The 124,836-nt window shown below is 28.8% G+C and overlaps 3 protein-coding genes and 1 non-coding gene across 4 annotated transcripts; 3 read left to right on the top strand and 1 right to left on the bottom strand.

Annotated features, from left to right (window-relative positions):
* Positions 1–25,088: 25,088 nt before the first annotated feature.
* On the top strand, positions 25,089–26,292 carry LOC122859604. The gene is made up of 2 exons (XM_044163296.1): positions 25,089–26,111; positions 26,186–26,292. The coding sequence occupies exons 1-2, from the start codon at positions 25,778–25,780 to the stop codon at positions 26,206–26,208; spliced, it is 357 nt and encodes a 118-aa protein (XP_044019231.1). The 5' UTR covers positions 25,089–25,777; the 3' UTR covers positions 26,209–26,292.
* Positions 26,293–42,659: 16,367 nt separating this feature from the next.
* LOC122859591 (early growth response protein 1-like) lies at positions 42,660–85,763 on the top strand. The gene is made up of 2 exons (XM_044163278.1): positions 42,660–45,780; positions 83,560–85,763. The coding sequence occupies exons 1-2, from the start codon at positions 45,147–45,149 to the stop codon at positions 84,945–84,947; spliced, it is 2,022 nt and encodes a 673-aa protein (XP_044019213.1). The 5' UTR covers positions 42,660–45,146; the 3' UTR covers positions 84,948–85,763.
* Positions 85,764–93,825: 8,062 nt separating this feature from the next.
* Positions 93,826–93,895, top strand: Trnas-gga. The gene has a single exon. It is a non-coding gene; the product is annotated as a tRNA-Ser (tRNA).
* A 15,570-nt stretch (positions 93,896–109,465) lies between these two features.
* On the bottom strand, positions 109,466–110,332 carry LOC122859894. Its single transcript, XM_044163577.1, has one exon. It carries the CDS (start codon positions 110,330–110,332, stop codon positions 109,466–109,468), a length of 867 nt encoding a protein of 288 aa, XP_044019512.1.
* Between the last annotated feature and the right edge of the window lie 14,504 nt (positions 110,333–124,836).

Here is a 124,836-nt window from a genome sequence, read left to right as displayed (position 1 = left end):
TTATTATTATAATAAATGAACCAACAAAGTATGTTAAAAATTTTTTTTTTATTTATTTTTATTTTGACATAATGTACAATCTTTTATCATGGGTGATGGCCCGTCAAATCCATCTGATTTTTCGTCTCGATGATGATAATGTTCAATAAAGCGTTTATATTGAGGAAAATCTTTTTTTGTTTTAAATTTTTCTGGCAATTTGTGCATCAATTGAGTTTGGTGTAAGCAGAAAAATATATCTCTCTGGTAAATTTGCAATATCTTCTGTTGCCATTTTTTCCAGACTCTCAACATGACAAAATAGCTGAATCGATTTTTTCAATGATAAAACTGATCCCCAGGTAGTTCGGAGCCATGCTCTCAATTTGTGTACATTATCCAATGCACAAGTAAGAGTCCATAAATTGAGATGATAACTCAGATGGGAACATAGTTTTTTTGACATACCTTAGTTGTTAGTTTGTCATGCGCTGGACAATCCATATCAATCAAATTAGGGGTCTTCGATTCTTAAAAAAAGAATCGATCTTCAAGAATCGATTCTTTTTTTTTGTAAGAATCGGGTAGCCGATATATTGTCAAGAAAAGTACTCGATTCATAAAGAATCGATTAAAAAATCGTCTTATTATGATTATTTTTTTATTATTTTCTTTTTTATACAATATTTTTTATATAAAAACAATATTTTAATAGAAAAAAAAAACCAATGAAATTGAATGAAAAATATAATGTTAAAAAAAGAAAATATTATAAATATTAATATTAAATAATTTAATATTATTATTTATTAAACATGAAATTTCTCTAAATAATATTAATATTTATATTGAAATTTATATTTATATTTATTATTCAATATTTTATAATTGACAAATCAGAAAAATTAAAAAAGTCATTAAACATCTTGTTAAACATTAAACATTACGATATACAAATACAAACTAAATTTTGAGGTTATAACTTCGTTGTTTCGTTTTAATTTTTTTTTTTTTTTAATTTTAATATTAAAAAAGAGTCAAAATAAATGAAAAAAAATGGCCTAGGTTTATAAAACCTAGAATAATGCGCTTTAAAACGGCGAATAACAAGACCGATTCTTTTCGCGATATCCGGTGAAAAAGAATCGTGGATCGATTATTCGGCTCTGAAAAGAATCGGATACTCGTACTCAATATGAATCGATCCACTACTCGAGTACTTAAAAAATCGCCGAGAATCGAAGATCCCTAAATCAAATCGATAATAGTTTTATCGTCTTTTAAAATATTGCTGAGCCATTTTTTTTTCTCATGACCTTTTACATATACGTAAACTGATGACTCAAGGCTATCATTTATAATTTTTCCATGTTTAGCATAATCAACATCTCCTGAGTTCCATAACAGTCCATGATGATTGTTTGTTAACCAACTATTTGTCAGTTTGCAAGCAGATGATAATGTACTCATGGCACATGGAGGCTTGAATACTACCGACTTGATATCATCTTCTTGATTTAAATTTGCTATTGCAAATTCTTTCACAATAAAACTTTGATCAGTATCATAAAATCCTTGAACATCAACAATATATTCAACCATTATGACTGAAATCTTATTCAAGACTGAAATATTTTTTTTCTTTGGTACTCATATACAAAATAGTAAAGACGCACGCACTTTGGTATCAAATTTCTAATTTTGTTCATAGAAATAGTTTTAAAAAAAATAAAACGTCAGCACTTTCTACTTCGAATTCAACGAAATATAAACAATATAACTCGCTCAACTTAGTATCATATTTCCATTTTTGTTTATAAAATAATTTAGAAAATAAAACGTCAGCACTTTGAATCAAACAAAAGATGTGCTTACTTTGCATTTTTTTATATATTATAACTATTATTTATAATAAATATATATATTTTTGTTTATAAATCTTATTGTCAATATAATTAATATATATTGTTATATATAATATTCAATGTTATTATAAATATAATTTGAAAAAAAATATTTTATTATGAGAAAAATCATTTTGACCTCCTGGTGATCGTAAAAAGTAACCTGGGTGATTTTTTCGTGGACTTAAACCCTCCTGAGCTCAAACTAAATATCTATGTTAAATTTCATGTAAATCGGACCAATAGTTTGCGTAAAACTGCGTTTTCAAGGATCCGGCCACGTCTTTTTATTGTATAGAATTAATAATTAATTAATTAAATAATAATAATATCAGTGATATTAATATTATTAATATCGATATAATATTAATAATTGTTTTAATAATATTAAAGATTTATAATATCAATGGTATTAATAATAATATTAATAATAATAATATTAATAAAATTGATGATATTATAAATATCATATTGATATCATCATTTATATTATTAACATTATTAATATTATTAATATTATCAATAATATTCTTATCATCATTAATTTATTGATTGTTCATATTATTGGGATTTTTACAAATAATTTGACGGACTGCGAAAGAAGTTTCACTTCCCTCGGACGTACTACTAACACACACAATTTTTTTTTTTTGATATATTTTAAAGAAAGGAATCCGATGAATAATCTTTTTTTGAATAACCAAAGTAAAAAATTAACAATTAAATAATTATTAACAATTTTTAAAAGCAAATGAAAATTTAAACACTTTATCCCTTTTTTTCAACTTTTCCTATGTTAATATATTCGTTCTAAATTCGAATATCAAGATTTTTAAAAAAGTTAGAAGCCTGTTCTTGCTACGTCACGCGTCAGATTCACGCACTTTCGCATATGCTTAGCACGCTTTAAATGACATCTATATTTTGAAAATAATTAAACAAAAATAATATAAATCTAGGTTTTACAATGTTCAAATACCTAAGCACTTATATAATCATAATAAATCAAAAAAAGAATACAATGCCTGGCACACGCCACACGCTCTTTAAATATAATAAGATAATAAGCATAAAGACGATAACAATCATGGATACTTGAATAAGCTCATATATGTGATGAAGTCTAATTTATTTTACTCATTGAAAAAAGAACAGAAAAGTAACTTGGAACAAATTGAACAAATCAGAGCCACATCCGATGAGGTCACGACAAGACTATACGACATTTTCGCATAGTTCAAAGCTCAGCTTGCTATTAAAATGACTACCAAATAATTTATAATAGTCGAAATCATCAAGCTTTACACAGCTTTATAAATTAAGCTTTATAAATTTTATCGATATATATTTTTTTTGTACACGTGTACATTATTAGCAAGTCAATTCCAAAGAAGAGTATTCGAAAAAAGATACAAGAGTGGAGGAGGCCGCGTTGCATGACCCCATGTAATAGCAAGTCAAATGGCACAAGTAGCTGGGTTCTGCCCTTTGAACTATAACAATCTGAAATTAAGTCTATAGGACTGAACTGCAAAATAAAGAAAGGTTCCCAGCAGTAAATCTTGTGCTGAGCACAATACTAACTAAGAAAAAACTGTTTGCCTTTTTCAGAGTGTAGATTTTATAATCGAGACACATTGTAGACGCTTACAAAGGTGTTGTTCGAAGCAAAGTGACTGACTAAATCTTCTAAAACACACCGCAAAACGAGATATCGCTTCTTTCTTGATAAGATCTTGCCAATCCAATCTGAGTCAGATAAAAATATACCCTATGTTGATTTACATTTAAAGCTTAATTTCTTCTTTAAGCTTTAATTTTATAAAAATAATTCGAATAAGGCTTGATGATTAGTTGTTGTTCAACTGATGTGATTAATTTTTAAAATGAAAAAAAAATTGACGTTTTCTAAACATCTTGAATCAGTGAAAAATTCACTGTGTTGTAGGAATCCGGTTTTGATCTACATGCCCCACTGCACAATTGTAACTTACAGACTACCTGTTTAAATTTTATAACTTTAATAATTTTATTAATACTGTTAACACCCGAGACGAAATTTAAGTTCTCAATTTGACCTTATAGGACCGCTTCTATTGTTCTCAAGTTAAAATTTTAAATAATAGTCCTCAATTTGGCCTTCTTCACCTTATGTTAGGACGAAGAGGACAAAATGTGAGTTGTTTTGTGTTTTTTTTTTATTTTTCAAATTATTCTGAAATAAAAAAAAAAAAAAAAACCTCATTTTGGCCTGAAAAGCCTCATACTGGAAATTTTTTAAGTATTGGAAAAAAATATGTTCTTAGAAAAATTTAATTTAAAAAAATAAATATATAATAATAAATATATGTATATGATTTTGCAAATGTAAGTTATTAATTTATTTTTGATATTACTATCCGTTTTATTCAGGACAGATGAATATAACATTGACGAGAAATAAATATATTATATAATTTCAACTATGTACTGTAATTTTAAGGTAAGATGCTATAGAAATTTAATGCACTGTACTAAAAATCATTTCATTAAAATCCTAGCATCTTACTTTAAAATTACTTTCAGTAGTAGAAATTTTGTTTGTTAAGTTTCTTTAATCTTTTAACAAAAAAAAAAAAAAAAGCATGACAAACATTTTAAGAGAAACCAATTCACATGTCACCCCGATGGCGCAGCGGTAGAGCGTTCGGTTTAGCAATCGGTTAGGTAGTTCAGTACGTAGGTTCGAGTCCCCTTAGAGTCATTTCGATAAGATTAGAAAATCTCAAAAATGGTTACGTAAAATCTGAAGATAATTTGATCAATCAATATTCGAATTTCTACAAATTTTTTTGGATAATTCCGAAATCCGTAAATATAAAATCTTTTTTTACTGTGCAGTCCCGTGCATCAAATTTTGACTGGAAAAGATTTTCAAGTACTGTACATTAAAATCATAGCATTTTACCTTAAATTTAAAGTGCAGTAGTTGAAATGTTTTCCATACATTCAAAGAAATTCAAGTACATGTGCTTGCACAACTGCTTCCACAGTGTAGGTTTTTTTTTTTTAATTTTCCTGTAAGCTCACAGGCTATTTTGAATTATAGTTAATCCTCATTTAGTCCTGCAACGCCTAAAACGACACTATTCGGCTCTTCCAGGCCTATTTGAGGTCTAAAGTTGAATAGAAAACTTTTTTTTTTTTTTTTAAATAAGTACTCATTTAAGTCCTCTTAGAACTAAATTTAGTTTTCTAAGGCCAAATTGAGAACTAAAATTTCGTCTCGGGCAGTCAAATATTTCTAAGCCATTTTTTAAAGCTTGAAATATAAAGAAAAAGAAAAATTAGTTACCTGGGCTTGAAAATTTAAGATGTCTAGGAAACGTTGATTTTTTTAACATTAAAATTTAATACCCAGGTAGAAATTAGTCTCGGAATTCACCACTAAACCTCGTTTCAACGTCAAAGACCGAGCTCGATTCTATGTAGAAATGTTCGACGTCGAAACGAGGTTGAGCGGAGGTTAAAACCAGGCGGAAAATAAAAGATACCCAAAAAGTCTTAGATAATAGATATTATACTGGGAAATCAATAGTATTAGTAATATTGAACAAAAATATGAAAATAAAAACCATAATAATAGTTAATATATTAGGTTTTTATGTATTTTCTTTTCTAACCCGTTTCAACCGCGACTCAAGCTCATTTCGACGTCGAAAAATAACGTTATTCGACATTGAAAGTTAACTTTATTTGACGTCGGAACGAGGTTAAATCGAGACTAAATCGAGTTAGAAAATAAAATACATAAAAAATTATTAAATTTATCAATATAATAATAATAGATAGTATTATTAATAATTTTAATATATATTATAATATGATATTATTATTAGTAATTATAATATATTATTATTATGATCATTATTATTATTAATATTATAGTATATATTAATAATGACAAAATTAATTAGTAATTCCTCATTTCAACTTCTAAAAATGAATTGCGTTAATTTTATTTGTTGAATGAATAAAAATGTCCAAGGACAAGCAGTAGCTAAAGAGAATATTTAGCTAAGGAAAAGCTGTAGCTAAGGAATTAATGTGTTAACGTAAACTTTCAATGTCGAATAACGTTACTTTTCGACGTCGAAACGAGCTTGAATCGAGATTGAATCGTGTTAGAAAATAAAATACAAAAAGCTAATAGATTTACCATTATTATCGTTTTTATTATCATATCTTTGTTTAATATAACTAATATTATTGATTTTTCAGTATAATATCTATTATCTAAGTATTTTTGGGTATCTTTTATTATCTCTCTCGTTTCAACGTCGAATAGTGTAACATCTCTACATAGAATCGAGCTTGACTTCGACATCGATTCCAGCGTCAAGCCCGGAAAATAGCCACGTTCAAGAAATCAAGTCTTTCGATCATATTTATCTATCACAAATTAAAGCTACTGAAAAAAAAACTAAAAAAACGTCATTCAAAATATAGTCAACTTTTACCGGTCTTGACTGAATTGAATTGACCAACTTTATACAAAAAAATAGGTTATTTCTAGTTTTCAGATATGCCTCGAGAGATTTGGGTCATTTTACTTCACAGCTGTATGAAAGTCACATAGTAAAGTTTTGGGTTCCAAAAAGGTGCCTGACCGGTTATGCTCTCTATAAAATAAATTAGATCTTCCATAAGTATAAATTTTATGTAAATTTAAAATAGAAATTATCAGGCTTCGACTATCGTTTCAGACTTTTGCAAGGACTGTGTATTGCGCCTCAATAGGATTAATTTATCAATCTTTGATAGTTGACATGATAGTGCATTGGAATTCTACGTGAGAGTCTCAGGATTGATCCCGCATAGCATCTATATTTTATCATTTGATTTCATTGTTTAAGTAAAAAAATTGTAATAATACAAGGTGCCATATAAGTTTAATTTTTAAACGCAAGATGTAGCTAAACCATAAGTACTATAAGTGATCACTTCTTAATTCCACTCTCTCAACCACATTTGTTAATTAATACATTTTAATCATCGTTTGTAATAATTGATTTTTATTTTTTGATCACCTTTCATGTAATCATTTTTTGATCAGTTTGTAGATCGTAATTTTTATGTTTTCGTTTGTGATTATCTATCTCATCACTTTGACTAAGTAAAAAATGTAGCCCAGTTTCCCAGTGCGAGATGACTTACCGAGTTATAGTATACATAAGTTGCAGGGGAATGACGTCACGGGTTTTAAATTATTCAATAACTCTTTCAATATTGAATATAAATCGAAACTACACTTACTTTCCTCATAAATATCGATATTTCTCAGTCCAATGAGCCAAGTCTCGAATTTTTCCGATGGATATAGTAAAAAAGATATGATAACCCGTAAAAGCCAAGTACAAGATTTTACTAAAAAATAAATATTTTGTTAAGAATGCCTGATTCTGCATTTTTCTCTTTTGCGCGCTCACCTTGTCTATTCTTTCTTCTCCTCTAATCTACCACTTGTATATACGGGATAGTTCAGCACATACTTCATTCTTTTAAAAAATTTTTTATATTTTTTTTTCTTTAAATAATTAAAAAACAGTTTTTTAAAACTCTGGACTTGAATTTTAATTAATATACTTGTGTTTTAGGTTTTCTAAACTTGATTGGAATAATTTTTATTCTAAAATAAAACCGTTTAAATTATTATTTAAAAATTAAAAACTTAAGAGTTTGCCCAGAATAGCTTTTTTACATATTGCGAATTATTAAACAAAAGAAGTGACACAGTAATTGAGGGTCGGGATGCAATAACGACCTGCACGCTCGAAAAACGGTAGAAGTATTGTCCAATGGCTTGGGCAATTCTTAATTTTCAAAGTTGTCAGAAAAAAAATTTTTAGAAAATAATGATATTATTTATTTATATTATTTATTTAATTTGTGTCAATAGAAAATTGAATCTTCTTATTTTTGACTCAACCGTTTAGCGAAGAAATTTGAAAATTTTAATAACTTCCAGCGTAAAAAATGTTTATTTATATATGTAGAATATATTTCTTAAATTTCAAAAACTTAAATTAATAATTAAAAAAGTTATTGAGTTAACAACAATGGAGCGCGGTCACATTAATTATTACGCGGGCAACAAAACGGCGACTTGCCATCACTCATATTAGAACCTTCGATATACCTACCGTTTTTCGAGCGTGGAGGTCGTTATTGCATCCGGACCCTCAATTCTAATTTAATATAAAAAATATTGCTGTTAAATTAATCTAGATTACAAATTAATTTTTTTGGTTACCTCCTTCCTTTAGCAACATTTGCCAATAGCTATTTAACTAATTAAATATGGCAAACGTTGATAGCCAAATAAATTGATTTGTTATCTAAATTATTTTTTCAGCAATGTTTTCCATAACCACATCAATTTTTTATAGCAAATATTGCTGAAGAATTAATGAAAATTAATTTATTTATTACATACATAATCTTACTATTTACTACACCTTCTTACATCATTGACAAAACATCACATATAAGCAAAAAATAAAATAACAACGGGTACGCATAGCAACGGATAAACAAAATAAAAAATAAATTTTTTAAACAAAAACAAATGAATTATTATAAACAGCCAATCAAATAGCTCGAAGAGAGGCTTCATTCTCTTTTTTATATAAGGAGGATATATTAATAATATTATTATTAATAACATTTATAATAAGAATATTCAAAATATAAATATTAATCATTATTAATTATTATTATTATTATTATTATTATTGATTATACTATGGTTATTTTTATTAATAATATCATCATAAATAACAATAATGCCAGAAATATTAAGAAGAATAATAATATCAATATATTATCAGAAATAACATCAATGGTATCAATCATATTCATAATAATAATATCAATATTAATTATACTTTTTAACCGATTTTCTGACCTGCGCGGCGAGAACTATCGGCCAAGGTTAACAACAAGGATTTCTCACCATCCGGACGCACCGGAATTGGACCTAGGTGAATTCAGTTCCGTGGTACCCCATGGTTACCCCCTGGGCCATTGTTTTCCGACCGTTTATATACATTAGAATGTGTACCTGGCCACATCTGGTGGAACTGAATTCACCGTTTCCCCCGGAATTCAGGCCCGTGGCACCCATGGTGCTCTTTATGGCGGCTTATTGTGTATTATTGCCTTTTCTACTATTCGTATTTTTATTTTATTTTATCTAGTTTTGGCTCCAAAATAAGGGACTTAGTTTTTTTTCGTGAAATTTTCTGGACTTAGAAAAAATGTAGCTAAGTAAAATAATGTAGATATTGATTGTTTAGCTACAACTACAGCTAAATAAAAAATTGAGCTAAGCAAAAAATCTAGCTAAGGAAAAGATGTAGATATTGATTGTTTGGCTACAATTACAGCTAAGTAAAAAAATTTTACTAAGTAAAAAAATTTAGCTAAGCAAAAAATCTAGCTAAGTGAAATAATGTAGATATTGATTGTTTGGCTTTAATTACAGCTAAGTAAAAAATTTAGCTAAGTAAAAAAATTTAGCTAAGTAAAATCATGTAGATATTGATTGTTTGGCTACAATTACAGCTAAGTAAAAAATCTCGCGGATAAGTAAAAAATTTTGCTCTTCACGGAAAAAAAGTCTCAAGTCTTCAAGTAAAATGTGAAGGGAAATTCCATAGTTAAACTTAGTTTTTTTCCTAATTCCAGAAAGTTCACGAAAAAAAACTAAGTCCCTTATTTTGAAGCCAAAACTGCATAAAATAAAATAAAATTACGAATAGTAGAAAAATCCATAACCGCCAATAAGCCGCCATGGGGGGCACCTCGGGGTGCCACGGGCCTGAATTCCGATACTTCCCACCATCCTCCTCTAAATCACCGGGGGGAGTCATGTTGGTTATCTCGGAAGCCAACAGCCGTAGGAGTAACGAGAACAAAATACGAGAACCTAACTCAGTCAGTCAGTCAGTCTTAGAAATGGTAGAGGGGCGCGGTCCACCTGATCGGACTATGAAATACGTAACCAAACCTGAAGGAACTATCGTGAACCAAGTATAGTGTGTTACATACGCCTATATTACATTGCGACTATACTATAGTAGAATACCTACGTCACAAGTATCGTAAGTGTGGGAGCAAATAGTCTACACGTGAGATATGTATTTCGTATAGGGAACAATACAGCGATCCATCCGTGACCAGGTCTTACACATACGTTGCCATTGCAATAATAATATATCTCAATATTATTATTATTGTTATTATTTTCAGCGATCCATTCGTGAACTCACACTTACACATTTATGTGTGATGATGGTCTAACCATCACATACACATTATGTAGCGAGAATATAATAATTATTATTATTATAATAAGAGAACCATATAGCGTGATCATTAGTATTAGTCCGTCATTGGAAATTCGGGCAGAGTTTCACCAGGACTTAACATCTGATACCTAGAGAGAGCCTTTACGAGAGATCCAAACGATGTCGAGAGAACCAGTCGAGTGAACCAAGAGAGCCAGTCAAGAGAAGGTAGTGATCAGTTCGAAAGCTAGACAAGTTGTGTCGTCTAAGCTGCTATGAGCTCTCACCCCACTCAGTAGCACTCTCTTACCTATCGCCCCCGGACATGCGCAGCACGCTTTCCTAGCCCGCAGTTCAATAGGTTTACTATATTGGGCTTTGTACGCAGCCTTCGGTGAGTTCATCTCTTCGATGGAGGAGTGGGGCATTCGCCATGATAAGGTTTGGTGTATCAAGACATCTTATAAACATCGAACAGGCGCCCCATTGATGTCATTTATAATAGTCTTGACCCTACACAGAGCCTTGCACTAGTGATCCTTTATTTATTAATAACCAACTCCCATTGGTTATTAACATGCAAACGTTAACATATAAATAATCTGTATTCTTTCCGATGATTATTTATTTCGAGAACCCACGAAATAATAAATTTCGTTACAACTTATAATAATTTTTAATTGAGTATATTCATTTCTAATTCTTTAAGTGAAACTTCTTTACGGAGGGTAGCGACAAAATTCGAGGTCCTACTCGCATACTCTATCAGCATCGCACACTCTATCACACGCCCGGTTACACGCTCGGTCACAATGTTTGTATTTTAATATTATTAAACAGTATAACTGAGTATTGATCATATTAAAAATATTCATATTGATAATATTATCAATATTATATCGTAATTGATATTATTATTATTATTATTGTTCATACTATACACATTTATAAAAAAAGATAATTATAACAATAATAATTTCGATTATTTTATCAATTATTCACAATAGTATTGATATTAATAATAATATCTATAAAAGAAATATTTTAAATATAAATACTAATAATTATCGATATTGATATATGAATGTTATTGTCAATATTATTATTAATGTTATTAATATTACTGATAATATTATAAATCGATAATATTATTGTTATTATTATTAATATGGTTGATACAATTGTTGATATTACTAATATTATATTGATATTATTATTATCGATGATATTTTTTAAATTATTGTAACTGTATTTAAACTATGGTTATATATGAATAATATTATTATACATAACAGTAATTCCAATAATATTATGATTGACAATAATATCAAGGGTATCAACTATATCGTTGGATTAAAGGATGAAGGGCGTTAGTGCCAAAAACGTCAAAAAAGGGCGTTAGTGCAAATCTATAAATTTTCGGGTTTTTCATCTAATTTTAAGACTTAAAAAATAAAAGGGAAAAGGGCGTAACAACCTCTGATAAAGGATAAAGGGCGTATGTCCAAGGATTTACGCCTTTTTTCCGTTATCAAAATAATTTTTGATAAAATATAAAGAGCGTATTTCCAATTTTATTTGAAATTTATTCAATGGCAGGATTTTTTAAATTATTGATTGTTTTCTGATAATTATAAATAATTTATTATTAATAAGAAAAACATAAAAATAATTACAAATCTTCATCTTTTATTAAAAATGATTTTGATAATCGAAAAAAAAGGCCTGAACATACGCCCTTTATCCTTCATCAAAGGTTGTTACGCCCTTCCTTCTTTTTTTTTGAGCCTTAAAATAAGATGAAAAACCCGAAAATTTATAAAATTGCACTTACGCCCTTTTTCTTCTAATAAAAAAAAAATTCCCAAAAATAGCACTCACGCCCTTCTTCCATTAATGCGACGATATGAATAATAAAATTTATAATAATAATATTCGAAATATAAATACTAATAATTATTAACTAATAATATTTATATATTTGAATATTATTGTCAGTATTAATATTATTATAATTATTATTATTATTATCCAGCAAGATATTCAGCGTGACATGCAACTACTTCGAAAGAAGTTTCATTTCCCTCGCGCGTATTCGCAACACGCTAATTTTTTTTTTTTAAACAAATTATATTTAATTACAATTATTTAATGAATTAAAAAGTAAAGTTTAATAATTTTTTTTTCAAAAAAACATTTTTTTTTTAGGTCTAACTCGTTATAACTTTGTTAATAAGTAATGAATCTACTTGAAACTTGACATATAGTTTTGTTATATAGTCTAGCGATACCAAAAGTAACAACAAAAATATTATTTACTTGTATTGTTTTATTTTATTAATTTATTGAGTAATGCACGTCGGAAAATACGTATGTTGAACTTTAAGATAAAAAAGTGTTGAGAAAATTTAAGAATTTAAAGACTTGTCAGTGACAACATTATTCATCTATATATCAAGAAGTTTTTTCCAAATTTTCAAATTCTTTTAGTAATAATTGATCAAGTTATTAATTAATTAACAAATTGTGAGCTGCCGAGTGCCGCTGCCACCATTCATATGTTTGCATACGCAAGAGACTGGTATTTACAGTGACTGGAGAGTGCGCATACGTTGGCTACGGACCTAAAATCGCAGCGGCAGTACACAATTCGTTAATTAATCAATAACTTGGTCAATTATTGCTCAAAAAATTTGAAAGTTTGAGAAAAACTTCATGAGGACCCTCAATTGTCAAAATTATAATATTATTTGTTTCTTGATAAACATATTTTATTAGGTGCTGCACAAATATTGTTTAAGGTGTTACCCGCGCATATCTAGAGACCTCTTGCGGATGGCATTTAGAAACATAATATTTCTATGAGTGCGAACGAGATAAAAAAAAAAGGAGAAAATCTTGTTTCTCACTTCCACTTAAGTATTTAGACAAAGACAAAAATTTATTTTTATTTATTGTAAAATAAAAAAGGTCTCAAAGCCCTATTAATTTTTATATCAAAAGTTTCCTTATTGTTTCCTCTATCTATACTTAGTTTTTGATAAAGCTAGCCGTATTTTTCGTGAAATGGCTAACCAGGTTTCTAAAAACTCAACCGGGCTCTCCATAAGAACCTATGTATAACCTCCAAAAAAGTAGCCTACTTTATTAATTAATTACTAAGTAATTAGCTACAAGAAAATTATCATAAAATTTGAGCGTGTGTATTACTATTTCATTAAGCTACTTGAAAAATTTCAAGACTCTATCCGTATTTTTGATTTGTGCTGGATATCCCTTAACAGCACAACAATTTTTTTGGCCAAGTGGGCCGGAATTACCCGTTTGTCGCCTCGAATTTGTGGCGCAAAGTATGTGATTGTCGCCCAACAAATTGTTGGCGACAAACAGGTGTTTCCCGCCTGCTTAGCCAAAAAATAGTATGTGTTACGTGAGCATCATGCGAGATAGAATCACTCACATGGTACCCGCGTAACACAATATACTATAATTTATTGACGCAGTATATGGAGAGAAAACTCTTTTTGATTTTGCGTTAAAATACTTTTTTGGCATTCGTACTAAAAAAGACTACATTACACCCGTATTTCCATGTGTAAAGTTTTCAATATACACATTAATAAAAATAATGTGTAGTTTTTCATTTTACACATTGTTTTGGCTGAAATTCCAACACAACTAAACATTGTATGACGGTCTGTTTTTTTTTTTTTTCTTTTATAAACTGGTGCAGTCCTCTGACGACTAAACATGCTAAACATAACTAAACATAACCATGGCTTTGTATACATTCTGTTTAAATATAAGTGACAGCTTGAGACAGTTTAACAACAAAATACAATCTTTTTTCAACAAAAATTATAATTAAAAATATAACTAAAATATATCATATTAACAAAAAAAATTGAATAAAATTGCAAAAACTGTTTTAATGAGTGATAATGTGACAGTAAAACTAATGCCAAAAAAAGTCAAAAGAGTTTATATATATATAAAAAAGCATATATGGAATTTGAAAAAAAAAAAAAAAAACATTTAATAAGTTGTTGAGATATATCAAAATAGATAGATATTTTATAAATGTAGGATACTATTTTTTTTTTTTTTATTGAGGCCATCTGATTTATTTGTTATTCTTATTTATTCAAAGCAATTGTTATTTATTAATATCAATTTTATTTTTTGTGATCATATTAATTTTGTTTATTTAAATCATATTAATTTTGTTTATTCAAATCATATTAATTTTGTTTATTTATATCATATTAATTTTGTTCATTTGAATCATATTAATTTTTTTTTTTTTTTAATCATATTAATTTTTTTTTTTTAAGGCCCCCCCACGAGGGCTCCGCCTTTCGAACCCGCCAGGGCTGCTCGCCCTGGACCCGCATTGCGGCCCACGTATTTCTTGATAGTAATTAATATCAAATGGTCTTATTATTTTGTAGTCTTTTTCAAGTACTTATGGCAAAAAATAGTATGCTTTACACGGGTGTAATGCTGATGACTCTTACGATAATGAGGCTTTGCTCGTCACATGCACAGCGTTGCCTCAACGGTGCGCATGCGCCTCGCTTTGCCTCAAAATCGTGCGAGTATCATCAGCCTTACACCCTAGTAAAGCAATGTACTACTATAATTCAGGGAGTATCACGAATTTTCAGGACGTAAGACTATTCCTTCAATTTTAACGGAATGCTCCATTAGTTTTAAATAAAAACCAACAAAATTCTAAAAAAAATTCTTATTATATAATTGATAAATTATTTGACTGAAAAAACTATACTATAAATACTTGACATCACCAGGACTTGAACACGGTATCTTCTAGTTGAAACTCCAGAGCCTTACTTACTTTTTTTTTTTTTTTTTTAACAAAATTTATTTATTGATCAATACGTGTTACATTATATTATTACATTATAAATTCTTACAAAAACTGTTTTATTTTGTTACATACATACTTATAGCTACTGTTCTTAATAAGAAATCGTATAGATTTTATTGGTTTTATTTCATTTGCTTTTGTTATTTGATGTTGTTAAGTGTTGTACTTTTGTGTTATTTAGAGCCTTACTCACTTAACCATAACAGCACCCGTGTAGGAATTGCCAAGACTCACAACACGGCCAAGTCTTGTCCCAATAATGGCATCCAATGCTTGGCAGCCAATCGTGCGCCATTCATAGGCCAAGGCTTGGCTGACTCATGGTTGGTTATTTGCTTACCAAGGCTCGTATTCCAATGCTTGGCCGACCATTGGTTGAAGAAGAGGTGGCCAGCTCTTATCAAGCCATTGATCGGCCGAGTCTCGGTAAATTATTGGATGGCCAAGACTCGAAACAAATGATTAAGCCAAAGCTTGGCTCATTAAAGGCTGGCCAGTCATTAATCGACCGTTCATGAGCCAAGTCTTGGTGAATTATTGGGCGGCCAAGACTGGGAATATATACAATTAAGCCAAGAGTTGGCACATTAAAGATTGGTGAACTTGACTTGCCATTCGTTGGCCGAGTGTCGATTGTTCTTCGGGCCACCAAGATTGATTATTTTTTATTCTTTCGACAAATGTGAATATATTAAGAGCTGCTGTTATGTTTTTAATATTGACAATTTTTTATTCAATTATATACTGTATAACAGCTACTCGCTTTTTCTTATATTACGAAAATTTCAAGAAATAGTATATTCCCGTGTAGGAATCGCCAAGCATGGAAACATGGCCATACACTGGCCGATAAACGGCAGCCCATGATTGGTAGCCAAGCAAGGGCCATTAATGGGATATACTTGGCAAACGATCGGTCCATTATTGTATTGCCAAGATTGGCAGTCTTGTCTTGGCCAACGTCTGGCCATTAATTGGCTGGCCATTCAATGGCTGCCATTCATCGGCCAATTCATGGTAAATGGATTGCTGGCCATTTAATGGCTGCCGTTCATTGGCCGATCCTTGGCAAATTCATGGCTGGCCATTTAATGGGTACCATTCATCGGCCAATTCATGGCAAATTCATGGCTGGCCATTTAATGGCTGCCGTTCATCGGCCAATTCATGGCAAATTCATGGCTGGCCATTAATGGCTACCGTTCATCGGCCAATTCATGGCAAATTCATGGCTGGCCATTTAATGGCTACCGTTCATCGGCAAATTCATGGCTGGCCATTTAATGGCTACCGTTCATCGGCCAATTCATGGCAAATTCATGGCTGGCCATTTAATGGCTACTGTCCATCGGCCAATTCATGGCAAATTCATGGCTGGCCATTAATGGCTACCAACCATCAGCTAGTTTTTGACAAAAAAAAAAAAACAAGACAATAGAAAAAAAAAATCAACAATGGAGCATTAAAATTAAATGAATAAATAAATATATTTGTATTTGAATATTCATCTTCAAGAAAGTCTACCAAGTCTACGAGTGAACTTAATTACTACAAGAGAACAAAAAACTTCCGAAATTTATATATCGCGCTCGTGGCTCAGTTAGTTAAAGCATAGGTTTAGTGTAGGTTTAGGTTTCCGGTCGAGAGTTCGCGCCCCGTGAGAGGCAAAAAAAAAAAAACATTTATTATAAAAAAAAACAGAGTTGGACTCGATAATCTATATATGCAATTGAAAAAAAATAATATTTTTTTTATTTTTATTTATAAAAATAATTGATTTCGCAAGTAGTGGGCCAATCTTGGCAAATGTTAATGGGCCAATAATGGCAGCCAATATTAGAACCCGTGTAGGAGACTACAACACGGCCATGCAACGGCCGATGCATGGCGAAATTTTGCCATTAATGGGCCACTCATACGCCGGGCCTGGCGCGTTACACCATTCTAATATTGGCTGCCATTATTGGCCCATTAACATTTGCCAAGATTGGCCCATTAACATCTGCCATGAATTGGCCGAGGAATGGTACCCATTAAATGGCCAGCCATGAATTTGCCAAGGATCGGTCAATGAACGGCAGCCATTAAATGGCCAGCAATCCATTTACCATGAATTGGCCGATGAATGGCAGCCATTGAATGGCCAGCCAATTAATGGCCAGACGTTGGCCAAGACAAGACTGCCAATCGTGGCAACACAATAATGGACCGATCGTTTGCCAAGTATATCCCATTAATGGCCCTTGCTTGGCTACCAATCATGGGCTGCCGTTTATCGGCCAGTGTATGGCCATGTTTCCATGCTTGGCGATTCCTACACGGGCAAGAAGTTTTTTTCTAATCTTAAGAACGATTCCATTCATTATTAACAGACGGCCATAACTTAGTTGCGAATCATTTGCCAAGCCTTGGCAGATTTTTAATAGCTGTTTCTTGGTTGCCATCATTGGTCAAGCTTTGGCTGACTCTCATACGGCCATGAGTTCGTCTTTGATTGACTTGGAATGGAATTAATAAATAATAGGAAGCATTCGGCCATACGTGATTTACTCTAGGGGATTTGACGGGCCATCAATAGCCGTTTTTTAGCTTATACTTCGTCAATCATTAGGCTATCCATCGGGTCAATCTTGTAGAGCACAACTGGGACAGTCATGGTAACTAATATTAAACTAACATAGTATTCCAGGCCTGGAGCATTTATGTCTCATTAATGTTTGCCGATTATTGGCTTCTACATGGGTATTCATTTTCTGTCTCATAAGCGTAGGCATTCTTTACCTTTTGATCATGATTAAATTTTATAATTTTGTTCTTTAATTTTCTAATAGTTTTGAATAATTGACTTATAAATTCGAATATTTGAGTTATATTTTTCAAAAATATAAAGTAAATTTTATTTATATCTGATTAATTTTAAAAAATATAAAGTAAATTATAAATTTAACAAGAAATATATATAAATTTTATTTATATCTGATTAATTTTAAAAAATATAAAGTAAATTATAAATTTAACAAGAAATATATATAAATTAAATTTATTACGGAGACTAGGAGCCATAGGCTCAGCCGCAGTTTTGAATTCATCGGCGAAAAAAAAAAAAACGCTCATAACTTACGAACTAAGTAACCGAGAGACTTCGTACTAGGCTCAAGAGAAGCGCATCAAAAAACTCTATCGCCCGCGTGATAGGTTTTTTGCTCTATTGATAATAGTTTTTAATCAAAAAATTAAAATGTAAATTTTGAAAAAATTTTTTTTCTTACTTAAAAATTTGTGGTGTCTAAACTATCCATCAGAGAGTATCACCACCAAGTTTTTGTTCGTAAATCTTTTCTGTTCTATATTTCATTATTCTTAAATTATTATTTATGTAACTTAAAATAGTACATACGTTTTTATGTGAAAATTTTACAAGTTATAAAAACGGCGCAATAAATAACTCGACGCAACATCATAGTAGAGACTTCGTATTAGGCTCAGTTTATGTGTCTCAGAAAACTCTATCGCCCGCTTTGCAAAATCCTTTTCCATTTATAATAGTTTTTTGAGAAAAAAAAAAAAAAAAACTATAAAATTGAAAAAAAAAATTCCGATATTTAATTTTTTTTCTCAAAAACCGTTGATGAGAGAGAAAAAAACCCTTGATGCCGTTACTAGATTTTTTTGAGGCGCATAATTTGATCCTAATGCGAACTCCCTATCTTGATTATAACAAAAGTTATGGCTCGCCGAAAAAAACTGAAAAACGGCGCAATGAATAACTCAACGCGAAATCAAAAGAGAAACTTCGTATAAGGCTTATATTATGCGTCTCAAAAAACTCTATCGCCCGCATAATGGGTTTTTTCCCCTATCTATAATAGTTTTTGAGAAAAAAAAAAAAACTTCATAATTTGACAAAAAATTCGGATATTTAATTTTTTTGCTCGAAAACTGTTATTGAGAGAAAAAAAAAACCCTAATGCGGTCACTAGATTTTTTTAAGGCGCATAATTTGAGACTAATACGAACTTCCTATCTTGATTATAACAAAAGTTATGACTCGCCGAAAAAAAAATCAAAAAAACGGACCAAAAAATGTCATCATAGAGTTGAAATAAAATGTTTATAAGGCTCCAAAAAAAGCCTTGATTCGAGTAATGTTATTGTTGATAAACCATTAAAATATATTTCAGCAATAATTTGAAATAATCATGGCCCTAGCCGTAGTATTGAAAATTTTTAATTTTCAACGGGTAACGCGGGCCACACGCCCCAACAAACGTTACCAGGTCTTTTTTTTTTTTTTTTGTATTTAAATACATTTTTCTCAAAAATCTTCCTCAAGTTGAATACGATTAAATCTTTAGTCTTCAAATTTTATAGTTGAAATTGCAAAAAATAAATATATATCATTTTTTATTTGAAATATAATGGCTAATATTTGGTTTTTTGTAATAAATTATTTACTAATGATTATAATTACTAATAATAAAAATTATTTGTTATATATGTGCAGCTGAAACGTTTAACTGACTAATGTTTAGTTAAAAAAATTTTTTTTAATGACTTACTTCGAAGTACTATAGATCTATAGTACTTACAAAAATTTACAAAAAAAAAAAGTAAATCGAAAAAAAATTTTAGTTATATCTTTTTACGAATTTAAATGACGTAAATTTTCAATTTACTTTATAATTTTGAAAAATATAATTCAAATATAAATTATATTTATACTTTTAATTTAGAAAAAATATAAATTTGATATAAATTATATTTATTTTGTATCTTGATTATATCTATATCTCTAATTTTTAAACTTCATAGTTGGAATTCCAAAAATGAAATATATAATATTCAATTGAAATATATTGACAAATACTTAGTTATATATGTGCAGCTAAAAAAATATATTTTTAGATGAATTATAAAAATAAATGTCAAAATGCATGTCTCATAAAAAAAAATCGCACGACTTGATATGATTAGGATAACTTCAAATTATTCAGAAAAGATAAATATTATTAAAACATAATATAATTAAAAAGTAATATATGCAGCTGAAACGTTTAACTGACTTATGTTTATAAAAAAAAAAAAAAATTTTCATTGTCTATTTACAAAAATAAGTAAATTGTAAATAAATTTCAGTTATACCTGTTAGAATATGTATACAATGTCATTTTTAGATTTTCTAATGTAAAAAGTATGTGTTTCATAGTTTAATTGAAAAAATAAATAAAATGTTATGTTTAATTCATTATTTAAAAAAATTTACAAAAAAAAAACGAAAAGTAAATTTTGAAACAATTTTGATTATGTTTGTTCAAATAGGTATATATCAAGAGACTCGGTAGAGTCTCGCCTCAATTTTTAAAAAGCGAGACTCTTTACCGGGTATAAGTATTTTAAGTCAGTGGTCCGTGACGTCGTCGTTTTCAATTTTTCGAATTTACTTAAGATTTTTTCCAAATTTAAAATAAATTTATTTTGTATTTTCATTGAATATATATTTTTTTCACTTATAAATGACATTTCCTAATTCATTAGCATTTAAAATTGCCTCATGATAACAGTTACCGACCCCTGGATAACCTATTATACTATACATAATCTACCATAGCGCTTATTATAGTAATGGAGTCAGGCTAACATCCGTCAAAGGATATGACGCTCTTTTTTTTGGTTTTTTCATTTCACTCCAACTGTCACCCGCGCCTAAAGATGTTTACACATCAAAAAAAAAAACCCTTGCTTCCACGAAATTTCTATAAAGCTTAAAATAAAATGTTAAATTTAGTTTTTTTTTTCACAGATTTCACATTAACATACTGGATTATAAGATATTTTTCACACGATAACGAAAAAAAGTTAAGAGCTTGATTTTTTCTTGGCTCTTTTATTCATGATTTTTAAAACAGCCCGCGATAGTGAGACAGGATCTAAATATTTTTTACAGACTTACTCACATTATATCGGTACTAACGTATTATTACAATATGAGCAGTAATGATGAAAAGTCAGTTTCACTTTTTGCATGTTGTCATTATTAAATTTCTTAATGTTACGAAATTTGTCTCGTAAAAATCTACAGTCTTTCAAGGCTTTTTTTTCAATAAAATTTGAACACAAGTTCATGATATCCTTTAAAAGACATCATCACGAGAAATTTATTTGTACAGAAAGAGAAAAAAGAGTCGAGTAATAAGATAACATTTTCATACACAAGAAAAAAAGAGCCTGCCTCCTTCCTGAATGATTGTTTCAAACGTGGGCAGATAGACATCTCTACTTGCCCTGGCTGTAAATACTGAACAAAGATAGAGATACTTATGATTCCGGTCCAGCAGTATCTTAGGTATATACATGCTTATGATCCGATGTCTCAACTCCCCACCCTTTTTTTCATATCCATATATACTTTATTTCTTGGATATTACAATATTAATGTAACACCGTTAAAAAGGTGTGTTCACTTCGGCACACGAAGAGGCGGTTAGCCCACGTACAGGTTAGTCTCACCACATATGGCGTGTGCCGTTCCTCCGTTTAAGTCAAACGTCCCTCTGTCCCCACCAAGCAACGACCTATTTTTTCCCTTTCAATTTTTTCTCCACATCGTGTTTGATACAAATTATAAATCTTATCATATTCGTTTTCTAGAACTTTCTAATTTTTTTTACTTTATTCTACAATTTTGATTTTTTTCCAATTCATATGAGTATTATCCAGACACATTCTAATAATATTATTTAATTTTGCAATTCTTACTGACAACCGGTATTATACCAGTTTTTGTGCATCTATTCTTGAATATGTTTAAGAAGTATAAAAAAATGACTGTTTCTTTCTTATACCTGTTTTCGCTCATTTCATATCTGTAAAAAAATTAATGAGCTCTCTTTAATTTGAAAATTGTACTCCATCTATCTCGAATCTTCTAGAAAAATTTCATCACTGCGTCATTTTTGTATCAATTATTATTCTGCATCCAAATAAATCACACATTTAATTGGTTTTTGTAAATATATACTGATTGACAAATTCATATCGATATAATTCAAAAGATTAGATAGTTATCTCATCAACAATTCTTGTTTGTTTCAAGACATAATAATTAGGAAGTTAAGTAGTTGACTGATGTTAATATCATCAATTCATAATATAATCGATTCATCATAAACATAGCAACCAATAAATGAAACCAAACATCTTTGAGAATATGTATGGACCCACTTTACTCAAATGCAAGATTAAACCATAGCTTATTTCAAAGCCTATAGAACTTGTGCCATCGTTTGTGTATAAAATTTCTCACGTTGCCACTTATTCGACTGCGCAATCCCAGAAAGCGGAAGGGGGTTGTTGAGAAGTATCAAGAAATAAGGATAGGGAACTTAACGTGGGGTTGCGCCCACACAATAGTGACGTCATCGCACGTAGGCAGAGGCAGCAAACGTATAGTTTCATTCAAGTCAATGAATGAATATATACATACAACCAACATATAGCTCACAACAGTATATTGAGTTTAAAAGGCGCAATGTAGGTGATTTTTAACCGGTTCGAGACCAGCTCGAACGATGCCGAAGTTTTTGAATCATCGAGTTAATTCGGAAAAAAAAGCATGAAAAAATATTATTCGTTATTTTTTCTAATACAGTTCATCTGCTAAAGAAATTTATAACGAAAAAAACTAACAGAACTGTTACATTGTGTAATTATTAAAATCGTCATAAAACCGAGAATGAACAAATAATCGAAGAAAATAACAACAATAGAAATCTTAATCAAAATTAATCATCACAGCTATTTATCAGGAATTTTCTGTTCAATATTATTTTCAACATGCCTGAAATATAATTCGGTTTGTCAATCTGTTTATAGTCAATATAAACATTTGTTGTATGCATTCTTTACCTAACGCGGAAAAGTATAATATAAATTATATATAAAATTTACATAGATTATGTATAAGTTTTACATAGATAATACATAGTTTTGGGCCTATTTAGTATGTATAATCTATATATAATTTATACATAATCTATGTAAATTTTATATATAATTTATATTATACTTTTCCACGTGGGTTCATATTTTTCGATATAAAATGTATTTAAAAATGATGTATTGTACAATTAATCAAACATTATATTGTTTATACAGGTACTGAAAGACAGACCAGTTTTTGTATGGAAAAATTTCATGAATTCTAGAAAACGTGTAGGTGAAAGATATGAATATTAATTTGTATTTATATTTTTTATTTTTGTGAGAGATATACATCAAAATATATATTATTTATAAAATTCAAAAAGAACTTTCAGCAACTGATCTTGACCATCTTTCAGTATATATATATACATACGTATACACAGGGCATTCTATATGGAAACAGTCAGTTTCTTTAGTCACCCCAGCTGATCGAGATCATGAATTTCTATCGACACTAATCGAGCTTCAAAAAAGTTACTCATTTTTTAGATTCTTTTCGCTAACCTCGCATATTTCGTTCGAATGATCACAGTCGCAAATAACCCTTGAATGTAAGCATGGTTTTCGTACCACACCAATATGAAAACCAATGATAATATCATTGAATTCAATTGATTTCAATGAAAAAATGTTATTCAGTTAATTGAAATAGAAAACCTTCCAATATTTGATGAAACAAAAATGTCTATTTTCTGTTCTGTAGAATTTAACTGTGTGTTAAAATAGTTCTTGGTATATAGAGATTAGTCCTGCTTACACGAGGTCAGCTATTAAATTAACAGGTAATCCGTGCAATGGGCCTGATTCAAGTCCAAATCAGCACTTAATATCTACATGAGTTGATCTAGATAAATTTTAGCTATAACTCTATAAGTATCTAGAAAAAAAAGAATTTTTATATTATTAACGAATTAATATCGAAAAATCAATCATTCGAATATAATGTATGTATTGAAGTTTTACATTCTCTTGGTTTACAATTATGATTTCCATACGAAGATTGAAATTAACTAACAATGTAGAATACAGCTCGTTTGTTTCGTAGAAATTTCAAGAAAAATATCAATAAATACTCTTTTTTAAATGCAGGTTACTAAAAAAAACTCAACAACTCAACATATACAATACTATCTTAGCTATCCAAATCTTTAAAATATGAAAAATTTCTGGTTCCACATACTTTGACGATCGAGAGGAATTGAAGTTATCAGGAAGACTGGGCTGAGATGCTATTCATCGTGCACGTCATGATGCCTATAAGTCGACTGCTAAGTGACTCAATGTTTTGACGACCATGACATCTGTTAAATCTCTTGTGACTTTATTTATGGATTACTGTTTGATTAAAAAATTAAACTTATTTCCGTATGAACAAACTTTTTTTTAAAATCTTCAATAGTTGGTAAGTTATCAAAACCGAAATAAATAAATAAATAAATTCTGATATTAAAAATAATTTATTTAATCATTACAATTCCAATGATTAAAAAAGAAAAAATTTACTTAGTCTTTATCAACATGTAAGATAAAGAGTGGAAAACTTCAACCATTTGCACGAAAATATTTCACTGTATAAATATATTTATAAATATATTTATACATGTATATTTATAAATATAAGTAAAAATTAATACAATAATATTAAAAAAGTGTGATCCCTTAACGATAGTGGCGGATATTCTAAAAATAAAAAAGTACTAAAAAAATCAATGCTATATTATTTTTAAGAAAGAATTAATATTTTTCAAAACATTTATCTTTTTAAAACTGTAATACTTTATTTCCATTTTTATTTTGTAATTGAATTTTAAGATATATATATATATAAATAAATAAAAAGAATAATTTTTATAGCATCGAATGCTTTTTTTAACGTAGTTTTCTATCATATAATAAACAGATCTCTGTCTGTGAATTATGTATTAATAATGAAAAAAATCTTTTTAGCACTGCGAAAAGATCATTTTGAATTACCAGCGTTTCTCGATCATTGCCAGCCACCTCTTCTCTCTGTTCCTGTCTTTTCGATCATTTGACTTGCTGTGGAATCTTTCATTCACTATAGTCTTGTTCTGTATTCACCCGATTTCTTATTCCCGCCAGCACACGTAACAGTCAGCGAGCGCGCGCGAGCTCGTTCTTTCCTATAAAGAGCTAGTGAAAAACGTTGCAGTTTACGCTCTCGTTTCACAAATTTCCAGTGCTTTGCATTAATTTCTGAAGATGCATAACAAATGTGTGATCGTGACCTGTTTATTAAAAAAAAAAATTATCTTTCGATCGCTTAGTTCCAAAACGTGCAATCGCTTTGATAGAACATCGAGAGGAAAAGAAAGGTTGTGAAAAGTATTGTCAGTGGTGTTGTGAAAACTAAATTTTTTTATCACGTTCTTTATTGAATCCACAAATATATTGTTTCGACTTCATTTTTTTTTGTTCTCATTGCATGAAGTCTTTATTCATATCTTTTTGATAATGCTTATAGGTGACTCATATTCGTTGGGCTACTGATTCTAGTATACCCAGATAAAGCATACTAGAGACTACTATTTTACCCCAACGTATCTATATCAACGGAAGAATTCTAAAAGAGAGAGAGAGAGAGAGAGAGAAAATAAATATTTAATTATTAATTGAAGAAAAAAGAAGATAATCCTGCTCAATAACCTTTAATAATAATTTGAAAAAAGATGCAGGCACTCACGATGCGACGATGTGGCAATAATTATGAGGAAATGAATTCACTAGCTGGTCTTGACCATATTCAGCAAAATTTATTTTTTCATCATGGTAGTAACGATCCAAGAAGAACTGATCAGTTTAACGAAGACGGTGAGCTACAAGAATATATTGATATTGCCCAAGTGCAACAATTATTGCAACAACAAACTCAACAGCCACAACATCATCACCAACAGCAAACTGCTGGATCGTATCTGTGGAGTGCTGTTTATCCTCCCCCATCAACAAATATCGCATATCATCATGGATATTACCACCATCATCTACCAGGACGTCTATCAGGTGAAAAATAAAACAATAGTGCACAATTGAAATTTCTATGCTGTCAAATAGTAATGAGCATGTATATTTTACAGAAACAAGACTACAAAAAAAATGAATTCGATCAATCAGATATGATTTGTTCTATTTATCATTCAGATTATTGTTGTATAGTTTTTTCATTCAATCTTATTCAATCTACAACATATAATTTGTACTATTTATCATTCAGATTATTGGTATAGTTGTTTCATTTATTCTCATTGGAAAATAAAATGAAAATATATTATATTTTATTAGCAAAATCTTGTTAATTGTAAGCATATTTTAATTCAATGAATTATTACTCATATGTTGGAGTCTAAATTTTCGTCGTTTTTCCATATTTTGATATGTCTAGAAGGAAAAACTGACCTGAATCAGTTTTTATTTCAGGTACGGGGTAAGACTTGAGCCATTTTTACATGTTGATATGTTGACTATAGGCGATGAATAAAAACTACATAATTCTCTCATGCTCAAAAATACTTTTTTTTTTAATTCCAAGTTCAGTCTATTTATAAGAAATTATGGAAGTTTCTTTTTGTTTTGAGGTTGAACACAGCCATATATGGAAGCCTTAACCGATTTTTACTCACTTTAAACTTTTTATTGATCTAATAATAAGAAAATGTCCAAAAAACGAATATTGTGAAAAAAAAGAAAAATTTTTAAGTTTCATAATAGTTATCAGACCAAGAATAATATTTTTATCCAATGAAAGAAAAATCTTAATCACATAGAAAAGACATTTTTTTTTTACATTTTTGAAGCGCGATAATTTAAATACATTTTCTTGGCACTCACTTTCCTTGTCCCTTTTGTCTTTCTGAGAATAGTGATCTTCCTGAATATTTAGTGATGCGATCTAATAAATGTTGCACTGCTGTCGTGATTTTCACAGAATATCAGTTTAAAAAAAATATGTATTGAAAAAAAAAAGAATACTGATGCAATTAAAATTAATAAAAATTTATTCAAGAAATACCGATCGACTACTCATAAATTGTGATTAAAATTTAAACAATGTTTTCAAACTTGGTCATTCTGAATTAATTGACTAATGTTAAAAGACAGCAGTGCCGTAACAAGGAATTTTTGCGCCGTGGGCAAAATTATATTTTGCGCCCTATTTTTATTGATATAATATATAAAAAAGACATCATTTGTTAGGTGTATTTAACAATAATAAATATAACAAGCAAAACCGCCAGAATATATTAAAATTATTTTTTTTTTTTACATAAAAATTGTTGTGAATAATAATATTAAAGACAAAATATTTTAAAAGTGATATAGATGAAGAATGAATCATTACAAAACCAAAACGGTTTTTGTCTTCTGGCGTTGTCGCTGAAAAATTCATCTATGATATTATCGAAGTCTATTGAAGATACAATCAATTTGGCTCAATGATTTTATTCTATTATAAAAAATATTGCAGAGAAATTAATCTAGATTATGAAATGATTTATTTGGTTACATCCATTCCTTAGCAACAGTTGCCAATAGCTTTTTGATTAATTAATTATGGCAAAGGTTTCTAAGGAAAGGATGTAACCAAATAAATCAATTTATAATCTAGATTATTTCCCCAGCATTATTTTATATATCAAATCAAAATTATTGTGTCAAATGGCTGTGGAATTAATCTAGATTATAAATCATTTTATTTGGTTACATTCTTTCCTTAGCAACATTTGCCAACAGCTTTTTCAGTAATCAATTGTGGGAAATGTTGATAAGAAAAGAATGTGACCAAATAAATAAATTCGTAATCTGAATTAATTTCTCAGCCATTTGCCATAATCATCTTAATTTATGTCAATAAAAAAATGATAGGCAAACCTTTAGCATATAGTCAATACAAGTAGAATAAAAATCGGTCCATTATTTTAACTTGCGTTCGTGATTAAGTCGGTTAAAATACGATGTTAGTAATAGGTAAAATTAGGTAGAATTTTAGAGTATAGAGGATCGTGTCTTGGCCGTTGTCAGATGAAACAAAAAAAAAATTTCAATCGAAATTATCAAGTATTTTTTATTTTACGTTTTATTTTGCATTTTGAATATTGTTTTAAGACGAGTGTCGAAAAATAACAATTATAAGGATGAATATCTTCAAATTTAGAAAGTCAATCATGTTTATGTAATATCCGAATGATTATAAATGACAGTCGTCAATTTATTTCCTGAAAATATAATTTTTTTTTTTTTAATTACCCGAGCTAAAAAATCTCAGTCTTCCGAGGTCTTCCAAGTCCTAAAACGCGCTTTATTGAACTTAAACTGTCTTCCAAGTCTTAAAACGCGCTTTATTAGTCTTCCGAAGTCTTTCACATAAAATTACAATTTTTTTTGATAATTTTCAAAGCTGCCGTAGTCTTCCAAATCAAGCGTTAACGCTTGATTTGGAAGACTTCGGAAGCCTCCAGGTTTTCTAAAAATTTTTCATATCACAGCGGGATTTATTTTCGGGTCCACCCTCAAATTAAATTAAAATAAAATAAATTTTGAAGATAAACGACTTCGAAAGCCTGCGGTCTTGAAATTAAAGACTTGTAAATTTATTTTAACAAAAATTAAGGAACTTAGAAAAATTTCAAACTACCCGATATAAAGTTATCAAGTTTCTAATTAATTTATATCTATAAAAACGACTATATCTCGCTAATTCGTATTAACATATTGCTCTTATCACCTAATTCATTTTATTACATAATTTTTTAAAGCTGATATATTTTTTTTAAGAAAAAAAAATCAAGTTCTTCTAATTTTAATAGATCTAAATTAAATTTTACTTTAAATATTTATTCAGATATTTATAATATAAAATTGATTCAAATAACAATTGAGATATAATTGAGATATATTTCAGATATAATTTTTCTACGTGGGAAAAATTAGAAGTCAAAAGTTTATAAGGTAAATAATCTCCATAAATATCAATTGAACAAATGGCTGAGTAGTCAGCCTATCCGACTTTCACACCAGAGACCTATGATCGTTCCTTCGTAGGTTTTTATTTTTTGCTTTTTTTACGGCTCAAAATAAAAAAAAAATAAAAAAATGGAAGACTTCAGAAGTCTACGGTCTTGAAATGGAAGACTTCCTCTGAAAGACCTCAGGCTTACGAAGTCTTTAAATGGAAGACTTCGTAAGCCTGAGGTCTTAAATTGGAAGTCTTCCGAAGTCTTCCTAGTTGGACAAATAAAGACTGTTTTAAGACTTCGACATTTTTAAGACTGAGATTTTTTAGCTCGGGTATTGTTTAAAAAAAAATATTTTTTTTCTCGTAACGCGCCTCTAAGTGCGCCTCCCATTACTGCGCCCTGGGCAGTTGCCCCTCTTGCCCACCCCTTGTTACGGCACTGTAAAGACAGGATCAACGATGTTGACTAAAAATACATACAGTAGCAGCTTGAATCCGTATTTCGATAGTTGAGTATGTAAACATCCCGTGTAGAAATCGCCAAGACTCACAACACGGCCAAACCTTGTCCCAATAATGGCATCCAATGCTTGGCAGCCAATTGTGCCCCCCCTAACCTCCTAACTTATAAGGGTGGTTCACCCCAAAGTTCACCCCTATACTTTATTAACATACTACACCCAACGGTCGGTAACATCAAATCCGATTTTTTTCACAAGTTCATATGCGAAATTATTATTATTATTAGTATTTTATATTATTATTATTATAATTATAAAAAATCGAAAAAATCGAGTCGTTGTCAGAAGTTATAGAAAACTGAATGGTCGGGAAAATTTTTAGAAGGTTGAAAAAAAATCAATAAGGGTTAACAATGGGTGTTTTTTTGGGAATATCGCGAAAACTAAAGAGTTTAGGAGAGAATAGTTCTAATAATAGTTATAGGCCAAAAAATGGGCTTTAATTGAGTTGTCGGGGGTTTTTTGCGTATGTCAAAGGGGAAATCGCGATTGAAAATATCGTTAAAATTATCTCCGGTCGATTGGGGAAAGATACGAGTATTCTCTTACTCCTCTCATTTGTAGCGCATCCGCGGCCGAAATTTCGAGAAATTTACATAGAATATTATTATAAAATAAAAGTCAATATTGCGATTGGGCTTTATTTAATTTATGAAAAATTTCGTTTATAACTATATCGTTAATTTGAACTATTTTTCTAGAATATTCAGAGAAATTAAAAATGTTCCACGTAAAAAATAACCAAAATTTTTTTTTTCTAGATAAATTATTCAATAAACAATTGAAAATTTTTGATAAATAATTAAACCGAAAAAAACATTTTTTTGAAACTTTATGGAAGTTTTATTTTTTTTCTGAATTTTTTATTAAAATTGTTTGAATGATCGATATTGTTATAACCAAAATTTATTATAAACAATTTGAATCTCGATAGCAGTTTTTAGTCTTACAATATCAAAATATTCTATTTTAGATAAAACTGGGTTCGAACCCACGATTTCTTAATTATTAAACCAATGCCTCAACGCGCGAGACCAATTTGGATTAGGTGATTAAATAGATTCGTTTGCGTACTTTTTCATTGCTCATAATTTTATTTTTAGAAAACAATAAAATATCATTCAAAAAAAAAAAGTAAATTCATTATTTTTAACCTATTACTCTGGTAGAAAAATTCCCGCAGTCCGATTTATTGTCCGACTTAACCTGTATAAGCATATAGGCTTATACATGTAAAGTAGGGCGGCACTCACAAATTTTTACCAGGTTAGTTTATTTGTTATTTAATAGAATAATCTGTGTAGATTATTAGGAGAAGAAAAGTATCAAAACTTTTTTGATAATATGTGTTTCAAGAGGCACGGTAGTGCCTCGCGTCAAGTATGAGAAAAAAAAAAGTAGGGAAACGTAAAATAATTACCGTGCCTATATATACACGACACAAAGCTAACCCCTTCCCGCTCCAATTCTTTACGAATTTATTAAAGTATGATCTCGTGGAGATAAAAAAATTTTTTTTTGTATTGATCCTATAAAACCTTATAAAACAAAATATTATATTTGAGATCTTTAGAGTCCAGAGCAATCTTGGAACTTTATAAAACAAAATATTATGAGATTATAACAAAAAGCAAAAAATATTATAAGATAACACATCCTAGCTTTTTGTTCAGATTTTCTCCGTCATCTTGGTAACACGTGAACGATTTTCTTACACCGTTTCACATTTTCTTTCTCTCTAATTTTTTGTTTACAGTAAGCATGCATGCAGTATTTCAGATCGCAGTGAGACACTTTTTTGGATTAGGTTCTACACAGTAGGGGGGTAGCACTACGTGTATTTTTTCCTGGGCTTATTTGTTTCCCTAACTGAAGATTTTTCCGCAGAGACCGATTTTTGCGTTCGGGTGAAAAAAGGGGAAAATCTAGATTTTATGAGAATGATATCTTCAATATCGACCCGAACTACGCTACCGACTGATTTTTTTTATAATTTGAAATATTAACTTATAAATTAATATTTTTGATGTGTAAACATCTTTAGGCGTGGGTTGGGTATGGAGTAAAAGGAAAAAACATAGAGTTTAGACGTCAGATCCGGTAACGGATCTGGGCAGGAATCCATTTTCTGTCAGTCTACATTGCGCTTTGCAGCGCCATGGTAATCGGTCGGTAGCTGTTACCATCAGGCGTTCTGTAGTATAGATGAATTTAAATGCGAGTATTTATATATTTATAATTTATTTATTATTATTATATATATATGCGCCGTTGTATATATTAATATACAAGTATTTTATTTGTATTTATTAGTTGGACTTGCATTTGTTAGGCGAAGTGAAGTTCATATTGTACATATATATACATGCATATGCAAGTATTTCATTTACAAGATTAATATACCTATTATTATTGTTTATATAAAATAATATTTCCTAAATTCGAAACATAACATTGAATTATTATATAATAATAATTTATTTATACTTTTTTAATCAAAGTAAAAGAAAAATGGTATATTTGATAAATATTTATATTCATAATTATAGTGTATTAAAAAAGGTACTTCTTAGTTCAAAAAATAATTTTTGATTTAAACTAAAAAGTGCCTTTTTTAATAGGTATCATGTATTACGTATAAAAAAACACAGTGATATTCAAAGTTTCAATATCGATATTATTAGGATTCAACTACATATGATATTTCATCTGTCGATATTTATTGATTTTGAATTATTCAAGTTCGTTAAACATACTAAATGCGAGATAGTGTTTGTAAAATATAGTTTGGAAACTGAACTATCGAAGTGCTATAATGTATGTTACACGGCGTATAAGAGTGAAGACGTATTAGTATAAATAAAAATAAAAAAATATTAATAAAACAAATACAAATCTATTATATCGACACTTTCAGAGGATATTATCATAACCCAGACAACATGTTTTTTTATTCGAAAAATTTTTTTTTGAACTTTTTTTTCTACTTGATGAGTTTTATCAATCGTTAATATGAAATTAGGAAAAAAAAATCGATATATCAAAATTTTAAAATCATTGATTATTGAAAATTACTGAACAACAATAATTGTATGAAAATAGAAAAAAATAAAATAAAAACAAACAATATTTTCATAAATGAATGAAAAAAATTTGTTTAAATGTGTACTTATTATGATTTTGTTCAATTACAACAACACGCCGAAGATGTTTACACATAATAAACCCGTGAGTCTAGATGGCTCACAAAATTTTTTTTTATTTTTATTTATTTATTCAATATCGTATAAAAAATGAAAAGCTATGGGAAAAATATTAGCTAAAAAGAGGATGTTGTTTACATGTTAATTTATATAATAATTTAATTAATTTATTAATTTAAATAAATAAAAAGCTATAGGAAAAATGGTAGATAAGGAAAGGAAGTTGTTTACCTGTTAATTTCTTTGGCAAAATTATTTTTATATAAATAAACATGTAGGCAACATCCTTTCCTTAGCTAATATTATTCCCATAGCTTTTTATTAATTTAAATAAATAAAAAGCTATAGGAAAAATGGTACATGAAGCACGCGCAGCTTTTTCAACTGCTTTGGGGTCTGTTCAGAAATTATCATATATTGGGATCTCCAAGATGGCGGTGATTTAGACCAGCAATTTAGATAGGCACTGATGTCCACAATCGTAAGGATTCGAATAAATAATAATTTCTGAACGGACCCCTCCGAGCTGAAAGACTGCTCATTTGTTTACACTGTATACATATGTTTATAGACGGTAAGATGATGCCAAAAAACGTAAACAGAACCGAATTGAACAAATACCTGTTAAATGGTAGTTCTTGAGACCCAGAACACGGTTAACCTAATGCCAAGCAATTTTTTTTTGCCTCCGTCCACAGGTAAGCCAGGTAAAAATTGATAATTAAAACAACTCAAAATTGATTGGTGTTTGTTTAATACTTTTAATTTTATTATATCAAGTTAATTTTAAAATCTCAATCAAATTAGTTTTAGCCCGGCCGAGATATTAATTTTTGAAAATTGAAAAAAACACGAATTATTATTATTATTTTCAACGTGCCTCATAATAATAATAATAATTCGTGTTTTTTCAATTTTCAAAAATTAATATCTCGGCCGGGATTTTTTGTTAATAAAAATTAGAATTATGTAGAATATATCGCGAAGGATTTGTAAGAATTAAAAAAAATCAAATCAAAGCTTGAAATGTTGAAGATTTTAACAAAAATTTCATGTGATCGAAAGACTTCACAAAAAGATGTGATATAACAAAAAAAGAAAGACAGTTTTTTTTACAAAAAGGAGCGTCGAGTATTCGAAATCGTCAACAATTTCGATGACAACTAGACTAGATCAGACTAGATGACTCGGTGCTGCTGACAAGTCGTGCTACACCGGGTAGACTCGGCTAGATTCGGGCATGCTTGATCGATGGTCGGTGAAATTGCAAGTCGTGCTGCACCGGCTAGACTCGGTTGAATTCGGTGCTTCGGAAAAAAGCGAACTGGTAAAGTGGAGGGGACACTGTAGGGGAAACGATGGGAACGAACTCGAATTTTTTTTCGGGAACGAACTCGGATGAACGAGCCCCGCCCACCAAAATTAATCCGGGCATTTCGGGGAACCGGGAACGAACTCGGCAATTGCCCATTCAACAGGTGCTATTTTCCAATTGTTTGGAACTAACTATATTTAAAAAATAATACTATGAAAAACAGTAAATAATACTGTATCTTTATATGAAGAAATCAATTTATTGTTACTAATTTCAAACTGAAAGATTTTTATTTTAGCTACTATAAGATAATCTTATATTTTTTTTTATTAAATGAAAAAAATAAAAACCAAGGGGCTTCACTTAAAAAATCTTCTGTCCACTTTAACAGAAATTATATAAAATCTTTACTGAAATTCCAGAAATATTTTAGGGAATAGATGAAATCTAGTTACATTTTTCGATTAAAAAAAAAGATCTGGTAACGTTTGTTGGGGCGTGTCCCAAGTGGAAATCTGTTCAGGCTAGCTTGATTTGGCTCTCTTTCTTGATCAATACTTGATCAATGTTGCCTTAACTCAGAAAACCTGATCAAGTCTTGATCAAGATTTGATCAAGATGCTTCGTTCAGGACAACCTGCTTAAGATAGGATCAAGAAAGTTTTAACACACCCGTGATAAGGCCATCTTGATCCAAACTTGATCAAGAAAACTTTAACTCTTCTTGACTAAGGCCATCTTGATCAAGATAGGATCAAGAAATCTTTAACTCGTCCATGATAAGGCCGTCTTGATTCAAACTTGATCACGAAATGATCAATAAATATTTATCTTGTTACTTGTTCTTTTGTTAAATATATCTTGATCAAGATAGGATGAAGAAAACATTAACTTTTTAATTTATTATATATTATGTTCATTATTACGATTTTTTTTTTCAAATATTGATAAAAGTTTTTTTACTGAGAAAAAAAACACCAAACGTGGCCTAATAGTGTCTTAAGACTGGTCTAATTATATAAGCTTCAAAAAATTACACGGTACATCGTTTCCCTCCGTGGCCGAGCGGTCTAAAGCGTACCCGTTACTACGTCAATCTATACTTCGTCGGTGCGATTCCCGGTTACCGTGTTATAAACAAAAAAAAAAACTTCAAATCTTGATCACGTTTAGCGTTACGTTCTTGATCAAGCATATTGATCAAGAATGGATTTGAAATCAATGTTGCCTGATCAAGTCTTGATCTTGATCTCAATTTCCACTCGGAGTGGCCTGCGTTGGCGTTGAAAATTAAAAATTTTCGATACTCCGGCTAGGGCCGTGTTAAATTTTATCTGTCAAATGATTTTTGAAAGTAACAATACAATAATAGTACATTTTTTTTTTTCTCAATTTTCTCAAAATCGATTTTTTTTTTTTTTTTTCGCTCAAATTACGTAGAGTAAGTTAGGCAAGCTATAACTTTTGTTAGAATCAACGGAATGACTTCAAATTAGACTCAAAAAACGTGGTTTTCAAAACTCTATCGCCCCTTAAGGAGTTTATCCTGATTCCAAATGGTCAATTTTTTCTATTTCCGGAAAAAAAATTACGAAAATATTTCAAAAATTCTATTTTTTACAATTTTATAAAAACTATAATTTTTTTTGAAAAAAGTTTCGAGTAAAAGTTGTAGGATTTTACCACACATGCTTTTTGAGCCTTATACAAAGTATCTAGGACGATTTTGTCGAAAGTTAGAGCGTTTTTCAAAAATTACTCGAAAACTAGGAAAGCAATTTTTATCAATAACAAATAGATTTGGGCCCATGTTTATTTTTATCCGATTATTCAGATATAATTATTCCAAAAAAAATTTCATATAAAAATATTTTTTGCTTTTATTTGAACGTAATAATTCCGTATAATGTGACAATTAATTCTTTCGTGCATTTTTATTTTCGACTTATTCCCGGTACTGTTGGTTTTTTTTTTTTTTTTTGGGACGTTATAATTACGGTCATAATGAAGATAGAGATTTCGTTTTATGCTAAGAAAAAGCGTCGTTCAAAAATCTAGTTTTTATATACCCAATTTTTTTTCTATGAACAATAGTTTTTCTATGAAAAAAAAAATTGAAAATCGAAAATAAATTTCGAAACCTTTAGGACAATCATATTGAGGTGTTCTCTAAATATGTACTAGAACCATAATTTCAAAAAAATTATACTCGGAAATACATTTGTAACCACCATGACCTTCATGGAAAGGTCCTCGCCGAATATAAAATTAGAAAAAGAATTCAAATTTCATGAAGTTGAATTTTAAAACTTCTAGGATAATAATATTTAAGAGTAGTCTAAATGCTACAAACAACACTCCATGATATTTATGCTCAGAAATATTTTTTTTTTAAATGGGATGAATTGCCGAAATTATGGAATTCTCTATTCATTCGCAAAAAATTCACTTGTTTTTTTCGCTCTTTTGGAAGGCGTTTATCTGATTTATATTTGAATTTCTTCAAAGTATTAATTAAATTGAAAATAAAGATATAAATTGCCGTTTTTGATCAATACTCAGTGAATAGCAGATCTAAATTTTCATATCATTCTAATTTTTCAACTAGTTTGATTCATAATGGTATAGTCGTTTTCCATAACAGGCATAAGTTTCATTAGTCTTGGGTCAAGGTCCCGGGAGTGCCACCAATTAACCACAGCTGTCACAAAAAACCTGGTCTTGACTATTGGTAGTCGCCCAACCCAAGATAAAAAAATAACGGTATAAAAAAACTAATGAGAGAGCCATTCACTGCCTAATTTAGTAACGCCGTGACTGCAAGTGTAGTCAAAACCTAGTGTAATTGGGCTCTGTAACTACGTGTAAATACAAGTGAATACACGTGTATAACTACCTGTGTAGGGTTTGCCAAGACTCACAAGTAGTAATGTGAATGACGGTCATTGTATTATGTTTCAGGTCACAAAAAAAAATACGGTTCGTGACAGCCGGGGACCGTTATTATTTTTTTTTTTTTTCATTTTTTTTACTGTTGTCACATTTCCTCGGTCACAATTGGTGTTTTTTCTTCGTTTTTATGACACTTAGTACATTTGAGAGTGTCTCTGGTCACTGTACTTAGCACTAAATTCCGGATTATCCTGTCTTTCTTTACATCACAGACTACCACCACATTATTATTATCAAATTTATAAACTAGTGGAAGAATAGCATCTAATTTTTTTTATTCATACTTTTTATTTCACATATTTTGTTTATTGAAAAGAGAAAAAATGAGTCACTTTTGTAAACAATAATGAAAAATTTTGATGTTATTTCACTTCTTTCGTTTGTTTTAATTGTTATTATTATTATTTGTGTAATTCATTATATGTTTAATTTATTAGACATTTTTCTAACTAAAAATTATGTTAATTAATCTATAATAATAACGTTCAACAACTCCAGCACATGTACCAGTTTTTTAACTTCACGGTACTAACACACTGTATATACACATACACAGATGTGTCGTAAGTATAAAACATATAAATAAATAGTAGAAGGTTTAGGGCCGCTTTTTATTGTCCATAGTTAACTTTAACTAGTAGTTAAAAAAATTTTAAAAAAAGTAACGTAGGTGCATTCCTTTAATAAAAATTTTTTTTTCGTTTTGCAATTTTGCCCTGTAATACCGACTAAAAACTATAAACAGAAACAACGACAAAAGTGATAAATTTCTTTTTGCAATATTCCAGGCTTTACAGTTTACGATAATGTGTGGTATGACCTACGTGACAATAACAAACAATCACAACAAGTCAATTTTCTATTTATTTCAGTTTAATATAAACATTGAAAAGTTATCCATCGAATAATTGGAAGCCAAAAAAAATAATGTCATGTGCCAGTACTGCCACTACAAGAAACAGCTTTTTCCTATAAAATTTTGGCCGGTATTACAGGGCGAAATTGCAAAACGAAAAAAAATTTTTTATTAAAGAAATGCACCCCGTAACTAACTGAATTTGATACCATAAGTTGTTTTATTTTGTATGCTTAAACAGTAGATGTCACTGTTTGTTAAGTACTTTCGAAAAAAAAAAATAGTTAATTTAATAATAATTTATTAGGATGGGAGTGACAGTTTTTATTTTTCAAGTAAATATTGGAGCATATATTGACTGGTTTAGACCTCGCTTGGAATCCAATAATAAATTTCTAATATTTAGTGTGCATTTGCAAAAAAAAAATAAGTAAAATATCAAGTGTCATTTTGTATATTGTATTTTGTACACTGAGAGAAATTTTAACTAAGAATTACAAAAGTAAAAGAAAAAATTACAAAATAAATAGTAAAAACTGCGTTCCCCCGTCATTTATAAGAATTATTCATACATTGATAGATAATTTTTACAATAAAATTATGTAAAAAATCTGGCCATTGACTATATACAATACTAAGCCATAAAATTTACACAATTTTATTGTAATTTCTGTTTAAAAAAATGACTCAATTCACGACACTCACAAGTAAATTTTAGCAGGCTGAGAATTTACCCACTACCAGTTTTAGAATTTACTAAATTTTATTATAAATTTTATTTAAAAGTTGGACATTTTTTGTGTTAAGTTCGGCAGTTTGTGCTAGATTCACGGAGAATAGAAATCAATTCCCGGCAACATTTTTTCTTTTCTGTTTACACGCTCAAAACTCGAAAACTAATTGTTAAATAGAAAAAAGTTATTCTTGATAAATTGTTTCGAAATAAATAACTAATAATAAACCTCGCTTAACCCCATACCTAGCTTCAACAGATAAGGCTGTAGAAATGCTTGAAATTACATGACAGTTCAATCATTTGTTCAATCGGTCGGCGATCTTTGTGTTATTTCGCCCCACAAACAGAATTTTTACAAAGCTATATAGTAAAAAATATTTAAATCTATGCTAACTTTTATATGTCTACATGATAATTTTTATTATATATATAAGAATATTTATTAAATTGTGCAGTATTTTTTATTCAACCATATAATAATTTTTATTGTTTTCACAAAACATGTATGTCTTTATTTTAATTAACTCATAACTCATTATCTAAGAGATTAATCAAAAAAAGTAATTCTTTATAAATTGTTTAGAATTGAATTTTCAATAATAAACTTCACTCAACCCCATGTCTATCTGCAATAGATAACGATGTATAGAGGCTTGAAGTAACCCAACAATTTTTTGACATTTTACACATTTTACATAATTTTATTGTAGAATTCCATCTCTCGCGGCCAGTCCCAGAAATAAAACAAAAATTACAAAGCAGTATAGTAATTTTTATTCAACCGTGATTTTAATTTTGAGTTAATATTTCTCTCAGTGTATGTATTGATTCAACTTGATAACAGCTTAAAACCGTAAGTAATCATAAAAATTAAAATATCAATGTTTAAATGTAAAAATGTAATAATTTATTAATCTTATAAAACAAGTAATAGAAAAAGTACAGTTATAAATGCAATGTCAGTATTACAACATTTTCGTAGTTCATCAAAACCAACATTACGATTTGCTGCAGTACGTATACATTAAATAAAGTTGCAATGACACATTACAGATCTAAATTACAGCTGTTACAGCATGTAATTTAGATCTTGAAAATTTAATAACTGATTCAAGTAGATCAATAGCAACAGTTGCAATAATAACATTACTTAAAACTGGAGCTAAAAGTTCATGTTTATGTTGTTTGTTGACTTTTATATTTTGAAATATGGTGGTTCTGGAGAAATTTCCTATGAATCACCACGCATACGCCATTTTCTCTGCACCTGTAAAGAAGAACGACATCCCGACATCTAGTCATGCACATGCAACCTATTTATATCATATACTCAGTAAATCATCACTTGATAATAAAGCTATTGAAGGGGTACTCAATATCGTCAGCCATCATGACACTTTGGATTGAGTGTCAATTTTCGACATTTCGTCTCGTAATGATCTGCAAGGAAAATATTGCTTCTATTTTTTCTCATGAAAAGCAACCTTATCTCGTCTCGTCTCGTCTTATTTCGTCTCGAGTTTATCGTCTTATTTATATTAAATTTTAATTCAGATTTTTTTTATATTCGTCCAGATAGAGCTACTTTGTCTACTGAGGCCTATCGAAAAAAAAACTTGATCGATTTATTTAAGACTGTATCTATATATATAAATGTGAAAATGAAAACCTTTGAGGCATATGTTCTCAGCAACTATGCCTCATTACAAGCTTAAAAATTTTGGTAAATATTTGGTTTAAATAGAATGTGTTATAAATAGAAAATGTGTAATAAAATGAAAATGTTAACGTTCAAAATAATAAAATTCAGTCCGTCAGTTCGTAATAATTTCTTTGTTGGATAACCTTAGTTTAGATTTTCTATTATTCCGTCTTCAATGATAATGAAAATGGCAACGCGTCATTATTTAATAATTATCATCATACCTTATTAATCCATTCAAAAAATAAATAAAGAAAATTTCATTTAAATATTTAAGGTTGAAAGTAAATCCCATCGTCAAACAAAGTTTGGGCCCAATAGTATGTAATCCGTATTGTAAAGAAAAACAAACTGATAGTTAAAAAATAGTGGTAGTAAAAATTTTTTTAACGACAAGCGTAAATATGTATTCTGCCCTATTGCCTAAACTTTGACATCCATTATCTAAAAAAAAAAAGTAGCATGAAAACTTAAAAAAAATCCATCGAAAAAAATTCTGACGTTTATTTGCTACCTAAAAATCAAAAATTGAATAACGGGAAATTTATTTAACTTTCAACCTCAAATTTGGAATAGGAATTTCATTTGGAGCTAGCAAGTCTTTAATATTTTCAAACAAATGATAACATCTATGAAATTGTAAAAATAATCCCGAGCAAAGCCGGGTTAATCATATTCATATATATTTGATTTTCGCATGACAGATAAACATACGAAAGGCCATTCATTGGTGTTATCATGACTCGTAGCGTAGTCATAGTGTAGTAGCATGTAGTTAAGGTGTAGTCACTTGTAGCTATGTAGTATTTGTAATTTTTTGTAGTAATTTGATGTAGCCATTCATCGTTTCATGTAGTATGGTGTAATAGTTCGTATTGAGAGGAGTCAAACCTCAATATTTTTTTTTTTTAATTATGTAACAACATAAATACTGATTTTACCGATCGAGCGAGCAAGGTAAAAAAGGATTGCAGCATAAACTCGAGTCGTTCTAAAAAATATGAAAAACCAAATTGACAATAATTGTTTAGGCATTGAATAACTTTTGAACAAATCAACGTAGAAAAATTTTATAAAGCTCAAAAAATCCTTAATTAAATTTCTGAGAGCCACACTGTTTTCAAACAAACCGTTAAAATCAATCCTTCATGGTTATTTTTTCATTATAAGATAGTGCATAGTACTTATTGTTATAAACAATTGTTAATATCTCATTAATTTGGACTCGGAGCGATTTTTATCAAGAAAGTGTGGCTCTTGGTACTCGAAAAACTAACAATTTGAGACTAAATTGAAGTTTTTAAGTTCAATTTTTCAAAAGTTATACGAAATTTATAAAAACGTTAAATTAGTTTTTTCGTTAATTCACAAATTTCTAACAATCGTAAAAAAATTGTTATTTCTCAATTGAATAGATTTTTGAATTTCAAGTATTCTGGCAAAAAATCGCATCAATGATTTGTTTTTAGTTTTCTTAATAATTCGTCTTAAAAATTTATCAACAGTCTTCTTTTGTTAATAATAAAACCATAAAAAATTGCGCAAACTTTTATCATATCCTTGGTTATAGTATTTTTTCTAAGGTTTAATGTGGTTCTAGTACGAACTTTCTATCTACTTTACTTTAGAAGATATGATTATTTTTTCATTTGCTCGTGCAAAAAAAAAAATAATAGTATAGGCATACGCCTACGTAAAAAAACAAATGTTTTATTGACAAATGATAAAATGTATTTTTTACATATATATTTGTATAAATATTTAAAATATATTTACATTTAATATATATATATATATATATATATATATGAATTAATTAATTGAATTTAATCCAATAATATATGTTATTTAGAATTGTTTCACTGTAACTTAATTGATATATTTTATGATGACAATCCCCCATAAATAATCATAATAATAATAATAATAAACTTATGTACAATCTGCAGTACGTGTAGTACTTTTGTTTTTTGACTACATTTCGTAGTCATGGTGTTACTTAATCTGGCGATGAATAGCGTGTAATATTTATATGTAATAGGCAGACACCAAAAATTTTGAATTAATTGTGACGTGCATTAGCCTGCATTGTGTTTGTTTTTATTTTCTTTAATTTATAGCGAATGAAATATGACAATTTATTTCAGTTATTCTCGTCTAGTTTTCTCGTTTCTCAAGCAAGCTTTCTCGTCTCGTCTTGTTTTTAACACCGAAAAAACGTAATTTTTACCTACCTAGATTTTTTCTGTAGTTTTTTCACATTTTCTCCAAGCATTCTTCATTTGCTCATAAAAAATGTAAATTTTACTTTTTTTTTTTTTAAATTTTACCTTTTATTTTTCTCCGTGGATTAAATGTCTTTCGATGCAAGATCGTCACTGGGAATATTTTTTCTCAACTAATTTGTTTTCAATAATTATTAAATTATTTTTTTAATGATCAATAAATTTATAAATAAAGCAGATCAGTAATTTTTTTCTTTAAATAATAATTTATACTTTATATTTAAAAAAGTAATACTCGGGAACACTATATTCTTTTCGTGCGGGATATGTTCCGTGGATCGCGATTTTGTTAAAGTTGTCATTTTTGAGTTCTGATATTTCGATTATTACTTCTTCAATTTTTCAAAAAATTATTGATATGATATTCATTTTTTTCATTATTGTATATTATAATGATAATCATTATATTGTACGCTGAAGTATATGTATATTAAAAAAAAAAACTCTACAGTTATTATTATTATTTATTCATTAAAATTCACTCGTACAGAATTTTCATTGTAGATTTAATAATGAAAGTCAATTACTATGTAAAGTTCAACTCTATTTGTATAACAACGAACGAATTCAATTTAACTTATCACGTGGGGCCGACAGGAAAACCAAAATACAATCTTTTTTTTTATAAAGATTTTGAAGGACTGCAACCGGGATTCAAAAAAAATTTCTGATGCCACTGAAAAAGATGAAACAAAATATTGAATACCGTTGTTCTACGTCAGAATACAAGAAGTTTCAAAGACTAACATTGTCAGTAGATGCTATCGAATACTGGAAGCTTCTCGATCTTTGGTACGACCTGAAAATTAAAAAACAATTAGATGAAAGTCATGGTTCTACGGTATATACGGATAAACTCGTTAACAATATTTTGGATGTCTGCTATGGTCGATATTGTATTCGTGTGTTGTTGCTGTACTGAAGAATTATGACTATCCAGTACACTACGTCATAGGAGATTACGTCACTGGAGAACCGTTTGAGGAGAAATGATTCGTGGCCGCAAGCATTTTTTCTTTACTATACTGTTTGGCACACGCCAAGAGGAGAGAGCCGAAAAACAATCTATGGGCACAGTTAAACTGTGACTGAGAGCAATAAGTTAGAGCAAGATAAAAAGTTTTCTTGTTGCACGACGAAGCTCAACCGTTCGATCCGGAATTCAACGAAAGAGCGAGAGAATGTTCCACGATCGCGGTTGCTGATGAAGAGGGGTACATGTAGAAGAAGAGATGAACACACGATCTATTCAGATAACGACTAAGAATACTTATAAGTGGGAGCGTATTGATATATTTTGATTGGCTGTTCGTTATTTGCTGCTTCCAAATATGGGACAGTCTCCGTAGTTCATTCATAAAACTGCGGGGTGCGCCGAGCCTCAGCTCAGTTTGTGCGCGACCCCCACGCATTACACGTCGTTAATGACATTCTTTTCACGTGAAGCTATAGAAAACAAGACAAAAAAGAGCAAGAAAAAATATATTTTCATCGACCCCACACACAGAAAAAAAAAGACCGAGATAAGTTTATAGCACAAAAATACGTATAGATACATATTCATCTGGAACTTTTATCGTTATTGTTTTACTTCTGGATAATAGTTTTTTTTTTACTACTGTTTTTTAGTTTTTCTGCAATTTTAGTGGTTTTTTTTGTATTATGAGGATGCGCCTAATTGAATCAGTAACTCACTACCACCTCATTCATCATTGTAAAACGACTAAAAAGTGATGATTAATGAAATAATAAAAAAAAATTTTTAATCAGTCGAAAAAATTTATTAAATAGAAGAAAAAATGTATTTAATCATTTCTGTTTAGTGGAAGATAAGAGTGTTACGCTATATAATTATATCGTCGGGTCTAGATATATATACGGAAATGAGAGATTTCGAATAAAAGTTTTCTAACTTTGAAAACGTACAGTAGAGTATGATTCTCATAATAAAGCAAAGAATGCGAATCTTAAAAAAATAAAACAAGGAAAGAAAAATATTTTCTATTCCAAATCCCGGGAAAAAAGTGGGAGGAGTGTGCGTTTCAATCAGTAGGTGGAGCCGTCAGGATTAACTTTGAATATTTTTGTGTACCATGCTTCAGTTAACTTTACTTGTGCACAATTGCTGTTTGTTGGTTGTTGCGTACAAATATAGATATGCATATAAAATTATGAATGTAAGCGTCAGCATGTGAGTAATCTTTGGTTATTGTATTAAGCTCTATTGTGGAGTTGTTCCAGCTTTCACGTGGAAATAATACAGATGCGTGTAATTGCAGAGTCTGTTACTAAAGTGAGCGAAAATTCATAAATGGTCAAACGTATAAAATAGAAAGAATTAATTCTCTTGAATACGATACAGTCATTCACAACATTTGATATTTTGTATATATTGTAAAAAAAAAAAATATAAGTATACGCAATTTTTTGATACAGTTCATGCAGAAGCACAGTGTATTACTGAAATTGAAAACGGTTTTATACCACTGAAACTCGGCAAACACAGTTGTATAGGATGACGATGGATGGAATCGAAGTAGTTGGCTCGCAACATCATGCGGCCACCAGCCCATTTCTATTATCATCTCCACCGCCAGGGCATCATCCTCACCATCACCATCACCATCACCATCATGCTCACACTAATCCACATGCTACCTACAATATTCAGACTGTGCAATTAAGTTTTGACGCTTGTTTAGCGTATAACACAGTGACAACGAATTCATTAACAAATCGAACTTCATCACAAAATTCTTCGACAAATGTAAACATATCACATAGTTCAGCAAAAGCAGCAATCCCACTTCTGACACTTTCAAGTTATCCACCTTTCTATCTAGCACCATTAACTTCTCCAGAACTGAATGAACAGCAGCGTCACGAGCATAGCCATCAGCAACAAAGTCAAAACCACCTTGTTTCACGGGTACAATGTCAAAATCCATCATCTCCAGGTGAATCAGCTGCCAAAAGTAGCATAATAGATAGTGATGACAAAACAGTCAGCTTGGGTATTTGTCGACATAGTGCACAAGATATACAAGAAAAAGATAAACCTGGAGAACTTAATACTCCAGTAACCACTAGCAGTGATTTACCATCTTTTTTTGGGCCTGCAGCACTTTTAGAGCCGCCTGCTATTTCAGGTACTGATATAACGATACTTATGTGAATTATTGTAGATCTGTAAATACAAGATGTTTTGTAGTTTTGATATAAAATAACTCACGAAAAAAAAAATTAATGTCATAGTTCATGAGGTGACGTACTAATCATCAAAAAAAAAGAACAGATATTGACCTTCAACTCCATCCCAATCCCTCCATCCCAGATCAATACTCAGCGACCCCGACATTCAGGATTTCTCCTCTCTCCGTCAACTACCCCCTTGCTGCTATTGTCGTATTCAGCTGAAAAGCTGATCCCTCCCACTTCTATGAGTTCCCCACTTCTGCTATGATTGTAGTTCATTCATGTTTTCAGCATGGCTTCACCCTCTGTCCTTGAGTTTACACGAGACAAACTTACCCCGATCAACTGCAAATGGTCTAACTTTCACTTCGGTAGAGTTATACTATAATACGAACAATAACACTGATAATAATAATAATCTCATGTTAATATTGATCTTATTGCTATACTTTTGTTCGATAACAATATAATTGATCACAATAATTCGATATATTCTTATAATAACTTATCACAATCGTGGTGATATAAGAGCAGGTTACGTGAAGCTTCGTATTTAATTAAAACAATGATAGAATATTAGAATACCGTTAAGGAAAATATATTAACAGGAAAATTTATAAACTTATAAGTTTATAAACTTGTCCTTTAGTGAGATTCACAAATGTTCTGGAGTCGATTAAATGAGACATATTCTTGATTATCCTTGTCTTATAATACGAAAATAAAAAAACTAGAAAGAATTTTTCAAGACTATCAATGCAATACAAAAGTCACAAATATCTGGTAAAATATTATTATTATTTTGGATTTGGATTCTTATAAGAATTACCAATATTTTTTCTTATATCATTTAAATAATATTTAAAAAAAACCTTAAGGTCTTTCCTCATTGTGCTATTCTTAAAGCAAATCGTTCTAAAAATATGACAATTAGTTGAAATGAATAATAACGCATATTTAATTCAAAATGTTCAAAATGTTTTGACCGTGAATAGACTAGTTATTTAATGTTACAATTTTTAGTAAGCTTACGTGAAAAAGTACTCTTTTTATTGTAAAAAAAAACGCTATGTCTAAAAGTTTTTAAATAACGATATACTTTTTCCCTATTCCATGGCAGATTTTTTAATTTTTTTTGGGATTTTTCGACCTTAAAATGAATTAGTTATAAGCTTTTTAATTAGCGGGTTATGGCTTGCTTCTGGTGATTACGGCACACCTATATTCAATTCACTAACATATACGATGAACAACAGTTTTTTCTACAGTGACTATACATTCAGTTCTCGGGGCTTTTTTTTCATCACGACTACGCGTCCCTGCATATGCTTTATTTTTCTAACGGGGATGCAGAGTGAATAAAGACTTTAGAGTAAAAGCGAATTGGACAACGTGTACCGGTTATTTATTGAAAATAAAAAAAAAATAACCAGTGTAAGTGTTACCTATTAATGACTATTTTATTAAAATATTAAATGCATTGGATGTGGTTTTATAACCTTTTTCTCGCCATCACTCTATTTTTTATGAGTTTAATAAGAGGAAATTGAAAGACTACATGAATTATTGAAGATTGTAAACTTTTTTAGAATTTTTTTTTTGTAAAAAACAATAAAAATATATTTTTCTTCTTTGTATCTGTTACATAACGATCGTCGTTCATAATTTATACACGGATAGATTTTTCCTTTTTTTTTTACTGGAAAAACACCGCGATTTTTACTATGGCCCACAGCAATCCGGAAACGTGGGAGAGAAATGTATTAGAATGGGCCATAGCAATTTTTCTCGATGAGCACCGCCTGACGGCAATTTGAACTTTAAGCCTTGTACCATACTAATTTTTGAAATAGCCATATGAAAAATTTACAAAGCCAATACTGAATATTGAAAATTGACGATGCAAATTTTGAAGAAGTAAATATAAATATTTGATAAGACAAACAGCAAAATTTAAAATAAGCAAAAGTAAATTTTACAATAGTTATAAATTTTTTTACCCTGCACTGTGCCCCCCCTCCCCATAATAAGGTGAGGAGGCACGTTGCAGGGTAAATAGGTAATAATTATAATTTATTAACAACAATAATAAGAATAATAATATTTTTACAAAAATTTATTTTGACGAAACTTGACTTCAAATAAAAATTACTATGGTACATTGTAGTATTAGAAAAGAAGCATAATAATTTTTTCAACTTAAATTTGTAAAGATTCCGTGTTACGTTGCAGTTTTTATTTCATACAAAGTAAAAAATCGAAATCTCAAACATTGCTATGGTCCATTGCAATTTTTTAATCATAACATTGTTTTTTTTTCGTAATATTTAATGTAAAAAATCTATTAATTGAGCGACGTTTCTTGAATACTGTGCGATCATAGTAAAATTATGTGTAAATTTTTTTCCGTGTATATATACATACATTATAAAAGCTAATTGCGAATGTTTAAGTGATTAGAGTTATTTGGTTTAAAAAATTTAAAATTGATATTGTAATTATGTATTTATTTTTTATATTCATACCTATTGAGATTTTTCAATTTAAAAATTTATTTTTTCAATAAAATCAAACAAACATTGCAATAGCAGCCTTTGGCTTTGCTTTCTTATGCCTTAAGCATGTAAGATGTTAGTATATATAATATATATATACATGAATGTGAGAGAAAACGAAAGCGAGTTTGGTTTACAAAGTTGACCGCACGGATAGATTTTTTCTTTTTTTTTTACGAAAAAAACACCGTGATTTTTACGATGGCCCACAGCAATCTGGAAACGTGGGGGAAATGTATTAGAATTTGATATGGGCCATAGCAATTTTTCTCGATGAGCGCCGCCTAACGACAATTTGGACTTTTACCCTTGTACCGTAGTAATTTTTGAAACAGCCATATGAAAAATGTACGAAGCCAATACTAAATATTGGAAATTGACGATGCAAATTTTAAAGAAGTGAATATTAATATTTAATGAGACAAATCGTAAATTTTACAATGTAGAAAATTAAAAAAAAAATATGTACACTCGAAAAATCTGTTTGAAACATAATAAAAATTAAAATAGGCAATAGCAAATTTTACAATAGTTATAAATTTTTTTACCCCGCACCGCCCCCTCCCGCTCGTGGGGGGGGGGCAGTACGGGGTAAATACATGGTAACTATAATAGAATAAAAATTAAATAAATACACAGATAACGTTCAGACGATAATTTATTATAGAATAATTTATAATAATAATAATAATAATATTTTTACATCCAACTTTTTGGTATAAAAGAAAAACCTTGAGATGTTAAAATTTCTGACGTTATAACTGATGTATACTCAATAATTTTGTGGTGTGGAATAAAACTATAAAACTAGTTCAGTATCATTTGAGTCGATTAATTTATATGCATCAAAGTGTTCATCCTAATAACTTTTTATTTTCTTTGTATTGTTAACTGTATTATTAACTTTTTATCAATCATATTACGGTATTCTATAGGAATATCATTTATATTTTTTTTTAAATAAAATTAAAATTTCACTTGTAAATTAAAGAAAATATATTTTTAAAATCCCTTGATAACTTCAATAAAAGTAACACTGGCTGACTTTGAATAAAGCACATTACACATTTCGCCGTTAAAATTTATTTCATGTCTGTGCACGTCTGATAGAAAGAATCGATTATCGACAAAGGCAGACGAAGCTAAAAATCATCTGGAATTTCCAATGCGCAGAATAACGGCCGCGCAGTAATTTAATTTTTTTTACTATGGCCCATTAGAATTTTCGCTGAGCCCATATTAACATAGGCTTTTGAATACTGCAGTCGGTAACAACGAGCATCGCGGCAAGTAGTAGATAAAGAATTGCTATGGTGCATTGTAATTTTTAGATGAAGACATTCCAATTTTTTCAACATAACTATTGTAAAATCTACAATATGCACAGCAAGTTCGACGCTGTGCTCAAGCAAAAATAAAAACCTATAAAAATTACTATGGTACATTGTAGTATTAGAAAAGAAGCATAATAATTTTTTGAACTTAAATTTGTAAAGATTCCATGTTACGTTGCAGTTTTTATTTTATACAAAGTAAAAAATCGAAATCTCAAATATTGCTATGGTCCATTGCAATTTTTTAATCACAACATTGTTTTTTTTCGTAATATGTAATGTAAAAAATGTATTAGTTGACCGATGTTTCTTGAATACTGTGGGACCGTAGTAAAATTTCGTGAAAATTTTTTTCCGTGCGCGAAAACTGTATCTATAATGATGAGTTTATATTATAAAATTCTCGAATGGATGCCTGAAATTTTTGGATTCAGGTAAATGGAATGATTTTCTATATTTATGGCACATAATGAGTTTTATCATTCAGGGCTATCACTATATATCTCTGATACTATACTACACTGGAAAGGAAATTTTGTCATGTATAGATGTTTTGTTCTCCAAAAATTTTTTTAGATTCAATCGAAACCTTCTTAATTCAACACATACGAATTTCTTGATGGTCGAAGACCAAGTGTTCCCTTTTTTAAAAGTAAATCCTTTCTAGATTATGAATAGACATCTCTTGGTTCAAGGAAACTTTTTTTATTAATGATTACATTTTTTTTTGTTGAGTTTAAAATTTTAAAAATATAAGAAAATATTTTTTTCCATTTTATTTGAGCTTTTTTATTCATTTTTTTATTCTAAATTATTGCGTAATTCAATTTTGCATTTTTTTTTTTTTTTTTTTTTTAAATTCTTGATGCAATAGTTATTTTCGTAATAATTTTCGGTTTTGTTAAAATGATCATAATTGATCTCAAAGTAGACAACTTCAAGACACAATCATTGTGAGCGTATGTACGTTTTCGCTTGAGTTGTAAAGCAAATCTTCTGTTACATAGAATTTTTCGCTTAGAAAAAAAAAACTTTGAATAAAGTTTAAAACAGTCTGTTGGAAGATGAAAATGCATCTCATTTGAAGAATTATATTCTCAATTATATTAATATTTAGATTTAATTTAAATATTATAAACATTAATTTAAGTAAAAAAAAATTGATTCTCAATCGATTAAATACTTCGATGAAAACAATTGACGAAATTGAATTGAATTTTTCTTTCCTCATTTGATTCATAATATATTTGTCTTGAATAAAAAAAAAATTAAATTCATTTTCGGACACATTAGGTTGTACGTGAAGTGCTGTTTTCTTGAAAAAATTAAGATGTGTTTTGATTTTAAGATATTTTGGTTTTTATGAAATAAGAATTGTCTCGGCTTATGAACAAATATTATTGAATAAAACTCATTGTTTTGTTAATAAACTAGTTTTTTCTTAGGAATTTATCTAAAAATGTACTGTTAGTATGATTCTAGATTAAAATAAAAAAATAATTGTAATAGAGTTTGTATATGTTTCATATTTTAATTATTATTAGTTATTCTGAGTAAACCGAAATTTTTTTTTTTTATTGTTTTCCTAGCTAATTGTCATAAAGAAGAACCGATGACTACCTAACTACTAAACTCATATCTATACCCGCACGTAGACAAAAGATTTGTTACAGAGGTGGGATAGTTGCGAATAGGCATCCCACCATAGTATTGTTTTCACTATATGATTCATGAATACCACTCACAGCTTCTATAATAATTAAGCGAGAAACTTCATATTAGGCTCAAATTAAAGACCTCGACAAGCGCTAGAGCCTCTGATAAGAATAAACTATTTCGGGTTATTATGTAGTCTACATTTTTAGTCTTAATGGATTCCCCGTGAAAAAATCTACAACCAGAGCCATACTCGAAATTTTTTCAATCATAGGTTTTTTCATAAAAAATAACGGAGTGAGTAAACGGAGTGTTTATAAAATAAAAAGAACCACAAAGAAATCATTTAATGGGTTTCTTTAACTAAACAACTTGTAGCAAATTTTCTAACAATTTTTTTGATTATAATATATGAGATTTTTGAGTTAATAATTTAAACAATCAATGAAGATTCAAACAATCATTTTTTTTCTTTACGGAGGCTAGGAGCCGAAAGGCTCAGCCGCAGTATTGGATTTATCCCCCAAAAAAAAAAAAACGTTCATAACTTCTAAATTAATTGTCGTAAAGACTTCGGATTTGGCTCAAAAGAAGCGGCTCTAGAAATTCTATCGCCCTTGATAGAGAAAAGCGATATCTATTCGGCCTTTTTTTTTTTTTTTTCAAAAAACGAAAAAAAAAAAATTGTTTTTTTTTTTTTTTTTTTTTTTTTTTGCACGAAAAATATCATTCGTACGATAAAAATTCATTGGAAAAAGTTATAGAATTTTGAAAAACAATTATTTTAAGCCTAATATGAAACCTCTGCGACTACTCCATTTTGAGTTATAGATTGTGCCGTTTTCATTTTTTAGGCAAACAATAACTCGTGATGAAATGGTGTTAGAGATTTCATATTAGGCTTCAAACATGCGTATTCGAAAATTCTATCGCCTCTCTGGAAAAATTTTGATCTATGGATCACATTTTTCATAAAAATTAAACCTTTTTTTTTTTTTTTAAATTTAGAAAAAAAAAAAAAGTGACTGAACAGATAATGCTCTTTCTCATGAGGGGCGATAAAGTTTCGAAAGACGCGTTGTTTAAGCCTAATACGTCTTTACTACAATTTTATCAAAAGTTATTGCTTTCCTAGTTTTCGAGTAATTTTTGAAAAACGCTCTAACTTTCGAGAAAATCGTCCTAGATACTTTGTATAAGACTTAAAAAGCATGTGTGGTAAAATCCTACAACTTTTAGTCGAAACTTTTTTCAAAAAAAATTATAGTTTTCATAAAATAGTAAAAAATAGAATTTTTGAAATATTTTTGTCTCTTTTGTTTCAAAAATAGAAAAAAATTGACTATTGAAATCAGGATAAACTCCTTGAGGGGCGATAGATTTTTAAAAACCACGTTTTTTGAGCCTAATATGAAGTCATTCCGTTGATTCTAACAGAAGTTATAGCTTGCCTTAACTTGAACGAAAAAAAAAAAAAAAATTCGATTTTCAGAAAAATAAAAAAAAATGTACTATTATTGTATTGTTACTTTTAAAAACCATTTAAAAGACAAAATTTAACACAGCCCTAGCCGGAGTATTAAAAATTTCTAATTTTCAACGGTAACGCGGGCCACACGCCCCAACAAACGTTACCAGATCTTTTTCGTTATTTTTTTTTTGCCATGAGCATACACACTTGTGACTGTAACGCATAATACCCACTCGATTTTACCATTATATTTTTTTTCACCAAAAATGGTAGATGCTAGCACTCAGCGTGGTTTATTTATTTGTTATTGTATTACAAAGGCGAAGCCATACCTATTGAAATCACTCGCAAAAAATAAATAATGTTCATATCTTCTAAACTATTCAAGATACAGAGCTTGACATAGGCTTAAATTGAAGATATTGAAAAGATCTACAATCAAGGATATGTGAAAATATTTTTACTCATTATTTCAAGATTTTGATTATTAGTTAATTAATTGTTGATAAAAATAGATAATAAAAAGATTTTAAACTCGAAATATTAAGAAAACTAAGAACAAATTATGGATGCAATTTTTTGCCAGGATGGTTTTTTTTAAAAGCTCCACAAGATTACGATTTTTTTTTTTTTTTTATTGTTGCTAGAAATTAGTTAATTAACAGAATATCAGAATTTGTGTTTTTTTAAACACTTCATAACTCATTTAAAAATTATCTTACAGAGTACTATTTGGTCTTAAAATCTCTACAGCCAAGGCTATATTTAAAAATATTTCAAAAAGTGCCTATTTTTTTTATTCATATATTCATTATTTTACATCTTTTGTTTAATAAAAAAGGAAAAAATGGGTCACGTTTGTATATAAAAATTAATTTTTATTTTGATGTTATTTCACTTCTCTTGTTCAATTAGACGCTATTTTGGGGAATAATAATTATTTATTCGTTTAAAAACAAAAAAAAAGAATCTAACACGCGCCAAACCATCCTTGTATACAAAGAACCAATCCGTTGTGCGTATCCGTATGTAAGTTGCGTACGCATTAAAGTGAAATAAAGATAGGAACGATGCATGTATAAAAGAGGACGGAGAAATAGACGAAGAGATCAGACCGGCAATGTTAAAGAGGAAAAGAGAACGCGACGGTTTGGCTCATTTTTAAGTTTGAAGAATCTTTTTTAATAAAAACTGTGACATGGCATTTACGGGGTACTGTATCTATTTTATTATTCATCGGAAAAATTCAAGGATAGACTTATTGGATAGAAAACATCAATATTAATAAGAAAACTATTTTTACTTGAAATTAAAAATTAATATTTAAAGAGTTATTAAACGAATAAAGAACTATGACGTCACACACACGCAACCTCCCGAGTAGAAACTTGTTCAGGATAGCCTGAACACTGATCCAGGCCTGATCAGGATATCGTAAGGCTATCCCTATTCAAGTAACTCTATCACATCCTGATCAAGCCTGGATCAGGCACCTACATCTTTTTTTTATTAGATAGTTGATTCAGTCGGATCAGGACTTGATCAAGATAAAAGTATTAAATTTATTTAATTTTTAAATAATTTCATCTTGATCAAGTCCTGATCCGACTGGATCAGGCTACCCCTATTAAAGAGATAGAATGGCCTGATCAAGATAGCATCAGGTTATCTGTATTTTATCCATTAGGTAGCCTGATCCATTCTGGATCAAATCTTGATCAAGAAAAAATTATTGAATTTATTTTTTTTTCAAATAATTTTTTCTTGATCCAGTCTTGTTCCAGAATGGATCAGGCTATCCCTATTAAGGATAAAATAGAGATGGCCTGATGCTATCCTGACCAGGCAATTTGTAGAACCTATGAGGACAAAAAGTTAGTACGAATTATCGAATGCCTCAATGGCCGAGCGTGTCAAGTACTAGCGTTGTAATCCCGTGTCGAAGGGTTCGAACCCCGGTCGTAGCAATAATTAGTTAGGTAAATTATCAATTAGGTCAGTTTGTAATAATAAAGTTTATCTGTATTCTGTTGAGCGTTAGATTTCAAATTAAAAAAAAAAATAAATTTGAAATTATTAATTTTTTTTTTTTTTTTTGAATAAATCATGTATCCTGATCCAGTTTTGATCCGGAATCTGGATCCATTATGGATCATGTATCTTTACCACAGCCTGATCAGGTATCCTGATCCATTCTGGATCCGAACCTTACGAAAAAGCGTTACATCCTGATCAGGTTCGGATCCAGTATCTGGATCCATTATGGATCATGTATCCTTACTACAGCCTGATCAGGTATCCTGATCCATTCTGGATCCAAACCTTACGAAAAAGCGTTACATCCTGATCAGGTTCGGATCCAGTATCTGGATCCAGATTGGATTTGAAATCAGGCAAGCCTGATCAGGGCTTGATCCGAACCTGACCTGAATTTCTACTCGGGTTAGTATGTCCAAACTTGTACATATTCTAAATTTGATTTATATTTGTTTTAAATTTTTTCTAAATTTAATTTTAGTATGCCCAAATCTGTATATCCATTAAATTTAATTTATATTTCCATTAAATATGAATTAAATATATTTTTTCCACTTGGAAAGTATACATACAAACGTATTGAATCCTGGAAAAACAATTAACAACAAACTGCGCGCCTTCCCTGAAGTTTTCTCAATAACAAATGTGAGTGTTCGCGCTGTCGTTTTGGTCTGGGGGTTGTTAAAAACGGCATTGAAAGCGCGCAATTTGGTGTTAAATCAATATCTTTTTTATTTATTGACATAAAAAGCTGAAATTTTCAGGAAAACTTCATGACATACTCCCACACGTAAATAAAATATATAATTTATATATAAAATTATATATAATAATTATATATAACAATTATATATACTATTGGTCGAAAACATGTATATAATTTATATAAAATTTATATATAACGATTATATATAATAATTTATATAAAATTATATATATTTTTTATATAAAATTGTATATAAATTTTATCACAGTTCTCCCTCTTCTTTCACTATGAATTGCTTATTCGTGTTTTCTTAAATTTTAAAAACCAAAACCAAAATAATTTTATCAGTGTTAGTGCTTTTACCCTCGAAGCCACAAATCTTATTCTTAGAAAAGTCATATTCTTCTTTATAATTTTACAAAGATCTATCATAAGATTTGTGGCTTTGAGGTAAAGTACTTGCCTCCCAACTAGAAGAGCCCGGGTTCGAATCCTGATGGAAGATTTGTTTTTGGTTTTTTTGAATTAAAATTTAAGAAAATTTTTAAATAAAAACAATTCATGGGAGGGGAGGAGGAGGGGGGGGGAATGTGATAAAATTTATATATAATTATATATAAAAAATATATATAATTTTATATAAACTATTATATATAATCGTTATATATAAATTTTATATAAATTATATACACGTTTTCGCCCAATAGTATATATAATTGTTATATATAATTATTATATATAATTTTATATATAAATTATATATTTTATTTCCGTGTGGGCTAATAAACAAAGTTGTCACTCAAAATTATTCCGGTCATGAAATTTCCTCGATACTTTTTTGCGTCAAAGTGCAAGAAACGTAGTTTTCATCGCGTATTAAATGAAAATTTCCTATAAATAAACAATAAACGCAAATCAAATTTCTAACATTATTGAATGCATCGCTATACTGTACTTGATATGTATTTAAAATTTCAAAACGATCAAACAATATTTCAGAAAGTTATGATGAGTCATATTTAAAAAAAAAAGAAAATTTAGCCCGTAAATTTTTTTCATTTTTATTTTTTATTTCGTTAAATAAAAATTTTGGAAAAACGTTTATTTGAAAAAAAATGTCCCTCTTATCTTTCTCAATAAGGTGATATTTTTTTTTTCAATTTTCGAAATTTTATTTTTTCTTAATTTCACTAGTTTACAGCGCCGCATTTATCCAGCTCCAAGCGCTCAGGCCTTTCTTGCATCCAGACCCTCAATTGTATGAATAATATTAATGCATATGATACAAATATTTTTTTTCTTTAAATTTTATATACTCTTGTTTTAAATACCGAATTACGAATGAATTGTCAATTTTTAGAAATAAGCGTCTTAGTTTATGACTAAATATGTAGTTGGATTATAACAAATACGGCTTCAATTAAAAAAAAAAATTCTCAAATAATAACAAAAATTTCTTGAATCATGACAAAGTGTTCTAATTTTTAGAAGTAAGGTTCTTGGTTTATAACCAAATAGGTCTTAGTTCAAGACGTGTTTGTTACAATCCAAGAAATATATTAAACAAATGAGGAAAAAAAATTATAGTACATAAATAAATTTGGAAGAAAAAGAAATTTTTAAATTCATCATAAATAAATAAATAAACTCTAATTTTTTTATTTTTGATTATTTTTATTTGTAATAAAAACAAAACATAAATTTACAATTAATGTCGCCAAAAAGCCTCAATTTTTAAATACCTGTCTATTCATCATACCTTTAATAATCAAAAGACGTAAAATATTCAAAAGAATGTCAAAATTTTGAAATATAAAGTTGAATAATTTGCTGGATAAAAAAAAAATTAAAAAAAAAATTAGGCGCTGCAGTTTTTATTATTATATTATTATTATACCATGTATCGAAATAGCGCCTAATATTTTTTAAAATTTTTTTTTATCCAGCAAATTATTCAACTTTATACTTTAAAATTTTGACATTGTTTTGGATATTTTACGTCTTTTGATTAATAAAGGTATGATGAATAGACAGGTATTTAAAAATTGAGGCTTTTTGGCGACATTAATTGTAAATTTATGTTTTGTTTTTATTTCACTTATTTCGTTTAAATTAATAATAAATTATATTTGTAATTCGTCTACTTTAAATTGACCGTGAATACCATAATAAATAATTAATAATAATCGAATACTAATTTTCTGGAAGATAAAAATTCAAACGTGTATATTAGGGTGTTTTTTTTTTCGATATTTTTTTTTCTCTTCACCCATCTTTATACAAGTTCATACAACTCTAAATCATGCCCAAAAAAAATTTGAACTCAATTGAAAAATATTTAGAGGTGGTTCAGGGGTGATTTGTTTTTTCCATTTGATTAACATGGATTTAATACACTTCATTCACCATTTTGATCATGGAGGCTTTAATTTTCGACCGTTCAAGTTCGCGTTGGTCTTATTTTATAGAGTATTGAATTTTATAGCATATAATATTCATAGTTTTGATCATTTACAATTTTGTTTTTCAGAAAAATTGTAAATACTACCTTCTTGAAGCATTATTTCACTATTTTTTTTAATTGTAAATGATCAAAACTATGAATATTATATGCTATAGAATTTAATACTCTATCAAATGAGACCAACGTGAACTTGAACGGTCGAAAATTAAAGCCTCCATGATCAAAATAGTGAATGAAGTGTATTAACCCCATGTTAATCAAATATAAAAAAAAATGAAGGAAAGTGACTGAATATAAAGAAAAAAACGATAAATATGGGAAAATATAGAAAAATGACTGAATATGAAGAAAAAAATGATAAATATGGGAAAATATCAGTAAATATAAAGAAAAATATAGAAAAGTGACTGAATATAAAGAAAAAAACGATAAATATGGGAAAATGTCAGTAAATATAAAAGAGAATATAGGAAAGTGTCTGAATATAAAGAAAAAAACGATAAATATGGGAAAATATCAGTAAATATAAAGGAGAATATAGGAAAATATCAAAGAAAAATCGGTAAATATAAAGGAAAATATAGAAAAGTGACTGAATATAAAGAACAAAACGATAAATAAGGGAGCATATCAATTATGCCCCCCCCTCCCCCGAAAATTTTCTAAGTCTCTTAATTAATTTAAACAAGATGAATATGGAAAATGAAGAAAAATATAGAAAAATGAAGAACATATAAACGAATAAACGAAAATATAGAAAAATCACTGAATATAAAGAATAATACGATAATTATAGGAAAATATCAGGAAAATATGAGTAAACAAGAAAGAAAAGTATAACAGAATATCATGGGAAAATCATATTTAACAACAAGATTTTTCAACAAAAAGATTTTAAAAAAAATTATTAACATGATAAATTATTAAATATTCAAGTTAAACAAAATATATACGATCACTGGAGGATTAGTGAGAAAAATTAATGAACAATACCCATCAATAAATAATAAAGAAATAATGATACCAGTAGAAGTTAATATAAAATTCGATGACGATGAGGAAAATGAAAATATACCAAAAATTAATTTCGAGATTAAAAAAATACAAGAAGTTGTACATCTACCAATTAAATCATTTGCAGGCAAAATAATTTTAGCGAAAAAAAAAAAAAAAAAGAAAACTATTCAATAATAATAATGACATTATTTAGATATCATCGCAATCATAATAGCAATAAATAAAGTGGAATTTATATATGCAATGTCAGGACCGTTATTAAAATAAAGAACAATAACATTAGAAGACGACAGTGATTATGAAGTAAAATAAAATTTAAATGAAAAAAAGTTTGATTAAACTAAATAAAGATAATGAATTTACCAAAGGAAATATATTTTAGATTGGACTAACTTTATGGAATGAAGAGGCAGAAAATTTCTAGGGAAAAAAGGGTGATGTGATAGCATCAAAGGAATTGAAAATAAATGAATACAAAAAAAATAAAAATATAACGACGACTTCAGCAACAACTAAAATGTTAAATCTTGATTCAACCGAGAGAAAAAAGTAATCAAAATAAATACAATCGAACTCGACAATTTTGTAATAAATATTTAACATTGACAGGCTAAAATCATAGTACAACAAAATGAATAAAAACAGAGAGTTTAAAAGGTTAGAAGAAAGCGCTTCTGGACATGGAGATGACCCATTAGAAGGAACAAGCAAAATGAATGAAAATTAAATAAATTTTAGTTGTAACAATAATCATTGTAACGATAGAGAATGAAATAAATTTGTAGTCACGAATTTCGATATATATTAAAGAAGAAATTAAAATTCCCCCCGCAGGGAAGGCACAGTTGCTTCAGCAACTGTATAATCATTTTTTTTCTCTTTAATATATTTTATACATAAATTTTTCTTCTCAATTTGTTCAATAAATTTCTTGGACCATATTAACTACATCTCAAACGTAGAAGCTTGTTCTAAAATTGAGAACATTTTGTTATAATCCAAGACCTATTTGGTCATAAACCAAGAACCTTGCTTCTAAAAATTACAACACTTTGTCATGATTCAAGAATTTTTTCGTATTATTTGAGAATTTTTTTTGAAGTGAAACTTCTTTACGGAGGGTAGCAAAAAAATTCGAGGCCCTGCTAGCGTTACGCGCTCGCGTTTACTCTCTGTCACACGCTCTCCTATACTCTCTGTCACGTATACTCTTTCTGGTATACTCTCTCTGGTATACTCTCTCTGGTATACGCTCGGCCACAAGCGGATAAACTCGGAACGTCAGCTGCTATATGTGTATGCGTGAGCGACTTTTTTTTTTTTATTTAAATATTATTAAACAGTTCCCAAGTGAAAAAAATATATTTATTGGAAATATAAAATAAATTTAATTTATATTTAAAATATATCATAAATTAAATTTGAATTAAATTTGATTAATGTTTTAAAAAATATAAATTAAATTTAATTTACATGTAATTTATATTTAATTCATATGTAATCTATATCTATACAAAAAGTAAATTTATTTCATATTTTTGAAAAATATAAATTAAATTTGAAGTACATCCAAATTTTTTTTTGGCAATGTCGAAAAAAAAAAAATTTTAAGTAAATTTATTTTATGTTTTGAAAAAATATAAAATACATTTACTTTTTGTATAGATATAGATTACATATGAATTAAATGTAAATTACATGTAAATTTAATTTAATTTATATTTTTTAAAACAATAATTAAATTTAATTCACATATATTTTAAATATAAATTAAATTTGTTTTATATTTCCAGTGAATATATTTTTTTCACTTGGGTTCAACTGAGTTTAATACTTAAATAATTGATTTCTAAAAAAAATTCATTTAAACGTATTAAGCAATAGTTATCTCGCGGGTTTAAAGAATCATTATTATAATAACAATAAAATTATTATAAATATATATAAATGATGATAATATTACCAATTATTCACAATAGTATTGATATTAATAATAATATCTATAATAATAATATTTTGAATATAAATACTAATAATTATCAATATTTATATATAAATGTTATTGTCAATGTTATTATTTATATTATTAATATCACTGATATTATTATAAATCGATAATATTATTGTTATTATTACTAATATTATATTGATATTATTATCATCGATGATATTTTTGAAATTATTATTTTATTTATACTATATGGTTATATGAGAATAATAAATTATAATAAATAATAATAACTCCAATAATATTATGATTAACAATAATATCAATATAATATTAGTAATAATATCGATGGTATCAATTATATTGTCGCATTAAAGAATGAAGTGCTAAAAACGTCAATTTTAAAGGAAAAAAGGCGTAAGTGCAAATTTATAAATTTTCGGGTTTTTCATCTAATTTTAATACTTAAAAAAAAGGGAAAATGGGCGTAACAACCTTTGATAAAGGATAAAGGGCGTATGTCCAAGGATTTACGCCTTTTTTCCCGTTATCAAAATAATTTTTGATAAAAGATGAAAGGCATATTTTCAATTTTATTTGAAATTTATTTAATGGCAGGATTTTTTAAATTATTGATTGTTTACTGATAATTATACATAATTTATTATCAATACGAAAAACATAAAAATAATTACAAATCTTCATCTCTTATTAAAAATGATTTTGAGAATGGAAAAAAGGCGTAAGTCCCTGAACATACGCACTTTTTTTTTCTTTAAGCCTTAAAATTAGATGCAAAGCCCGAACTCACACCCTTTTCCTTTTAGAAAAAAAAAATTCCTAAAAATGGCACTTACGCCCTTCTTCCATTAATGTGTCGATATAAATAATAAAATTTATAATAATAATATTCGAAATATAAATACTAATAATTATTATTAACTAATAATATTTATATTCGAATATTATTGTCAGGATTAATATTATTATTATTATTATTATTATTATTATTATTATTAATATTCAGCGTGACATGAAACTACTCTGAAAGAAGTTTCACTTCCCCCGCGCGTACTCGCAACACGCTAATTATTTTTTTTTAATTCAAGACGTATTTGTTATAATTTAAGACAATATTTTTATAATTCAAGAAATTTATCGTTCTCGAATTGAGAAGTTTTTTATTTAATCTAAGACAATTTTTCCATATTCCAAGAACTTTTTTTGCAAGAACTAATTTAGAACAATTTTAGAAGTTTATTTTCTCAGTGTACTTGAACACAGCAGCAATAATCAAAGACAACGAAAGTTGGTTCTAGTTAAACATTCATTCCCATCTTGGCAACTTTAAGAGTCTGCCAGGCTTGGCCCATCCGTTGTTTCCAACCATCGGCCATCTAGGGATTAGCCAAGGGTTAGTCCATGCATGGTTGTCAACCATTGGCAATCCAAGAGTCAGCCAAGGCTGTAGAATAGCTCGTCCTACCAATCATTGGGTGCCACTGATGGACCAGTGCATGGCCGTGTTGTGAGTCTTGGCGATTCCTACACTGCAAAAACTGCGCCTTTGGATTATAGGCACTGTTCCATTGGATTCATGGAGCACCGCTCCGCTAAAGTTGTTCCTTTGATTTCTTGGTCCTGTACCTATATATTTGTTGAGCAGATTTCGGCGTTTCGGAGGCATGCGCAAACACAACTACATTATATTTTTTTTCTCTCTCTATTTGTACTTTTATATCTGTCATGTCATGATATTTACATCATAAATATTCATTTATAAATTATTATAAATATTCTATATATCTTTAGTTATTAAATTTATCGAATATTTAACATATATGCATTCATGTATATGTTAATTGTTTAATAGTTACTGATATAGAGAGGTTATGTTATGTGTATGCGTGTCTCTTTCTTAATTCGAGTGACGGCTCAGGCTGCTCAACGAATACAGTTGAACAGTACCTTTGAATTAACAGAGCAACTGGACCGATATCGGTGCTCCTTGAATATCATTGAGCAGCGCTCAATAAAATGTGCTCCATGAATCCAATGGAACAGTGCCTATAATCCAAAGGCGCAGTTTTTGCAGTGTACACGGGATAAATATACCACCAAACAACTATAGTTGACTATACATATTGATAGTCAATAGCATTGGATTATTATTCTCATTGCGAATTTGCTAATATATAAAAAGTTGAAATATTGAAGTATAGAATACTTTCTGATTACCATAGTCATAAAGGGAAATTTTATGTTCATAATTCCTTCCAATTTGAGATCTACAAAACAAGTCTCATTTTTTAACGGATGTTTTTTAACTGGAAGGAAGCGAGTTACAGGATACAATAAAAGTGCACATGATAACTTCTCTTAAATATCATAGATAAAATAATAATTCTCTTTGCTTCTGCCATTTCATTGCCATATCAATTTGAGGAAGCCTTCGGGTTATCATTTTCCATGTTTCTGTCCTCAATGACTACAGTACAAGTGTATTTATATATGATTATATATATATATATATATATATATATATAAATAAATGCTTTTTTAAAATATTTTTCCAAATCCGTGGATTAATGTTGACGATCTCCAATAATTCGAGATTGTTTATTTAAGTTTTTCTTTATTTTTTTTTTTATTTGAGGAAACTTCAGTAAAAATAATCATTATGCCAATACAAAAAAAAAAACTTTAATGGATTTGTTTACTGGAAAATTTCATTTTTACGTTTAAATAGTATTATACTATTTATAACAGTATCAAATTGTGAAAATATTATTTTATTTGTGCTCGAAAACATTTTATACTATTCGTAGACATTGACCGCAAACGTTAGAGCTTTTTTTTGTAAACCAACTTGTGTAATTGTTGCATTTTTTCGACTGAAATTTTCAACATGGTGGATAAAGTAGAATTCTAGTTTTTTAATAGAAAGTGATTGTGTTCAATTGTTGGATCATACGAATAATTAATAAAAAGTGGATAGTTAGGTAAGTAAATATTTGGTAATTGCATGCAGTGCCGTAACAAGGAATTTTTGCGCCGTGGGCAAAATTATATTTTGCGCCCTATTTTTATTGATATAATATATAAAAAAGACATCATTTGTTAGGTGTATTTAACAATAATAAATATAACAAGCAAAACCGCCAGAATATATTAAAATTATTTTTTTTTTTTTACATAAAAATTGTTGTGAATAATAATATTAAAGACAAAATATTTTAAAAGTGATATAGATGAAGAATGAATCATTACAAAACCAAAACGGTTTTTGTCTTCTGGCGTTGTCGCTGAAAAATTCATCTATGATATTATCGAAGTCTATTGAAGATACAATCAATTTGGCTCAATGATTTTATTCTATTATAAAAAATATTGCAGAGAAATTAATCTAGATTATGAAATGATTTATTTGGTTACATCCATTCCTTAGCAACAGTTGCCAATAGCTTTTTGATTAATTAATTATGGCAAAGGTTTCTAAGGAAAGGATGTAACCAAATAAATTAATTTATAATCTAGATTATTTCCCCAGCATTATTTTATATATCAAATCAAAATTATTGTGTCAAATGGCTGTGGAATTAATCTAGATTATAAATCATTTTATTTGGTTACATTCTTTCCTTAGCAACATTTGCCAACAGCTTTTTCAGTAATCAATTGTGGGAAATGTTGATAAGAAAAGAATGTGACCAAATAAATAAATTCGTAATCTGAATTAATTTCTCAGCCATTTGCCATAATCATCTTAATTTATGTCAATAAAAAAATGATAGGCAAACCTTTAGCATATAGTCAATACAAGTAGAATAAAAATCGGTCCATTATTTTAACTTGCGTTCGTGATTAAGTCGGTTAAAATACGATGTTAGTAATAGGTAAAATTAGGTAGAATTTTAGAGTATAGAGGATCGTGTCTTGGCCGTTGTCAGATGAAACAAAAAAAAAATTTCAATCGAAATTATTAAGTATTTTTTATTTTACGTTTTATTTTGCATTTTGAATATTGTTTTAAGACGAGTGTCGAAAAATAACAATTATAAGGATGAATATCTTCAAATTTAGAAAGTCAATCATGTTTATGTAATATCCGAATGATTATAAATGACAGTCGTCAATTTATTTCCTGAAAATATAATTTTTTTTTTTTTAATTACCCGAGCTAAAAAATCTCAGTCTTCCGAGGTCTTCCAAGTCCTAAAACGCGCTTTATTGAACTTAAACTGTCTTCCAAGTCTTAAAACGCGCTTTATTAGTCTTCCGAAGTCTTTCACATAAAATTACAATTTTTTTTGATAATTTTCAAAGCTGCCGTAGTCTTCCAAATCAAGCGTTAACGCTTGATTTGGAAGACTTCGGAAGCCTCCAGGTTTTCTAAAAATTTTTCATATCACAGCGGGATTTATTTTCGGGTCCACCCTCAAATTAAATTAAAATAAAATAAATTTTGAAGATAAACGACTTCGAAAGCCTGCGGTCTTGAAATTAAAGACTTGTAAATTTATTTTAACAAAAATTAAGGAACTTAGAAAAATTTCAAACTACCCGATATAAAGTTATCAAGTTTCTAATTAATTTATATCTATAAAAACGACTATATCTCGCTAATTCGTATTAACATATTGCTCTTATCACCTAATTCATTTTATTACATAATTTTTTAAAGCTGATATATTTTTTTTAAGAAAAAAAAATCAAGTTCTTCTAATTTTAATAGATCTAAATTAAATTTTACTTTAAATATTTATTCAGATATTTATAATATAAAATTGATTCAAATAACAAAAATTAGAAGTCAAAAGTTTATAAGGTAAATAATCTCCATAAATATCAATTGAACAAATGGCTGAGTAGTCAGCCTATCCGACTTTCACACCAGAGACCTATGATCGTTCCTTCGTAGGTTTTTATTTTTTGCTTTTTTTACGGCTCAAAATAAAAAAAAAATAAAAAAATGGAAGACTTCGGAAGTCTACGGTCTTGAAATGGAAGACTTCCTCTGAAAGACCTCAGGCTTACGAAGTCTTTAAATGGAAGACTTCGTAAGCCTGAGGTCTTAAATTGGAAGTCTTCCGAAGTCTTCCTAGTTGGACAAATAAAGACTGTTTTAAGACTTCGACATTTTTAAGACTGAGATTTTTTAGCTCGGGTATTGTTTAAAAAAAAATATTTTTTTTCTCGTAACGCGCCTCTAAGTGCGCCTCCCATTACACTGCGCCCTGGGCAGTTGCCCCTCTTGCCCACCCCTTGTTACGGCACTGATTGCATGCATATTAATTTATGAAATTCAGTGCCGTAAAATTGAAAACAAATAAATAAATTAATTAATTAAACTGGCGTCATAATTTTGTGCATTTTATGTGCAATCTAAGGTCTTACACTGAAAAAAAGTTACCGCTATAGGCACGGTACGTTCTGTTCTGCTGTGAGAGCAGAACAGAAAAAAAACGAAAAACATCAAAATTTATTTTTGAATAATTTTATTATTTATAAACAAGGCGAGGATGTTTGTATGTTGACTTGTCTTTTGGGTCGCTATGGGAACCTAGTAATTTATTTAAAATGCAACAACGGCGCAATGTGAGTGATTCTCGTCCGCACGGCGGCTGTAGAAATGCTTGAAATTACATGACAGTTCAATCATTTGTTCAATCGGTCGGCCATGTTTGTGTTATTTCGCCCCACAAACTTTTATATGCTAACTTTTATATGTGTACATGATAATTTTTATTATATATATAAGAATATTTATTAAATTGTGCAGTATTTTTCATTCAAACATATAATAATTTTTATTGTTTTCACTAAACATGTATGTTCTTTATTTAATTAACTCATAACTCATAATCTAAGAGATTAATCAAAAAAAGTAATTCCTCATAAATTGTTTAGAATTGAATTTTCAATAATAAACTTCACTCAACCCCATGTCTATCTGCAATGGATAACGATGTATAGAGGCTTGAAGTAACCTAGCAATTTTTTGACATTTTACACATTTTACATAATTTTATTGTAGAATTCCGACTGTCGCGGCCAGTCCCAGAAATAAAACAAAAATTACAAAGTACTATAGTAATTTCTATTCAACCATGATTTTAATTTTTAGTTAAAATTTCTCTCAGTGCAGCTAAGTACAAAATCTAGCTACGTAAAAAATCTAGCTAAGTAAAATATCTAGCTAAGAAAAAAATATTGCTGGTAAAATAATGTAGATATGGATTGTTTTGTTACAATTACAGCTAAGTTCAAAATCTAGCTAAGTAAAAAATATAGCTAAGTAAACAATGTAGCTAAGTAAAAAATTTTGCTAGTGAAATAATGTAGATATTGATTGTTTTGTTACAATTACAGCTTAGTAAAACATCTAGCTAAGTAAAAAATTTTGCTAGTGAAATAATGTAGATATTGATTCTTTCACTACAATTACAGCTAAGTAAAAAAATGTAGATATAAAAAAAACACTTGGTTTTTTTTTGTAAATCTTATTTTTTTTTCTAAGTTCATTATTTTGAACTTGGCCAATCTAGACGAAACAAGTCAAAAAATAAAAATGACTCCGGATGGTCATGGAAGCCAGAATGGACGATAAGTCACGTCCCTCACCGTGGGAGTGCCACGGGGCTGAATTTGGATATTGGCCAATAAATAACTCAACGTAGAATTTGATTAAAGACTTCGTAATCGGCTCTTACTTTGCGTCTCAAAAAACTCTATCGCCCGCATTGTGGGTTCTTTCTGCTATCTCCAATATTTTTTGAGAAAAAAAAAAAATAAACATAAAAATTTATTTTTGAATAATTTTATTATCCATAAACCATAAAATTATTTGAAAACCATAATTTTATTATATCTGAAAAATTAAGATTACCATGGCCCTAGCCAGAGTATTGAAAATTTTCAATTTTCAACGGGTAACGCGGGCAACATGCCCCAACAAACGTTACCAGGTCTTTTTTTATTTAATAATACTGGAATCCGTAATTGGGTCTCGAAAATCAATGCTTGGCCCGATCACGGATTTCCTATCTTCATCATGTTTAACCTAAAATTGTTGAATTTATTTATTTAATTTTTTTTTTACTTTTTCGGATAAAAATTAAATATTTGAAATGAGTACTAAAAATGAAAAACGTGATTACACAAATAAAACAATAACAATTGCATTAAAAAAAATCCATGATATAAACTTAAAAAACAAGAAAAAAAAAAAAAAATAACATAATGTTCATAAACGACTGTTTTAGAGCACTTCTTATTTTATTTATATTTTTAAAATTTATATTTAAATAAAGGAAAATGATTTCTAAAACATTCAAAACACTTTATAAGTACTTTTTACAATAATTTTTCCCTGTACGACCAATTTATTTATAAGCGTCCCGTAACTCGTACTCACACGGTCCGAAACTCCGGCACCACATTTTCAAACTTCCCGTAACTCGGCCATTGGGCAAAAATCATTATAAAATCATAAACAAATCATTATAAATAAACCATTATGTTTATTTACTACTTATATTTTTTTTTGATAACTTTAAAGACTATTTTAATGAAAAAAAAAAAAAATATATATATAGAAATGTATTTTTTTTGTAGTTTTATAAGCCGTTTTGAACAAAAATTTTCCTTAAGCGTTCCGAAACCTGGCCCGTGACCTTATTTAATAAGAAAAAGTCTCATAACATAAAAGCTTAATTGACAAAAAGATGCATTATTATTCCATTGATCTAAATTATTAATTTCATAAGCTTCCCGTTAGTTTTCATTTTGGTAGGTTATACCTTAATTAAAAAAACAAAAACAATCTAATCCATGGCACTTAAACACACGTGGATTCAGACGCCATAATGATAATAATTCTCGACGCTCGATTCTGATTGGTCAACTTAAAATGTTAATAACTCAGGCACAAAGCGTCGTAGATCCAAAATTTAAAAACATTTACTATTTGAAATTTTATGTTCAATCTCGTAGTATACCTACCATGCGCGACTTACATTTGCTCAAAATTCTTGTTATATTCATGAGTGTGCTATGATGGTTGTACTATAACTTTATCAACCCGTATAGTTTATACTATTATTAAACCAAACAAAATGAATAAAGCAGATGATTTTAATAGTGTCTTGCAGTTTTTAGATCGGCATCTATATGAACAAATAGGTTTTACTAAACAACAAAATAAAATACTATCTGATCTATACATTAAAAAAAGGACCTATTTCTTGGAAACGCAGTTTTATGCAAACTACTCGTCCAATTTACGCGAAATTTGACATAGATATTCAGTTTGGTTATCTGATTGTACAGATGACAAAAAAAAATTACCCCGGATACGTTTTGTGATTACCAGGAAACAAAAACTTATTTCCTCATCATCTTCAGGATTTTCTCAATTTGATAATATGTCATCTATTTTTTTTTCTGGTTTACTTGAAGATGATATATTTTTTCTGGTCTATTGGAAGATATGATATTTTATTCATGAATTTTTGATTACTGCTTTATGTTATAGAAAAAATAATAATTATTTGCTTTTTTTTTTATTTCCGATTGATTTGAAATTTAACATAGATATTCTGTTTGGCTGTATGATCATGTAGATGACAAAAAAAATCACCCTGAATAAGTTTTGTGTTCATCAGGAGGTAAAAACTGATTTTCTCATCATCTTCAGGGTTTTCTCAATTCGATGATATATAATCTATTTTTTTTAAAAAGATATGGAATTTTTTTTTCTGGTTTATTGGAAGATATGATATTTTATTCGAGAATTTTATATTGATGTTCCATGTCATAGAAAACATAATAATTTGCATTTTTTTTCAAACATACAGCCTACTTTAGATATGTACTAAACGAGAAAAAAAAACGATCGATTTCAAAAAGTAAAAGCCGTCAATAAGATTAACCTATATCAAAACTCATCAAAGTTAACGGAAGTTAAATAGCAACAAAATAACAGTATCGAATTTAACTTATACTGAATGAATTTGATTTGAATAAGACTGTCAGTAGTATGCCTAGAAGGAAAAAATATTAGACTAAAAACTTTGTCGGCAAAAAGATTGCAAAAAATTTGAAAAATCACATAATACACAACGAAAAAATTCCAAAATAATTCCGGACATGACGGCATTTAATTATTCTTATAGTGATATATATGATGGTGATTGCCGTATTTCTATTAGCTACATGGATGTTGAATGTAATTATTGTCATGCTTTGAAATTCGAAGATAAATCTGATAGGGTCTCAATAAAGGTGTTCAATTGTATCAAATGTACAACAAAAGCTTATTGATTCTTGAAAAATATATTTATATGAACATAATTCATTGATAGAATTCGGTCCAATTTATTTTAGAAGATATGTGTTTAATATATCTGGAAGAAATTTAGATCATTGGAGAATAATATCTTCTGTTCGAAGTAAAAACGTGACACATTCAGAAATCATTCGTGAAATTTTTTATATTAATAATTTGGATAAATATGTTAATAATGACGAATTGTTATTAATCGATGACCCAAAACCTAAGTGAAAAAATTATATTTAATGGAAATTGAAAATATATTTATTTTATATTTTGAAAAAATCTCAAGTAAATTTAAAATATATACAAATTTGGACAGACATAATTCAAATATATTTTAAATTTACTTTTTGTTTTTTTTTGTAAATTTTTGTAAATAATAAATGAAAAAAACATTTTTTTTCAATTAAATTATAAAACGCATACTTTTTATCTTGAAAAATCTGAAAATGAAATTGTATACAAATTCTAACAGGTATAACTAAAATTTATTTTCAATTTACTTTTTTTTTTTGGTAAATTTTTGTAAATAGTCAATGAAATTTTTTTTTTTTTTTTACTAAACATTAAATTTAACGTTAAACGTTTTAGCTGCGCATATATAACAAATAATTTTTACTATTACAAATAACCAAATATTTGCCAATATATTTCAATTAAAAAATATTATATTTATTTTTTGCAATTTTAACTATAAAATTTGAAAATTAGAGATTTAAATATAGTCAACTTGAGAAAGATTTTTTGGAAAAATCTTTTTGAATACAAAATAAATTTAATTCATATTTTTTTTGAATGTAAAGTCAATGTCATTTATACTTGAATTATATTTTTCAAAAATTCAAAGTAAATTAAAAATTTACCTCAATTTGATTGTGGTATTTGTTATTTTACAAAATTTGAATAAAATATGCATCAAGGAATGCACATAAATTTAAAAAATGATTCATTCAAAAGAAAAAAATACTCAGAAGAGTATAAAAAAGAAAACAAAAAATAATAATAATTACATATCGTGGGGTGATGATTTATTTGGAGAAATTCAATGTTTTATAAAAATTGATGAATTATTATTTGCTATTATAAAAGAATTGATACAAGTATCATTACCAATAAACAATTGTATCATTCACAAATCAAGTGGGACACAATTTAATAATTTTCTGATACCCGTTCATGATACAAATAAAATTCTATTGTCGATGATAATTTGCACAAGTTGAATTAATATTTTATAAAAATAGAAATACGTGACTGACACTCAATATTTTTATCTATTTCACGTGTTTATAAATTATATATTTTTTACAATCAAGTATCCGTTTCATAGCAGTCAGTGTGGGTACTCATCATTGAAAGAGTATTCAAAAAAACGAAAAAAGTAAATATAAAAATAAAAAAATGATATGTTGACACACGTATATGTATATTAAGAAAAACAAAATATCATAGTAACAACTATGATTAGTTTATAGAATCATAGTAATTCAGGTAATTAGAATTTTTTTTTTTTTCATTCAATTGTCTTTGAATCTAAAAATTTGGATTTATATTTCAAACAAAAGTTATATGATAATAGCAATATACCTTCGAATCCCATTATTTGACAGTATGTAGGATTAATTAAGGTTGATTCTGAAAATCTGAAATCGCAACAGATTTTTTTTTTTTTATCTTATGTTTAAATGAAATAATTATCTACATTGTCAATTTTTTTCAATTTTTTTTTGTTCGGTTTTTTTGAGATATTTACTGTCAAAGTTGACAACTTTAACACGCAAGGTATAGGCGGTACCTCATATTTTTATTAATAACTTTTTCAAAACGCAACAGAAAACGTTAAATTTCTATCAGTTTGTAATGCTAGAAAAGACAAATTTTTTGATATAAATTTTTAGTATTGCGACTTTTGCGTTTAAAAAATAAATAACTTTGAAATTAAAAAATTTCGCGAGAAGTGCAGCACACAGACATGAACACAAGCATGGTTTCAGTGTACGATGTAATCTTCGCTTGCTAGTGTATAGCCATGCACACACATACTACTAAAAAACTTGGTTTTTTCATCAGTGGCGCCACAAAAAAATTTTAGGACACGGGAATAAAACATAGCGTTATTGATATACGGGCCCTTCGTGGCATAACTATTGGTTCGGTGATGCGACTGGGAATCAACCTTAAATAAAACCTTCAGAATTTTTTTTAAATTTATTTCAAGACTCATAGCTTGCTTAAAATAATCTTTATTTAATTTTTATTTATTTAAAACATTGTTATTATTGTAAAAATAATCCCGAGCAAAGCCGGGTGTTTCAGCTGGTTTTCAATAAATAGAGGAATTTATACTGATTTTGATGAATAAGATAATGAATAAGACATTAAATTGATCTTCTTCATTAAAAAGATAAAATATCGTACTTGAGTCTTTATTATTATACTAATTATTATTATAACAATATAATAATAATTATAGTAATAATTATATACTAATTATTATTTTAACAATGTACTAATAATTATAGTAATAACTATATACTTATAAGCAAGTACTACTTATTATTATTTTTAATTTAATTTACGTTTCCTTCAATACTTTTATGATTTATCAAATCATTTTTATCAATAATAATGTATTAAGCATCTTGAAGTGATAAAAAACAAAAAGTATTATCGTAGTTTACATGACAGTCTCTGTTACGAATTTCCAAGTTCATTGGATGGTACATTAATTCTTTCCATTGTTTAATAATAATTTTTTTTACAGAATATTACCACCTTGTCATACGTATCGACAACCTGAGATCAATCCTTCTGCTAATTTGTACTTCAATTTTAATCATTCAACTAAGCCTGGTGAAGTATTATCTCATGGGATAAGGAGATATCAACAAACTCATACAGTACTAAGTGTTATTAATCAGCAGATTAGTTAAGTTGATCAAAATTGAAAAATACCACAATTCATCAAGATTTTCTTTATCACTGTTAAATAAAAACAATAATACTTATTTGACGATGTACCATCAACAAGTCTCACTGCGAAATACAGAATTAAAGACACCAACAACAACGCCAATAATAGAAAAATCACTTTTAAGCTAAATTAATTTTTCGAAAAAATTTGGAGCTGATTTCCAAATAAATATAGTACCACTGTTCTGGCACTGGTACATTAATTTTAAAACTATTTGCATCATTAATTTTTCATTTATCTTTTGTTCAGGTTCTAACTTCAAGCTATATATATTCACAAAAACTGCAGTTGGCCAAAACAGTCTAGACTGGTATAACTATTGCAATGTAATGATTGTTTCAAATGACAGATGACTCAATATAAACAATAAAAGTAATAATTTATCGAGTAATGCCGGTCGTAATACGTTTGCTACGGACCTACGATCGTAGCGGAAGCTCACACTTTGTTAATTAGTTAATAACTTGGTTAATTATTGTTAACAAAATTTGAAAAGCAAACCAACTCCCACTCGATATACGTAGAAAAATGTTGAATATCAAACAACTGGTATCATGGAAAATCCCTCAAAGAGATTCATGGAGCTTATCAAATCCTCCACAAACTTTGAATGAACACATTTACAATAAAAATTCGTCACTTCCAGCTCCACTGTCAAGACGAATTAAATTAATACTAAAAGAACCAGAGTATGCTCCAATACTAAATACAAGAGTCAAATGAGCAAAAATAAAACAACTGAGCCCCCCTCAAAATGCCTTACCCGGGATTTCAATAATAAGTACTATTTTTTTATAGTTCTTAAGGATACAAGAATACGTTTTCGTTGTTTTTTGAAAATTTCGATTATTTTAATTGTTATTAATAAATGAATTTTTTGCTAGTGTTAATTGAAAAAAATGATATCTATTGATCTGCTAGAAGGAAATAAATAATTTTTATACAGAATATTGAAAATAAACCGATCTTTTTAAAAAAAATAAAATAATAAATTTAAATCAAAAATTAGCAAAAGTTATTAACAATTTTTATAAACAAATGGAAATTCTACTACTTTCTCCCTCTTTTTTTACATTTTTTCATTTTACCTTTTTTATTCTCCATTTCATTACGCAACTTTTCACGTTAAAAAAACTCATTAACATTAATATTTAAAAAAGTTATCAATATTTTTCTAGTGCGTCGCGCGACCATTAGTAAGAAAAGTACTGCGCGCGAAGCCTTAACGGTGGCTCTCAATTTGTTGTTAAATTATTAACTCAATAGATAATTAATAAAAATACCCAAAAATTTGCATAAAACTTCTTGATATACTGCTTAACAATATTGCCACTGACAAGTTACTCGATTTTGAAATTTCTTCGACTTTTTTTTCATTCGAAGTTAGACAAATTAAATTTTCCATCAGCACAATACAATAAATAAAAAAAGTTAAACAACATAAATAAATAAGTTTTTTAATATTACTATTGCCATCGCGAGCCTATAATAAAGCTACAGTCAAATTTTCAAGTCAATTTATTAATTTTTAAATAAGTTATCACGAGTTATATGTCAAAAAAAAATGATTTTTTTCAAAAAAAAAAATTTTGTTTTTGATTTTTATTGCATTAACTAATTATGATACAAAAAAATTTATTTGAATGAAAATGTATATTTTTTAGTTTTATATTTCATTATATTATATTACATTATATATTATATATTATATTATATTAATGTTAATGAGTTTTTTTAACGTGAAAAGTTGCGTAATGAAATGGAGAATAAAAAAGGTAAAATGAAAAAATGTAAAAAAAGAGGGAGAAAGTAGTAGAATTTCCATTTGTTTATAAAAATTGTTAATAACTTTCGCTAATTTTTGATTTAAATTTATTATTTTATTTTTTTTTAAAATATCGGTTTATTCTCAATATTCTGTATAAAAATTATTTATTTCCTTCGAGCAGATCAATAGATATCATTTTTTTCAATTAACACTAGCAAAAAATTCATTTATTGATAACAATTAAAATAATCGAAATTTTCAAAAAACAATAAAAACGTATTCTTGTATCCTTAAGAACTATAAAAAAATAGTACTTATTATTATAATCCCGGGTAAGGCATTTTGAGGGGAGCTCAGTTGTTTTATTTTTGCTCAAAGTAAATACAATACACAAATTACCACCCTGGACCAATTGCAATTTCAACATGGACTTATCCATATACCATCTTACAGGCAACAAGGCTAGTACAGTCTCTTCCACCTACAGACAACTGTTTATGGAGCTTATTGATAAATATCCAAATGAAACAAAAATTTATACAGATGGATCCAAGGCTGATAATAAATAGGGGTGTGCCATTGTATTTAACAACGTTACTCATCTTTACCAACTACCACCAGATTTCTCTATCTTTTCGTGTGAAGCTCTTGCAATCTTACGCAGCCTTGAACTTTGTGAAGCATCACAGACTTCAGCTGCCATTATATTTACTGACTCACTATCAACATTAACAGCCATAAGAAATTTCTACACCAGCAATTATATAATACAAAATATACAAGTTAAATTAACTAACTCTCAAAAAAATAACATGAAAATCACTCTGGCCTGGATACCTTCTCACCAAGGTATATCAAGCAATGAAACAGCTGACGTAGAAGCCAAAAAAGCTACAACAACTGGTTTGATGAGACTTGATGAACCACTAACACCACAAGAATTCAAAAGACTCATCAAAAAAATAAGTTTAAGTTGCTGGAATAACCTGTGGACTAATGCAGACACGAAATTACACCAAGTGAGAAACAATATTTGGGAAAATACTGAATCATGTTGTAATAGAAAAGACCAATGTATCATCACCAGGCTCAGAATTCGTCGCACAAGAATAACCCATGAACACCTGATGAACAATACTGAACCACCGGTATGTCAACACTGCAATGAATCTTTCACTGTTACACACTTATTAACAGAATGTGATTATTTTTCAACACTCAGAAATTCACTACGATTACCAACAAACATCAAGACTCTACTATCTGAGAAAAAAGAATACCCAAACCTACTAAAATTTATAAAAAATAGTAAAATTGATATTTAAAAAAAAAAAAAAAAAAAACTGAACTAAACTAAAAATCTAATATAATACCATCAATGTAAATCATTTTTTCTTTTTTACTATTTTAAAATAATGTACTAAGTCGCTCATGACCTCAGCTGTTAATGCGACTTTAAATAAAAATAAAAAAATTTGAAAATTTGAGAAAAACTTTTTGATATATAGATGAACAATGTTGCCACTCGGCTACCAGACTATCGCTGCAAAGGAAAGTTTTTTTATCTTCAAATTTTACATTCAGTCATAAATGACAAAAACGAAATGATAGATTTCAAGAAAAATTAATAATTGAAAAAAAAGTAATTGTGCGATATAATAATTATTCCTGAATAATTATTTTTGACTATACAATAATTTGTATATTTTAATTAATAAATCGTGAATCGTCCTGTTATCATCAACGGCCATCTACTACTACATGCTCATCTCATCAATATATCATAACTATACATATTAATAACTTTTAATTTGTAAAACTTATATACTGTAGCCCATGAGCACCCCACAAGAAAATAATCTATACAATTTATAAAAATTAAAATTACATATAAATTGCATAGATTATTTTCGTGTGGCACGGAAGTGCAGGGGCGTAAACTTAATAAATAAAATAAAGTTTATTCATTTCTGTACTTGTTTTATTACGTGGTTTTTTAATATTAAGGCAGGGTGAAATGGAACTTCAATAAATACCTAGAATAATGATTTTTGAAGATAGTTTTTGCCCAAAGGGTATGAACTTTCATTTATTACCCGGGTAGGAATTGCCAAGACTCACAACCCGGCCGAGTCTTGTCCCAATAATGGCATCCAATGCTTCGCAGCCAATCGTGCGCCATCCATGGGCCAAGACTTGGCTGACTTATGGCTGGTTATTTGCTCACCAAGGCTTGTCTTCCAATGCTTGGCCGACCATTGGTTGAAGAAGAGGTGGCCAGCTCTTATCAAGCCAGTTATCGGCTGAGTCTTGGTTAATTATTGGGTGGCGAAGACTCGAAACAGTTGATTAAGCCAAAGCTTGGCTCATTAAGGGCTGGCCAGCTATTGATCGACCGTTCATCGGCCAAGTCTTGGTTCATTATTGGGTGGCCAAGACTCAAAACAGATGATTAAGCCAAGGCTTGGCTCATTGAGGGCTGGCCAGCCATTGATCAACTATTCATTGGCCAAGTCTTGGTTAATTATTAGGCGGCCAAGAATGGGAATATACATTAAGCCAAGAGTTGGCACATTAAAAATTAGTGAACTTGACACGCCATTTGTCGACCGAGTGTCGATTGTTCGGAAATTTTTAATAGAAAATCTCTATGTCGATAATGTCTCGAAATATGGCGGTCCGAAAAAACGCAAAAAAAAGGAGTCAATAACTCGTGAGAAAATAGAGATAAAGACTTTTCTAAGCATATACTTCATGAAATTATACTTCTATAATTTGGACGACACCTAAATATGACTGCCTTAAAAGTTTTGAAGTTTGGTTTAAATTATTTGTTTTTTATTTTATATTTACAGTTGTATATTTGGCATTTTTTACTGCAGGTCATGATTGGCAACATATTCGTGACATAATGTTTCTAGTATATATAACAACACCTTAATATAATTATTTTAAAAGTTTTAAAATGTATTTCCAACCGTTTTTATTTTTTTTTATTATTAAAAAAAAATATAAAAATCAAAATCTTCTCGAGGATAATTGTAGCTCATATCTCAATGAAAAATAAAAACCCTCCAGTGTGAAGTTAGTAACAATAGATATTTATAAAAATATACATAAGAATATAATTATTATATATAATTATTAGACATACATAATTATCATATATAATTTTATATATCTGTCTAGTGGCTACTTTGGTGACGATTTTGGGAGTCAAGTGGCTACTTTGGTGACTCTTGGCTAGATTGGTGACCGTCACCAATCTAACATCGTACGATTTGTCTACTTTGGTGACTGTCACGAAAAGAGCCACTGTATCAGAAATAGTGAGAAACCTTAATAATTGTGTAGTTAATGAACTACAAACATTCAAGATGACTTTTATAGTTTATTTAACCGATAACGATTATAATTAAAGAAGTTAGAAATATTAAAAATGAATATAAAGACAAAATAATGGCAAAAAAGCTAAAAGATTTAGTAATTTGAATTAAAAGATTTTAAATCACATTGGAACAATATAACGTCATTTAAATCGATCGGAAACATTATCAAGAATTATTGTATATCGGAAGATACTATGTAGACATCATATCTATGAATTATTCACTGTTAACAAGGTAAGTCACGAAACTGTACACTTCGTGACCAATTGTACTGTTTGGTGACAGTTACGAAACTAGCCAGTATATACCGTCCGGCTAGTTTGGTAACATTTAATTACTGATGTGTGTATTAAATGGTAACAATGATTTTCGTGATGAGAGAAACATTATGACAGTCCCGGTAATAGCAAAATAAACGAAGAATACACGACATTTGTTGCCTGGGACTCAAGATTTTCTGTCAAATTTAACCAGCTTTATCGGAATACAACTTTTCTAGAAGCTTTATGTTTTTTGATTATTATCGGTGAGTTTTTTTTTTCAGTTTGTCTGACCGAAATTCGAAAATCCCATGAGTTGTATAGATTGGTGACAGTAAAAAAACAGAAATCACGTGAATCGGCTTTGAAACTGCGAAGATTTGTTCTTGGACACTGGTTTTAAGATTTTTCGACACTAACCCGAGCAATAATTGAAAAAAAAGTCAAAAACTATGAAAATCTGATGTTTCGGATATTCGTACGTTACTATGAAAAACTTACAACAAAAACTGAGAATAAACGACGTTCGTTAACTCAGAATTAGTTGTTTTATGTCTGATTCCATACGACAGATCCGAATATAATTTGCCTGGAAGCATTAAGTTTCTTAGACCGTTAGTTATTAGGGAGTTTCTGTTTCACAGTTTGACTGGACGAAACTTAAAAATCATGTCAAGTGGCTAGATTGGTGACAGTGAAAAAACAAGAATCACGTCAATCAGCTTAAAAACTGCTTAGATTCTTTCTAAGTCACAGGTCTTAACATTTCTTGACCCCGACCTGAGCAATAATTGAGAAAAAAAATCAGAAACTATGGAAAAATAACGTTTCGGAAATTCGCACGTTACTATGGAAAACATACGACGAAAACAAAGAATACAAGACGTTCATTGACTAGAATTAGTTATTTTATGTCTGATTCCATACGCCTGATCCGAAAACAACTTGTCTAGAAGCTTTACGTTACGTGGACAGTTAGTAATCAGGTGGCTTCTGTTTTTTAGTTTGACTGGACGAAACTTAAAAATCCAGTCAAGTGGCTGGATTGGTGACAGTGAAAAAACAGGAATCGCGTCAATCAGCTGAAAAACTGCTGAGATTCTTTCTAATTCACTGATCTTGACATTTCTTGATCCTGACCTGAGCAATAATTGAGAAAAAAAAACGCGAAACTATGGAAAATTAACGTTTCGGAAATTCGTACGTTACTATGGAAAACATACGACGAAAACAAAGAATACAAGACGTTCATTGACTAGAATTAGATATTTTATGTCTGATTCCATACGCCTGATCCGAATACAACTTGTCTAGAAGCTTTACGTTACGTGGACAGTTAGTAATCAGGTGGCTTCTGTTTTTTAGTTTGACTGGACAAAAGTTAAAAATCCTGTCAAGTGGCTGGATTGGTGACAGTGAAAAAACAGGAATCGCGTCAATCAGCTGAAAAACTGCTGAGATTCTTTCTCATTCACTGGTCTTAACATTTCTTGACCCTGACCCGAGCAATAATTGAGAAAATAAACGCGAAACTATGGAAAATTAACGTTTCGAAAATCCGTACGTTACTATGGAAAACATACGACGAAAACAAAAAATACACGACGTTCGTTGACTAGAACTAGATGTTTTCTTTCATATTTCATACGACAGATCCGTATATAACTTACTTGGAAGCATTAAGTTTTTGAGACCGTTAGTTATTAGGAAGCTTCTGTTTTACAGATTGACTTGACGAAACTTAAAAATCCTGTCAAGTGGCTAGATTGGTGACAGTGAAAAAACAGGAATCACGTCAATCAGCTCAAAAAGTGCTTAGATTCTTTTTAAGTCACTGGTCTCAACATTTCTTGACCGTGACCTGCGCAATAATTGAGAAAAAAAATCAGAAACTATGGAAAAATAACGTTTCAGAAATTCGTACGTTACTATAAAAAACTTACGACAAAAACGAAGACTACACGACAGTTATTGACTCGAATTAGATATTCTCTGTCATATTCCATACGCTCGATTCGAATGTAACCTGTCTGGAATCTTCAAGTCTCTTGGACAGTTAGTTATGAGAAAGTTTCTATTTTTCAGTTTGACGAGACGAAACTAAAAATTCCTGTCAAGTGGATAGATTGGTGACAGTAGAAAAACTGAAATCACATGAATAAGCTTCAAAACTGCTGAGATTCGTTCCGAGACACTGGTTTTAACATTATCTGACCCTGACCCATGCAATAATTGAGAAAAAAAGTAAAAAACCATAGAAAATAGATGTTCGGAAACTCGTACGTTACTACGGAAAACATACGACAAATACAAGACAAAATTTGAAGATAATACGTATTTTTCGTTAAACACTAGTTTTAACGTTTTTCAAATCAATACTAGTAAAATTCATCCACCTAAACTTTAATTATATAAATCTGAACATAATTTCGTGGACTTTGATGTTTTGTATAAAAAAAGTCACGAATCTAGACAATTAATATATTTATTCGTATAAACTCATTATTATATAACATGTGGCTTCTTTCGTGACATCAGTATGTATATGTAATAGGAGAATTGGCTTGATTGGTGACATAGAAAATGTTACCAAAGTAGCCACACCACTTACTGACTAGTGTCACCAAAGTAGACACATTATGCTTTATTGCCCGTATCTCTAGAAAAAATGAGTATATTTAATTTTTTTCGAAAAGACACTATTCATTGTGATGTCCTTCATTGATTTCAGAAAAAAAAAAGATGTCACCAACGTAGCCATTCAACAAATATATATATATAATTTTATATATAAATTATAAATTTTTTTTCCGTGTGGGCAACCAGTTTAGTTTTTTGTTGTTTAGTCAATGAGTACTCAAGCGGTCCACTGGTGGGATGGCCGTGGAATGCCTAAACTTGTAGTCTTTTGTTTTTGAATCATCTTCTATGTATGTTATTTTTCTATTTTTTCTTCGCTTTTTCCAGCGGTAGATTATTGGAATGTTTTTCTTATTCTGAATCAGCCATGAAATCTTGTGGTTGGAGGTAGCCTTTTAATTTACAAGTTTTATGAATTAAATTGTCTGATGTCATGTATATTAGGAATTGATGATGTTTACCATGTCAGTTAATTTATCTTGAAATATTTTTGGGGTTTTATCATCAACTGAATTTACCGTTTACCCTTAGCGATTCGTGCTTATTTATAGAGAAGCAGATTTTTAAATTGTTTGTTACGGTGAGTCGTTAGTTTTATTTATACTGACGAAAGTCTCAAAAAGATAGAGAATATTCTAATTTATTTGCATGGATATTTAGGGTATGTAAATGGTCAGGAAAATTGGAAAAAAATCCGAGATGCTATTGGTGGTAAACTGAAGAAAAAATCGGGACCAAAGTCAAAGAAAGTTAGGATTCAAACTGTCTGAAGTGACGTGGGATGCCCCATATATACAGAGTGTTGCAGGCTTAATCGTATCGAGAATTATAATTCTTCAATACCGATAATGCAGAACTTTTTTGAGACTTTCTCAGACTTGGCAACATTGCACTGTCATAATAACTTTTATATATTGAGGTATTAATTATTTGAAGAATTGAATGTGATTATTTAAAAAAAATTTATTCATTCATTTAGGAACTTGCGGCCACTTTTAGATGATTTTTTTTACATTAAGAAAAAATCTTTGAATAACCTCGAAAAACAGACACGGTAAATAGCTCTAAAAATGTTTTCTAAAATAAGCTTGAATAAATGACTTTTCACATTTGGCTTCAATAAAGAAGGTCTTATATATTTCAAGGCTACTTTTTTTAATTTAATCGTTTGAAAATTCTAAACTAATGATGCCCTAAAAAATTTCTTATCTTTTAAGAATTATTTATTGATAAAAAATAAAAAAAAATGGGACTAAGTTTGAGAAAAATTATGGTAGGAAAATAGTTTGAACGATTTTCCAAAATTTTTTTTTGTATACTATCAACGAAAGTAAAACTTTTTTGTTTCAATAATTTTTCCGATCAAGTCAACAGTTTTCAAGTAAAAAACATACGAAAGCTGGTATATTAAAAAAAAATTCCTTAAAAATCAAAACTGAAAAATTCATGTCGATATTTTTGAAAAAAAAAAAAAAAAAAAAAACACGTATTGCTTATTTTTCGTTAAATGATGAAAAAAATATTTGAGACAAACTATTTTTCGATTTAAAAAACCACGTGAAATTAACCATATATAGTATTGATGTATATATAGAATATAAATAAATAAATAAATGAGTCGTATTTAACGTGCTACACTTCTTTTTTCATGAGAAAGTTTTTAACACAGTGTGCCTCACGTCTTGCTTTCTGTATTTCCAACCGTCAACTCCTTACAACTCATTTGCGACAGTCATGGATGTCGACTTTTGTAATGCGTTCAAACTGTACCCGATTTCTATTATAGCCTAGGGAAACCATGAAAAACCTGGACAGTACATCCGGCTTGCGCCTACCACTCGATACATGGCGTCGGTGGTCGGGTTCGAACCCGTGACCTCCCTATTACAAAGCTCGAACCTTAACCGCAGTGCCATATCGTTGGCTGTATATATAGAATATAATATATATACATGTATAAATATTTGTTTAATGTGTATACATGGAGAGAAATTTCGAATAAAAATAACTGAAGCGTGGTAGTCAAAATTATTGATGGCGACATGTCTTGAATCTATTCCTAAATATATAACAAATTTTTCATTATCTACATCTCGAATTTTTACTGAAGACTTCGGTAATACATATCACAGAATTTTTTCACTAAAAATTAATAATATTAATATTTCTTGTTCTAGGCAGTTTAGCAGAAGACGATTTATCCTTAGAGAGAGCTGTAGAAAACGAAAAAACAATAAGTGGAGATCACCACCATCACGCTCATCAGGAGCCAGAAGAAATAGTGTCGACAAGTCCTCGTTCGTGCCCAGATGAAGTAAATCGAAGTAATGCTTCCCAAAGTGGAGTGATTTCATATTCATCCCAAAATTCAACAATATATTTAGCCTCAACAGGTGTTAATGTCTGTAACGTTCCATCGATAACGTACAGAGGTAGTTTCACGGCGACCTGTACACAGGCCTCATCTTTGAATCCATTGGAAACACAACAACCACAACCACAACCACAACCACAACCACAACCACAACCACAACCACAACCACAACCACAACCACAACCACAACCACAACCACAACCACAACCACAATCACATCCACAATCACAATCACAACCACAACAACAACAACAACAACAACAACAACAACAACAACAACAACAACAACAACAACAACAACAACAACAACAACAACAACAACAACAACAACAACAACAACAACAACAAGGAAATCAGGAACTATGGAGTTCAATATCTTCGCCAACGTTGACATTAAACAGCCAACCTTTTTTGAATTCATCATTGAATCCATCACCTTATGGTGAGACTGTTGAGCTTCTCCAAGTTGAAACGAAACCACAACCACCTCCAGTTTATACTGAACAACCATCAACACCTCCGAGCTGGCTGAATCATGAAGACAGTTATGATCCAAATTTATTAAATCAGCAACATCATCATCATAATAATCAGCAACAACACCAACAAGAGATCACTTTGAAGCAAGAACCCACAATTAATTCTGGTTATTCATCATCTGTCCATCAACAACATCAGAATCAACATCTTTCGAGCGGCAACCCTACTGGTGTTCAACTTGCTGAGTATAATCCAAGCACTTCGAAAGGACATGAAATCTTGTCACAGGTCTACCAACAATCAACATTACCACTCAGGCTCGTTCCTGTTAAACCACGAAAATATCCGAATAGACCTAGCAAAACTCCTGTTCACGAACGTCCTTACGCGTGTCCTGTTGATGGTTGTGATAGAAGATTTTCAAGAAGTGACGAACTAACGCGACATATTCGAATTCATACTGGCCAAAAACCATTTCAATGTCGAATATGTATGAGATCATTTTCTAGATCTGATCATCTGACAACACATGTAAGAACACACACTGGCGAAAAACCGTTTTGTTGTGACCAGTGTGGCAGAAAATTTGCAAGGAGTGATGAAAAAAAGCGTCATGCTAAAGTGCATTTAAAACAGAGGTTGAAACGTGAGGCAAATAATCTAAATCTAAAAGGACATCATAGCAATGCTTCTCCGTCTTGCGATCTGTGATTTATGGATAGCGAACTTTTTTGAATTGAGGTTATGCCTTCGGATTCATTCGCAGGAAAAATTGTTGGAAAATATGTCAGTCAAAAATTTGAAAGCTGCGAATTATTGTCACTTTACTGTGATTTATTGACTGTTTTTAAATTTTGAAAAATTGTGATTTGCATGAAATTTTCAATAGATGATTATAAATAGAAAATTTCATTTCAAGGAGTTACTTGTTGAAAGTTGAAATAAATAAATTATTTTTATCATATTATCTTTTTGTTTATCTGAAATAAGTTTTAATAAATCTTACCTTTCGAACTTTTAAAAAATCAGTTTGTTGAGGCGCTGTTTAGGCAATTACATTCCCAGGCTTTGTTTTGTGTTAACGAAAAAAGCCAAATGAATGCCGCTATTTTATGACGTTGGTTATTCAAGTTGGAGCGTTTAGAAATCCGATAATACATCTAGAAACATTCTTTTTGTAAAGAATTCTTTTTATAATCATCTTGTCATATACGTTAAAATTTAGTCTATATACACTGAAAAAAAGTTACCGCTGCAGGCACGGTACGTTCCTGCTGCCGTAGCAGTAGAGTAGACTGCGAAGCGCTGTACTGCTGTGAGAGCAGTACACTTAACTTGGAATTTCTGTACAGCTCTCACAGCAGTACAGCACTGCTGCTGTAGCGGTAGACTTTACTGTTGATGAGTTCAGGCGTATGAGCGGTACAAAGAATAGCTGTATGACACGTAAAGACTCGTTCGATAAATTAAATGATGTATATATGTATATCATTAATATTAATTATTAATAAATATGATTATATATTACTATTATTATTGAATATGAATTGATTTTATAATCTTGTATATTATAAAAAAATATATATAAAGAATTTGAAAAAAATATATTTTATTTGGATATAGAATTAAAAAAAAAAAAATTTTACATTTTTAATTTACCGTGTAATTATAATAAGTTAACTTATTGAATAAACGAAGAAATTGCATTAACTATAAAGATAACATAAAAATAAGATTACACGGTAAATTAAAAATGTAAAAAATTTAATTTTTAATGTGAAAAAAAATTTTTAAATTTAACATTGAAAGAAATGTTTAATTAAACATTTAAAAAAATGCTCAATTTTAATCCTAACCTATAAGTGATGTCAAAGTCGTGAACCGTATATGACCGCGCATACAGATGCCACAGCAGTGCTCTGTACTGCTGAATCAGCAGTTCAGTTTATCGAGAAAATGAGAGTGCTTAATGTGGATTTACATAGACATCCTGCTTCTGTAGCGGTCTACCATTACCGGTCTAATAGACCGTGCCTGCAGTGGGACCTTTTTTTCAGTGTAATATTACTTCGAAATTCAATGGTCAAATTAATTGAAATAATCGTCATTACTAATAAACTGTAGAATTTAAAACTAAAAAAAAATCAACAAAGCTGTCAAATGATTCTATCAGCTGTGAAATTGTCAGAATTACATTGTTACATTGATTTTATATATTTTCTAGTTTTGATATCAGCTCTGAAAGCCATAATACATCGAATCGACTCAGTAAAGTTTTAGAGAAATTCCTGAATTTCACAAATCAATAGGAATTTTTTGAAATTTTGCAGACAGGTAGATCTTCGAATTCTGAATACAGTAGCATATTATTCACTGGCTACTTACAGTTAGTAATTATTAAAAGAAGTTCACGTACGTTGGCTCTTATGGAGACTTCTGTCATTTTTTTCGAATAGAAATATTCCTCAAAAACCTTTAAAAATTTCCCATACATTCTATAAGTCTCGATTCAATGGTTATACCGAAAAAACAATTTATATATCATTTTTCAGTTTATGCCAAGTCGCTCATCAACTGATCAATCAAACAGTATACTATTTCCTAAAAATTATTGAATATATGTATATATAGCTATAGCAACGTTCTTACTGTTGTTACATGGATTTGACTCAAATAACAGTCAAACAAGGTATAGTATTATTTGTTAAAAAAAATATTATGATTTCATTTATAAAGAATTGAATCATAAATTATAAGTCACGAATAATAATTCACGATCCCACACAAAAAAAATATATGAAATTTTTATAAAAATTATATATAATCACTTTATAAAATTCTTATATATAAATTTTATATAAAAGTGAGCCAAAAAAGGTATAAAAGTTTTATATAATTTGCATATAGGGTGTATTGTATAAATAGTTATATATACTATATATATGTAAAATTATATATAATTGTTGTATATAACTTTTATATTATTTTTATATTTATTTTATAAAAAAAAATATACAATTTTTATAAAAAATTTTTGCTGTATTTCAAATGTCAAAATGTTTGTTACAAACAATGATTGTTTAAATAATTAAATAATTGAAAAAAAAAAATATTAAAGTTATTATAGATACTATGCAGAATTAATTAGTTTTTTTTAATTTTTCCTAAACCTAAAAATGTCACTAAGTGGGGATCGAACTGGGGTCTACCGAATGACCATAATTTAAATGATGTTTTTTTAAGTGGTCTTTGAAAGTCCGAAAAATACCATAAAGTCAAAACAACTTGTATGTGGACATTTAAATTCAGTCACAAGGGAATGAACTAAAAGCATACGTTGGATCAGATTACTATTGTTTTCCAATTTACTTTGACAAATATAACAAGTTATTTTATTTTCAGACATTTTGAAATAAATACGTTAGGAACAGTAAAAAATATATGTCAAATATTGAAGAATTTAATCAGACATTCATATTTTCATAAAGTAAATTATATTACTTTCCAATCTAAACTGATAAGTTAATCTTTTATATTTTGTGTTTATTATTTTACACCAAATCAATATTGAAATTACATATCTAAGTTGAAAACTATACTTAGTTTAATGAGGTAGCTTTATTTTAATTTACTATGAATTATTTTTAATGCAATATTTTTATAGTTGTAATAACTATTTTTGAATTATTACTCTCATGACAAATAAACTATTGATTTATGTTAAGCATTCAAATATTTATAAACCCAATCACGTCAAATTATAATTAAAATCAATGAATTTTAAACAATATACACGGAGAGAAAAAAATATTATGTTTTACCATGCTACTGTAGTACCGGTGGATGTTTTCGGATTTTTGATGAGATATAATATTTTTTTTTATATTTTTTATTATTTATACTATATATTTTAATAAAGGCACATAATAAATTAAATCATTTGTAATCAAACTATGGAACAAGATTTTTTTTACTGAAGACAGTCGAAGGTACTAACGAAATCTTTTTTTTTTTAATAAACTTTAGATACAAAGTGCTATGTGTAAATTAATGTTTATTATGTTAGTATAGTAGAATTGACAATTAACGCTCGTTAAAATAATTATTCAGTACCTAAATTCGAACAATGTTATTTATACTCATCAATTTTAAAAAATACGAAATTTTTATTTTGACTTTCTTTTTTACTCATAAGAGTTTTATAAAATCGACTGCCATTATTATATTTGCAAAAAACATATATATACACACCTAACCGAAAACAGCATTCATTCGTTTATAAAAAAATTGCACAAATAACATTGTTTTTTTTCAGTGTTTCAAAAAATCATAACTATTATAATAATCAATATATTTCAATTCAAGATGATTATTTGAAAAGCTTAATGAAAAAGCTTTAGACACTATATCTTATATGCCGAATTTTTAATTTTATATGAATGCCCAGAGGTCTTCGAATAAATAAATTATCGTTTGTTTAGAAATAAACGTTTACGTAGTTTTCTAGCCGCGAAACAGATGATTAAAAATTTTTTTTTCAATATGTATTTCAAAGCTTTTTTTTTGAGCTTTCGAATGGTCGTATTACCAAATCTCTAGCTTAAAAATTGATAAAGTTATGAACAAAAGTATAAAATAAACACTTTGCTTACATGTATTTTAAATGGAAAATATTCAAAGTCGATGAGCGATATTGAAAAAAAAAAAAAAAAAAAATTGAAAATAGTAGATGGTTTGTCTTGTTAAATACCAAGATTTTAGGGGGTGGGAGAAAAAAAAAAAGAATTTTTTTTTTTTTTGAAACGGTCTAATATATATATTGAAATTTATAAATTATTATCTGAATTCTTATCGAAGCATTTTTTTTTCCTTGACAAGCTTTATTGATTGATATTAATAAATTTTAGAATTAATCGTTATTTCAATAACTATACGATATATAACCGATAAATAGCCGTTTTTTCCACACTTCAACTCCATTTTTAATTACTTTGCGCATGTGTAGGAATTTTTTCCGTATTTTTCCCGTAATCGTGAAAATATTTTCTATAAAAACTGATAAAAAAACATGTTGTCTAGGATATGATAAAATCCTCTGAAAGTGTCGATATAATAGATTTGTATTCGTTTTATTAATATTTTTTAATTTTTTTTCATATTAATACGTTTTTACTTTTATACACCGTGTACCTATACATTACAGCACCTCGATAGTTCAGTTCCCAAATTATATTTTACAAATACTATTTCGCATTTAGTATGTTAAATGAACTTGAATAATTGGAAATCAATAAATATCGACAGATGAAATATAATATATAGTTAGATCTTAATAATATCGATATTGAAACTTTGAATATCACTGTGTTTTTTTATACGTAATATATTATACTTATTAAAAAAAAGGTACTTTTTAGTTTAAATGACAAATTATTTTTTAAACTAAAAAGTACCTTTTTTAATTCACTATAATCAACTTAATAATTATAAATATATATATATTCATCAAGTTTACCATTTTTGCTTTACTTTGATTAAAAAAGTATAAATAAATTATATTGTAAAATTATTGTACAATTACAATAATAATTTTTTTTTTCAAACTAACACATCAATGTCTATTTCTCTTTTTTTAAAACATGAAATTCGTCAATATTATGAATTAATTATTATTGTATAATAATTCAATATTTTGTTTTAAGTTTAGGAAATATTATTTTATATAAACAATGGTAATAGGTATATTAATTTTGTAAATGAATGTAAATGAAAAATACTTGCATATGCATTATGCATGTATATATATAATATATATGTACAATATGAACTTTACTTCGCCTAACAAATGCAAGCAGAACTATTAAATACAAATAAAATACTTGTATATTAATATATACAACGGCATATATATATAATAATAAATAAATAAATATATAAATACTCGCATTTAAATTCATCTATATTACAGAACGCCTGATGGTAACGGTTGCCGACCGATTACCATGGCACTGCATGGCGCAATGTAGACCGACAGAAAATGGATTCCCGCCCAGATCCGTATGTAATATATTATTCACATCTGTTGGATATATTGCCCGTTAAGGGATTTATATCTGGTAATGAAATATAGGATACGTAATTTAAATAATTAACACAATAATAATTTTTATATTTTTTATCGTTTAATTTTAATTTTCATTATTTAAAATTATTATTTAAATTTATATTATTATTTAATTTGTTTATCAAATTAGTTTAAATTTATTTATTAACTTGTGAATTTATTTAAGTTGATTTTTTGTAAGAGCAAGTGACAAGAGAGAGTTCCGTAGGCTACGGGATTGCGAATGCAACTGAAGCTAGAAAAAAGGTCCAGAACGCTAACCAGCTTCTGGGCCTTAGTAATGAAAAATCTGGAAAATTCTAGAAGGCCAAACGACGCTTGTATAACCAAGCGTCGCTTGGACCCGACAAAACTTCCAAAATGTTTTTACCTATAATTTATTTAGACTTAGTTCAGTGAAAGTCTTCGATGGTCTTGAGTCGATGCGACTCCTGTCCTCAAACTGCAACATTTTTCTAATGGCAAACGTTGTCAGTTTGAGGGATTAGTCAGCATCGACTCGTGCCGTCAGAGGATTAGACCCGCTGGCTCAATGTGTTGTATGTTTTACTTTTTATTTTATTTTACATTTTCAAACTTATTTTTTCTCAACTAAAATTTATCTTTTTCTTTCTCTCTCTCTTCTCGCTTACCTCTCTTTCCGATGGAACAACATCGATATACTTATATTATTTATTTATTATATCTTTTGTCTTATATTTTGCAAAATATAAATTAAATTTTTTATTTTAAATAAAAACTGCAAATTTATTTCTAGTGAAAAAATACTTTTAATTTTTTGTTAAGGTTGCTTATAAATAATTAAATCGTCACTCAATTTTTTTTTTTTGGCTCATTTTTCAAATGAAATAAATATCTATACTCTCAATTTTTTTCAATTTTTTCTGACGTCGTTTTTTTGAGATAATTAATGTCAAAGTTGACAACTTTTATACGCGAGGATAGGACTATAAGTTGATATACCGTACGATTTTATTTTTAACGAGTTCGTTTTTCACTAAAAAATTTTCAAATTACTATCAAATTGTAGTGCTCGACAAGACGAATACGATAAAAAAATTTGAATTTTTTCTGACGTTGATTTTTAAAGATATTTAATGTTAAATTTTGAAATTTTCGTCTTTCTCGCAACGAGAGGACATGAGAGAATTGTGATCCGGCAACACTGCTCTCTTCTCCTTGTTTACTTTTCACTTGCCGAACGGGATGTTATACACCAACGTGACATACACAATGATGCACTGTAGTAGTGGTAGTATATAAAAAAATACAGGGTCTCACGATTTTCATTTTGCTTCCCAAGTGAAAAAAATATATTTATTGGAAATATAAAATAAATTTAATTTATATTTAAAATATATGTGAATTAAATTTGATTAATGTTTTAAAAAATATAAATTAAATTTAATTTAAATGTAATTTATATTTAATTCATATGTAATCTATATCGATACAAAAAGTAAATTTATTTCATATTTTTGAAAAATATAAATTAAATTTGAAGTACATCCAAATTTTTTTTTTGCAATGTCGAAAAAAAAAAAATTTTAAGTAAATTTATTTTATGTTTTCAAAAAATATAAAATAGATTTACTTTTTGTATAGATATAGATTACATATGAATTAAATGTAAATTAAATGTAAATTAAATTTAATTTATATTTTTTAAAACATATATTAAATTTAATTCACATATATTTTAAATATAAATTAAATTTATTTTATATTTCCAATAAATATATTTTTTTCACTTGGGTTGCTGGAATAGTGTTGGTGCCTATCTGTTTACACACACACTACGATTTTTAAGGCAAAAGCGTAACAAAATTTTTAAAGAGGGGCCACAAAATAAACGTAGTGGTATACGAGTCCTCCAAGCCTAAAAAATAGTACGACTATGTCCCTTGTAAGCAACCTTAATTCAAAATATAAAAATAATATTAAACAGCCAAATAAAAATTCAGTTTTTCAATTTATAAATGATTATTAACATCTTCGTATAATAATTTTTATTGCAAGTCTTGATTTGATTTGATTGTCTTTAATTTTTCAAGTCAAAAAACATGATAAATAAAAAATAGAAATATATTTTTGTAACTAATATACTACATACTTGTAAAACCTCTAAATAGTTGAATTTACGAAAAAAAATTTTCCAAATCTATAACTTTATTTTATATTTTCTTTGTAAATATAAAATAAATTTTCATTTAAAATTCCATCAAATATTTCTTTTACTTGGGCTTTTTAAAAAATTAGAAAATTTATAAAATGTAGATATAATTTCGTAATTTTTATATTTTATTTTATTTTTTTATTTTTATTTTATTTGATTTGAAATATAGTCCTGAGAAAAATAATTTCTCTCTTTCTGGACACAAGAAATGCTCAAATAATTGAGCATGAATTTTTTACATATGGTGTATATAGAGTTACATTTTTTACATTATTTAATTTTGTGTATTTGTAAGTGTTAGTAAATGTTTTACTGTTATATTTGATGAATTATATGTGCATAACCAATCGATTCTATGACAAGTATAATTTGTTTTCATACATATTGTATCTGTAGTTTTATTTACACATTTTATAATATAATTAAGAGGTGAAATATTGTGACAGTTATTAATGATATTTTGCATGTACAATGGTTGGTAATTATTAGAACGATTAATTGGTATTTTAATTGAGATATCATTCAGAAGCTCTATACAATTTATTTTATTTTTATTGATGGAGATATCAAAATTTGTACATATTATTTTACGTCTGTCTTTTAATGAATGAAGCTTAGTTTCTTTATATAATAAAGTAGTGTCAAAGCCCTTTTCAGGATATCTACCAGAAGTCCTAAATATTACATACTTAGCAAATAGTCTCTGTATACTTTCAATAAGTTTATCATTAGTTTTATTTACATTAGCCCATATGACAATTGCATACTCAATTTTAGATCTCACTAGGGTGTAATAAAGATTGTATAAAGTTTGAATATTTTTAAATTGTTTACTTATTCTAAATAAGAAGCCAAGTTTACGTTTTGCTGATGAGACAATGGTGGCTATGTGTTGATTGAACTTTAATTGTGATGTAAAAGTAACACCTAGGTCAGTGCATTAGTGTGTCCTTGCAATACAAACGTTACCAAGGGTACTAGGTATTCAATTGACACAGTTACTACACATTCCAAGGAACAGAGCACTAGGTCCAATAGCCTGCTATTTTTATTAATGATAGTGTTGTATTGAAGGACGTCGGAGTTAACTTGATGAAACTTAGAAAAAATAAGAAGTCCTGTGGTCTAGTGGTCAAGGCGTTTGCCCGGAAAGCAAAAGCCCTGGGTTCGATTCCCGGCAAGGGAACTTCGTTTCTTTTTCTAAGTTTCTGGTTTTTTTTTTCAAATAATGAATTGACGCATAGAAGGACGCCGGAGTTAACTTGATGAAACTTAGAAAAAATAAGAAGTCCTGTGGTCTAGTGGTCAAGGCGTTTGCCCGGAAAGCAAAAGCCCCGGGTTCGATTCCCGGCAAGGGAACTTCGTTATTTTTTCTAAAGTTCTGCTTTCCGGGCAAACGCCTTGATCACTAGATCACAGGACTTCTCATTTTTTCTAAGTTTCATCAAGTTAACTCGGACGTCCTTCTATGCGTCAATTCATTTTTTGTTATTTTTTCGTATACTTGAGGCTGAATGATTAATGTTAAATTGAATTGATGTTGGTTGGTGGCATGTGTTACTACTAATCCCATTGATGTTGTTGGTTGACTGTATGGTTCCATCTGTCTGTTGTTGTTGATTGAGTGAGTATCTTTGTGTTTTTGCACAATCATTTGTACTCCATTTTTCATTATTATCTTTGAGTGTTGATCTCCATTTTGACGACGAATTTTAAATTCTGTCGCAAGTTTGTGTCTTATATTCCTCTGGTGTTGAGTCAGGTCTTGGCGAATGAATAGATTTTTTATCATGGCTGTTTCTGATGCTTTTATGGCTTGCAACAGAACCTGTTTGAAAAATAATGCATGATCAGTATTCGAGAACATCATTTTTATTGGTCTAGGAAAAATCATGTCGGGTACATATTTTCCAATTCTAAAGAATTTATAATTTTGTATGGTATTTTTTTTATCCTCATCTAAAATTATAGTATCAATCAACTCTTTAATTCTGTGTGAATCATTTGGTTGACTATCATTAGTTTGACAGTCAGGGAAGTTAAGTATCAAAATATTTTTTTTGTTATTATTTTGCAAGTTAATTTCATTGATACTTAATTCCAGAATGTCATCCTTATCTTCTTTTATCTGACTACTTTCTTGTTTTTTTAAATTTTCTATTTTAGCATTAATTACCTCAGTTCTATTATCACATTCATTCATTTGCATTTGTAATAATTCTATTTTATTTTCACAGTTTGTCAACCTAGCATTCGTCTGGTCCATCGATCCTTTAAGACTGATAATATCCTTGTTTACGGTATTGATGTTAGTCAAAATTTCATCATGGTTGTGTTGAATTTTGATGTCTTGTTCATTGAATAACGATTTCATTGTTTTAATGATTTGACTGTCTTGAGGATTATCATGAAAATTATTTCGTATGGTGTTATTTGCTTCCTCATCACTATCCTTATTTGATTCACCAGAGGATAAGTGTTCATTAGAATCTTGAGTAGAAGATGATCTACTTCTAGCAGAGCAACACAATTTATAGACACCTGGTACTGATTCATCAGCTAGAATCGCACATCCTGTGTGAAATGCCTTGTAACATGGTCTTCCATTATCCATGATACCTTGACATCTCACCAGTTTGTTTTCATTTTTAATTTCATTTTTACACCGTCTACAGGTTGACTTAATGTCACCCGTCCCCTGGCTCATGTTTATATAATTATAATATTATATATATTACAATTGTGTTTATATTTATTTTAATTTCACAGTTCCTCGTGGTATTTGCAGGTTAGGTGTTTTTTATTTTTTACTCCAATTTATATCGTGTCAACAGGTGATTATTTATTATTGAAAATGGTGTTATATAAGCACTTTATTGTACATGTATCGATTTTTATTAGCGTTATTTTAATATATATTATAAGTTAAATTTATAACTTAAGTAAATTGTAACGCATTAATTGCAACACCATATGTTTTCACGCGCACGCGCACAATTAATTTACAAAATTCATATTTACCTCCAGCCTTTTATATGTGTCTCCAATAATTATTTTCGTATTTTTTTCGTTGCCTTGTATTAATAAAATTTATTCACTCTAAAGACATTTAATGAAACTAAAAGAAATGATAATATTTTGGAAATGGATAATATTCGGAAATCGTTGATAGTAATAGTGGTAAAGATTCAAGAATAGTATAGTAGTAAACACGATGAAGGAGATATCGCAGGCATTAAAATACAAACTAAAAATGATAAATTTCTTGTTTTCGTTCAAAGTATGTATGTATTAGGGTTAGCTGATACTTCTATCAATTCAATTTTATTAAAAATACCTGAAATTTTAGTATTCTTGCTAGATGATTTAGTATTAGACTCTAATGAACGCTCAAAATTGTCAAATAAATTCAAATTTGCTTTAGGAAATATAATGACTAATTACAATCGAAATAAAATATTTCAAAGGCATATTATTGAATCAGTTACAAAAACTCCTGGCATAAGAATAGATAAGAAGTTCGATAAAGTTATCAATACTTACGTGGAAGTACCGGTTACAAGTACTCTTTCATAGGTTCTTTTATTATATACACTTCAGTTTTTATTTCAAGATAAATTTCATCATCAACAAAACTGTTAAAAATGTTGGTAAATTTGCAATTCTTTTTCAATACCGTTGCATGGCAAAACTCCAAATTTTCTATTGTAATGTCGAATTACAATTCAAAGTTGGTAATTTTAGTACAAGATATGGTAAATTTTCATGAAATTACAAGAAAATATTGTATTTCTACTAACTATTGCAATTTTTCCAAATAGTTTGTAAAGTTCCCATAGATTTGAAAATTGAATTTCCATTATGTTTGTAAATTTTCAATAACAATATCGTAATTTTCCCAATTTTGTGATTTCGCAAAATAGTTTGTAAAACTCCATAGTCGATTTGAAAATTAAAGTCCCATTATATTTGTAATTCTTTAAAAAGTTTTTTACTAAGACATTTACGTTTTGTAATTTTTTAAAAGATATCTGAATTTTTCTAAAACTTTTTGGAGTTTCACAGTCTAAAAAGTTGCAAGTATTTTTTTGTACTATTTAAAAAAATCGTGTTTTGGATATTGTAATTTTCAAGCAATATTTTTTAATGCACAGTTTAAATTATTAATGAAATATTTACTGTCAATGTTTATTAAAAAAAAAAAATTATATAATCGGCCAATTTTATAAAACAGCAACAATAATTATATACTAATTATAATTATTATTATTCTTGTCCTTGATATAATTATTATTAATAATTATTTTATCTGATTATTGATTGTTTATAATTTTATTTGAAAAATCACGACAAATACTTCAAAAAAGTCTGAATCACAAGTCGCCCTGATGGTGCAGCGGGTATAGCGTTAGGTTTAGTAATCGGTAGGATAGTTAGGCATGTTGGTTCGAGCCCACTTGAAGTCATAACTATGATTTTATTATGTAACGTTCACAAAAATGGTTATGGCAAATTACAATTTTTTTTATTGAAAATCATATTATGAAACTTTTTGTAAAATTAAAAAAAAACTTTTGGATTCGGCTACAAAAAAATTTTCTAAAATTTTTTTTTTACACTGTGGTATTGTAAATTTCCGATTCTGCTTTGAAAAATTCCAACATTTAGTTTTACAATTTTAAAAAGTTTCGTATACAAGTTGAAAAATGTCAAAGACATAGCACATACACTGGCTAATCGTCATTAAAAATGTATTGCAATCATGGAATAATAGAAAATTATATTCTGGAGACGAACCACAAATTAACAACACAAAAATAATAAGTTTAAAGTCAAGTGAATTTTGTAATATTATTAACAAAACATTAAATATAAATTCAAATAATTATATTTCTATAGGTAATAGTGTTGATATTCGAGGTGAACATTTGATAATACAAAAATTTATTTGTACATCAACTACTAATAGTTTTCAAACTTTTGGGAAAATCCTTATGATTTTTTCACATAATTTAAAGTTTTATATAATTTGTCTAAGTTGGAAGACAGAAAGTATTTCACCATCATGCTTAGGATACATTGTAGAAAATACTTTTGAGTTATGTATACATGAAGTTATCAATCTACCTTATACAAAAGGTTGGAATATAAACGAGTCTATAGATAAAAAATTAGTTATTGTAACAGATTATTTTTTGTAAATTTTGTAATTGATAAAAGAATAATTGTATGAATGTTTATATGTACAGAGTACATCATTTCATTGTTTGGTTATATGAAAAATAATAAAATTTACGTATCAAAAAATATTAGAAATGAATATTATACATTTATTTTTTTGCTCGTACAAAAAAAAAAAAATTTAACAAAAAGTATTTGTTAAATTAACAAACAGCTGTTTGTAAATTTCATTTTACAAACAAATATTTGTTAAATTAACAAACGTTTTGTTGGTGGACCTAAATTAACAACTTGAATTTGTTAATTTTACCAACTATTTTTTACTGTGTATGTTGTTTATTTAATAAAGAAAAAATATAGGACTGAAAAATCTGAAAAAAATATCGTAAAATCTACAGACAAAGCGTCGTCGATTGTGCCATTGCCGGAATCGATCGGTCAATATTTACAATTGGGCCCTTTGACACAATGAGAATATTAAATCTAATAAGGCCCAATAATGAAAAAAAAAATATGATGATTGTTTTTGGGAAAAAAAATCGAACAAAATCAGCATCTCAAAAGCCAATCCGATCCAGAACTTTCCATTTTATCGCGAAATAACAAGAAATCACATGAAAAACGGAAACATAAGTGTCCTACGGGACACTAATATTACATGAATTGGTTTTATTCATTGGTCGGATATTTAATAAAAGTTTTCTCGTATAAGTATTTATATTTTGTAATTTATCTTTATGAGAAATTTTATTAGGGGGGGTGACTTGTATTAAAATTAACTGGGATATTTAAAACGTTCGATAGATAATTTTTATTAATTCGGGGCAATAAAAAAAGAGAGAAAATAATTATTGGAGACACAAATACCTGGAAGTAGATATAAGAATTACAAAATTACCATCATGTGTTGCAGTTGTAGTTTTAGCAACACAATGAAAATGATATTTCAAGAGACCAACGCATCGCCATGAAACTACTCCACTTGTTTTTGACATCGAACTTTCATTATATACATTTTGGGTGCAACTGCAGAGAAGTTTCGAGGGTTTATTAAAATCTGCACATTTGATTAACCTTTAAAATGTCTCTGCTGTCTCGTTCAAAATTTTAAATTTAAAAAATTATGCCAATCTCTGGTCTAGAGACTGCACGTCTTTCGATGGATGACCAGCACTTGAATGTTTAAATAAAAAAAATATTATTCAATCTTTACTATGTCTGTTGTGGTTAAGTAAGTTAGATTCAGGAATGTCATGCAGGAGACCCAAGTTCAAGCCCAGGTAAAGTGAAGAATTTTTCTTGAGAATATATTGTTTGTTGTACTATCTTGTTAGTACTATCGAAGTTAAAATAGATTAGTTTTGAATCAGTGCATCGCTTTTTCTTTCAGTTTTTCTTATTAAATAACTTTATTTTTCGAAGCATAAATAGCCATGATTAGGCGAATATTGGCGGCCAATGCCCGGCCCAGCACTGGTAGCCAAGTTATATTTTCTACCCCTTTATGGTAACATGACAAAATAAATTTTACAAAATAAATCCGACAAAATAAATCCGGACAAAACAAACTTGGAGAAAATAAATCGCGATAAAATAAATCGCGAAAAAATAAATCGCGACAAAATAAATTTGAAATAAGAAAATTGTTACATGAATGAGGGGGTGATTTTCGGGTCATGAGTGGGGGTTTGGGGGGGCGAAGCCTTCCCAACAGTGAAAATATCTGCTGATTTATAATTTTAAAAGACAATTTTAAGGAATTCTTGATAGAATTTTTTATTTTATTTATTTATTTATTTAATATTAAATAAATTTATTATGTCTAGATTTATTTTTTTTCAATTTATTTTGTCGCGATTTTCTTTGTCTCGATTTATTTTGTCGCGATTTATTTTTTCGTGATTTATTTTGGGCGGATTTATTATGTTGGATATATTATGTCAAATTTATTTTGTCGTGTAATCGACTTTATTCAATATTTTTTGCAATAAAAAAATTCAATGATGAATCATTTTCTATGTAAAAAAAGGTCAGCTTTTCGAAAAAAATATTTTTTTTTTTTCGAAAAATTTTTAAACTATTTAAAGTTCACTTTTTCTTCTAAAAATCGATTTTTATGGAAGTGCGCATACATTGATAATTTCGAAAATATTATTTTTAAAAAGCTTAGAAAAATTCACGTAATATATGTCTTAATGTCAGTGGGATCTCCATAAAAACTCTCGCAATCATGTAAGAACCAAAAAAAAATCCAAGAAAAAATCATTTAATTGCCACGATAAGTTCAATTTAAATATTGCTCATGATAACGAGGCTCAGAATCATGTTCACAGATGTCGTTTTATTGCTTATTCTTATGCGCAGAAGCTGATTATACAAGCTAATAACATTCTACTATTTCTAATAAACGTTAATTTACTGGTTTTTTTACATAAATAAACTGCTTAGAAATCATAGTCTATCAATGAGTTATCTTATTCTTCCACCAGTTTTCCATACCTGTTAATAAAATATACATAGAAAAAAAAAATTTTACAACTAAGAACGAAACTTGCAAATAATTTTCTCGAATCATGAACGAAATGTTCTTGACTTGTGAAGAGCATTTGTTATTTTGAAAAAAAAAAAAATTTCCTCAATCAAGGCGTCTCTGTCATAATCCATGACATGTCCGTCTTGTTCCATAAAACAATTGCTCGAATTTAAGAAGTTATCTTCTTGGATTATGACAAAAACATTCTTGCTTCAAGACAACATTGTCATAATCCAAGACCATTCATCCTATGATTAGAAGTATGCTTCTTGAATTATGACAGAAAGTTTATTGCTTTATGACACTATTCTTTTTTTCATTGTGACAACTGCTCGGACTCAAAACCTTGGACTCTAAGTCTACTTATTCTAAGATAAAAAAAAATAATTCAAGGGAGAATGGCCCCCATTGAAGGAAATTATAAACTTCTTTTTTTATAGTTTTTTCAGATAGTTGAAATTATGATGAATCTATTAAAACAAACTCTCAAGTCTCCTACAGATTTAGTTTAAAAGTTATAATGTTTATATAAAAAAAAAATTTAACTTGGGCTCTTATGAGTAATGAATAATAAAAATCTTATGAGTAACGAGTAATGAAAAAATGACCCTTCAAAACAGTAGTTATTGTAAAAAAAAGTGTAGACCGGAATTATTTTGTATAGTGTTTTTTTGTGAATATAAGTAAATGAAGTTATTTAGAACAGATTGACAGTTTGAGTTTTATCAGTTACTATTTTCTTATTAATAATTTTTTTTTTTTTTTTGTCAACAAAAATATTGCAACTACGCATTGGATAAATTTGATGGTATATTATCCACTGCGTTTCTCAAACGTATGTTCACTCAGACCAAACGTTGCCAAATCGCTATTGTTGTGTAGGTGTGAATTTTTTTGTAATTGTGTGGGTAGAATAAATCAAAAGTTTTCACGTCAGCGACTGCTTTTGGGACAGGCAAAAAATAGAGCTTAGGGACGAAACTTTTGGTTGATATGATACGTACCGTTCTGCCTTAATCTTTTATTATGGCGCTTTGAATTTTTATCAAATATTTTTTTTATAACACCATGCGAAGAAAGAAAATATTTTTGCTGATATACACTGAGAAAAAAAAATAACAATTTTTACAACTAAAATCAAATAAAAATTACTGTGCTGCGTAGTAAAGGCCGGGTATTTTGTAAGTTTAACATATATTACAATGGGAACAATAATTTTTACCCTTCGTGCCATTTAATTTTGTATTTCGGCTGGACAAAAATTACCATGCCAAGCACAGTAATTTTAACTATACATACACACTAAAAAATATAGTGTCGATAAGTAAAGTTTGATGTATTACCAACAATTTTTATTATTTGAATTAATAAAAATTCCAAATATATTATCTTTTTTTAAATATTGCTTAAAAAATAAATGAAAGGGAAATTAAATAACGATACTCAAAATAAAATTTTTATTTAATGTATTTTTTTTTATATCCAATTTTTAACAATAAATTCTGTATTTGGTGTTTGTGTTATATATGTTAACTTATAATTATATATTTTATTCAAATCTAAATTTTTCACGACAAAATTTTTTTATTAACTTCATAATGCTCGGTGTGTTCATTTAAAAATACAGCTAATAATTTTTTTGTTATAAAATAATATTGTGTGGATGTTTCCATTAAAATATTGTTTATAATATAAAAATTGAGACCATCCTCACTGCTATCAAATTCACGATAAACAAATGAAAACTGCACACAAATTATGTTCACACTTCCATTTCACTAGTGATATCTATAAATAATTAGCGAGTAAAAGTACTCAAATTAAGTCGTAGATTTTTCTTAGATAACTGCACTTTTTTATTCACTTGAATTAATTAATATCAATATTATGTATAATTACGGAGGCCGTTAGACCGTTGGACGTACAAATACCTAAATGTGCGTCTCACAATAACAAAAATAACAAAAGCCTGACACGATAATTATCGAACAGCGCCGAAGATTACCGAGGGTTGAATTTTACCATGCTGCAGAGTAATGTTTAGTGTTCAGCACAATAAAAATTATCCAAAGCTCAGTATTTTATTTGAATAAAACTGTAATAATTGTATTAAGCTTATCAATATTTGTTATACCAATAAATACTACCCTGGCATATCCCAATTTTTACTGTGCTGCAAAGTAATTTATATAATCTAAACAATAATTTTTATATATCAGAACATGAAAAAACCCCAAAATCGAGTTTTACCCGACGATTACCCTGCTAGCATAGTAAAAATTGTTATTTTTTTTTCTCAGTGTAAATCTTGTGTTCGTGGTTAAGTTGGTTGTGGCAGAAAATTAAAATGAGACTATGATTTTCTCAGCAGTTTATTTATGTAGAAAAACTGGTAAATTAACGTTTATTAGAATCATTGTCGAAATTTTAGAATATCAGTTGTTGTGTTTATATTTTTTGTAAGCTGTCATTATCAAATTTTTGTTTTAAAAATTATTTTGTTTCATACTAGTCAGCCGTGTATTATGTATTTTTAATTCTCCAAAAAATTCAAAACATAAGAAATATGGAAGAAAAATTTCATTTCTACACCGAGAGAAATCCGCAGCATATATTACTGTAGTAGTATCGTAAAAATCATAACCGACGCCATTAAAGCGACTAATTCCCACTTATTATAATGATTATTATTATATTTCATCTAAATTTTTTACTGCAGTCTAACGGAATTTTCGGGAGTCTTGAGTTAATGGTATACTTTACGCCAGAACTTACTGTAGTGTACAGCAGGTTTTCCCGCCAGATGACACGAATATTTATTGGAAATCAAGTGTGTTCCTAACCTCTTCTAAAAAAGTTTATTCTTTTTATTTTATTAATAAATCTAAATAAAAATACGGTGAAACACATGGAAATTATAAAATGGTTTATTTTTTAATAATTAATAAACACCTCTGGTAGAATTCTGTGTGATTCAATTAGTTTCAATCCAATCGTTAGCTAATTTTAATGGCTAAAAAGTAGATACAATATAAGTAGGCATTTAACAGCTAATAAATAGCCATCTACAATAGAAAAATTTTCGTTTCTAACAAAATAGGTAATAAGTAGGTAATTGTTAGAGTCAACGATTAGATTCATTTTATTCTGAGCGCCCTCTGTAATTAGAATCATGATGACTATTTCTTATCTAAAATATCACCCATAAAATAGCTAATACATAGGTAAAGATTACTGCTACATATTCGTTTTATTTTAATGCTCCAGAGGGCACCGGAGTAAATTTAGAGACTTACAGTGGACTGGGTATAAGAACTGCAAGAACTTAGATTCAATGTACAACTGTCAGTGAATAATATTATTTATTTTTTTAATTTACAATCAACAAAGTGGCGTAACAAAATTATTTAATTTCATTTAAAAATCAAAAAATAAAGTAAGTAAAATTTTGATGTAAATATTCCATTAAATATTCATTTTTTTTAATTGGTTTTTTTGTAAATTTTTTTTGCAGTTATTTGAGTGAAAAATTTTGAGGTTAAATGTTGTAAGTACACTATCATTTACCATAGTGATATTTTTTTTTAAAGTAAAATTATTTGCCATTTATTGAAATGTAAATAAAATATTAAATACAGTACTATTATTTTGAGTTTTGTGGTAATGTTGATTTCTATTGTTTAGGTTTAAAATATCTAGAAATAAAGACCCAACACCATGAAGTTTTATTCAATTAAAATCACAAGGAAGACTTCCGAAAAAAAATCTATTGAGCTACTGGTGATTCTCTTGGAATAAAACTGATATAAAATGCAGCGAAAAATCAAGTGAAATATTGTAAATTTGTACTATTGCAAAATAAAAAAAAAAATTATCATTATTATTGTGATTATTATTATTAAACCTATGGGTGAACTCGTAAATACCTAACATTTAGCTATTTACATGCTCATATTAAAACTAACTGTTAGCTAAAAATGAGTCTAATAAAGATATCTATCCAATTGGAAGATACCGCTTACATTTATCCCTCATAATCGCCTAAATATTAGTCTAAGAATCAGCTAACTGTGAGTTTGAATCTAATAGAAATAGCTAATCATTAGCTATGTATGGGACAGAATTTCTACCAGGGACGTTACATTTTTATTTTGATGTTTATACAATAAGGTTTCATTTAATTTTCTATTCAATCCTGGTGGCCTCCCCACGCAACTTCTCAATTTCCAGTAGACTACAGTAAAATTTGTTCGATATTCTACAGCATTGTTTGCTGCGGATTTTTCTCCGTGTACATCTTGATAAATCGGAAAACAAAATAAGGAACTAATGCATTATTTTTATTCTTTTCTTCTAGAAAGAATATATCGTTTATTCGTTTGATCAAAAAAAAAACCCAGAAGATGATGAAAAAATTTAATTTCTACATTCTGGTGAACCGGAAATTGAAGTAATATTTTTAATCTCCTCTTTCTTAGAAAATATATATATTAATAAGAAACACCCTGAAGATAATTTGAAAAATCATTTTGACCTCCTGGTGATCGTAAAAGGTGATCTGAGTAATAATTTCGTGGACTTAAACCCTCCTGAACTCAAACTAAATATCTATGTCAAATTTCATGTCAATCGGGCCAATAGTTTACGTGAAACTGCGTTTCCACGGCCACCTCTTTTTATTGTATAGATATACATAATACTATATTGAATAGGTTCATAAGTACATATATAAAAATAAAAAATAGTATATTAATTGTCTGTATCATCACAAATCTCTGATGAATCTAAAATGAATAATAATCCCAACAAATTGAATGTTGATCAAAATAATGAAAACAAAAATGGTAATATTAATACTTATTCTTCAACACTGGATTCAAATTGTGATTCGAAAATATTATTAATATAATAGGTATTCTTGAAAAAACAAAAATCGATCGAACTCTATTACGCGTCAAGGCTCAAGTTTCCCATCCCGATTCAACTGATCAAAAACCCCAGATAAATCCTGGGAAGAAATCAAGACCATTAAGTACTGAACGTGTACGACAATATCATGCTAGACAACGTGAAAAAAAAATTACAGGAAAATCCCAATGCCATATCAGCCCTAACACCTACCATTTTATCGAGTACTGAACGTTCACACATTGTTAAAATTATTAAAGTAAAATTTGTTTAATTAAAAGAATTACTCATTTCTAGGTATTTATAATTCATCATAAATAAATATAGTTTTTTGAATATTATTAAAATTTATTATAGTATTTAAAAAAATTTAATTTGGAAATGATATTGAATTAAACGAATTTATAAATTTATATTTAGACATCTAACATTTTGTTCCTCGAAGAATTCAAAAATTGTCCGATAGAATATAATTAAATATTTATTTATTACAAGACTTGGCAAATTTATTCTATCTTAGCCAACGTGTACTTGAAGTTTACAAAAATCACAATCAAATCAAAATCTTGCGATGGTCACGCGGGCTAAGACATGCGTTTAGAAATTAAAAGATAGTAGATTCGGTTCTCGGTTAAGACACAAAAATAGATTTAGGTTTTCGGATAGGTAGGCACCCAGGTAGGAAGTGACGACGGGCACAATCCTGGGACAAGCCTGGGACAAGCCTGATTACAGAGCTCTCGGGCCTGTGTCAAGTCTGGAATGTTCACGATGTATTTACTGGTGCCGGACTTGTGTATCAGGCTTGATACAGGCTTGTGTTCCCAGGCTTGACACCGGCTTGCAAAGAAATTTTAATAAAATATAAATAAACAATTATTATTAATTTATTAATTTGACATTATTATTTGTTACGTGATACGATTTGAACTAACGATGAAAATATGAACGAAAATAAATGGCGTAACGGGGGATCGATCCTAGGTCACTCACGTGGAACTCCAATGCTCTATCAAGTCAACCACCGGGGTATTAATGAAAGAGTCAGTCAAAATTTTTTATATGAATGAATTTATTCGAGAATCAATTCACAGTCCTTGTAAAAGCCTGGCACGATAGTCAAAACCTAATAATTGTTATTTAAAATTTCTATTTACAATTTATAGATCTGATTAATATATTTTTTTTTTTTTATTGAATATATGCACAAGTCAAGTCCCGTGTGAGACTTGGTAAAACGGGCTTGACACAAGGCTCTTGTGAGGCCGGGGAAAACAAAAAAAAACAGGCTTGACACCAGCTTGGACTTTTGAGGCCTGTGTGAGACGGGGAAAAACAACAGGGACAGTCTTGTGTCAGACCTGTGTTAATGAGGCTCGTGTAAGGCCGAAGAAAACAAAAAAAACAGGCTTGACACCAGCTTGGACTATTGAGGCCTGTGTGAGGCCGGTTGAAAACAACGGGGACAGTCTTGTGTCAAGCCTGTGTTAACAAGGCTCGTGTGAAGCCAGGGCAAACAAAAAACACAGGCTTGACACAGGCTTGGACTATTGAGGCCTGTGTGAGGCCGGTTGAAAACAACGGGGACAGTCTTGTGTCAAGCCTGTGTTAACAAGGCTCGTGTGAGGCCGGGTAAAACAAAAAACACAGGCTTGACACAGGCTTGGATTATTGAGGCCTGTGTGAGGCCGGTTAAAAACAACGGGGACACTCTTGTGTCAAGCCTGTGTTAACAAGGCTTGTGTGAGGCCGGGAAAAACAACAGGCTTGAGCTTGTGCTCCCAAGGTTTGAAACACGAGCCTCGCACAAGCCTGGCACAGTTGTTCAAGCCCGAGAACTTCTACCTGGGGCATTCAAATAGGATAACAAAATGATAAAAAGTAAATAACAATAGAAAATATTATTTTTATTTTTTTTTTTTTATTAAAAACTTTTAAAATATCTTTTTACGTCTTGAGTTATATTATTATTGCTTTTAATTAAGAAAATAAAGTTTTGAAAAAAAAAAAATTAAGTTTTGATTCGAGGCAATATGTGTCCATGAAAAAAGAATGTTATTATTTTCTTTCAAGAATATTATCGCATATAAGAAGACAAATTGTATATAAAATTGAGGGACTTCAGTAGTGTACCAAAGCGGGTTCTGGGACAATTTGATATCAAAGACCCCCGCTGTGCAATTAAATAAATAAATTTCGTAATTGATAGAGCCGCCATTTTGTTTTTTTTTTTTTTTTTGAAAAAAAATAATTTTTGTTCCGACGGAGATTTGAACCCGGACCCTCTGAGTGGGAGTCGAGAGCCTAATGCTCAGGACCACACCAGCATTTTCTGAAGGTGATGTTCGATGCTCACATATGAGTCTAACATTAATTTTTGTTATGTTTTTCAATTGTTTATATTTTTATCAACAATTGAGTTTTATTTAATAATAAATAAATAAAAATAATAAAGTGGGGATAAAATAATAAAGTGGTAGGGATGATTTTGTCTGTATTGTGTGCAAGGACCGTTGGCATATCATCATCAGTCTGTCCTGAAATTTCGTTTGACCACATTCTGTGAAATTAATATAAAATGTCAGCTTTTCTTGATTTTCAAGGCTTTCAAGAGACAAATGGTTTATTTGTTTTAAAAGAGTTAGTTATTCAGCCACTTTGTCCAAGAATTTCGCCAATTATAAAAATATTTAAATCACCCTGTGAGAGAGAACAATTGAGTCCTGAATATCAAAAAACTGTCGCAGACTGTGAAAAAAATTATCATGGAATTGCATGGGAGAGTGGCATCGAGAAATATGATGAAGTTTCATCAATAATTAATCAAGTTTTGAGTGGAAAATTTAAGTATGTGTTTGTCAAAGGTGATGATAAAAAGAAATGGCTAATTTTTGTTCTACGCTACAATCCAATAACAATTTTTAATCTGGATGACTTGGGTTGTCCAAGTATAAAAATCCTTGAAGAAGAACATCCTGCTATTCGACATTCCAAGGCACATCCATTGTGTACATCATATAAATGTGCATATGAAAATGTACAAAAGTACAAATCTTGGTACACGAAAAAATTCTCCACAAGGTCTAATTTAAAAAAATCAATTGTACATTTTTGTGCTGTTGAAAATTTCAATGATTTAAGCAAGAAAGATATTGCAGCTCTTCCAATATGTGCAATCGTAAAATTTGCTGCACATGAAATTGATGATGTATGGGAAAAATTATCTGTGCAACAACGTATAAATCCAATTATTTCAAAATTAAAGAGATGCCAAAAACATCCCATACAAAATGATGCTGATGATGATGTTGGACTTTTTTATTATGTGCCAATAAGGGATTGTTTAAAATGCAATGGTTTAAATTATAATGTGTAAAATATTATTCCTCAGCAATGAATTTGTATAAATAAATAAATAAATAAATAAATAAGATCTTTTATAAAATAAAATCAAAATTGTTTCTCAAAATTATTTATTATAATACATACACACACATTGATTAAATTTTATTATTCTCCTATACATTTTCATATTTGGAAAATTTATGCAAGATCAAACTTGTCTCCGAATACTATATACATTGTATTAAATAATAATGTAAAATACATAGAATTGAATTGGCAACATCAAAAAAATATTATTTCCATAGAAGTAAATTTTTGTCTCAGTATGATATTTGCAAATCCCCATTTAAATATTTTTGACAATGATTTTGAAAATTTCTCTGACAATTACAATTTTTTTTTTCAAAGAAAATCAGCAGGAAAATTTGAATTTAATACTTATCTTATAGCTTAAAAGTTTTAAAACAGCATGACAATTTTGAAAATGACAATGAAAAATATGATTGACAGTCTGCAAAAACCCAGCAGAAAATTTCGAATTTTCTCAGTATTTCCCCACTTTTAAAACATCATAGAATTTTTTTCTATGAAATGATTTTAATTTTCTCCCACCAATTATTTTTTCAACCATTCACAATCTTTTAAAAATGTGTTACAAGAAGCTGTGAAGAAAGGTCGTTTAATTATGGCATGCAATGGCGTAGACAATCGCGATATAATATTTGATGATGGTTATGTAATTACTAATGATGATTTTGGTGAAGAAATGACAATATAAATAAAAACACAAAAAAGAATTCTATCTGTTTTTTTTCTTTTATTCATAAACCCATATATTTATTTTACACCATAAAAATGTTTTATTATTATTATTATTATTATTAGTATTGTTATTGATTGACATTAAAATTAAAAAAATTTTATTTTTTTTTGTATTTTACATTTTATTTTATTTATTTATTTTATGTAAGCTTGTGAACTATGCCACTTATTGGTCTATACTGGATGATATTATCATGTAATATTAAACAATATGCTGTTGTTCTTGCTGGAAAATTTCCCTTTGATTCAAACTCTAGACGTACATCCACAGCACCAGTTTTTAATGTTTCATTTTGCTTACTACAATCAATGACAATAAATGGAGTCCGATTAATAAAAAAATCTTTTGAGAATAAGTTAAGCTTTGTCTCATAGTATGAGTCCCCAAAATTAGCATACATATCGTATAATAAAGAGAATTGATTTTTTTCAATATCTAAATTTAAATTCTCATATGGGAAAATTTGTGAATTAAGATATAATTTAACATTTGTTATATTACAATGGTCAAAATCTGTCATATTTAAATTCCATATATTTTTTCTATTTGTTTGGAATGCGAGAATGACATAACGAGGTTTTTCCAATTGAGTTGATGTCTTTACAGACCAAATATGATGATTAGTTGTTGGCAATACTGGATATTCATACAAATCCCAACTTCTAAAGCCAATAGATATGACTGGATCTTTTTGAATGTATTTTATCATTTCCATTTTATTTTTATTTGATAGGCTGACATATGGAACTAACCATTCAATTTTTGTAATTTTTAAATCGAATTGAACTTCCTCTAGAAGTGCGAGATCAGTGGGAACAATTGCATCCTTATCAGTACGTGATCGTATCATGATAATTTCATGCTTTGCATTGGCAATGATTTTTTGGTAGTCTTCAGCAAAGCCAAGTAGCATTTTTAATGGTATACATATATCAAAATAACCAGCTGCGTTTGTTAATTTATATTGACTATCAGGATTCAGCCATCCAGCATTTTCATAATTCATTTTTGAGTTCAATGATAAATAATTTTTTATTGTTGTTGTAATACCAACATTTTTTGATTTATCAACTAAAACACCATTCAGTTCATTACGTATTTCTTCAAACAAAAAACCCATTGCATTGTGAATTAGCTCAAGGCCAGTTGCTGCATCATCACTATCTTTTTTACACAATTTCCCACTTATATGTATGTAGCTTTTTGCAGGTAAAACAAACAAGTCTTGATTTTGTATAGATATTCTAATTTCATCACTATTATTGAAGCTTGATGATCCAAATGCCTGATGCGCGTGTAACTCGTAGTTGGTTATATCATCATTGAATTGGACTGGTGCATTGATATCCAACATATTTTCTTCAACCATTTCGACGTGTAAAACAATTAAAACAATTTATATTTATCCAATTGAAATTCCAAGTCCAGAATTTTTTACTCTGAGTCCCAGACTTTTTAGATAAATTATATTCTGTGGTGTTAATCTTTTGATTGCTTGATTCAGACTGACTGGATCTCTCCATGATGTGCTGCTTTTATACGCAAATCCTCGTTTTATAGAACGTGAATTAAAAGCAATTCCCATCACTATGCTTTCACATGTAGTGTAATTGTAATTGTCTCACCACGAAAATTAACTAGTCTATTGTTTTGATCAACTATTCTTAATTGTAGATGATCAATTGTCTTCACAGTAACTGGTAGATAGATTGGATTTGCTGGCACTTCTATTATTTTATAACCAGGTGCAACAGCTGGGAAAAAGTTATGTATGGTATGAACTTTTTTATCATTCACATAAGCACCAGTTGTGATGTTACACTCTATTCTGAGTGTATTTACTTTTATAATATTCACAGGAAAGTCTGATACATGTACTTGACCAGGCTCCAATAGTCTTGGTGCAAATCCAAGTAAACTTGCTGGTGATTTTGTCCTTGTAAAATGGTTCTTTCACTTTCAATAGATGAATGTAGCGTATTTTTATTGTATGTTAACTTGACTTTATGTGCTTCTAGTCCTTTGGCAAGATCATCAAGTTCATAACTACCAACTGGTATTGTAATTGTACCATCACTCTCATTACTATAGTATAGAATTTTGTTATTGTCTTTATCAATATTTGGTATTGAATTAAATGACAAAAAAGAAATGAGTGCTAGTGAATATTTTTTCCCATTAGATAATTGAATTGGTGGAAAATATTGTGCCTCAAGAATTGATGTTTGTCCAGTTAATGTTAAAGTTAGCGTATCACACATGACTAATGTATGGTGAAGACTAATTATTAATTTATATAACCTCCGCTTTTATAGTTTTCCACACAGGAAGGCAAGACATAAATGTCCACAATTAAACGTGTTCCAGTTTTGATAACGTTTATGATTAAAATTGATGCTACCAACATCAAGATAAGTGACGAGATCTTTTGGTGGTTGTAAATTGCCAAAACTATCAAAATATATTGCTAAATTCTTGTCAAGTTTTTTGTATGCAACCCAGTGTGTTCCAGCATTTTTTTTATCATCTAAATTGACAATTCCACACTCTCGTTTCCAAGGTCCACCTTTTGGCATGTCATTTCGCATGAATACTCCTCGAAAATTAGATATTTTTAATTTTTTTGCAAATATTAATAAATCATCGTCAGTCAAAGCTCTTTGTGGTAGCATCAGTTGAAGTTTTTTGGAGTCAGATAGAGACCCATCCCACTTTTATGTGGTGCCAAATGGAGACCTTTTCCTATGCTAATTGATTCCATCATTTTATTATGTCTTATATTCTCATTCAGCTGTTCTTTATTGGATGCAACACTATTAATTGCTTTAAAAACACCAGATACACCACCAACTAATCCACCTAGTGCTGATACAGCTGATAGGACTGGTATTAGTAGTGGTAATGCACCACCAATGTGTTTAGCAACTGGTAAAACTCTAGGTACAATAATGCTACTTTTACCACCACTATTTTTTATAGCCTCTTTTGCACCTTTTAATGCAGATTTAATTGCAATTTTTGTGTTATTTGAGCCATTTATTGCACGTTTGGCAGCTTGAACAATTTTTGAAAATGATGTTGTTTTTCTTTTAACACATTTTTTTGTTTTTTTCATGCTTTCTGCTTTTTTATTCTTAATGATAGACTTTTTGTTTTTTTTAATCAATTTTCCACCACTTTTCAAAATTTTTTTCTTCATAATAGATTTTGTTATTTTTTTCTTTTTATTTTTGCAACAAACTTTTGTTCCATCATCAAAACCCATACCAAATTTCGTTTTTAACTTCATTGCACCAGACACAAATGCAGCAGCTGCTTCCTCACCTAAGCTTGAGTCTTTAGCAAAAATTCTTTTAGCAGCTTCACGTGCTAAAATGTTATTGGCTGTATGACTTGCGTTAATATTTTCAGGATTTCTAGAATAAGCAATATCGTGAGTCTTGCAGGCTGCATCCAGTGGATTTATTCCAGTATCACCTCGTGCCAAGCGTTTTTCAAGCTTGGTTCCTGGACCACAATATGAATAACCAGGAAGGTGCAGTTCAATTGGTAGTTTATTTATTAGTTTATTAAGCAATCCTTTCCCACTACGTTTTTTATTTTTTTTCTTATTTTTACTTGATGTATGTTCAATCATAGTTGATGTCAGACTGCTTTTATTGACTATAAAACGAGTTAATTTATACTAATCTACATCAGTCTTCAATACAATGGAGTACAAGAAACAAGCATTGAAATTGCCAGTTATCAACTTCGACATAGTTACAGAAAAAAGTGGCAATGGTTTAATAGAGAAAAAACGTCATGGTGATTTGTTGCCAAATACAATACGGTGTGCAATTATTGGTGGTAGTAATTGTGGCAAAACTAATGCACTTCTGAGTCTGATTGTGGATCCAAATGGTTTACGTTTTGCAAATATTTACATTTATAGTAAATCATTATATCAGCCAAAATACCAATATTTAGAGAAACTATTAGAGCCACTGGAAAATATTAATTATTATAAATTTTCAAATAATGAACAAGTTGTACCGGTTGATGATGCAAAGCCAAACTCATTGTTTATATTTGATGATGTTGCTACTGAAAATCAACAACCAATACGAGATTATTTTTCAATGGGCAGACATTGTGCAGTTGATTCATTTTATTTATGTCAATCTTATGCACGAATCCCGAAACATTTAATTCGAGACAACATTAATTTTTTGATTGTGTTTCCATGCGATGAAACAAACCTGAAGCATATTTATCAAGATCATGCAAATATGGATATGGAATATAATAAATTTAGACAAATGTGTATGAAATGTTGGAAAGAAAAGTATTGTTTCCTGTGCATTGATAAAGATTGTGAATTAAATGATGGTAGATATAGGAAAAATTTCGACTGTTTTATAACTATAAATAATAAAACAATCTGTTAAATTGCATTAGTATGCTGTAGAATCTTGTGCAATCAAGATGCCACTCAGCAAACAAGCTCTTGCTAGTGCAGCAAAATTTCTAAGTGAAATGGAAAAAGTGCAAAATGTTATACGAAAAAAATATCAAATGTTGAAATTAGGAAGAGTAAATATGTCTGAATCTGCGAATGAATATTTACAACCTGTCATTACACCTCTCAATAAAATAGCAGATAAATTGTCAACAAGTGACAATAGTGAAAATAACAAAATCAATGTTAATAAAACAAATTATAATGAGGAAAAAAATTTGATCACATTTGATAATATGGACATTGGGACAAAAAGTTCTAATTCTAATGATAATGATGTAACAATAACAGAATCTACAAATGAGGAAGAAGAAGAAGAGAATGTTGATGAAAAAAATGAAGATAAAGATATCAATGAACAGTTGACTAATTATGCAAAAATAATTAATACTTTAGAGTGGGATAAAGAATATGGCGTGAGAAAAATAAATTCTGAATTTAAAATTGGAAATAGTGTGGCTACATTCAAAAATAACAAGCTAGATGTTGCAAACAAAACATATGACATTACCGACGGGTTGATGCAATTATTATTTATGAAAAAGCCCAATAAAACATTCATTACTCTCGACGATGAAAAAAACTACAGTGAAATTATTTTAGATACAAATGGACATTTAAAATATCACAAAGCAAAAAATGCTATAAAAAATCAAGCATCACAAAAATTTATGACATTTTTATTACCACACATAACAAATGCTCCACATGGATCGGGATTTTCTTTACCAACAAGTATGATTATTCAATCAAAGAATTCCAATACTTTTAATAATGTTTACTGGAATGATCCGAATGAGCTTGTTGATAGATTACGTTTACTATGTGCTTCACAAACTGCTGGCAATCCAAGTCACAACAATGAAATAATGTCGATAATTGAAGAATTGAGAGAAGCAAATATTATATATTAAATCAGAATAAAAATTCAGCATCAGTCATTATATAGATATTAGTGAATAATGAGTAAAATTAAAGAAGATGTTGTACGAGAGTTACACACTCAAGCTCGTAAAAATTTTCTAAGACGTAAAGTTGTCATTCGTGACAAGGACGAATGTTGGCAGGCTGATCTTGTCGATATGATTGAGCATGCACAAGTAAATTCTGGATATAAATATATTCTAACAGTCATTGATAATTTTTCAAAATTCAGCTGGGCAATTGGTCTCAAAAGTAAATCGGGAAAAGAAGTCTCTGCTGCAATGGAAAAAATATTTAAACAAGGACGAGTTTGCAAAAATCTTCATGTTGATCAAGGAACAGAGTTTTATAATGCAATTTTCAAAAAAATGTTAAAAAAATACAATGTCCATTTGTATTCAACATATACACATTTAAAAGCATCAATCATTGAACGATTCAATAGAACAATTAAGAATAAAATGTGGTTTAAATTCAGTTTACAAGGTAGCTACAAATGGATAAAAATATTACAAGAATTGATTGAAGAGTATAATAATACAAAACATCGAACAATTAAAATGAGACCTTGTGAAGTTGTTGGAAAAAATATAGAAATTTTAAAACAAACTGTATATGACAATTTAAATTATTGCCATGTAAAGCCGAAATTTAATGTCAATGATAATGTACGAATCAGCAAGTATAAACACATCTTTGAGAAAGGTTACAAACCAAACTGGACAAATGAAATATTTACAATTATAAAAATAAATAAGACTGCACCTGTAACATATAAACTCAAAGACTATCAAGAAAATCCAATTCAAGGATGTTTTTATAATGAAGAATTACAGCGTGTAAAACATTCAGACATTTATTTAATTGAAAAAGTAATAAAAAAACGGGGTGATAAAATTTATGTAAAATATTTGGGGTTTGATAATAGCCATAATGAATGGTTAAATAAAAACGCAATACAATAAAATTTTTAATGATTCTATTTATTTATTTATTAATCTCCACATTAATCCTAAATTACATTATTTTAAACATTAATATTTACATGCACGCACACACACACACACACACACATATCCAGTTAGGCATGAATTTTTTTATTTATTTATTTATTTATATTATTTTTATTCATACATTTATCTATACACTTATTCTACATCCATAGGTATATCGTTGGAAAATTTATTAATATTATTATCATAAATATCACTGTCATTCACATTTGGATACCAGGGTAAAGTATCTGTACTATTGGCAATCATTTTACGTTTATCATCACCTGAGCTTAAAGCTAATTTTTTTTGTTTGATTGTTGTCACTACATGACGTTTGGATTGAATCAAATTTTGCTCCCGAACAATATTTGTATTATTAAATAAACAATGTTTAAAATCATCAAATGTTATAGTCTGCAATGCAGCCTTTTTTACACCCTTTGCTTTTGATTGTATTGGATTTTTTTCAACTAATGCTCGAGTAGAATACATTTTAGCCCTTAAACCAATAAATTCTAATAATATTTTCCCACCAAACTCATCTTTCATTAGACCAATCTCTTTATTATTTAATTGTATTATACCAAACGGATTCGCTTGTTGATAATTCGATGTATCAAATTTATGTGAATCTCTTCGCATAATTTTGTATACATCATGGTCTTTTATACCACATATAAGTGAATCTGTATCAGTATAATACAACTTTACACAATTTGGAAATACTTTATGTAAATAATTATAAAAAAAATCATAAATATAAATTTTCGATGTGTCTAATACAGTCATACCAGCATATATCGGCTTGTCAAATAAGACTTTCATTCTACTCATTTCAATGACAGTCATACCACCAATAACATCAGATCCAACATAATTAGGTTTAGCTATTAAAGCCTTTGCCCCATAACGACCCTCAGCTTGTGTAACAATTCGTACATCCCTATGTCTACGACAATCTTCCATTAATTTACCAAAAACAGAATTATTTTGCCCCTTGAAATATGCAACTTGAAATTCATTTGTAGCTTTTTTACGTAGATCGGTATTTAAATCAATATATTTTTTTAACCAGTCTTTCTGTTGGAATTTTAAAACGCGATGAACTTGTGTTATTTTCAAACCTAACTGCAAGTACATTTGTAAATTTCGATAATGAACAATATACTTCTTCTTGGGATAAAATGTTGTTAATAATTTTTTAAATTTTGATGTTGGGTGTGGTGGTAGATCATGTACTGGTGCTAATGGCAAATCGCGATGTTTATTCCAAAGTTCTGGGCTATATGATAAATCAACTTCTAGAATATAACCCCATTCAGCATCTACAGCAATTGATTCTAGTGAATTTAAATCAAAATTTTTATCCCACTGAAAATTGGCAAAAGGTAAATGCGTTCTCATTGCACCACCGTACATATTGTTGACATCATAGTACATTAAATAATATTCTGGCATATTAGGATTAAATGCATCACCCATATATGGATTATTTGCAAGACCATGACGACTCGAACACTGAACAAGCCCACCGCGAATCCCACCCTCAATAAACAACATCATCTCTGGATCAGTCAATAATTCTAATTCTACTTGTGTAATTTTTAACATTGCTTGCATTGATAATGATGGACTGGTTAAAAAATGTAATGGATCAAGCTGATATGTATGCATTGTACTGTCTCTAAAATTTTCAAAAATATCTGCCAATAATAAAATATCAGTTCTTAAATATAAGTCTGAATATTCACCAAGTGTTTTTATTTTAAATGTATTCCAAACTTTGCAAGCATGCTCATAATCAACATCACTAATATGAGAATTATTTAATATAGAGAAGAAATCATTTTTAGATGGTAAACTTGGTCTTTCTAATTTATTAAAATCAGACACATATTCATATGGAAATGTCCCTTTTTTCGTAACTAAATTGAATTTATTAATATCAGTATAAAATTGCTTGGTTATTTTTTTATCACAATCATTTAAATATGATGATAACTTGTCAATGCTTGATGGCATAAACCTAAATGAATCAATAAATCTAAGTTGGATCCTAGTTCCTTTTACATATTTTGTAAATGAAATATATTTCTCTCTATTTACTGGGAGTAATTTAATTTTGCCAGGAAATCTAGTAGCTAATTTTACAATTAAATGGTGTGAATCATATTCACTCATATTATGACTTACACAATTAATTATACATGACTCTTGATAATCAATGTTACATGTACGATGTGCGGCCCCCCGGTAGGTTTTTTCAAAATGATGATGATCTCGTACCTTTGGATCCTTGATGGTGAATGGCTTCTTGCAGAGGTAGCATATTTTGGCTATGTTAAATGAGTGTTCATCTGCTGGTGTCATTGTGATACTTCTGTTGATATCTAATATTCTATTGACATCCTGCGCAATTTTGTATAATTCATCGATGAACCAATCTATGCAATTTTCACCACGGTTTAGCTCAAATTTAGATAATGATGCATCATAATCACATTTAAAAAAATAACCAACACTATATGGTACATGATGATGTATTATTTGATTATTAGTTGTGCCATTTGGTATGCCAGGTGCTTCCTCAACTTTTTCCAATAAACACTCAACGTCCAAGTATACAACAAATGGTACCTTCAGCTGATATTTGTAATTTTTAAATTTTAAAATATTATTTGATACCTTTGGTAAAACCATCCGGTACTTATTCTTAGATTCACAAGCTTCACGATGATCTATCACAGATTTTTCTAAATTAAAATGGCACAAGCATCGATCACAAAAATATGTTTTACCTTTATGCTTCGACAATTGTGCAGAGACTAATCTTGATAAATCACGAATCCATACATAATGATACTCATCAGCTTGATTTAAATAATCAGAATCATCATCATTCTCATCATCTGAATCTAAATTTTCTTCATCTTCATGATTTTTTCTCAGCATCAATAAGTGTATTGTTTTTTTTACAAATGTTTTATTAAAATTGAGATTTTTTGTTGGCTCTTTTGGAATATATTTACTCAAATGATATGGCACAATCATTTGTTTTTTACAACCGTTCTTCAACATTTTTATTTTATAATCATCATCACGATCATATTCTAGGCCATATATTGATATTGAAAGATCATTTATTTTCTCAAATTTACCAACATCTTCTAATGATAATGGGTATGTAAATTTATCATAATTCAATATATTTAGGAATGCATTTGCTTCTCGTGCAGTTTTATATTTTGCAGTTCTTTCAGGATGTATTTCCCATTGGTACATTCCTGCTAGCACTGACCACAAAAAACAATACTGGTCTTGCTTATTTTGCACGTTCACAACACTTTTCTTTAATGCAATCCATTTCGGCACTTCAAAGAAAGTTGATGCACCACCATTTAATGGAGAATACTCATCTAGGTGAACTTCAAGATCTAAAACTTCACGAAGTGTCCAACCAGAGTCTTTCATCTCACACTCTTCACTTTGGGTTTTTAGTTTTTCTAATTTAATTGTCAATTCTTCATCTAAATTTGTTGACTGAAGCACAATTACACAACCACTTGAAAAATATTTAGTTTCTATCGTTATTTCTTCACTTTTGGCAATTTCATATTTACATGATAAAATTAAATTAATTTTATAACCATTTCTTTCTGTTAATACACTTCTCACTTTTTCAATTAATAAACTTTTACAATTATTTAAAAAACTATCTATATCAATATGTCCTAAATTTATGATTGCACCTATTGTAATTACACCATTAAAAGCACTTGCAATATCCTTCCACATAATACGTACATCTTCTGCATTTTTTTCATCACTATCACTAACACTAGCATTATTTATATTATTATTATTATTTATATTATTATTATTATTATTATTATTATTATCAACAAAAGCACCTCTACCACTGATTTTTTTTTTAAAACATTTTACTTTTTCTAGTTCACGCGCAGCAATTTTTTTCGTTGTTGCAAATAAACTTTTTTGATGTGAATTTAATTCACCATCTCTCAAAATGTGATTATATTCATTTATTTTACGCTCGAAAATGTCAATAATATCTTGAATAATATCGCGGTCTCTAATTTCTTTTACACGTTCACACTCACTCTCAAAAAATTTTCTGTGTATTAAATGTGTAAATATTGACATTGATTGATCAACTTCTAAATTATTTGCCATGATTTTTTCTTATTCGTCTTTTAAGCAAGTTACTCGAAAGAAAGTTGTGTGACTGTTGGCACATGAGTTTTTGTCCAATATATATAGGCAAAAAAAAAATAATATTATAATTATTTAAGAACTGCATGTGCACAATGCTAAAACCTGTACTTACAAACTCAAGCTTTAGACAATGAAATTTTGAGAAATATATTCCAAGAGATTTATTTTTCCACACATCATTTTCAAGCAACATATTTATTTGGCATGCCATTCGTCGAACTTTAATCTGAGAATTGGCAATGTGTTGCATTGACAATTTTGTATTTTTCTTTTTTCTCCGGAACCAAAATTAAATATTATTTTTTTTTGTCATCTACTTATATTTTTCCCCGAAACAAAAAATTGAATATTATTTTTCACACATCTTTACATATGGCATATGTGCTGGGACTTATAAGTCATTGCTGGATATTTTTTTTTTTGAAGACATTATGCACATGCAAAAATCACCAGCAGTTCAACTTTTGGATTATAACATAATCCTTAAAATGTTCATCTGGCATTTTGGCAACGGAGAAATTTTCGGATTTTCATAGAATTTTTACTATACACAATGTTAAAGTCTGGCATTGGAATAATCTTCACACATCTTCAGTACACCTGTATGTGCTGTTTTATAATCTTTGATTACACATATGGGGTTTTCAGTTTGGACAAATTTTTAAACCAATAGAATTTTAGGGTGAGTTGTGGGAGAAGGCAATTTTGTCTGTATATAAAGACGTACATTTACAATATTCAACATTAAAATCGAAGTCACAAAAATGGAAGGTTCAACATTCTCAAACTTGGTAAGTAAAATATTATTAATATTCTCTCTAAACATTTTATATTTACTGTGTTATATTCCCTCATGTTAATTTTCTACTTATAATTTTAATTTGCAATTTCAAACATTTCAGCTTAAGATTCACACTGATGCATTGAAACCAATGGTCAGCTTTGAATTACGCTGTCGAGAACGTGTGGAAGAAGGAAGAGCTTTTCCATTTTTAAAACGAGCAAGTCAGTTAAGATTAATCAAGTATCACACTTGTGCAATTGCTGGATTAATTAGATCATCGAGGCTCTATAAAAATTTTTGTATGTGTTTTGCTACTTTTATTATGAATATACTTGGCGTACCTTTGTACTGGCGTTTCAAAAACGTACCTCGAAAAGTACAACTGTACCTCCTGCGGCAACACTGATTGATATACGTAAGTATTTGTCTATGTACTTAATATAATTATTATTATTGTTATTATTATGAGTATGTAGTAATAGTTGAATAATTTTGAATTTTATTTGTTATAGATCAATTAACTGGGACTGACTGGAGGGATCAAGATGATAGAGCACTTGCAGACCATGATGCTCCATACAACATCACATCCAATGGTAAATTTCATTTTATATTTATTGAATAGATAATTTATGATAATAATTTGTAATTTTAATTTTATTTATTTATCTTGTTTTATAGGAACTTTCCAAATTACAAAATCACCAATGGGTCGAGCATTAATTGTGTACAGTAAGTAACAATTAATAAACAAATACTTTTTTAATTTCATGTATATTTAATATTGTTTTATATGAATTTTCATTTCATTGCAGAAATTACACCCCTGCGTCATATTTGGGATGGCCATCTTGATGGTGCAATATCAGACAAGGAGATGGATGAAGATGAGGATGACAATGAAGAAATAATAGAAGTTGGAGATGAAGATGGTCATGCTGATGAAGGAATTGGTGATGAAATTATTGATGTATAAAAATAACAATTTTAGATTTCAAATAAAAAATTATAAAATCATATTTATATTTGCCTATGCTCCATTTTTTATATTTTAATACAATTTAATTTCCATAGCATTCCTTGATTATTTATTTAGTTATTTATATATTTGTTTATTTATTTATTTATTTATGTTTTTAAATTTAAGTAGTAAAAAATTTTGTAATATATGTAAAATTAAAATTTTGTAATATATATTGATTTATATTTATATTTAATAATATTACTAGCATTCTGAAGATTTGTAAATAAATTTCTATTTGTTATTTCATAGAAATATTTTATAAATTAAGTAATGCATTGATCCTATGGCTAAATATATATGAAACCATCGAACATCACCTTCAGCAAAATGCTGGTGTGGTCCTGAGCATTAGGCTCTCGACTCTCACCCAGAGGGTCCGGGTTCAAATCCCCGTCGGAACAAAAATTATTTTTTTCAAAAAAAAGAAAAAAAACAAAATGGCGGCTCTATCAATTACGAAATTTATTTATTTAATTGCACAGCGGGGGTCTTTGATATCAAATTGTCCGAGAACCCGCTTTGGTACACTACTGACTTCATTCATAAACCAAGGCGTACAAGTATTTACATCAAAACAAAAAGTGTCTAAAATTTAGGTAATTTTGTTTTGAATTAAACCAAATCTGTTATAAGGCTATCTGTAATATTGTCTAAAATTTAGACACTTTTGTTTTTAAGGAAACGAAATCTGTTATAAAGCAAGACGACAATGTTTAGAATTTAGACATTTTTGTAATTAATAAAACCAAACGTGTTACAAAGCAAGACATAACAGTGTCTAGACTTTAGACATTTTTGTTTTTTAACTAACAAAATCTGTTACAAAGCAAGACGACCGTGTCTAGAATTTAGACATTTTTGTAATTAATGAAAATAAACTTGTTACAAAGCAAGACGACAATGTCTAGAATTTAGACATTTTTGTTTTTTAATAAACAAAATCTGCTACGGACTGAATCGCTGAGATCGATTACAATACTCGTTCAAGCCTTGTACGAGCGTGGTTACAAGGCTTGTACAATGTATGTACAACGATGGTTTTTGATTTCGTTTATCGCTCGCGTGTATTCTGCTTGTACAAGCAATGTACAAGCCATGTATACAATACTTGTACAAGACTCACACAAGACTTGTTAGAAGTTACCCGAGTAGAAATTCAGTTCAGGATATGATCAAAACTTGATGAGGCAACTTGATCTCAGATCAAGTTTTGATCAGACAACTTGATTAAGAATTGATCAAAACGTAACGCAAAAATGGATCAAGGCTTGATCAAGATTTTTTATCAAAAAGTGATCAAGAAACCTTAATAAGAAAATGATAATTTATTATATTTTTATTATATTATTCTACATTATTGTTATTATTTTTTTTAATTATCTCAATATAATTTTTTGCGGTTTCATTGATATTTTTTTTTCGAACAACGCAAAGTTCATTAATTAATTTGCTCAATGTTGTTGCATTTAATTCTTTTTTAAACTCGATTTCATATCATCAAAATCATGTTTAATTAATTCAGCAGCTATGGGCTCACTCAAAATTGGCCAGTCTTGTATAAAATCATCAGTAGTATTGTAGTTGCTACTTTTTCTTATTTTCATTGTGTCCACCCAATTCTTTAAAACGAGCTCCTTTGGCTCTCTATTGGTTTTCAACCGATCCTTTTTTTTCTTTAGTCCATCATCAATATTATCATCATCATCATCTGTTATATGTGAAGCAGTAAATAAAATATATTTAAAATAAATTCAATAAATAGAAATGGAAGTAAAAAATAAACTTACCAATTTTGTTCAGAGTTTCTTCCTTGCCTTTTTCGTTATATACATTTTTTTTTTTATAATTAAATTTTCTGTATATAAGTGGTAGTTTGCCTCTTGAAGCTACAGCTTTAATATTTTTTGCTTTACATCCACTAATCTTGGGTATATAATACAGTTGTTCTGGCTTTTCGCAAGTAAAAATTTTACAAATTTTTTGGTCCAGAATATTAAAATCTTCATTTAAAAGTCTGTGAAATTGTTAATTGTATAGTAATAAAATGATAATAATGATAATGCTTAATAATATATTATGTATAAAATACAGATAAATAAGGTTTTAAAAATAAAAATATTACTCTACTTCCTTATTAGTATTATTACTATAGATAATATTTTTCAGGCTTTTTTTTCTTGCTGAAGTTTATGTGAGATGTAACCATTTAATGGTAAAAATAAGTTAGCTTTTTAATTATTGATTAAGAGTTAAATACAGTCAACAACATTGTATCGATAAAATGGATAATAATTAATAATTAATTAACGATATAAAGTACGATTTTAAAAACAACGGGTAATTCTCGACGTGTTTCAATATTACGATCATTATTATCATCTTTATTTTTAGAAATTTTGTAAGGTGATAATACCACAATTTTTCTTGAATATGTGTACACTGTGTATTTGCCAAATAATTCAGTAGAATTTGAAATCTATCAGGATTAAAGAAACCAATTTTTTTACAAGCTTTAACAATGACGGTCAAACGTCGAATTGTTGCATTGAAAAAATTACTAAGACTGTCTTTTTATTCTTCTTATGAAATTTTTTTTTAAAATTTGAACAAGTAAACTGGCGCATAGTGCTTGTAATTATTATTGTTGTTGTTATTTCAGTTTTTTTTGGGGTAGTCTTATTTGCAATTTGTTGGTGATGTTAGTAATGTTGTTGTGGCAGTAGTGGAGTTGATGTTATTATAGGATCAGGCATATCTTGTCTCGTTAAATTAATTATTTGCTGGATTTGTGATAGAGCGACATCCAGAAAGTAAATTTGGTTCTAATGGCAATGGAATTATTATTCGTGATTATGTTGGTAATTGTTAATATTTTGCTAATTGCTGATTGATCCACTTCCTTTAACTTGATTACCGAAAAATAAATTATATATGGTACCTCTTTAATAATCAAATATTTTTTTTATCGTGAATTTTATTAATTGATATTTTTGACTAATTCTTGATGTGAAAAAATCGAGTTAAAATATTAAAGCTTCACTGAAAG

Source organism: Aphidius gifuensis, linkage group LG6 (assembly GCF_014905175.1).
Source record: "Aphidius gifuensis isolate YNYX2018 linkage group LG6, ASM1490517v1, whole genome shotgun sequence".
NCBI lineage: Eukaryota > Metazoa > Arthropoda > Insecta > Hymenoptera > Braconidae > Aphidius > Aphidius gifuensis.
Note: the sequence above shows the minus strand (reverse complement) of the source record. Positions and strands in the feature narration are given on the sequence as shown.

What these genes read in the sequence shown, in the direction of transcription:
- LOC122859604 (XM_044163296.1), top strand. Translation starts at nt 25,778, where the DNA reads ATGCAGGCACTCACGATGCGACGATGTGGCAATAATTATGAGGAAATG. An exon ending in TCTACCAGGACGTCTATCAG is followed by an intron (nt 26,112 to 26,185) that starts GTGAAAAATAAA and finishes TATATTTTACAG; the next exon opens with AAACAAGACTACAAAAAAAA.
- LOC122859894 (XM_044163577.1), bottom strand. Translation starts at nt 110,332, where the DNA reads ATGAATTATGAAAATGCTGGATGGCTGAATCCTGATAGTCAATATAAA.
- LOC122859591 (XM_044163278.1), top strand. Translation starts at nt 45,147, where the DNA reads ATGACGATGGATGGAATCGAAGTAGTTGGCTCGCAACATCATGCGGCC. An exon ending in AGAGCCGCCTGCTATTTCAG is followed by an intron (nt 45,781 to 83,559) that starts GTACTGATATAA and finishes TTCTTGTTCTAG; the next exon opens with GCAGTTTAGCAGAAGACGAT.